The sequence below is a fragment of the Lissotriton helveticus genome, chromosome 2_1 (assembly GCF_964261635.1).
Source record: "Lissotriton helveticus chromosome 2_1, aLisHel1.1, whole genome shotgun sequence".
Lineage (NCBI taxonomy): Eukaryota > Metazoa > Chordata > Amphibia > Caudata > Salamandridae > Lissotriton > Lissotriton helveticus.
In genome coordinates, this window is record NC_136059.1 from 1586853678 (window position 1) to 1586997856 (window position 144179).

General features: G+C 45.8%; 1 long non-coding RNA gene across 1 annotated transcript; it reads right to left on the bottom strand.

The window, feature by feature from the left end:
• Positions 1-4980: 4980 nt before the first annotated feature.
• Positions 4981-116889, bottom strand: LOC144819860 (uncharacterized). Its single transcript, XR_013607599.1, has 3 exons — positions 116811-116889; positions 83506-83619; positions 4981-5439 (listed from the first exon to the last, which is right to left on the bottom strand). It is a non-coding gene; the product is annotated as an uncharacterized LOC144819860 (long non-coding RNA).
• Positions 116890-144179: the final 27290 nt, after the last annotated feature.

Below are 144179 nucleotides of genomic sequence, written 5' to 3' on the forward strand. Positions count from 1 at the left end.
TGGTGGACGTGGCCGCTGTGATTCGACTGAGTGTCGTCAGCCGTGGAGAGTTTCCCTGACAGCGCTCAGATCGGCTGTGCTGGGGAAGCAGTGGGCGAGTGGCAGGTAGTTAATAGACTCCTGGTGGGGACATCACTCTTGCAAATGGAATTTTTCATAATTCTCTAGCTTACGCAAACTGCATGTTAGGTAGATTTGTGTGATCACCACAACTACACAGAAAAGTGCATTACACAGAGTACTTGACCCGAGCTTTCTCGAACCATAATCCTTTAATCATGGTTATAGATCGTAGCAGAGGGAAAGCTAGTGCATTCAGCTGCAAGCTGAGGACAGAACTACTAGATGATTTAATATTTATACATGAAATAAGGCGCGAAATACAGAAACTACTTTCTAAGCAATAGGAACATGGCCTCTTCCTTCATGGTGAAGTGGGATACCTTTAAGGTATAATAAGAGGCCGATGCATAGGGCCTGTAGGGCGGCCCATTCCACTTTACTCAGGCAGACAGGAGGGGCCTGATCTACAGGCCTCCCTGCTAGAAGCCAGAGTAAAACTAGTACACATGATGGAACTACAGTTAGTATATGGCTAGAATGCATGATACGGCTGATAAAGCAGGCATGCTATTGGCCTGACTGATGAGCACCTTGAAAAAGGAATCACCAATCCTAGGGATTCATACAATGCAGTGCAAGGTGGTGCACACACAAGGCAAGGTTAAAGAGGCCTTCCTAGATTACTGTAATGGGATGTATGAGTCCCCAGGGGAGAATCGCCTCTATGAGAACCGCAATTACATACAGAGTGGCCCACTGCACACCATGACATTTGACTACACAGATGTCTTGGGAGCTGAAGTGACTAAGACGGAGGTTAAGTTGGTGGTTGAAATCATGTCCAGAAACAAAGTACTGTGAACAAGTAGCCTGCCAATTGAGTTTTATGCATCTTTAATAGATGTACTTGGCACAAGATTTTGTAGGTTGTATAATCTGGCGAGAAATACAAAGATGGTTCCCCCCATCATGAAGGATGCAATTATTGCCCCATTGCCTAAGTATGAAGGGAATTCATACCTATTGTATGTAACCCTACATGAAGACTCAACAAAGACAACCATATGATCGCACCTACTGACCCTCCTGAGTATTGTTTTATGGTTGGCCTGCTTAGGAACCTAAGCCACAGGAGCAACAGTGAATATGAGATACGTGAGTGAAATATGATAATCATTGATAAGAGCCTAGTTTATATGTATATCACAATGCTCTGTAACGTACAACACAACAATGTTGTCCTGTATACTAGTAGGAGGCTTGTGGAGGTAATGTTAATTGCAAAAAATTATAAAAACTATTTAAAAGAATTAAAATAATATCAGGCAGAGTAACAAGTATTAACATCTAACCAAGCGTTGGAGAACATTAGTTTGTGGTCAACACTGAATGAAGGCATATAAGCATGTATTAACTGAGGGCTGAAGGTATGGAATGTTTTGCAAAGAATAATTACTTACACCTACTACCCCTCCTGGGATATAGGCCATCAACCAAGACTCTCCAGCCATCTCTGTCCTGGCCTTTTCTTTCAGCCTGACTCCAGGTGTAAGCCATCTCCTTGGCGCTAGATGTTTCTTGGCCTTCTTCTTTTCTTTTTCCCTGGAGGGTTCCAGGTCAGGACTTGCCTTGCCGTGTTGAATGCAGGCTTGTGGGGGGTGCATCCTATCTATCCCCAGCAGCTTTTAATGATTTCTTCTTGTGCAAAGAGTTGGAAAGGCTCTGCCATAAATCACTGTTGCTGATGACGTTTAGCCAGCAGATTTGGAGTATTTTCCTCAGACAGGTGATGATGAAGGTCTGGACTTTATTGGTGGCGGTCACTATAGTCCTCCAAGTTTCTGCTCCATACAGAAGGAGCGATTTTATGTTGGTGTTTAACAGCCTTATCTTGGTTTTCAGGGTTATGTCCTTAGAGCTTCAGATCTTCTTTAGCTGAATGATGATAGCCCTTGCTTTGTCTAATTACAAAGAGTGCATAAAGACAAATATTTATACTATGCACGGGGGCAAATGTATAATTCTTTCATGAAGTGAAATGCAGCAATCCCCCTTGCTGTGCTGCTTGAAAGGAAAAGGGCAGGAATCAGTGGTCGCCCCACTGCTTTTTTTGTAGTGAAATACAGAGAAAATAAAATGATAACAGCTTGTGGTTGCACCCTCCAAAAGTGTGCAATGACAGCTTGGACGGCCCTCTCGGGCCACCCAAAACAGTCATGCGCACTTCGCATGTTCTCCATGCAGTTTGCATTACAGCCAACGTGGAAAACATGCCCAGGCCTCAAGTCGGCGCTCAGACCAATCAAAACGCTCCGAAGGTAGCGGTGTGATTGGCTGACTGGGAGCCTGAGTGTGCTTCCTGTGACCGACTCCGAGCAAGGGAAGACTACAGAGGAGAGCCGGGCGATGAAGCGGCGAAAAGGTAGGTTTTTAATTACATTTCTTCTTAGCTACTTCAATTGCATCCTCCCCCCTCCTGCATTATCCCCTCTACCTTCCGCATCCTCCCCCTCCTTTCCCTATCCCCCTACCTCTGATCGGTGCTGACCGCACCTGGCAGGAATGCGTCATATTTACCATTATACAGTGCATTCCTGTCCTTTTCCAGTGTTGGCACACTTTTGGCTGCCTAGCACAGATGCATGCATCCTTGTGAATACTGCACACGTAGAAAGAGGACAAGATGAGTCTGTTTCTTTAGAATTATTGACCTGCATGCTATACATCACGTGATGTGAGAGAAGATATTGTCTTGGTCATTGACCACAATCTTGTTGCGGGGCCTTCCGTGCTGAGAGGGGTGTGGATATGTCTTAAACCTGGTAGCAAGCCACTTAGCGTTTCATTTAAATTAGCTACACTGTAAATGCCTTTAATCTCTTTTGGGGCAATGAAAAGACGTATTCACTCAATGTACTCTCTATCGAAGATCCAAGCAGATGGTAGTTGCACTTGTGGATTTAATTAATAAAGAAACTGCCACGGATGATTGGAGATGCATTTGTGAATTAGGGTAACATATAGTCTGCCAAGGGATGCAACATATGTTACATCAGTTCAGAACTGTTACTTGCCAAACAATTCATGTTTGTTTTCTGAGATATTATGGCCATAATGCAAGTATCGGATTTATTTGCAGTGCAAGTACCTCTGATTCATGTATAAGGCTACTTGGTTTTCTTATTTGCATTTATTTTAAGTACAAAGCAATTCTCTTCATCGTAGTGCAATATATCTTACTTTACAAAAAGAAGTGGGTCGTGTTCCAAACCTCAAAATCTTTTACGGCTTGCAGACAGCTGCTGTTCTTTCGTCTTTGAGCTTATTGTAAACTTTTACCAAAGTATGAGGTGCATTTCTTGTGCATTATGTTGCGCAAAAATTATGTTTGCCCCTCCCTGAAAGACGTTGTGGTCCGGATTTTCTAATATTTTCCATCGGGTTTGTGTTTCTTTTTCAACGCAAACCCAACACAAAGGGGGACATTTAAGAAAGAGAAATGTAACGCAGTGCAGCAAGTCATCTTGCTGCGCTGTGCTGCATTACAGGAAATGGGCAGGAATGTGCTATATTTATTACAATAGAGCGCATTCCTGACCTTTCCCTAGTGCTGCAGCGCCATGGGCTGCCTAGAGCCAATGCAGCCACCCTTGCACCATGGTGCAAGGGTGTCTGCGTTGTATTCTGGATTCTTTTTGTGCCGGAAGGGGCACCTCCCTGCAGAAAAACAATTCTGAGAGGCATATTCCTCGTGTTATGTGTGCTACAGAATGCAGCACACATAGAAAGAGCAAATAACAAGGAGAAATAAAGATATTACTCCTCATTATGCCTCCCCTGAGAAGGCACATCTTTTTGGCACATTCCCAGGTCTACCAGTGATGGTAAACCTGGAAATGCGTCAAAATGCATGGGGTTTGGGTGGGAACATCCACACAACAGCCATGGAATGCCTTCCTAGGGCAGAGTAGTGCAACGCACCTATTAGCACTATGTCCCTTTACACCTGATTTATCAAAACAAGCAGGGCCATGCAAAGTGTCCTGGCGTGGCTTGATAAATCGAATTTTTAGGTTTGTTTCACACATGCACCATGTTGCATGGTGCAAGCGTGATTCAAACCCTTGATAAATAGGGTTGAAAGTGTTTGGTTGGTATTTTCTCTACAGAGCAACTTACGATTTGCCTTGGACTGAAACCAAACGTAAGGCAAAGTTGTGCAATGCACTACCTTGTGTTACTTTCCATCAAAACGGCATTCCATGAGTGGTGTGAGGGTCTTTCCTTGCAACCAGCAATGGGTTTTTCCACATAAATCTCTAACTATAAAACATTAAAGACAGGAATTTGTGGCAAAATACTGTAACTCCTCAAAGCAGGAAACATTTCATTTCTCCTCATTGTTCCCTTTTTGCTTGTGTGGTCCGAACATTTTAATTAGAAGAATCATGTAGTCCACTCTGTGAATGTCTTTCTTATATAGTTCAAAAGGACAATTATTTTTTATGGTTTAAATGTTTTTCTAGAGAGCAAGATTTATGTTAAATGTGCATGAAATCTCACATTGCAGAAAAAGTAACTGCATTCCCCCACAATAAATTCCCGTGAAATCCTCAAACTCCTTGAGTGCTGCATCTTTTCTTACAAGTTTATATATATATATATTCCAAAGTCTTTTTCCAAAGTTTAGTCGTACGCTCTCAGGAAATGAGTAAAATACCACGAGTAAGTTAACACAGGTTTAATCCACACAACGCGTTTCGCCTTGCAGCTTGTTCATGTGTAGACATGTCAGAAACCAAATCACACTGATAAAGTTTTACATGAACGTCAACGAAGGACCACTTGTCTCACCACAATGGCAGCCATCTTAGAGTGGCAAATTATATAGGTGAAATGTAGATATAAGGAGAAAAATCATAGGAATAAGGCAATGTAAACAATGTATAAACAAAGTATATACAAAGGTTGTCTTCCAGGCATGCAGAGGAATATATGCAATGTAGTATTGATATTATGACTGCTTATATCTGAAATAGAGTATTACGTCTGATCCACGAAATCAAATGTAGAGTATAGTGAATACTCAATCACGCTGATGGCAAGTGCCCTATTCTTCTCCAAAACAATATTCTACTTAATATGTATCACCGATATCAATGAAATCAATTGATAATCTCACACCGCATATATATACAGGACAGCATGAAGTCCACTAAGAGCAAGTGCTCTAGTCCAAAATCAAGGATGTTCAAATCAGTGGGATAAAAATATTTTTTTCTGTTAATCGTGACATACGTGATCATTGAGAAGGAGTGCAAAGGTTAGGTACGCCCGTGAAAGTGAATGTTCGTGATTGGGCCCCTTCCTTTCCTCCTGCAGAGAAAAGAGAAAAGAAATAACAAGAGTTAGAAAAAGATCTTAAAAGAACTGGCACACAAGTGAGTGTGGTTACAGTTTAGAGTAGTTAAACGTAGTATATAATAGATGTATTTTCATTTTGTACAATCATGCAGAAAACATCTTTAGGACAGTCAAGTAAACGATAAAATTATGATCCTTCTTTTAAATGTATTGCCAATTCTTCGTCCATATTCAGACCATATTCTAGTTTGGAAGTCAATTATGTAACGTGATTCTTTTTTTCTAAGAGAAAGAACTCTGTCCCCCCCTCTCGGATTTTTCGGAATGCGTTCTAAGATCATGTAACTGCAATCTGCAGTGTTGGAGAAATGGTGCTGTTCAAAATGTCTGGCAACAGGGTACTTGGGTCATGATTCGTTGTGGCTCTCAGATGTTCCAAAATACGTTTCTTGGCAGCACAGGTGGTACTACCTATGTACCATAGTTTACACGTACATTCAATTACATAGATAACAAAATTCGTACCACATGTGAGGAATTGGGTAAGTTTCTTTGTAACCCCATTGTAAGTCACCCTACCTTTATATTTGCTGTTTTTACAAGCCTTGCAATGGCCACAAGGATAGAAGCCATCTAGCCCATGCTGTGTGTTTGCGGGATAAACAGTAACATAATTTCTGACCACTAAATCACTTAAGTTCTTGTTGCGTCTGTACGTGATGTTAGGTCTGTTTGGTATGGAATTACCTAAAATGACATCAGTTTTTAGGATATCCCAGTTCTTGGTGATGACTTTCTTCACTTTGTGTGAGTCAGAATTGAAAGTGAGAATCATGCGTGTGATATCCTTATCAATGGATGATTCATCTTCCGGTTTGTCACACAGAGTTTCAATTCGTTCTACACCAGCAACTCGTTTGAGTGATTTTATGAGAACCTACTGTGGATAACCTCGTTTGAGAAACCTCTCTACGATGTTAAGGCTCTCTTCCTCAAATGCCTGGTTGGTATTGCAATTTCTTTTGGCCCTCAGCAGCTCACGGTACGGAATACTCCATTTCAGGGATTCCGGGTGGCTGCTGAGGGCATGTAGGACGCTGTTTCCCGCTGTGGCTTTGCGGAACAGGGAAGTACACACAGTGTTGTTAACTATCTTAAGTTTTACATCAAGGTACTCTGTCTCAGTGTCATTGATGTTACCTGTCAAAAGGATATTATATCTGTTGTTGTTAAGTTTACAAATAAAACTTTCAGCTTCTTCCTTGGTGCCATTCCACACGATAAACAAGTCATCAATGTAGCGTAGCCACTTGATGATTTTTTAAAAATCTCCTGACAGGGTCGTACTTGCGAGTATCTCTTGTTCCCAAAAGCCCATAAAGATATTCGCGAAACTCGGGGCAAAGCACGACCCCATCGCAGTACCCTTAATCTGCCTGTAGAGGGTGCCATTGAAAGAGAAGATATTGTTTTGAAGACAGAAAATCATCATTTCGATGACCATTCTCGTGTGTTCACGATATCTTAAGGCTCTGTTGGAAAGAAAATGTTCACATGCCTCTATTCCCTGTTGGTGATCTATGATGGTATACAGAGAGTGGACATCTAAAACCACAAAAAGATAATTGGGGTTTCAAGTAAGGTTCTCCATTCTACAAAGAAAATCTTTGGTGTCCCTTACGTAGCTCGGTAACTGGCAAACAAACTCACGTAAGAAAAAGTCAACATACTTGGAAATGTGTTAACTAACACTACCAATAGAGGACACGATGGGACGTCCCGGGGGTTTAGTGTTGTGCTTATGTAGCTTGGGTAGTAGGTACAGAATCAGGAGTTTGGGGTAGTCTCTCTTGAGATAACAATACTCCTCCCATTCAAGTAGACCTTTGTCTTTCCACATCACAAGTTTGTCCCAGATAAGAGTAATGCTCTGGTTGTATACCAGAGTAGTCACAGGTATGTAAAAGTTATTGTCACTCAATTGCCGCATGGCCTCATTGATATATTCTTCTCTTTCTAAAATCACAATGTTCCCTCCCTTATCTGCAGGGCGAATAATTATGGTGGTGTATTCATGTAGAGATTTAAGAAATTTACGTTGAGCTATGGAGAGATTATTATTGCTTTTCATACCTCCCCTATCATGTTTATGTCTTAGATCAATGAGGCCCTTGATCACACAGTCGTGGAAAGTGTCTATACTATCATGCGGGAGTATGGGCATGAAGGTAACTTTGGATCCTCTTGAGGCTCAGCCGGGAGTAGCTACGATCGCTCACTGCACTTTTTAACTTGTTGTTGCTTTTTTAAAAATATCACTCACCTAGCTCTCCTTGCACACGAATCACTGTCTGCAAGCACTCCTACTCAGCGGATTTCAGCGCTGAGAGGGAGATTTCGAGGGCCAATTCCAGCTGCCATTACCCACGCTGAGACTAGGGACACGCCCACCTTGAGGCCACGCCCCCTGCAACGAGCATAAAAACGCGCTGAATCGCTAGCGCATCAGATAACTTTGGATCCTCCTGAGGCTCAGCCAGGAGTAGCTACGATGGCTCACTCCACTTTTAACTTGTTGTTGCTTTTTTAAAAATATCACTCACCTAGCTCTCCTTGCACACGAATCACTGTCTGCAAGCACTCCTACTCAGCGGATTTCAGCGCTGAGAGGGAGATTTCATGGGCCAATTCCAGCCGCCATTACCCACGCTGAGACTAGGGACACGCCCACCTTGAGGCCACGCCCCCTGCAATGAGCATAAAAACCAGCTGAATCGCTAGCGCGTCAGATAACTTTGGATCCTCCTGAGGCTCAGCCGGGAGTAGCTACGATCGCTCACTGCACTTTTTAACTTGTTGTTGCTTTTTTAAAAATATCACTCACCTAGCTCTCCTTGCACACGAATCACTGTCTGCAAGCACTCCTACTCAGCGGATTTCAGCGCTGAGAGGGAGATTTCGTGGGCCAATTCCAGCCGCCATTACCCACGCTGAGTCTAGGGACACGCCCACCATGAGGTCACGCCCCCTCCCCCCCCTGTCCTATAAATATGTGCATCTATCGGAAGCGCAGCGGACGAGCGCAGCGGGCGCGACGATTGCGCGCCGAAGGCGCGCTTAAGGCAAGCTCGTCTGCGCTCGTCCGCGCCGAGTCCGGGCCTAGGGCCATACTCCCTGTAACACAGTCACCAGAGCCCAGGTATTACAGTGCTGAAACTCTCTATAGCCTTAGGCCCCCTGCCACCTTTTGCACTCGGCATTTCTATCGCGCTGATCTCATACCTCAAGCCTGCCCCAAATGCAAGTCTCCCCTCAAACCCAAACCCGCCACTGAACTTACTCACGCCTTTCGTATGTTCTTATTGAACTGCCGCTCCCTGCCGAAACACAGGGCCGAAATTGCACTCTTAATAGAGGAACACACGCCAGACATACTGTTTCTGACGGAAACCTGGCTCACCTCTGAGTCCGACCCTGCCCTAGTCGACGCCCTCCCTCCAGGTTTCCAAATTATTCGGCAAGACCGACCTAAAGGGAGAGGAGGAGGCCTAGCAATTATTCATAAGGAACAGTTCTATTGCCGAGTTACCTCTGACACCATCCCCGACTGTGAGAGCCTTGCTTTCAGCATCGATCTCTCACCTAATAGCTGCTTCTCAGGGACTCTTATTTATCGCCCCCCTGGCCCCTCGAAGCAGTTCCACAAGTGCCTACCTTCGAGTGTGGCTGAACGCATCAGTACCACGTCCAATTTTACCTTGCTAGGTGATTTTAATCTTCACTTCGACTCCTTACTAGATCACACATCCACTACCTTGGCAGACGATCTAGCAGCCCTGCAACTCACCAAACACGTTAAGACCTCCACACATGTCAAGGGCCACTTGCTGGACCCTGTATTCAGCAATTGTGCTGATCTTGTAGCCGGACCGCCAATCCCACTGCCCTGGACAGATCATTCACTGGTCCCCATTAGCTGGACATCGCTTAAGCCCCCGCCCACGAGACCCACTACTAGGTGCATGCGAGCTTGGTCCCGCCTCTCAGTTGACGACTGGTCTATCAAACTTGCCAGTCATCAACCCCTCGATAACGAGGATCCTGGTCTAGCCAACCAGGCCTACGTTGACTGGATTACACAAACCCTCGACGCCACACTCCCAAAAAGTAAAATCATGCTGAAGCGCCCCCATAAAACTGCCCCCCTGGTACACGGAGGTTCTCAGGGACAAGAAACGCCAATGCAGGAAAATGGAAAGACGATGGCGTTCAGACTACTCGGCAGATAATAAAACCCTTTACCGAGAGTCAATCAGTGAATATAAAGCACAAGTTAAAGCTGCCCAGGCCTCATACTTTTCGAACAGAATTCTTCTCGCCAAGTCAAAACCTAAAGACATTTTTCAAATCGTGAATAAATTAACAAAACCTCCCCCCAGCCTGCAGGTTACAAAATCCACTACCTTCTGTAATAACGTTGCTGAGTTCTTCCACCAAAAAGTGAACACTATCTACTCAGCCTTCCCTCCTAGGGACATCACTTCCTCAGCCCAATTTAATAAAGTCACAGTTCCCCCCCCCTCAGCCTCAATCCACTCTGACTTACTTCCCCCTCCTAGACCTTGCAACCCTTGAATCCGTAGCTCGGAAAGTAAAATCCGGCTCCCCTGACAACCCAGCCCCGCCAGACATCATAATGGCAGCCTCCCAGATCATCCTACCCACTATTAGGGATGTATTAAATGCATCCATCCCCTCCGGCACTGTCCCGACTGTCTGGAAGCAGGCCATGGTCAGATCATTATCGAAGAAACTAAATTTAGATCCGACTGACCTTGGTAACTACCGGCCCATCTCCCTGCTCCCACGGGTGAGCAAGATTTTGGAAAAATATATAAATCTCCAACTGGTAAACTTCTTAGAAGATCACCATTTACTAGACCCCACCCAGACGGGCTTCAGACCTAAACACGGGACCGAGACCGCCCTCCTTATGGTCACTGAGGAATCCAGAAAAATCCTGGATCAAGGAGGATCAGTGGCAGTGATCCTCCTTGACCTCAGCGCGGCATTTGACACGGCCAGCCACGACACCTTGCTGTACCATATGTCTTGCGCCGGGATCAAGGACAAAGCCTGGCTGTGGTTCAAGTCCTTTCTAGAGGACAGATCCTTTCGAGTCTTCGAGGGTGAATCTGTGTCCACCAGTAGATCTTTAAAGTGCGGAGTCCCCCAGGGCTCCTCTTTAAGCCCCGCACTTTTCAACATGTATATGAGGCCACTGGCAGAGGTCGTCCGCCCATTTGGGGTCAAGATTATCTCTTACGCGGACGACACGCAGCTGGTGGTCTCACTGGCGCAGGAGGCCAACATGCCTGCGTCAGGTGGACTTAGAGAATGCCTAGAAGAAGTGAAGAGTTGGATGTCCTCATCATCCCTCAAACTGAATGGGGACAAAACGGAGCTGATGCTCCTAGGCCCCCCTGACCTCTGCTTCTCTAACTCTCTGTGGCCCCCTTGTCTAGGCCCCCTTCCAACCCCTAAAAACAACATCAAGAGCCTTGGGGTATGGCTGGACAGATCCCTTTCATTCAACGTCCAGGCCACTAAACTCTCAGCCACCTGTTTTGGCCTCATGAGGATGCTAAAGAAAATCTTCCCTCTCCTTCCCATGGAGGCCAAACAGGTGGCTATACAGGGGCTAATACAGTCACGCCTAGACATCAACAACGTGCTCTACCTCGGCGCCCCAGAGTACACCCTGCGCAGACTCCAGACAGTGCAGAACTGCGCAGCCCGCTTACTGCTCGAGCTCCCTCGCAGACAATCAGTGAGGGCCGGGTTGGTCAGCCTTCACTGGCTGCCAGTGCGCCAGAGAATTCTTTTCAAGGCCATGTGTATTGCCCATCAGGCCTTCTGGGACACAGGTCCCAGGATTACCCGTGACCTAGTCACCCACTACCTTCCCAGCAGAAACCTCCGCTCCAGCCAGACCTTTCTGGCTATGGCCCCAAGAATAAAAAGGACCAGATATGGTGGCAGGACGTTTGCCTACAATGCATCAAGGGTCTGGAACACCCTTCCCCTGCATCTCAGAGCTAACTCCAATGTCTCTGAGTTTCGCAAGCAGTTAAAAACCTTCCTTTTTAACCTGCATCATTAATCTCAGCTAGCCTCCCCTTGTAGGTTCCTGGTTATTTTAGCGCTTGGACGCCTCCGGGCAGCAATCTGCGCTTTATAAATCTACATCCACATCCACATCCAAGGTAGATTTAACTTTGAACTCTGTTCTTGCTGCCACATTACGTTCTAGTTCCATACTTTCTAGCATTTGTGTTGCATTAATCTCACTCGTATTATCCAACTCTGCTATAGTGAGTAGTGCATCCACATCACCAATTACAAGATTGTTCATACATGTATTTACGTTGGTTACAGTTTTAGCATTGTGCCCCAATCTTTTTAGTTTGTGCCACTTTTTTAAGTTAAGTTTACGCACAAACTTAAATGTGTCTATTCTGGTGTCAGTGTAGTTAAAACAAGTAGAGGGACAAAAAGAAAGTCCCAGACACAGGGTTCTTTTTTCGTTGTCAGTCAAATGTTCTTTGGACAAATAAACAACTGTTCTGTTTACCATTTCAGCATCCATTAATAGGTCTTGTTTGAGCGTGTTGTTCGTCTTCCCATGGTGCCCTTTGTTCTGTCGGTATCCCAGCGTTGTTTGAGTCGTTTCTTACGGTTACGGCGTTTCCCCTTGTCTTGCCTCGTCCGCATCCTCTTCCTCTTGGTGTCGGTGATGCATGGTCTCTCACATTTTGACGGTCTTTCTGCATCACCCGGAATTCGTCTAAAAAATTGATTTGTTTTTTAGTGGTTTCATCTCCAGATGTACTTCCTGCAGTAATGTCAGACTGTGTATCGCTTGGGATGTTGCTTTCATTGAGATTGCTATTAGTAGTATTCATGCTGGCTTGTTGAGAGTGACTTCTGTATAGATGATCATATTTTTTACTGAAGGTGAGAATCCTCTCACATTCATAGTCCACATAGTCTCTATTCATTTTTCTTTGTTTTCTAGCCTTTATTTCTTCTTCGTATTTATTTAAGCGTTCCTTCATAGAGTCATATACTTTTTTTAAATGATCTTTCTCCATTGCCTGTGATAATTCCTCTGTGATCTCTTGAATCTGCTTAAATAGTTCATCTCTATCCAGCCAGGCGAATTTTATGAGAATTTCCATCATTTTCCTGGAGCTAGAGGCCGAATTTTCAGCCCATTCTTTTAACATTGCTGGATTAGGTGCTTCGTAGGTGGGAGTTATGAATATCCTTAGACCACGTGGTGCCATCGCCTGGTCTACATAGTTCTGAAGTGAGATTGCTTCCCACCACTTTGATAACTCAGCGCGTTTCAGTTTTTCCAGTTTTTTGATCTTTTCTTCTAGACTTTGTTTTTTAGGATCATGGCTGTTCACTTTGCTCGTGTTACTTGAGTTCACCGGTTTTCTGCTGAAAGAGTAAGAGCAGCCGCCCTTCTCTCCGTTTCTTCTTCCATTCTAATACTTGGTTAATTAACCAACCTGTGTCCAAAAATGGTTACAAATAGGTGGTATTTTTTACTCAAAATCCCCTCTCTAAAATAAAGAGTTCCCCTTGCCAAGATTGATGCTGACGAAAAAGTTTTCAAAAAAGTTTGTGCTGACATAAAAGTTCGATGTGAAACTGGCAGATTGACTGACGGTACCGAATTTAAACGGCGTTTACGTGTTCACTTGTAGGTCAATAATATTGTCAGCATTGAAGAACTTGAATCAGTTCGGAGACCCGACCTCCCCTTGTATCGCACCGCCAGCCCTCACGCGGTAGTCACACAATGCATGCAAGCCGCTGCCCCTGAGGAAGGGAAATGGTTGGCACTATCAGTGCGTTTCCACCTCTTGCCTCACTAGGGACGGACCTGATTGCGATAGGACTTACCTACGAGAGTTGCAGTGCCGGGTGTCAACGGTCGTCTCCTCTGTTGAATAGTCAGCTTTCCGTTCCGTTGTGTGGATTAAACCTGTGTTAACTTACTCGTGGTATTTTTCTCATTTCCTGAGAGCGCACGACTAAACTTTGGAAAAAGACTTTGGATTGTGTTTCACCGGCGCGCTCCGCCGGAGTGTGCGCCAACCCTCCTGGGTCCTAATATTTCGGAAGGAGCTTTCTTTTGGACTGATATATATGTGATTTAATAATTTAATAATTTAATGATCAATTATTTTTATGTACCAGTGGTATTTGCTTTCGTGCAGTCAGGAAATGTGTTTACAATGAAATCAGTGCAATTGTGAAATTATTTTTCAAAGTGATTTTAAAACATTATGCAATTATGGGATTATCATATACACCAGAAACATTGTGCTTTGTCTGATGAGATGTATAGACATTTTACATGCAAGTGCGTAAATTATGGAAAATGTGATATGCTGTTTCCCAATCTCACATTCATCCAGTACCGTTTCTATGTTTATGAACCAGGTCATGTGACACACGTTAGGAGGTGTGGCCCATAGGAAGGGTCAGGGAAACACAGCATTTAAAAAAGCAAGCTGACATGTCAGCCAGGTGTGTGAACAAGAGTACTCGTTACTCGAAACGCGTTGCTTGGAAGGTCAACAATAAAACAACATCTTGCCTGAAGCCGTGGGGTCCGTTTCTTCTTTCGCCACGCTGCGTGGAGGTCTGAGGAAATTGTTTGATATATATATATATATATATATATATATATACATATACATATACATATATATATATATATATATATATATATATATATATATATATATCTCTTCTTGTCCTTCGTATGAGTGAAGTTGAAAATATGTATTTCCAAGACATACATCTTATATAAATATGCTAAAACAGGCTCCTCTTTAAAAAAAAAAGCACAATCACAGTAATACTTCCATAGCTACAATCATTTAAATTCATCTAACATTCTAATTGAATAAAACATAATTATTGAGGTTTTCTACATTCATTGCCATAATCGATACTAAGAATCAATTATTGCTACGGCATCATTTTTTAAGTAAAATACCCTTTCCAGTTTAAAACACCAAGGGCCATATGTATCAACATCCTCATTTGCGATTCTCAAATAGCGATTTTTTAGAAATCGCTATTTGAGAATTGCAAAAAGGGATGTATGTAAAAAATCGCAATTTTTTTGTGATTTCTTAATATTCCTTAATTGTGATTAGCAAATTGTGAATCGCAAATAAGGACTACTTTCCCATTCATTTCTATGGGCCAGGAGGCCCATAGGAATGAATGGGGAGTTATTCTCAATTTGCGATTTGCAATTTGAGAATCGAAAATTGAGAATAATTTCAAGGGTGCAAGGGTGTCATAAGGACACCCTGATGCACCCCTGAAATTTACTTGTGTGTGCAATGACCATTTTCGGCCACTATCAAGAGTTTCTTTCTTTCTATGGCATTTGTGAACTGTGTTCTTGGATATTATTTTTTTGGGTCTGGGCTGATATATACTTTTTCGCGCCTTTTCCATTGTCTTCATCCCGCAGTGACTGACCCACTTTTTGGGGTTATTATACCATATTTACATACGGCATGTTCGATTTCGACGTTGTATAGCCTTGAGAAAGTCGTGGTACGGACTCTGTACCGACGAAACACGTGTTGGCTGGTTCTTTCTTTGACGTTTGTGAATAAAAAGAAAATCATATACAAAAAGACCTCGGCTTGACCATCTTGTCACAAGAAGAATCTTGTTGACGAATCATGCATATATTATGACTGTACTGTTGAAAATATTGTCATGACCAATAGATAATTTTTTACATTGCTATCAGGATAGTGCTGAATGGACCCTTTTGTGCATTTATGCACAAAAACCTTCGCTAGGCAGGTAGGAGCATTTTAATAGGTTCAAACTGCCTATGGCACTTAATTGCGTTAATGCATATTTTAAGAACCTTCATAATGCCTCTTTGCAAAGTAGTGTGGATGATTGTATTAATCATTTTGACAAAGTTTTGTGTGTGCAACCCTAGCAGGTAACATGAGATGACATAACAACTCGAAATATTTACACTGTTTTCCCCCTTGCACAGTAAGCCCTGGATATTAACCCTGGGCGTAGTGTGCGGAGTGGGGCTCCGCGGAGCTACGCGAAGTGGGCGCAAAACTACGCCCACCCGCGCACTCCGCGTAGCCCCACTCCGCGCCGCCCGCCTCCCTCCCGCCCTCCCTAAATACTGAAATAAAAGGATAGAAAGCGTTTAAAAACACTTACCTTGTCTGCCGCGTCCCCGGGGCTCCCTCTCGCCGTCCCGCGATTCGCGCCGCCACCGATTCGGATACTAATGCGCATGCGCGGGCGCCCGCGCATGCGCATTCCTCATGAGAAATGCGCATGCGCGGCCGCCCGCGCATGCGCATTAGTATCCGAAATGGCGGCGCGAATCCAGGGACGGCGAGAGGGAGCCCCGGGGACGCGGCGGACAAGGTAAGTGTTTTTAAAAGCTTTCTATCCTTTTTTTTAAGTATTTAGGGAGGGCGGGAGGGAGGCGGGTAGCGGCCAGCTACGCACCGTCTGCGGAGCGCGCGTAGTGCCGCCTGGCTATGCCCGCTACGCAAAATGCGTAGGAGACGGCACTACGTGCACTCCGTGCACGGAGCGTAGCTGGCCGCCCACCCTTACTGGATATGTGCATGTTCTACATACTGTACGATTATTTTGTGATATATATCGATATCTGTATTTTATATTCCCAGTGATTTCCCTGTCCCCACTTACACAATATAGAAAGGCCAATGGTTTTAAATAGTCAAAATCCCAATATTTGCATCCCGTAGCATGAACGATGAGACTCATTGATTGATAGTTTATTCGTCTATGTATGATATGTTTTGAGATCTGGCTCTATGCGCCTGTGACAGACACATTGGTGCTTAGATAGCCTGAAGTTGAGATTTCTTGATTTTATATGCATTGTATTTGTTCTATGTTTATGTTTTTTTTAGCTTTTAGCTAATAAACTACATTTTAAATGATTGATTGAAATCTTCTCAGGGCATATACTGTACCTAAATTTTTTTTCTCACTTTCGTCATGTGCCTTTCCCATTTCAAGTTCCAAGTGAAGGGGATTACTAAATATTTACACTCATTTACATGCTCTAAGGGGGTTTTACGTAAAAACCAGGAAAATTGCTTTCACTGATTAGAAAAGATCATGGTCTTGGCTTTGTCCACGTTTGTAGTAAGAACATTTCTCTCACAGCATGACTGAAAGACTTGCAGTTTCCGTTTTAAGCCTGCAGGTGTGTAATCCACTAAGACCAAGTCATCGGCATATATAGGGTAAAGGGTATGTACCACATCTATCTTTGGGAAAAAGAATTCGTATTTCACAAAACCTCTTGGAGATCAAAAATAAAAGAGCAGGAGGGGCTGGCACATATCCATATCTTAATCCATTTTTCACCTGGAGTTGGTCAATTAGAAATCCTAATCCATTAACATCGACCTAAACCCAATTATTTTCATGTAGTTGTGATATCATAAATAACGAATCCTCAGGAATATTTCACCTTGCTAGTTCTTACCGCAAAGTAACACGAAATGCTCGATCAAACTCTGCCCTGATGTCGACAAAACAACAGCATAATTCCCCCCTGAGCCTACTGCCCTACAAGCAACTCCCCAGACGGCAAAGAAGTGGTCTTCTTTAGAAAGGTTTAGCCAAAATCCACCTTGCTTCTTGGGATTTCACCCACATTCAAAGGCCCAGTACTTAGCAGGATCAATAGAGTTTGAGCATAGATCTTAGCTGACACATACAACAGGGAAATCAACCAATAGTTTACTGGGTCCTAAGGGGAATTGTTCTTGTGGATGGGCTTTGTTAATACCCTCCAGCAATCAGGGATTGTCCTAAATTCGATAGCCATTTAAAAAAGGACTCAAGATGGTAGACCACCCTATTGGATTTGATTTCCAAATGATTGCTGGAAGCCCGTCTGGCCTTTCCACCCGTGAAGGTTTCAGATTTGCAATTATCTCTGAAATTATGCCCGTCGCCTGCACTAGCAATACATTGGTGCACTCTACTTGGTAGGCAACAAAATCTCTTGAACTATTCACCTCTGGCATTTGATATAACCCCTTTATAAACTAATGGGGCAGCCAATGCAGAACAGCAGCCAAAAATGCTGCTCTGCATTGCGTGAAAGGGAGGGAGCAGGACAGCGCCATATCTACTGAGATATGAATCTCTCCTCCCCTCTCCCAGAGCAGAGTTTTGCTGCTGCACGCTATGCACAAATCTTTACACCATGGTGCAATGATATGTGCGAAAGTCTAGCATAGATATATTACTGGAAGGATTCCCTAAAGGCAGCACACAGTTCATGGTTACTTGAAAATTGCTGTATTTTTTTAACAAATTCTGTTTAAAAAGCTCCATTGAGCCAGCTAGCTGACAAGCTTTGGAGATGCACCTGTGTGCCTGTGAGTGGCATTAACAGAATTCAAAGGGGCAAAATGTGCTCGCCTGTGAGGTAGTGTACTCCCAAACCCATTCTGTTTAAAAAGGGCTCCCTTGAGTCAGCTAGTCTGCTCGTTGAGTCCCCCTGAGGCGGAAGCCGGGTGTGGACATTTTGATTTTTAAAACTGTATCTTTGTATTTGACTGATTTTAAAACTGTGTTTGGACTGTAAAATACTCACTTGTACTTTATCCCGGGTCCCCGCACAGCCGAGCCAACGCTGTCACGGTAGGCAATCCAAGCACCCTCAAACCTTTTCGCCACTTTGGCGAGCGCCGAGGCCACGCCCCCTCACTGAGGCCACGCCCCTTTTTCAGCGCGCTATATAGACGCTGATTACAAGCGTCTCTTCAATGCTCGTTGAGTCCCCCTGAGGCGGAAGCCGGGTGTGGACATTTTGATTTTTAAAACTGTATCTTTGTATTTGACTGATTTTAAAACTGTGTTTGGTCTGTAAAATACTCACTTGTACTTTATCCCGGGTCCCCGCACAGCCGAGCCAACGCTGTTGCGGTAGGCAATCCAAGCACCCTCAAACCTTTTCGCCACTTTGGCGAGCGCCGAGGCCACGCCCCCTCACTGAGGCCACGCCCCTTTTTCAGCGCGCTATATAGACGCTGATTACAAGCGTCTCTTCAATGCTCGTTGAGTCCCCCTGAGGCGGAAGCCGGGTGTGGACATTTTGATTTTTAAAACTGTATCTTTGTATTTGACTGATTTTAAAACTGTGTTTGGACTGTAAAATACTCACTTGTACTTTATCCCGGGTCCCCGCACAGCCGAGCCAACGCTGTCGCGGTAGGCAATCCAAGCACCCTCAAACCTTTTTGCCACTTTGGCGAGCGCCGAGGCCACGCCCCTTCACTGAGGCCACGCCCCTTTTTCAGCGCGCTATATGGACGCTGATTACAAGCATCTCTTCAATGCTCGTTGAGTCCCCCTGAGGCGGAAGCCGGGTGTGGACATTTTGATTTTTAAAACTGTATCTTTGTATTTGACTGATTTCAAAACTGTGTTTGGACTGTAAAATACTCACTTGTACTTTATCCCGGGTCCCCGCACAGCCGAGCCAACGCTGTCGCGGTAGGCAATCCAAGCACCCTCAAACCTTTTCGCCACTTTGGCGAGCGCGGAGGCTACGCCCCCTCACTGAGGCCATGCCCCTTTTTCAGTGCACTATATAGACGCTGATTACAAGCGTCTCTTCAATGCTCGTTGAGTCCCCCTGAGGCGGAAGCCGGGTGTGGACATTTTGATTTTTAAAACTGTATCTTTGTATTTGACTGATTTTAAAACTGTGTTTGGACTGTAAAATACTCACTTGTACTTTATACCGGGTCCCCGCACAGCCGAGCCAACGCTGTCGCGGTAGGCAATCCAAGCACCCCCAAACCTTTTCGCCACTTTGGCGAGCGCCGAGGCCATGCCCCCTCACTGAGGCCACGCCCCCTTCCTCCTCACGACTTCCCATAAATCATGTGCCTTCATCGAACGCGCAGCGGACGAGCGCAGCGGACGCGACGTTTGCGTGCCGAAGGCGCGCCTAAGGCAAGCCCGTCTGCGCCCGTCTGCGACCGACCGTGCCCAGTGCCCAGGCCACCCCGCTATCTTGGCCCTTTACAATACTCGCCGGCACAACTTTCTGCTCTCCAGGGCCCTTGGCCTATCAAGGCCTCCCTGACCACCCACATCAACAACTTGGGACTGACAATCCCAGCTGCTCTTCCTACCTTTCTCGCCCCAACTCACCCACCCCCACCCCCCTCTCCTCCCCCCTCCTGCTCCAATTCCCAGACCAGCCCAGGTCAGACCCCTCTTTCCATTTACTACCTCAACACGCGTTCTGCAGTCAAACACTGTCATGAACTTTCCGTCCTGCTGGATCTTCACAAACCGGACCTCCTCTTCCTTACGGAGACTTGGTTTCGTGACAGCTCTCTCCCCATCCTTTTGGCCTCCCTCCCTGCTACCTATTACGCCCTCCGAGCTGATCGGCCAACCGGCAACTCAGGTGGGGGCGTCGCCCTGATTGCCCGGAAGGAACTGCCTTTTCAACTTCTCAGTTTTCCCTCGATTGGCACATCAGATTTTCTAGTGGCTCGCTCACTCTCCCTCAAAGTGCCCCTCACATGCCTAGTTATTTACCGTCCCCCCAAACCCCCTTCAACTTTTCTTGATGGCTTCCAAGAACTCGCAGCCACCCTAGCAGTCAACAATTCCTCCGTCCTGGTACTGGGCGACTTTAACTTTTGGCCTGCTGATCCAGACGAATGCCCCACCTCAAAGGAATTCTCTGAAACCTTACGTTCCCTTAACTTCATTCCGCACAATCACTGTCCCACGCACACCCAAAGCCATACCCTCGACCAGATTTGGTCCCTCAATTGCCCTATTGCCTCCCTATCTGTTTCCCCTTGCCCCTGGTCTGACCACTCACTGATCTCTTTTTCCACCCAAATTGGCCCGCCCACCAAGCTCTCGCGCCCTAAAAATATCTGGGTAAGATCCTGGGGCCGGGTAGATGTAGCCTCTCTAACTACTTCTCTTCCCGCTTCCAGCCCAGTCGTATCTGGCCTGTCCTCCTCAGATCAAGCCAACGCCATCAACTCTTGGCTTTGCTCAGTCGGAGAGTCCATCGCTCCACTTAGGCGGGTCGCCTCCAGGCGGATGAACGATTCCAACCTTTGGTTCAACGATGAACTGAAATCTTTAAAACTTTCAGTTCGTCAAGCAGAACAAGCCTGGCGGTGCCAATACTGCCCCACCGTTAAAGCTCAGTACATTTCCATCTTGCTACAATACAAAAAACGTATTTTCTCCACTAAAAAGGATTATTTCTCTTCCAAAATCTTAGTCGCGGAAAACAAACCTAGGGAAATTTTCTCTATCATTAACAAACTGGCCTACTCCGATAGAACTACCCTAAAGCCGGCCCCCTCTCAACCTCTATGCGACTCCCTGAATTCTTACTTTCTGGAGAAAATTGCAACAATCAGAGCCAATATCCCCCCCCTTCCCCTTCTTTCCTCGTCCCGCCCTGTACTCCCACAGAGGCTTGCCTTGACTCTTTCCCTCTACTAACAGAGGAATCTTTTCTCTCCCTCTTGCCTCTGGTTAAATCTGGGTCTCCACTTGACCCATGTCCTGCCCATGTTCTTCGTCACATCTTCACGTGTTGCCCCCTGCCTCCGCTTACCTTCCTCAACTGTTCCTTGTCCCAGGGCGTGGTTACCCCCGCCCTCAAAACCGCGATAATCCAACCCATTCTCAAAAAACCTGGTGCAGACCCCTCTGTCCCCGCAAACTACCGCCCTATTTCCCTGCTCCCTTTCTTAGGGAAGGTTTTGGAGCGACATGTTACTAGAGTACATACCACCTACGTGGAAGAAAACCGTATCTTAGCTCCTCGCCAGGCCGGCTTTCGCCCGGGTCACTCCACCGAGTCAGTTGTGCTCTCAGTACTCGACAATCTTAGAGAGGGTTTAGACACGAACATCTCCCAGGCCCTGGTGCTTCTCGATCTCTCCGCCGCCTTTGACACGGTGGACCACTCCATCCTACTCTCCCGTGTCGGGGCGGCGGGGATCGGCGGCACAGCCTTGGTCTGGATGTCTTCCTTTCTAAATGGTCGCACTCAAGCAGTCCGCCTGGGAGATTTCTCGGCCGAACCCCGAAAGCTGCAATGCGGGGTTCCTCAAGGGTCCTCTCTCTCTCCCTTATTATCCTTATTATTTAACTTGTATATAGCCCCCCTCATCTTCGCACTTCAGCGAATGGAGGTATCCGTATACAACTATGCGGATGACCTCCAGCTCATTTTCTCCCTCTCTCACTCCCCTGACTCTAAATTTAATTTCCAATCTATCATGCTTTTTACCTGGGACTGGATGAACCACAACCATCTGAAACTAAACCCAGATAAAACCGAGCTGGTCTTGACAGGTGGTTCCTCCAGTCCCTGGTCCCCCCTCTTTTGGCCCCCTTCCCTTGGGCCCCCTCCCTCCCCCTCCCCCTCTGTTAAAACCCTTGGTATTAAACTCAATGATCAACTCACTTTGCATTCCCAGGTGAACTCAGTGGTTTCCTCCTCTTTTCTGTCTCTCCGCACCATCCGTAGGGTCTCCCGGTTCTTTTCCTTCACGGCCCTTAAGCTGAACACCCTGGCCATGGTCGTCTCTCGATTGGATTATGCCAATGCCCTTTACCACGGCATGCCTGCTTACAACGTACGACGACTGCAGCTGGTTCAGAAACAAGCTGCCCGCTTGGTTTACAACCTTTCTAAATCCCACCACGTTACTCCCCTTTTGAAATCCCTACACTGGCTCCCCATCCATGAATGGTCCCAATTTGAGGTAGGCTGCCTCGTCTTCCAGGCCCAGCTAGGCTTAGCCCCCGCGTTTATCTCGTCAGAGATTAAACTTTACGCCCCCACCAGGGATCTTCGCTCCTCCTCCCAACATCTGTTGACTGTCCCCCGATTTCGTGGAAAAAAATGGGGAGGGTCTAAATTTTCCACCCTTGCCCCTACCCTCTGGAACTCCTTTCCTGCCCACCTCAGATGTACTACCCAATATTCACAGTTTAGAAAGGCGCTAAAAACCTTTTTATTTTCCAAAGCCTTCCCCAAATAAATTATCATTAGTCCCCCCCCTGTCATTCTCGTCTCTGAGGACTTGATTCAGCATAGCGCCATGGAACCGTTTCGGTGAACGCGCGCTTTATAAATAATTTAAAACTCAAACTCAAACTCAAGCTTTGGAGATGCACCTGTGTGCCTGTGAGTGGCATTAACAGAATTCAAAGGGGCAAAATGTGCTCGGCTGTGAGGCAGTGTACTCCCAACCCCATTTCTGGTTAAAAGCTCCCTTGAGCCAGCAAGCTGACAAGCTTTGGAGATACACCTGTGTGCCTGTGAGCAGTACTGTAACCTGAGAGGAACTTGGCAGCATTCCCAGCAGCCCCAGGTGATTTTTCTTTTCCCTGTAATACTGCTGCTCTCTACTGATGAAGGGCTCAACCCAGAAACACGTGTCTAGAGATATACAACAATGACTTTGAAATTTGTAGTATACTTATTTATTTTATTTATATTTTAAGCGTGGGCTGCTAGGTTTGTAGGCGTATAGTGTGGGAAGTTAAGTAATAGATAAATGACAAAAATTATTTTAATTGATGATTATTACATTGTCGTGTAATTTGTTTAATTGTTTTTTATTTTTTATATATATGATTTTTTTGGTTAATTAATAATGTTCATATTACAAGTTTTATAGTTGTTCTAAATTAATAGGATTATTCAAATATGTAATGCATATGAACTGAAGTACTTTTTGTACGGTTGCTTGGACTGGGGTGGGAATAGTAAATTGAACGCCTCCAAAGTCCAGGGTTTTCCATACTGTTGCACAGACTGGAGTAGGAATACTAAATTTAACCCCTCTGAATTCCAATGCTTTCCCTACTGTTAAACATACTGTAGTGGTAACAGTAAATCTTACCCCTCCCAAGTACAACGCTTTTCCTACTGTTGCACAGACTGGAGTGGAAACAGTAAATCTTACCCCTTTGAAGTCCAACACGTAACATACTGTTGCATAGACTGTAGTGGGAATAATACATTTAACCTCTCCAAAGTCCAATGTTTTCACCTACTGTTGCACAGACTGGAGTGGGAATAGCAAATCTAATCCCTACAAAATTCAATATTTTGCCAACTGTTGCAAAGACTGGAGTAGGAATAGTAAATCTTACCCCTCTGAAGTTTAATGCTTTTCCCATTGTTGGGCAGACTGGAGGAGGAACAGTACATTTAACCCCTCCAAAGTCCAATGCATTCGCTACTGTTGCACAAACTGGAGTGGGAATAGTAAGTCTTACCCCTCTAAAGTCCAACATGTAACCTACTGCTGCATAGACTGGAGTGGGAATAATACATTTAAATCTTCTGAAGACCAATGCTTTCACTACTGTTGCACATTCTGGAGTGAGGATAGTTAGTCTTACCACTCTGAAATTCAATGCATAACATACTGTTGCACTGACTGGATGGGAATAGTAAATTTAACCCCTCCAAAATCACACGATTTCCCTACTGGTGCACAGACTGGAGTAGGAATAGTAGATCTTACCCCTCCGAAGTCCACCACTTTCCCTACTGTTGCAAAGACTGGAGAGGGAAAAGTTAATCTTACCCCTCTGAACCCCTGCTCTTTCTCTACTGTTGCACAGACTGAGGTGGAATAGTAAGTCTTTCCTCTCTTAAGTCCAATACTATCCCTACTGTTGACTTGTTTGGAGTTTGAAGCCTACGCTTTCACTACTGTTACATTAACTGGAGTGGGAATAGTATATCTATTATTCCCAGACACCAATAATGTAGTATATCTATTAATATGTGTTTATTTTTTTATTTTATATTATTTGTTTATATATATTTTTCCCCCAAACATAAGGTCCCTGAGTTCTTGGGCATGTCTGCAGCAATCTGAGTAGTCTCAGGGAGCCAATATGAGATAGGACCCGCACAACCCTGTTTGACGGCTTATAGTTGTACAAAGTATTACGTTTGTAGCGTGCTCCAGAGGTGTCGCTGTCTGCTCCCCAACAGCGATAAAATTAAGATGCAGTCCAAGTGCTTGCAAGGACAACTCAGACACCTCTGGAAATGCTTGTCTGGATTTATTTAGAAAGTATAGCCTCCCCAGTGAGTGTTGGCTGTAGCCTTGGTCACGGTTTGCGAGTGAAGCTGACATGGCTATTACAAATGCTTAACAGTCAACACAGAAAATGGACTCATGTTAGTTAAAAGGTGCAAAAACACTCAGGAATACAAGTCGGCGAGGACATACTAATCCCCCGCGCAGTGGACTTAATTTTTGAAGATGGGAGACTGTGTGCCATGACTTCAAGAGCGCCTATCAAGACTTTTTTTTGGGAGGGACAAGCTCATTAAGGAGAACTGGTGAATGTATGTCCTCTTACACTTCCTCACCCATGCGACCCATAATTCTGTTGGAGAATGCATCCGGAGGCACATAACAACTTTGTCAGTGACTGTAATTTTTTTTATTAACTGCTGATTTGATTGGGGAGTTTATTGGACACTTTTGTGAACTAATGGAAGCTATGCCATCATGGAGCTGGAATATGTGAACTTTTCCAAATGAATGGAAATGTTTCCGGGTATATGATTAAATGAACTACATTTCCCATAATACTTTTTACCATATATATGGCATGGCAGCAAGAATGAGCAAAAAGACTAAAACCACCAGGATGAAGACGGAGGTCGAATTGCTTCATGGTGTCAAATGCTGTATGCTAATTAAAGAATGCTGCTAATTGAAGTCTCCAGGTGTGCAGCGTTATCTCCCTTCTGAAAGAGCAGACACACTTGTTTGGGGGTGGAGCTGGCATTGCCCAATGACAACAAAGCAGGACTTACATTAATCGGTGCATTTAAACCCTCCTGGACACTGTTTCTGGTGCTGAAGAAGGCCGACTGGCAGAAATGCATTCACTGTATTAAAGTGTTTCCTTGGTTCTCCCCTGTGTGGCCTCTGCTCTGTCCGTGAGGAGGAGATATTGGTGATATTTTCACGTGTCAGCCAGAGATGCGTTCCAGAGGCAGCTGTGCGGCGATTTTCAAGGGATTGAAAGGTCTGGGCCCACCTCTGAGTTTCGGAAAGAGATAGGGCGGTTGTGAGGTGATTTCATTTCACGCTGGGCGGGATGCACAGTCATTCCTGCCCCTGCCGGATGGATTCCTGGACTCGGGTTTGACGTGGTTTGGGCACCCAAGGAAGCTCTACATGTGCTTTACAGCAGGAAATTGGTTTTAGCTGCACTACGGACTGTCCTGCACCCGGTATAACCATTTGGCATCGTAATACCCCCTGCACTACCAACCTGGAACCATACTGCATTCTGGGACCTGCAGTTCAGAAGAAGTAAGTGAACTGCAATTGGGTGAGCAGACACAGTTTTTGGGGGTGGAGCTGGCGTTGCCCAATGACAACGAAGCAGGACTTACATTAAGCAGTGCATTTAAACCTCCTGGACACTGTTTTTGGCGCTAAAGGCGGCCGACTGGCCAAAATGCATTTGCCGTATTCGCCGTTTCCTTGGTTCTCCCCTGTGTGGCCTCTGCTCTGTCCGTGAGGAGGAGATATTGGTGACATATATATATATATATACATATATATATATATATATATATATATATATATATATATATATATATATATATATATATATATATATATATATATATATATATATTCACTGAAAAAACCATAGGTTTCACACCAGTTATAGTTAGCTGGAAATTTTACTCGCATAAAACCATTGAAATTCCCACGTTATAGTTAGTTGGACTCACTATAACTTGCGCGTGCAATGCACTGCTGATGACATCACATATTACATCACTCATGATATGGTCAGTGACATCACTCATGGCATCACTGATGACACCATCCTTGTGACAGACTGACAGACCTCCATTCACTGTAATGTAACCCTTGAAACACATATTCAAAAATAGAAACTAAAATTTTCCAAAAAATGGAGATACCCATATCAGTTACAACAACCAATTCAGTAATTCCGCCATCTATATACACATCCACTTATTCACAAACAGTTCTACATAGTCACTCATACATATACTCACTCATCATATGTAGTGATACATCTATACATCCTGTTACACACCGACAGTCATCCAAAAGTTACTCACACATGCAAATAAACTATTGAACATCCATTTATTTGCACATACAGCTATACACACACAACCACCTTACTTCTAAGGAAACTTACACATACTTATTCTCTTAAACAATCACTTATAGAAACACATACTTTTTTAAACAGGAACTCTTACAATCTCATACTCTCACATATACTCACTTACATACATCAATATTCACATATACTAGATTAAAACATATGTAGTTACTGATAAAGACACTAGTGAGACAGTCATTCACTCACTAACACACACATATACACACTCATCCACCCATACAGTCCTGCACATATGCTGTCTTCAAAACACATACAAACAGAGAGTCAGTCATTCATGCATCTATGTGCTAAGTAATACCCCCACCAAACCATGCAAACTCTCATACTGATACTAAGAAAAACATCTAATAACCCATATACATACACATGTAGCTACTCACCAACCCATGCAACCACTTATACACAAAGTGAAACACTAATACATATATTTAAATATTTAAACATTTCTCACTAATATATGTATTCACTAAGATACACTTAATAAGCCAGTTAACCAATCTTTTTTTTTAAACATCCATGTAAACACTTATTTAAACATTTATTCTTCCATCAACTTTTACATATACATATATAAAACATATTTATTTTTCAGAAAGACACACATTCACTGGATGGTGTCATCAGTGATGTCATGAGTGATGTCACTGACCATGTCATGAGTGATGTAATATGTGACGTCATCAGCAGTGCATTGCACGCGCAAGTTATAGTGAGTCCAACTAACTATAACGTGGGAATTTCAATAGTTTTATGCGAGTAAAATTTCCAGCTAACTATAACTGGTGTGAAACCTATGGTTTTTTCAGTGAATTTAATAGGTTTTTTAAATGCTAATTCCTAACTAAAACTGGTGTGAAACCTATGGTTTTTTCAGTGAATTTCAATGGTTTTTTAATAGCAAATCTCTATAGGTATAAAAAGTCAATTTTTTATTTATTTTTGGCCCTGGAGCGCTCCCGGAGCGCGTACCGGTGAACGCACGAGTAAGCGCAGTGCATTGGCGCGCCCCGGGGCGCGTACCGGTGAGCGTCCCGTTAGCGCTATTCTCGCGAACGAAAACAACATTGTGACGTTTCGCGTAACCGCGTGATGCGTCATATGACGCACTGCGTAAACGCACCCGGAAGCACGCGAGCGCATACGATCGCGCAACGTCCTGCCGCGCTTACGCTACGTGCCCCCGGGCGCGCCCCGGGGCGCGTAGCGTAAGCGCGTTGGGTCATGTGACCTGAAAATAAAACTTTTTATTGGTTCATTTCACTTTTGGTTTCCTAATGATGTAAGGCCACGTCATGTGACCTAAAAATAACACTTTTCATTGGTTCAGAACAGTTTTCGTTTCCAAATGATAAAAGACCCCACCTTTTTTCCTCATTCTACCTTTGTGCTTTGAGAGAGGAAGACCTGCAGTTATTTCAGTAGAAAATGACTACATTAGCTGCAGCTGCTGTAGCTTCTGGTCCACCACCACCACCACCACCACCACCACAAGGACCACCACAACTTCACAGTGGTGGAGATCAAGAAGAGGAGGAGGATGAGGAGGACAAGGAGAGGAGATTCGTCCGAGAGGACAATATTACCTACAAACCTAAAGAGCACATCATCTGGCAGTTTTTTTCAATCCCCAATGACAAGAAAAAAGTAAATGTGCCTAAGGCAACCTGCTTAATATGTCATCAGGAGCTGTCAAGGGGGAATCCCAACAAAAAGTACTCCTTTGGCAACCACACCATGATCAGTCATATGCTACGCAGGCATCCAAATAACTATGCTAGGGCAGAGGTCAGGGAACTGGCCAGAAACCCTGTCCAATCTTTTGCCAGCACCTCCCAAACTAATGTTCCCACCCCATCGGGACCGGAAGTTAGGGAGATATCCTCCACCATACAAACAAAGTTTTCCAATTTTGAAATGGTTTGTATTTTTTGTGGACAAACAATATGCTATGGAGAGCAAAGCATCACACTTATTAACCTTGCTTGGGATAACCACAAGTGCCCAAGGAAACATTGATTTTTTCCGCCTTTTTTTTTGCTCCTGTTGAGCCCTTTAGAATTCCCTATTTTTTGTTTCTCCCCTTAAAATATACAAAAAAATATAAAACTTCAGAAAAGCCAAAAAAAATAAAAAAAATTCCAAAAAACAATAAAAAAATATAAAACAACAAAAAGAATAAAAAAACATTTCTTTTTAGAACTACCTTTAATTTATAAAAATAAACCTATATTTTTAAAGAATCTCTGTCAATCTTTTTTCTGCAGGGTACGCGTACCGGTACGCTCCCCGGGGCGCGTACCGGGCGTTTCCCCCGCGAAAATCGAATTCTTTTTTTTTTTGTCCTGCGGGACCCTTTTATGGCCCCCACATCAAACCTAGGGGGTCAGGGGGGGTGTACCCTGCCCCCTTTTGGTCATTTCCACCTTTGTTTTTTGCCACCTCTTGTGTCTCGATCCTACCGAGACACAAGATGGTGGCCGCTGCGGACTGTTTCGAATGTTTACAGACACTCGAGAGCCAATCAGCTTTCCGTGCCCAAATCGCGTAGCGCGCCCGGTGCGCTCCCCGGAGCACGTACCGGGGCGCGGCTATAGATATATATTTTTTTAAACCCAAATCACTCAAAATCCTCTGGAGCACATATCTTGAGACATAGCAAAGGCACATCGGGCTACCAGTCCCTAAAATTTTGCCAAGTTTGGTGAAAATCCATTCAGCAGTTCGAGCTAAAAGTGAGTTTGACCGCCCTATGGAAATTAACATGGGGAAAACACGTTTTGGGACCCCCCTTTTATCTCAGCCCCCGATTGACGAATCCCCCCCCCCAATGTTTTAGGGAAGGAGCGGAGAGCCGCGAGGCAAATTTGAGGAAAATTTCAGGCAGATTCATCAACCGGCGCCAAAGTTATTCCCAATAGAATGTTGCGATTTCCCTATGGAAAACAATCCTAACTATAACTACCTACTGGCGACCGCCAGTAGGTAATATATATATATATATATATATATATATATATATATATATATATATATATATATATGAAATCAAGGCTCCTCCTCAGCACGCTCTGCGCTCGCAGACACTGCTTCCACGCCAGCAGAAATGAGGAACGGACCAACGAAGTCAGCAAAAGATGTTTTATTACCAACAGAACCAGCAACGCGTTTCGAGCTAGAAAGCCCTTGTTCACGCTGCCTATATATATATATTCACTGAAAAAAACATAGGTTTTACACACGTTATAGTTAAAAATTAGCATTTAAAAAACCTTAGAAATTCACTGAAAACCATAGATTTCACACATGTTATAGTTAGCTGGACATTTCACTCATACAAAACCATTGAAATTCGCCCATTATAGTTAACTATAACTCGCGCGCCCGCAATGCACTGCTGATGACGACACATATTACATCACACATGACATGGTCAGTGACATCACTCATGACATCACTGATGACATCTCAAATGACATCACTGATGACATCATCCAGTGAATGTGTGTCTTTCTGAAAAATAAATATTTTTTATATATGTATATCTAAAGGTCGATGGAAGAATAAATGGGTATATAAGTGTCTAAATGGATGATTCTATTTGTGTAAAATTGATTGGATAACTGATTGATTAAGTGTATCTTAGCGAATACATGTATTAGCGAGCAATGTTTAGATATGTAAATATCTGTATCAGTGTCTCACTTTGTGTATAAGTGGCTGCATGGGTTGGTGACTAGCTACATGAGTGTCGATATGGGTTATTATTTGTTTTTTAGAGTATCAGTATGAGTGTCTGTATGGTTTGGTGGGGGGTATTACTTACCGCATAGATGCATGAATGGTTGACTCACTGTTTGTATGTGTTTTGAAGACAGCATGTGTGCAGGAATGTATGGTTGGATGAGTGTGTGTATGGGTGTGTTAGTGAGTGAATCACTGTCTCAATAGTATCTTTATAATATATTCTCCAACCTAAAATGCGCCACAGGCCGTGTTTGCACACAAGTCACCTCAAGCCTCGCCCCCTACCTTCACCACTGTGCAAACATGCCCCGTAACTCGTTCTAAGTTGGGGGATTAAGTCCCCTTGCATACTGGGGGTCACTGGGGGCCAACTAGCACAGCAGGAACCTCCAGTATGCGCCAGGGGGCTGCGTTGCAGAGAGGTGTAAAAAGGGGCATTGCCTCTTTACACGTCTCTGCAAGGCAGTCCCCTGGCGCATACTGGAGGTAACTGACCCCTCAGGCCTGCTCATGGGTTCAGTAGAAAAATACCAGAATACGCGTAGGGTACGCGTACCCTGCAGATCCAAAAAAAAACATTAAGGCACCACTCTGTAAACGAGCCCCCTGGCGCGTTTGCAGAGGGGGAAATAATTCCCCTTGAATACTGGGGGTCCCTGGGGGCCAAGTAGCCCATCAGGAACCTCCAGTATGCACCAGGGGGCTGCCTTGCAGAGAGGTGTAAAAAGGGGCGTGGCCTCTTTACACGTCTCTGCAAGGCAGCCCCCTGGCGCATACTGGAGGTTCCTGGTGGGCTACTTGGCCCCCAGGGACCCCCAGTATTCAAGGGGAATTATTTCCCCATCTGCAACCATGCCAGGGGGCTGCCTTGCAGAGACATGTAAAGAGGCCCGCCCCTTTTTACACCTCTTTGCAACGCAGCCCCCTGGCGTGTTTGTAGAGGGGGAACTAATTCCCCTTGCATACTGGAGGTCCCTGGGGGCCAACTAGCCCACCAGGAACCTCCAGTATGCACCAGGGGGCTGCCTTGCAGAGAGGTTTAATGAGGCCACACCCCTTTTTACACCTCTCTGCAACGCAGCCCCCTGGAGCGTTTGCAGAAGGGAAGTAATTCCCCTCACATACTGGGGGTCACTGGGGGCCAACTATCCCACCAGGAACCTCCAGTGTGCGCCAGGGGGCTGCATTGCAGAGAGGTGTAAAGAGGCCATGCCCCTTTTTACACCTCTCTGCAACGCAGCCCCCTTGCACTTTTTCAGAGGGGGAACTAATTCCCCTTGCATACTGGGGGTCCCTGGGAGCCAACTAGCCCACCGGGAACCTCCAGTGTGCGCCAGGGGGCTGCGTTGCAGAGAGGTGTAAAGAGGCCATGCCCCTTTTTACACCTCTCTGCAACGCAGCCCCCTGGCGCTTTTTCAGATGGGTAACTAATTCCCCTCGCATACTGGGGGTCCCTGGGGGCAAACTAGCCCACCAGCAACCTCCAGTATGCATCAGGGGGCTCCATTGCAGACAGGTGTAAAAAGAGGTATGGCTTCTTTACACGTCTCTGCAAGGCAATTTTTCAACAGAGTACAGTAAAGAGTACGGTAAGCTTTCATAGATATACTTATGATTTTACTTATGATTTTCTCGCGAACTACTGAACGGATTTACACCATTCAACAAAAAGCGTGATCTGCGAACAGAACTCCACCTTTTTGCCAAGTTTGGTGTAATTCCGTTCAGCCGTTCGTGCTGTAGCCCTGGCTAAAGGTCCTATGGGAAATTGCATGGGGAAAACACGTTTTGGGACTCCCCTTTTTTCTCGCCCCCTGCTTCACGAATCACCCCCAAACTTTCAGGGAAGGAGCGGAGCGGGGGAGGCCATTTTCTTGGAGAAATTTTCAAAGATTGGTCCACCGGCGCCAAAGTTATTCCAAATAGAATGTTGCGGATTTCCTATGGAAACTAGGTTTTAACTATAACTACCTACTGGCGACCGCCAGTAGGTTATATATATATATATATATATATATATATATATATATATATATATATATATATATATATATATATATATATATATATATATATATATATATATATTTCAAGCAAAACTCCACAAAGGCACGCCGCACTCTCCGATGGATGGTTTTAACACACGTTTCTTCCACTCTTCTTCTTCTTCACCTACGCGTTTCGAACTTACAGCAGTTCCTGATCCTGTGGAGTTTTGCTTGAAACAGATTTGCGAGGCTTGTCTCTGCCTCGCCGCCGGCTCCAGCTAATTGCTGCTCCTCCCAGAAGGGACGTTTTGCTCATATCTCATATATATATATATATATATATATATATATATATATAGAGAGAGAGAGAGAGAGAGAGAGAGAGAGAGAGAGAGAGAGAGAGAGAGAGAGAGAGAGAGAGAGAGATGGTAGTAAATTAAAAAATGTAATATAATGTAAAATGTATATTTATAGTAATAGTGTTATATTTATTCTATCTATCTATATATATATATATATATATATATATATAAACATACACACACATGTGTGAGTGTTTATATAAGTATACATTTATACATAGTATTCAATATTTTTTATTTCTTTACTTTAAATTATATTAATATTATATTTCATATTACATATGAACATATTTAAGATTTAACATTTTAACTACATATTTGTTTTTAACGATATTAGTGTCATACTATATTTTTATTGTGACATTTTTATACATACCATTATAGGTATGAAAAACACAATATTTTTGTAAACGATATTTGCGACACAATAATTTTGTTTCACAATAATGTTGTTTCGGGTATTGTGTCAGTGTCCACCTCAGGACTCTTGTCTACTTGACTGCTTATTCATCCCCTTAAATTGCAATCAAGGCCCAATTTAATACTTTCTAGTAGTGAAATATGTGTGGCCTACTGTGTACTTGACAAAACTAAAGCTTTCAGCATACCCTGGAATGTTCCTTGCAAAGTTCCGCATAGAGGATTCAGAAGCATTACCTCACGAGTTATGAACAAAACGTTGCGCTGGTTGATAATCAATTACCTCAGAATCAGATCAATCTAATAATGCCACATGAATGAGGTGTTTTGAGGACCCCTACTGTCTCCCAGGAAATCACGTCTCAGGTGGAGGGGAAGACAATAGTCGAAGCGGTCACAGAGTTTGTTTACTGCTCTCTCTCGAACAACATTCCATCAAACGTAACTCCCGACTTCCATCTCGTCCAACGCCAATTGACACATCATTTAATTATCTTCAAAAATACTTTATTCAACTCTTTTGAGCCATAATCATTTTCAGAGAATTAAATACATTTCCATACACAGTAATAATTAAATGTTTAGAAACATTTTAAAATACATATATATAAAAACATTAATAATAGATTAAGATCGAATATTTACTTTGAATCCTCAGTGTAGCTAGAATATAATTTAGTGCAGAGTGCATGATGTCTATGCTACCCAAAGATGATAAATAGGCCAGGGCCGACTTGTGAGTCCTAGCCTGCAGCGCTAATAATAATGAACAAAGGAATTGCCTTCTCTGAAGAGTATAAAGAGACCATAATAAAATTAGAAGCTTGGTGCCTTGATGTCCAGAATCATCACAGGGACAGGGAGGGAGTGAGGAGAACCAACGGCCACATGCATCATTGTTGCCGTTTGCGATTTCTTAATTGCAAAAATTAAGGAATCGCAATTAAGAAATCGCAAAAGGCTAGGCATCACGAAATCGCAATTTTTTTTTCGATTTCTAAAAATTCCTTAATTGCGATTCACAATTTGCGAATCGCAATTAAGGAATCCCTTCCCATTGATTCCTATGGGCCTAGAGGCCCATAGGAATGAATGGGAAGTCATTCTCAATTTGCGATTAGCAATTTGCGAATCGCAAATTGAGAATGCAATTTCAAGGGTGCAGGGGGGGTCCAAAGGATCCCCCCCTGCACCCCTAAAATATAACTTTAAGTGCATTTTTCACACACACATGCCACAAGGGCATGTGTGTGTTTAAAATGAAATGAAATTTTGTGCATTTTTGAAAGTTTTCGCAAATTACCATGAAGGTCAACTTCATGGTAATTTGCCTCTCCCTATTTGCGAATTAGCAAATTTAAAATGTTCATGCATTGCATTTAAGAAATCTCAAATTGCGATTTCTTAAATGCAATCGCAATTTTAGAAATCGCAACATGATTGCGATTTCTAAAATTGCAAAAAACATGATGCATCCCAATTTAGTCAATTGCATTCACAAACGGCCGAAAATTGCGATTCGCACCGTTTGCGAATGCAATTGACAATGATGCATGTGCCCCCAAGTGCCTTGAGTTGGCAAAGCTGCCAGGAAATATATTGTTTCAGGAAAAATCTGGTCAGCAAAACTGTTTGCCTCTCATTTAAACTTAACTGCAGATAAAAGGCAGGCTGTGCTTGGGGGTGTCGAGGTGTATCCGCCATCCCTGGAAAATGTGTCACCATTTGGGACAACTGGGATTGATGATAAAAGAGCTCTTTAATTCTTGGTAGGTGAGACGTTAGTAAGGGTGTTTGGGTTTGAAAGATATTCCGGGGTTCCCATCCTTGCAAAGCTTGTTTTAATAAATCAGAGCCAAGGTTTATCTGGGCAATGGCCAAATTCATACAATCTGTCAGTACTACTCTACAAAAGTGCCTTCTGAGTTATTCCAAATTCTGAGCCAGAGCAATTGAGGCTGTAGTTGTATATAATTATCTAATAGGCCCAGCTCTACTTCTTTGTGGCAGAAGGTTACAGAGGTGGATTGAGGCACTGCCAGCTATCTCTGTATGAACTTGGTTTCTATTACTTGCAGGGAATTGCAATTAGTATATCCCCAAACACCAGCACCAAAGGAAACAACCGACAGGCATTTACTTTTACAAATATAAAGTCACATCAATGTATCACCATTTAATGCATCAGTTCTGGTCCCCACAGCTTCTTCATCACAAATGCATGATATCCCAGTAGCAAAAAGATCAAAATGGGTCCCCGCTACACCTTTTTTGAAACATAATGCCAACGGGGGAAAACGGAACCCCTGTACTCTGCCCTGAAAATGATCATTTTATAAATCACCATTTGGAGAATCAACATTGACCACCACAACCTTGTGAGGATGAACCTTTTCTGTAACCCCCTGGAAGCTACATCTTGATATTGCACTATGTAATCAACATGAGAACTGTTGATATTAGTGTGGTCAGATGTTGGTGGAAAGGTAAGACTCTTTAATTGGGTTGATGGTTTGAGGCTCGGGACACATTATAGTGCATTTTTGCTAAGTTCTGCAGGCAGCTAGTCAAACTCATTAACATACGGATGATAGGAGCAGAGTAATAATAATAATAATAGGTTAATTATTCAATTAAAACCAAAAACACAGCACAATCATACAGGAACAGAGAATAAAAAAGAGCTCATCGCATATCTACTTCAACCATTAAGTATCATAATAATAGATCTTTACATTTTATTTCGGAAGTTCCGTTCTCAAAAGATAAAAATGCCAAGAGCAAAAATTAAATATCACAGGTTGGCTGATCAGACACAGACGAAGACATAAAATGGAATAGAGTACAAGATAACAGAGCTTCCAGTTGTTGAGTCCCTAAATATACCACTATGGATGGTAAAAGTGCTTGTGCGCAGGATCGGGAAGCAGGTATTAGTACTCTGCTGCGTGGACATAGGGTCTCAGCAGGAACAGGTACCTATGTGTAAGACTGGGCGTTATTAAAATGCCAATGTGCAGGGCAAGAGGCTAAGTGGAACAAATTAACCTTGGCAGGACCGGTTAGGAACCACCGAAATGGGGGGCACTAGCAGCCCGTTCTTGCCACTTACGTGCTCACAGAAATTTTACTAAAGCGACAAGGGTGTTGCAGCTTAAAATCAAATTCCTGGCCCTCAGTCCCCCAGATTCAATCAGTACTCATTATAAATCATTTTTCTTTTTAGAGATTTTTAAAACAGTCCAAAAACTGCACTGGTGTAATGTTTAACTTTATGTTAACAGGGTCATTGCAGTGACTCCACAAGGGCCAACCTGTGGGATCTAATACCTCGGTCAAGAAATTCTCACCTTAATAGTCTTCTGTGTTGAACAATCAACATAGGGCAGATACATATTACGTGGAGCAAAGTCTCAATCTCCTGGTGGCACAAGCAACAAGTCCATGCTTCAGGTAGACCGCCCATCCTCCATTCTGGCATGAGGTCTAACATGGGAATCTCTCCAAATCTGCAAGCCAGAGCGATTCCCTTAGTATTGAATACGATTTCAGCACCAGCTACCCATGGCAACATTTGGACAGCATTGCCTTATCTGCTGTCCAACTATGCAACCTTGTTGACTTTTTCACCAGTTTCTCATAAGATGGTCCAGTGATATTAGAGTTCCAAAGGTCGCCCAGCTCCAATAATCTAATACTATTATCAAGATGTTTCTTGTGGAAGGTGTTTCCCTGTTGTAAATTGATCTCAGACCAGACTAGGCTTGCCAAGGTCTTATCGGCTGCTGCACGCAATTTATGGCCGAGCTTTACAAATGCTGCCAGCCTGGCAAGATACTGTTTTGGAGACAGAATTCTAAGCGCAATTCAGCGGGCAAGGCTCTTATTAACTATCTGTCAAGCAAAGGAGCCTCCTCGCGTGACATTATTTCTGATCCAAATGCGAGGGTTGGCAACAATTTAGCTTTCATAACTGCTCTCATAGATTTCAGCATGGATTTTCTCGATCTTTAATGGATCTAGCCAATGTTGAAAATCCATAATTAATGGCCTAGGCTTTTGTCCTGATCGCCTTCTTCTGAGATGCGATGGTGCCTCTTGCATCAATATTGACCCCTAGATATAAGTAGGAGAGAACTTTGTCTAAAATATTGTCATTAAAATGCCATTTTCGACTTTTATTGGGACCCGATTGCAAAATATCACACTAGTTTCTTTAAAATTCACTTTCAAGCCATTCTTTTCTGTATAAGTTACAAGACAGTTAAGCAACCTTTGGAGGCCTATTGGAGTACTACTAAACAACAGTAGATTGTCGGCATTTAAAATGTGAGACATTGGGCTTCCTCCAACAGTGCATGAGCATGCTGCCCATCGAGCTCTGCTGAGAGATCCACCAAATACAAATTAAAAAGAAGGGGGGCTAACATGCAGCCCTTTTTTACGCCGGTTGTTTTCCTTGATACATGCGTGGCATCACCAATTTTTATCTTGACCCAAGTGTCAGGATAAACCAGCCCTATTGCACGGAGGATGTTAGATGGAATGGCCCAACGCTGAAGTTTAGCCCAAAGTTTGTTCCGTGGCACAAAAGCTGCCTTAAAGTCTATGAAATACATGTAGAGCAATATTCCTGTAGCCTTCGCTCTATTTGTAATTAGGCTCAGGGCCATAAGGTTGCTGACCCCTTAAAAAACTAGTTTGATTTATGAATAGTGTTCTGTTTTCATATGACCTAGATTCCAAGTCATGGAACAGTAACGTGGAAAAGTATTTCAGTTCACCGTCCATCAGTGCAATTAACCGATAGTTGCTGGGTGAACTTACCTGACCCTTTTTAAAAATGGGATGAAGTATTGAGTCCCACTAACTGTCAGGTACTACGTCATTTTCCAAGATTTAATTAAACATTAACGCAAGGAAACCATCCCAGTGTGATATAAAGTGTTTAAACAGTGCTCGGGGCAGCATATTTGGGCCAGGGGAGCAATCAATCCAAGATTTTTTGATCATGCCCTCAACCTCATCCAATGTCATTGACAGTGATGGAACTCTGTCCTTTTTTAAACTGAGAGGACTAGTTGTAACCGTCAGATCTTCCTTAAAATGTATTTTCAAGTATTGTATCAGTGATATAAGTCTTATTTGTAGAGTGCAGCAGTGAAAGAAAATTGAGTTTCTAGGTACTGACATTTAAAATTACACTATAAATATAGCAACACTAATACATTAAGTAACAAATCCAAAAACGGACCTCCACATGTCAAAATATAATATAGACAAACCATTTCACAATGTTTATTTATTTATTTATTTATTTAATTTATATGGCGCGTTATAACCACAGGGGTCTCTAAGCGCTGTCTGACCAGATTTACGTGAAAGATGTTACATTCACTTGAAACCAGCTGTGCACCTAAGATCTGCTCCATGCTTGTTTAAACAGTACAGTTTTTAGTTTTTTTCTGAAGGAAAGTAAATTACTTTCCTTCCTGAGCTCTGGATCCAATTTGTTCCATAAAGCTGGGAGCGTGTTGGAAAAAGCACGGCCCCCCACCGTGGTCAATTTGAAACGGGACTGAGACAGAAGAGTGGCGTCCGACGAACGCAGAGTCCTACCCGGTGTGTAGGGGGATAGTCGGGATTTCAGGTATTTTGGTGCTTTGCCATACTGAGCCTTGTGAGCGATGCACAGTCCTTTGAAGACAATTCTCTGACGAATTGGCAGCCAGTGCAGTTCCTGCATCAGGGGAGAGGCATGGGCAGACCTGGGTTTTTTAAATATCAGCCTAGCTGCATCATTCATAACTCCCTGTAGTTTGTCCAGCAGCCGCTGTGGCAAACCTAAATAAAGGGAGTTCCCGTAGTCCAGCCTAGCTAAAATTGTGGCTGAGACCACGTGTCTCAAAGTAGGGAATGAGAGAAGGGCCGAGATCTTCCTTAGTTGTCTTAAGAGGCCTATACTGGTGCCTACTACGGTGGCAACTTGTTTTTCCAAGGATAGTTTATTATCCACATATAGGCCTAAGCTTTTAACTGCAACTGCCGGCTTTGGTGGTGCACCCAGCTCCCTAGGCCAAAATTTCTCACTCCAAGGATTACCCGAGATGGAGATGGGTAGTACTTCCGTCTTATCCGGATTCACTTTCAAGGAGTTCTCGGACATCCAATTGACTGTAGTTTTCAATATGTCCTGTAACCTATTGGATGCTCCAGGACCATCATCCAGCCGGATGATTATCTGGGTGTCATCAGCATAGTTGTACACTAGGCAGTCCATCCTGTTCAGGAGAGCAATTAGAGGCTGCAGGTAGATGTTAAAGAGTAGGGGGGACAAGGCAGAGCCCTGTGGGACCCCGCAGGTGATCGAAGCAGGGGTGGAAAGTAGATCCCCCAGCTGCACTCGTTGTGTCCTATCCTACCCTGCAGAAATGATGTGAGCCATGCATGTGCTGTACCCACGACGCCAAAGGATCTCAACCGCGACAGAAGCTGTTTATGACACACGGTGTCAAACGCCGCGGAGAGATCCAGTAGTACCAGGGCGCTCGGTGTTTTTTCATCAGCTCGCATCCTTAGCTCATCTAGAATGGATAGCATAACTAGTTCCGTGCTGTGATTAGCACGGAACCCTGCCTGATTGGTCTCCAGCAGGTTGTTACTCTCTAGATGGCCCGATAATAGAGCTAACACATGCTGCTCAATTACCTTAGCCAAAAAAGGCAGCTGGGAGATGGGCCGGAAATTTTTCAGACATTTTGTGTCTGCTCCAGGTTTCTTCAGTAAGGGGATCAGGCGAGCCTCTTTAAAAGCTAAAGGGATCTGTCCTGTACAAAGAGAGGTGTTCAATAGGTGCAAGACCTCTTCCTCTATTCCTGGCATTGCCATCTTAAATATGTCAGGAGGGAGAGGGTCCACCAAGGAGCCTGATTTAACTCGGCCTATGATTTTAAGTAGTTCCTGTTTGGAAATAGGGGATAATTCAGCTAGAGGTGGAATATTTAGCGGGGCAGTAAGGTCCGGTATGCGCGGACATTCGAGGGGTGCGGTATCCGCAATTTCGTCCAAGATATCAGATATCTTCTTTACGAAGAAGTCCTGGAACCTCTGACAGTCCCCCTGGGTGAACTCGGGACTTTGCTCCTTGTAGGGTTAAAACTGTAAGTTAAGACTCTAAGGCCTAGATTTACAAAGGGTTTCGCGGGCACTCGTCTTGCACGGCTTAACTTTGCGCTGCACCGCAGGTTTTTAAAAGTAAATAAATCGCAGCAATGCTTTGATCGCTTTGCAAAACCTTAATATCCAGCCTCCTTCCCCCTAACCATAGTTGGTAGTTTCGGTAAGTAGTTTTTCAGATTGCAATTAAAAATGTAATTAAATAGTAACTAGATCACTAGTAGCAAGTTAGTCCATTCCACAAAGTTGCACCTGCCACTTGCAAGTATTTTTACCAAAGTTGTACATGAAGCCACTTAGGAATAGTACACTTGGGCTCAAGTGTAGAGCAGAGTGCTTTCAAGGGATTTTTAAAGTCTAACAATTCCCTCAGATAGTTTGGTGCAAGTTGATTTCCAAACTAAGCAAAGGAGCCCCTTTGCACCTAGGATGCCTCCTGCAATCTGTTGTGCTGCTCACTTAGTTGCAGGGATTGCAATACACCGATATGGGCCATACGTCGCTGCGCAGTATTGAGGGCACATGGACATCAGTATTGCTCTGTGGGCCGGAAGTCACGAGCGACTTCTGCCCGTTTATTTATTCTCTCTGGAAACGCCTGGCCAGAAAGTGCTATTGTTTTGTCCCTTCTGGGCTAAAGGGTTACGGGGAGTATCCATTTGGTAGCATCTAGACCGCTACATCCCTTCCCAAGTCAGTCTTCAAAACAGCAAAATAAAATGAACACATGAATTCTGTGAGTCTTTGACTTGGCTTGGGGTTTGGTCTGAGATTGTATTGTGATGGCTTACTATTCTGACTCTCCAGAGTACCACTTGGCTGTGCTGGGTGGATGGACGTGTTTGTCTCAGTGCCAGCGGTCCCAGGTGAGGACGGTTCAGACACAGTCAAGCCCTGTTGTTGGCTGAAGAAGCTATCCTCTGCCGTAGCTTCGGATCCGGTCAAAGGTTTCGACATCACATCTGTAGCATTAGGGCTCGTTGTTTTTTAAAACCAGGATACATTACGGGTGATCGTTTCATCACCTCGTTGAGCTGTAATGGCGGTGCCATTAGTCGATAATATGGGCCATTGACCAGGCTCATAGTTTGTGCGAAATTTACATCCGCCACGCCGGTTTCGGACCAGGACAAAACTCACTGGAGCTATGACTCCGGTCTTGGTTTTCCTCTTCCAGCTGGCTCATTCCTTGTTTACTGCTCGCCGAGCCTGGGTATCAGCAGGATCATAGAGATCTGGATTACAGCTGCTCGCTGCGGGAATGATGTCCTGACGGGGTCCGGCTAACATCAGGGACCAGGGAGACCTCTGCATCGAGGAGTGTGGGGTGCTTCAATAGTCCTGTAGGAATCAGTGAACAACAGGTTCTGGGTCTGATTGTTCTGACAAAGCAATGTGGATGATTTTGTTCGGTTTTCACATAAAACGTTCTACCTCTCCGTTGACTTGTGGCCATTGGTGAGTGATGCAATGATTTTGGACTCCGAGTGAATCGAGCATGTTCTTAAACTCAGCTCCTTGAAATGGGGGTCCGTTATCTGTGTTGATTTCTTGGGGTAATCCGAATATTGCGAACGTTTTTTCCAGAACAGGTTGGAGATGCTCGAAGGTGGCAGATGCAATTACTTCTACTACGGGATATTTAGTGTAACTGTCAATTAATACCGCTGTTACTCCTCCTTTGGAAAACGTCCAAAGTCGAGGCTCACTCGCGACCAGGGAGATGTTGCAGGTTCATCCATTATTATGGGAGCGGGGTATTCTTGACCGCAGGTTAGGTGGCAAGGCTGGCAATTCCTCATTAAAGCATCTACAGCCACTTCTATTCCGGGGAACCACACCTTCTCTCTCATCCTTAATTTAATTCTGGTGGCTCCTTGGTGTCCTTCGTGAGCAAGGATGGTGGCTCATTCTTGGGGGCTCATGGGGACAACAATTCAGGATCCTCTTAGCACTACTCCTTTAGGGGCGACGCTTAGCTCATCTTGCACCTTCCAGAATTTTCCGAGGCAGACTTGGTCGGCTCCGTCCAAGCCATTTGCATTGCGAAGGAAACTGTTCCAGGATCCTTTCTGAATCAACTCCAGCACCTTCATGAGCACGGGATCTGTGCTGGTTTGTTCTTTGATCTCGTCCATGGTCGGAGCTCGTGGGCATGCCCATTGCGATATCATGTGAATGTATTCTTCCATCTCCTGCTCTTGGTTTCCTCCAGCTCCAGTCATCTTGGGGAGTGTTGTGATAGAAAGTTTGCAAGATTTTTCACACCTGGTTGGTACACCACCTCCATCTGATACTGCTGTAATTGAATCGCCCAGTGTTCAATCCTTGGCAGTGGATGCAGCGCGGTCCCCCTGAACAGCGGGACTATGGGTTGGTGGTCTGTCACCACCCTGAATGGATGTCCGCTGACATATAGGTGGAAGTGGTTGCAGGACCACTTAATTGCAAGTGCTTCTCTCTCAATCTGCGAGTAGCGAGCCCCCGTTGGTGTGAGGGCCTTGCTTGCAAATGCCAGTGGAGCCCACTTCCCTGGCTCTGTTTTTCCCGGCCAGGAGTGCTCCCAGCCCAATGGGGCTTGCATCCACCAGGAGTTCAGTCATCCGAGTCGTGTCAAAATATGCCATGGTTGTTTTTCCCAGCAGTGCCGTCTTGATCTTCTGGAATGCTTGTTCTTCTTCTTGGCCCCACTTCCAGCTGGCATCCTTCCTCGTCAGAGCTCTCAGGTGTTCTGCTAGTGTGGCCAGGTTGGGTATGAACTGCCCACAGTAGGTGGCCATCCTGAGAAAACTGTGGGTTTCTGAGCTGTTGTGGGGGCAGGTGCTTGTTGAATGTTGTGTGACTTGAGAGGGTCTACCTTGACCCCGTCTTGGTTGAATACGTATCCAAAGAACTCTGTGGACTTCTGGAAAAAAAAAAACTTTTCTTGATGGAGGGTGACCCCATGGTCTGCAAGGCGTTGGAGAGTTGCTTTGAGGTGGCGATGGTGTTCCTCAATTGTGGTGGAATGTATTAGGATATCATCACTCACGTTGAGCGCCCCTTGGAGACCTGACAACAGGTCACGGACCATGTTCTGAAATATTACCGCCGCCGAGGAGATTCCGAAATTCAGCCTCTTGTATCCACGCAGGCCAATGTGGGTTGAACAGGTTGTTATGTATCTACTCTCCTCTGCCAGCCTCAACTGATGGCACCCCACATTGAGGTCCTGCTTGGAGAACCATCGGGATCCGTTTAAACCTGCCAGTATGTCGTCGACTGTTGGTGTTAAGTGTCTCTCTTGTTTGATTGCTTGGTTAGGCTAGCGCATGTCAATGCATAGTCTGATCTTCCCTGGCTGTGTAGGCTTCTCCGCTTTCACCATGGGCGAGACCCATGGAGTTGGGCCAGTGACCTTTTCTTTGACTCCTTGATGTTCGAGGTCTATAAGCTCTTGTTCGATGAGGGGCCTGCGATGAAACGGTATTCGTTGATGTCGCAGTGTGACAGGTTTGACCACTTTATCAATGTGTAGCTTTATCAGGGGTCTCTTTACGCATCCTAATCCTATGAACAGTTTCAGAAACATGTCCAGGATATCATCAGTTTGTAGAGTCTTGACTGCGTTGGTGAAGGTCATTAGGCAGAGATCTAAGGCTGTGTGACTCCCTACTAGGATGTCAGCCTCCCTGTCAACTACATGAAACGTTGTTGTGAGTTCATGGTTTATCGATTTCACTTTCACCACCATCTTACCCTTGATGGGTAGAGGCGTTTGACTGCCGTAGGTAAGTATTCTCACATGTGACAGAACTAGCATGGGTCTTGGATTAAGGTGTTTGTATTGCTGACACCCCATTACATTAACGGACGCGCCAATGTCGATCAGGGCTGTTACCGGTAATCCGGCGATCTCGATGGCGCAGGTAGGTTGGGCCGCCTCTTCCAATTGAGGTCGCTAGCGAAGGATATGAGGTAGCATTCGCTCTCTTCATCAGTGGAGGAGTCTTCTAGGTACTATCGTGGTCGCACTGCTGTCCTGGACTTTTTTGGGCCTTCATGGTCTTCTAGTGACAGATGTTTCACAGATTAGGGTGGTGGTCTCCTCCCCTGGGTGCCTCGACTCCGTGGTCCTCCTCTGCACACCACTGCAAAGTGATTAGGGGTGCTGCATTTCGAGCAAGTCCAGCCTTGCACAGGGCACTCTTCCTGGTGATGTTTCGCTCCTCCACAGTATCCACAACACGCCCTTTGCGTACTCCTGCTCGGCCATCTCCCTTGAGCACCTCGGGTCGGTGCGCACATAGCCTCCGCTCTTTCAGTTTTGATAGCTGCATGTTTTTCACTCTGTTGTGTTATGGCTATATCCATCAAAGTTGCCCTGGCATCCAATAGGTCATGGGATGCGCCAGTATGAGGATATCTTCCAGAGTGATGCCAGGTTGATGCAAGATAAGGGTCCGGAACCCTTACCTCTTTGTTTTGGTCGTCATCCGTACATGTGTGTGGCCAATTCCCTGAGACGCGCGTGAAACGCATCCATTGATTCGCCTTCTCTCTGCCGTGCTTGGCATAACTTAAACGTTTCATAATCAGGGTCGAGTTGAGGATTGAAATGGGTGTTTGGGGCTGTCACCGCCACATTGTAATCGTTGGGTGCACCGGTGTTAGGTAGGTGAGAAAATAGCTTGTATATCTCCTCCCCTGCAAAGTGCAATAGTTTTACTGCCCCATCTGTTTTACGTGTCGCTGTGAAATAATTGTCCTACCTGCTGATCCAGACGGTCCATCGAGGGGAAGCGGTGGCCTGGTCAATAAGTTCACTGAATGGGGGCAGGGCATTGATCTGTGAATGCTGCGCCGTCTGTTGGGCGACTAGTGGTCCCCCTTGCGAGGCGGGTGATGGTGGTGCCGCTTGACGAGCTTGGTTATCCATTCTGGTGTGTGCTCTTGGCGAATCAGGCTGCTCTGGTGCTTACTTGCAGGCGATGTATGGCCCCTGGTAGTATTTTTCTTGCCAGGTGCTTGTTTGTCTATTTGCCCTCCTTGTATTAGTTGTTATGTGATGCACTTCACTGTTCCATTTTTTTTCTCTTACTTGTTTTCCAATCCTCTTTACCCTTTTTGCCTTTGTACAGCTGCCAGAAAACAGATCTGCCCCCAGAGTACAGGGAGGGGCTCTTGAAAATGCAACAGCGCAACCCCCTTCAGGATGACAGGAGCGGCACAGCGGGAGCGAGATGCTGCAGGCGGTGTGAATGGGCCGCGTAGGAGACAGCAGGATCCAACGGGACGCTTCCGCGCATGCGCGCACCTCTCAGCTCGACACGGGCTTCCACCAGCGCCTTACCAGGAGCACCAGCATCGCAGCCGGACACATGGGGCAATGCGGCACGCAAGCAGGCATGGGGGTCAGCTTCGTACCTCAGGATCCAGTAGCAGCGGGAGCCACATACAGGCAGGTATGCCATAGCAGGAGCACGCACCTACCAAGCAGCTGCAGAGTCTTCCGTAGCGTGAAGCACATGCCGGACAGCGCTCCACAGGGCTGACGGGGGTGGGAGCAGGGCCATGCTGCGGTGATGGTGCAGGCACAGGGTGGAATGCCCACCCTCGTCGCCAGTGTTGTGCTGCTCACTTAGTTGCTGGAATTGCAATACACCGATATGGGCCCTACGTAGCAGCGCAGTAATGGGGGCACACGGACACCAGTATCACTCTGTGGGCCAGAAGTCACGAGCGACCTCCACCCCTTTATTTATGATCTCAGGCCACACCTGGCTAGAGAGTGCTACATTGTGTGTTGGCCCTTCCAGGCTAAGGGGTTACAGGGAGTGTCCATTAGGTAGCATCTAGACCGCTAAACAACCAGCCTTGCTCATTTCAGTAACTTCTTTCCATAGGGTGTAAATGGTGCAAATTGCTGTGTTCTACACTGATTGTAGCTCGTTAAGCAGCCTCTGTGGAACTTTTAGATAAATGACTGTTCAAAACTGCAAGTTTGAAAGAAGTAGGGCTGGCCGCAGGAGTTTAAGCAGCATAAGTCCTATGAATGGGCTCATTTTATATAAATTAAAGAGATGGATCAAAGTGCACAGATCTCAACATCACTAGAACCTGTGCCTTGAAGAGATGATAAAACAGAAAATAAAACCTTATGGGGCTTATTTACAAGCCCCTCGCGTCGCCGATGTGTCACATGTAATATGGTAAAAAGTGAAGCATACCCTGCCAATTTAGGGCGAACAAAGCAAAACTTTGTTTGCCCTAAGTTGGCTGGGTATGCCCAGACGTTGGTCCCTAGCTCACTTTGCCGCTGGATTCAAGCTAGCCTGGCATGATGGCTGATTAGCCAGAATCCGGTCCCAGGATGCTTGTTTGCGGTCCAGGGAAGACATGACTTGGCAGTTCGGGCTGGACTGTTCCCATGAGGCACAGGATCAGACTGATTTGCATATGGCCATGTCAGAACTTGGGTGGCGGAGTGAGCTAAAGAATGATGATGAATTAATCCCGAGTCAGTTGCCTGGGGGTGAGTGCTTGCAATGTTCAACACTCCGTCCATCACCTCCTTTGGTTTTACTCTGAGGTTTGCTGCAATATGATTTTAATACATGGCAGAAGATATTGAATTCCTTATAATACATGGCCACACCATCACCCTTCTCACAGACTGCTTGAATCCTTGTTATCGTGCTCTTTCATATGAAAGAGATAGTATGGTTAAAGAAACAAATAATAATGCAACTCTGTCATATACAATTAAAAACACCCAAAAACATTTAGTTAGGTTCTGCAGAAATATATTAGAATCAGTTTAATGTCATGAAATGTGCAAACATACAGAAAGATTCTATCTTTCCTGTAATGCCTTCAAAACTGAACGTTACCATAATTATGTCTTTACTGCTGAACATTGTCCTTTTAGAAATACAGATCAAAAAAACGAAAAGCCACTTCGCATTTTCATAGTTTAAACTGTAGCTGTAATTATGCTTTGCGACCTGCCTTTCAGTTTGGCTGCTGTCCCGGGTAGCATGAATTACGACTTCCTAATCTGACTATAAATAGTAATTACAGTTCAGCAGCTATGTAGTTTCTTTATTAAAGGTGACTAGAGACGTCACAGCTCATCTTTAGTAAGGAAATTACAGACAAGGTGTGGTATTCGCATTAATAACCAAGCTGGAAAAGGTGGAAGTAAACCAAACGTCCTTTAATGCAAAGATCAAAACTCCCGTGACCTCAGCCACAGCCTCGCTTCTTCAGCCGCCTCACACAGTCCCCGGCGCTCGCCTTGGAATGCTGATCGCGGTGACATTCCGAGTGATGTCACCGCGAGCAGCTCCATTACATGCGAGGCGCCGGGGGAGTATGTGCGTGGAAGATACCACACATCCCCCTTCCCTGCGGAAAGGGCAACATAAACATAACAAGCAAAGTTAGACGCACCATGAGGCACAGAAACACCCATTTGGGTGTGGAACAGTATAATTTTCCCAGGCCAGGTGGAAGGTTGACATGGTGGACAAAGCAAACCACATTACATCATTATATACTGATCAAAATGTCTAGGTGGTCTGGTCACCCTCTTGCTAGGCCTGACGGTAGAGTGGGGAATTATGGTTTGCCTCTTCGTGGTGGAACTAAGGTCCCGCCCAGGGCCTCCCTCCCGTCCCCTTGAATTCTCAGGTGGATGGTACTTCACGACCCTCCCAAGGTTCCATATTTTCCCCTCTTGTGTCTTGACCGCATTGTTGAATAATTTGGTGATCTTGGTGGGGTTGGTGTATGCTGACCAACTTGCCTTCCCTGTTGGAGCTCTGATTTTGATACAGGGTCCCACCTTGAATTCTACTTCCTTTGTGGCGTTGTGACGGTCATATTCCTCTTTTCTCTTTTCCATGGCCTCCTTTTGCTTCTTCAAGCTTTCAGCTTCTTTAGATCGGTCAGACCGCCCCTTGTGCCACTCCATCCATCCTGGGGTTAGCTTCGTGTTGGGTATCCTGGCGCGTAGCAATTCAAACGGGGTGACCCCCGTCGTCTGGTGGGGTGTGAACCTGTGTGCTTCAAGCCGTCTCCACGCCTCCTCCTTCCAACACATTCCGCTGGCTTTTGCCAATTGGATGCTTTCTTTGAGGGTTTTATTGAAGCGTTCGACCATGCCATTGGTTTCGGGGTGGTAAAGTGCGCAACGCTTGTGTCTGATGCCTCTTTCCTCCAGGAAGTCTTCCATCTCCTTTGAACACAGTTGAACACCGTTATCGGTAAGGATGCTGCTGGGTAGTCCTTCCCGGATGAACACCTCCTCCAGAAACCTGATGACAGTTTTGGTGGTGACCTCGCTGACAAGCTTCATCTCTGGCCACCTGGAATACATATCCACAAGCACCAAAATGTAAGGTGTCCGCTGTTCTCCTGACATTGGGCCCACGATGTCTAATGCCAACTCGACCCATGGTCCTGAAGGGGCCGGCCTGCACACCATTGGGGGCGTTTGTTGCTTCAGGACCTTGTCGCTGTTACTGCACGGAATGCACTCTCTGATTCTCCTTTCCGTGGTTAGATCCATGTTTGGCCACCAATAGCTCTCCCTGAGTCTTTGCTTGGTTTTGGTGATGCCCAAATGTCCTTCGTGGGCTAACTCGACCAGGTTGCTTCTCACGGTTGCGGGAGGTACAAGTCTCGTGCCCCTGAATAGACATCCGTCTATGATGGACAACTCGTCTTTGATGGCCAGGTATGGCCGCAGGTTTTCATCCTGTTTGTCACCGTGCTTCCAACCGCTTCTTACTCTTTTGGAAACCTCCTCCAAAATTTTGTCTTCTCCCAACGCCTTTCTCCAAGTTTCTTCTCCCAACGCCCTCTGGATGGTGCAGACATCCTCCATCTGAAGGTCCTCTTCCTCTTCATCAGCCAACTTCTCACTCTCTCCTTCATCACCAACTAACCTAGATAGACAATCAGCTGCGAGGTTCTGGGTCCCGGGGACGTATTCGACGTCAAAGGTGTATTCTTGAAGGCCGACTACCCAACGCCTTATCCTGCTGGAGATGGCATCCAAACCCTTCTTGCTGAACACCTCCACCAACGGCTTGTGGTCAGTGCGGAGGGTGAACTGGGTTCCCCAGAGGAAGTCTCTGAATTTTCCTAGCGCCCAAAATACAGCCAAAGCCTCTTTCTCGATAACCGAGTAGTTGTTCTCGGACTTCTGGAGTGACCTCGAAGCAAATGCTATGGTTTCTTCTCCCTCTTCTCCAATTTGGGTGAGGACCGCCCCCAAACCCTTCGCACTAGCGTCGGTGGTGACTATGGTTGCCCGGTGGGGTATGTACGACTTCAAACTGGGGGCCTCAGCGAGTGCCTTCTTTACATCCTCCAACTCCCTCTGGCACTCCTGACTCCACCGGAATTCATTCTCCTTCTTCAACAGTAGCCTGATGGCATATGTCCTTCCCGCCAGGTTCCTTATGAACTTTCCGTAAAACTCTAACATCCCCATAAATGACTTGATCTCGTCCTTGCCCTTGGGGGATGTCAGGTTCACGATGGTGTTTTGTAATCCAGCTTTTGGACATATGCCCTCAGTAGTCACCTTGTGTCCCAGGAAGTCCAATTCAGCACAGCCAAACACGCACTTGTCTCTTTTCACTGTGAGGCCTTGTGACAGAAACCTCCCCAGAACGCTTCTCAACCTACCATCGTGCTCCTCATGGTTCTTTGCAAATATTAGGACGTCGTCCTGGTAGCACATGACGCCTGGGATGTCCTTTAACATGTTGCCCATGATTCTCTGAAACACGGCGGCATCCTTTTGAATTTATATGCGCCCATGGGTGTCACAAATGCCGTGAGCTCTTGAGACTCCTCGTGTAGTTTTATTTGGAAGTAAGCTGAGGTAAGGTCAAGGGTAGAAAAGACTTTGGCCCCTTCTAGCATGCTCATCATCTGGGTGATGTTGGGCAAGGGGTAACGGTCGACCACGACTTCCTTGTTAAGTGCCCTCAAATCAATGCAGAGCCGGACCGAACCATCCTTCTTCTTGGCTGCCACGATGGGGGCCAGCCATTCCGTTGCTTCCACTGGTTCGATTACTCCGGCCTTGCACAGTTTCTCCAGTTCAGCCCTCACCTCCTCCTGGATGGCAATTGGAAGCTTCCTGACTTTGGCCACGACTGGCCTGGCGTTCTCCTTTAGTCTTATTCTGTGGCAGTAGTTTTTTAAACATCCCAAGTCTTCCCTGAACACTTCTTGGAACTCTGTTACAATGTCTGCTTTGTGTTCAATAATTTCTTGTACCAGGATCTGGGGAGCACAGTTGGGATTAAGATAGACCCCTAGCTCTTTCTGTGCCTGCCACCCCAAGATGTTGTCTCCTACTGTGGACACATATACCTTTGAGACTGTTGTTCTGTTGCTGTATTCTACCTTCCCCAGGAAATACCCCTTCATGGAGATGGGGCGACCGGCATACCCCCCTGGCCTCAGATCCATTCTTTTCAAGACAATCGTTCCCTTTGACACTCTTGAGAACTCTTTAGCATTAATGATGGTAATTCTAGAACAAGAGTCAAATAGTGCTTCCACTTCAACCTCCCCAACCTTTATGGTGTCCTTGGGGCTGCTGACTTGTCCTCCCTCGACCTGCACCACTACTTCCGCGCTCACGGGGTTGCTGGGACTGGGGGTTAGTATCTCTTGTACTTGCACCACAAACTCGTCACACACCACATTCGTCCTGTCTCTACTCTGCCTGCTGACTCCCTGCCCACTCTTGCAGTACTGCTTGAAATGTCCCTTCTTCCCACACTTGTTGCACGTGAATCTGAGAGCAGGGCATTCTCTGTCGTTAGCTAAGTGCCCCTGCTTGCCACACCTATAACAGGTGCCTTTAAACGTCCCTCCTACCTTGCCTTCTTTGTGTTCTCTATTCACTATTTTCTGGCCTTTTACTACAGACACTGCTTCACATTCAGTCACCACCTCGCTGACATTGGCCTTTTCCTCAATTTTCTTCTCCCCTGCGTCTTGCTTTATTTCTCTGACACATTGGAGCATATGCTCCACTTGTTTGGCAATGATGAGGACCTCCCGCAAGGGCGGGTCGTCCTTGAGCCATAGCTCCTCACGCACCCTTTCCATCCTACACGCAAACACAAATTGGTCCCTGATTCTCTCCTCACTTGCACCACCAAATTTGCAAGAGGCGGCTAACTTCCTTAGGTCGGATACAAAGTCTTCTATCGATTCCCCCTCCTTTTGTGCTCTCTTACCAAAGTGGTACCTCTCCATAATCGTGCTAGTCTTTGGAAGGTAGTGTAAGTCTAACTTCTTAAGGCTCACTTCAAATTCATTCAGACCCCTAGCCTCCTGTGCCCCTAACTCTGGGAGATGGGCCATGACCTCTTCGCCTTCCGCGCCCAGATAATAGGCTAATAATGCAATCTTCCTTTCTAAACCCAGGTTTGGCCCACAAACAGTGGCGTAATTCAAAAACACCTTCTTCCATTTCTTCCACTGGATATTGGGATCCCCAGGGGTGGTCAAGAAAAAAGGAGGAGGGGTCACACTCTGCATGTTAGCCTGCTAAGGCTCCCCTTGCTGGCACACAGTGAAAATTCACCCCCACTGGACACACTGACGCTGGAAATAAACAGTAAGTTAGCGTAAGCCTCGCAATGTACACAAATCTTTGCTTCACATTCCCCCTGCGATACTGAAGAGGAGCGAGACGGGGAGAATAAACCTTGCACCTACTTAGGGTAGGGGAAACGAAACCCAGGACATTAGAGCGTATGCTGCTGCTGGCAATTATGCCACGTATTCTCGATGTGCCACACCGCGCTCTACCTTCACCCCAAAGGCAGTCTGACTAGAACCTGTGCGTGACGGGACAGAAGAGTCCAGAAACCCTCTGTGCACCTGGATGAGCACTTGCAGTTCAGAAATTCGTCGCTCACAGTCACAGTTCACCCTTTCCGTGCCCTCCAAATGTGCTACAACAAAACACAGTTAATCTTCCTGATGTTTAATTCTTCAATCCTCCTATGCTGTCAGCCGGTAACAGTGAGGGTTTCTGCGCAGAGGCCAAGTCCCTCCGCACTGCTGTGCTCCACTCAGCTTCCTGCGTTGTGCCTCACTGATGCCCTCTGAGGTGCTGCTCCTAGACACTGCAGCGCAGAAAATGTACCTAGCAGCGCTCTACTCAGACGCTTCTTGCAGCCCCCTCGATGACTCACAACCCGTCTCCCATCGTGGCGGGGTCTCCATGCGCCAGCCCTTCCTTTTCAACGCGCTATCCCAACGCGCCGCTTGTGGGGAAGAGCCGACCAGCGTCGCACAGGCACAAAAGTCTGCAGGGGACCTCACACGCTTTAAAGGTGACAGCGCGAGACACTTCCCTGAGGGGGGGCACGATCAAAGTCTCTGCCTAAAGCTGGTGACGGGGGCTCGAGCGGAGCTTGCGCCACGTAAACAGTGCCTTCTGTAAGATTTATATCCGCTAGCTAGGCTGGGGCACAATAAACTTTCACGGATGGTGGCGCTTAGAGGACACTAGCGCCTAAGTGAGGAAGTCCGTCAGAGCACTGAAAAAGGGGGCGCGCTGGTGGCCAGAAGGAGTCACCTTACTTTGTTCGAGGACCAAGGCAGTCCCCACGCCTCACGCTGCTCACCCCTGGCAGCTGTCCGATGACCTCGGGACTGCCACCGTTGCTTTCCGCTGTATTCGGAGCCCCACAGCCACGTCCGTCTCCTTCTCCGTTCCTCCTATGGGTTCCTTCAAGATTCCTGGGCGTGTTGAGGTCACCGGGGCAGTTTATCCTCGTCGCCAGTGTGGTATTCGCATTAATAACCAAGCTGGAAAAGGTGGAAGTAAACCAAACGTCCTTTAATGCAAAGATCAAAACTCCCGTGACCTCAGCCACAGCCTCGCTTCTTCAGCCGCCTCACACAGTCCCCGGCGCTCGCCTTGGAATGCTGATCGCGGTGACATTCCGAGTGATGTCACCGCGAGCAGCTCCATTACATGCGAGGCGCCGGGGGAGTATGTGCGTGGAAGATACCACACAAGGATTCCAGGCTCCTATGGATTATACAGTATGAACTAGTACATCAGCAAGATGTCATATGAACAGTAAATGGCAAAGCATTCAATAAGATTTTGCATTGAAAGTAATATTGTATAAATTGAAGAGCTCTCTTATTTTTCATACGCTGAAATGGTACCAATGTGCACAAAGTCTCTCCAGTGTAGAGCATGCTTAGGCTGTGCTGTAGAGGTTGGGGTTACCCCAGGCTAGTGGTCTCTCAATGGTGAATACTGCCAAGAGTTAGACCTGCTATGTTAAACACTATTTGGCGTATTTATTAAGAAATCATGCAGCGCAGTGTAGCAAGTCACCTTGCTGCACTGTGTGATAGGGAAATGGCAGGAATCCACCATATCTAACATTATACAGTGCATTCCTGTCTTTTTCTTGCACTTGCACACAATGTGCTGTATGACGCCAACATAGGCACCCTTGCACCATGGTGCAAGGATGCCTGCATTCTAAGCAGGATTGTTGTTGTGAGGGACACTTCCTGCACAAAAACACCCCCCCTGAGTCATTTCCCTCTTTCTATGTGTGCAATGCAGCACACATAGAAAGAGGAAGTAACAAAGAAAAATAAAGATATTTCTCCTTGTTACGCCTCCCCTGAGGAGGCATAGCATTTTGGTGCATTCCCAGATTTACCGTTGCTGGTAAATTTAGGAATGCGCCAAAATCCATGGGTGGATGAGTGGGAACAATCACTCTTCAGCCATGGAATGCCTCTCTCGGGCAGAGTAATTCAACGCAGTGATTTGCGCTGCGTAACTCTAGACTTATCAAGCAACGCAAGGTAGCCTGTCATGCCTTGATAAATCTAACTTAAGAGTTGCATTGCTTTTGCACCCCATTGCGTGGCACAAGGCCGGTGCAAGTTTTTAATAATTATGCCTCCAAGGGTTTTGAGACATTTATCCCATCTGCCCCCTTTTGCGTGTCGCTGCACTATTGTGTGTCTAGTTTGGATCAACAAGGTCTTCAATGGAAACGGAAAGACCTCTTTGTTCTCACCTCTCTGGATCAGACCAGTTTAGACTGGTCTGGAAGTGATCTGCAAAAGAAGCATCATCCTGACAAATTCTGTATCATCACAATACCTTTCTTTTCTACTGTGCTTTTTTGTTCTTGTGATGGTCTGTCACTATTTGATGCTTTACATAACATTTACATTTATCTCAGCTGCATGCATTTATACATACATAGGGTGATTTTCACATTAAAATCGACCACAGTTAATATAGGCCTTAGTTTAAATGTTTCACATGCTCTTTTGTCTTGTAAGCCAAGTTGTAACTGCCAATATTCTCTTGTTTAAAATTTTTGTGTGAATGTATATATGGGTGCATTATATTCAGACCTGAACAATGAACCTCCACTCCTGCACTGAGAGCATGCTGACCACAATGTATCATCCTGCCACAAGATATCTCTTGAAGGCAGTGCAGCAGAAATGTGTGTAGCTGGCATCAGCTCTCAGGTTGGGGTTAAAAGTCTTCTTGATACTCAGCCCTTGAGCTCATTAATGAGCTCTACCCACGTTCAACCCTCTTGAAGGATCCTTGGGTGATTAGGTGGGCAGAGGATGAGCAAAGGAGTGTCAAATAGTGAGGTGTCAGTTTCGGCAGATATTCAAGATCTCATCCCCAGAAGATATTCTGAACAAGCGCATACAACTTTAATGTTGTCCCAGCTCCTTTAAACCCTGTGTTAGACCTGTCATCCTGAGGTTAATCTCCCCCACACCTTTTGCCTGCTTAAATCCTCTTTGTGTTGTATCTTTGGTGTTGATCTTAGGACACTGAGCACTTTACCATGACTGAACTGTGCTAAAGTACACATGCTTCTTCACTAAACATGATGACATTGGTGTGTACATTATTGGCATATTTAGTTTACTTATAAGTTCCTCATACAGAGGTATAGCATCTACTAAGGCCTGAAAATTAAATGTCATTAGTAGGCCTGCAACACTGATTGTGCCTCCCAAGCCAGTAGCCTTTCAAACCTGTCTTAGGCCTGCCATTGCAGTGCCTGTGTCTGCAGTTTACTGGCACTTCGACTTGCCATCTGACATCACCCCTAAGGTAGGTCCTAGGTCACCCTAGGGGCAGGGTACTATGTTGCTAAAAGGTAGGACATGTACTTTAACTTTTACATGTTCTAGCAGTGACAAGCAGCCAAATTGTTTTATCCCTAGTATGAGGCCTACTCCTCTCATAGGCTAGCATCGTGAATTCCTTAATAAACTTTTAAGCTGTAATTTCTGATTAGAAACAAGTAGCTGCATCTTGTCTCATATCTTTCAAATGGTAATGATAAACCCTCTTTACTGATAACGTTGGTTTTAACCTTATTATTTTAGAAATGCCACTTTTAGAAACTGTTCCAGCCACAAATGATGGACAGAATGCTGAATAAATCAAACATTCACCCCAGTCAAGAAATCTGGTTAAATCCACTGTCCTTTAGCACACTACACGACCCTAGTTTGGACCCACCATATGCAAATCAGTCTTGACCCTGCTTCTCATGGAATAGTCCAGCTCAAATGGCCAAGCCGGGTCTTCCGTGGAACCGGAGACAAGTATCCGGGGACCAGTTTCGGGGTACCACCCTTCATCAGCCAGTCTAGCTTGAACCCAGTGGCTCAGCGAGCAAGGGGCCCATGTCAGAGAATACCCATCTAACTTAGGATGGAATATAGTTTTATTAATTTGGAAAAATATAACATGATCACTTGCCTACATCCAAAGTCCGACGAGGAAAGAGAACAAGTAGAGCTGTAAAGAGAGAGAAAAAAGGGCAGGGAACTCCAACGAGGAGAGAGAAGAGAGAGGTATAATGACTATGTGTTTGCTAAGAAAATATAAGAAAATTATATGAAGAATTCACAATGTATTGTCCATTTGTTCATCATGTGCCACCACCCCACCATGTGAAAAGGTTAAGCTGTGGTCATTGCATCTGCGGTATGGCTGAGAACTCATAAGTATGTTGTGCAAGTAAGCTCCCGGAAGGTGGTGAACAAAAATTTCAGATGGAGCCCCAATTTTTTTCAAACTTGGGGATGGTGTGGTCTAGAATAGCCATCAGCTTCTCCATACTAAGTACATCCCTGAGTTTATGTAGCCAGTCAGTATGCGTAGGTATAATGTTTGTGCCCCATTTTGATGCCAAGACTTGTTTCGCTGCACAAAGTGCAAAAGTTAAGGCTTTTCCCCTCGGGGAACGGAATGGATAATTTAGTGCATTGGGGAGATCCAATAGAATATAACTAGGGAAACAAGACAGCTCCATATTAAACATATGATTAATATCTTCAAGCATGTTGGTCCAGTAATGATGTAAATTGGGGCAGTGCCTTAATAAATGAGAGAGTGTGCGTGAGTGGTTACAATGACACAAACAACTATCATCACTCCCCCTCTTCCACTTAGCGATGCATGTCGGTGTGCAATACCAATAATGAGTTACCTTGAGAAGTGTTTCCCTACCAGAAGCACTGGATGCAGAGGTGCAAGCCCACTGTAGAATGTCAGATCATTCCTTATCCGAAAACTGATGCTAGTATTCCAATTTCCTTCTTGCTTGGGCAGGAAAGCTGAAGGCCTAGGAATAGTGTTCAAAAAGGCATAGATGTCAGAGAGGACACGGTGGTCATCCCACAGAGATAGAAAAAAATACACAAAGGGGTGAGTGGTCTACTTCATAGGGGCATATTGATGGGCTAGTCACCCAGTGCCTCCCCTTCGCCACCAAAGTTACCGAGAAGATTGTCGACAACCAGCTCACAAACGTCATAGAATCCAACTTGATCCTCAACACTTCTCAATACGGATTCAACAGCAACCACAGCACAGAGACTGCCCTCCTAGCCGCCACGGATGACATCTGCACTATCCTCGACAAGGCACATGGCAGCCCTCATCCTACTAGACCTCTCAGCAGCCTTCAACACCGTCTCCCACCGCACATTAGCTGCCAGACTCCATAACGCTGGCATACTGGAACTGCCCTAGATTGGATCTGCTCCTTTCTCGCTGGCCGAACTCAAAGAATCAGACTCCTGCCCTTCCTCTCCAACCCCACAGAGATCAGATGTGGAGTATCCAAAGGATCCTCCCTCAGCTCCACGCTCTTCAACATCTACATGGCCCCTCTCGCAGCAACCGTCAGAAAACATGGACTCAGCATAGTATCCTATGCCGATGACACCCAGCTCATCCTCTCCCTCACCAAGGAACCCGACATCAACAGACACGTTTCAAGGAAGGAATAAAGGAATTTGCTTCCTGGATGAACAGCAGCAGCCTGAAGCTCAACTCAGAGGAAACAGAAGTCCCCGGATCCACCCCCTCCGCTTGTGACAACACCTGGCGGCCCCCACCCTCGGCCCGACCCTCGGCAACCCTTCCACTCCTATGGACCATGGCCGCAACCTCAGCATCATACTCGACTCCTCCCTCGCTGTGAACCAACATATCAATGCCGTGTCTTCCACGTGCTTCAACACCCTCTGCTAGAACTTCAAATGGACCCCTCTAAATCCAGAACCAGCAGACTGGACTACGGGAACGCTCTCTATGCCAGAATCAACAATTCTCTACTCCAAAAACTCCAGACCGTCCAGAATGCTGTAGCCAGGCTCGTCCTCAACATCCCATGACAAGACCACGTCACACAGCACCTACGAGACTGCCACTGGCTCCCTGTGAAAAAAAGATTGACTTTCAAGCTGCTCTCACATGCCTCCAAAGTCCTCCAGAACACCGGCCCAAATACCTCAACAAAAGAATCTCCTCCCATGCTCCCATGAGGAACCTCCGTCCCGCCAACCTTGCCCTGGCCGAAATCCCACTCCTCCGCAGAACCAGAACAGGAGGAAGATCCTTCTCCTACATCGCGGCCACGACCTGGAACAAACTCCCCCTCAGCATCAGGCAAACCCCCACACTGAAAGCATTCAGGAAGAGCCATAAGACCTAGCTCTTCGGATGAGCCGGAGCTGCCTGAAATCCCCCCTCCCAGCAGCTTGAGACTCTCACAGGTGAAAAGTGTGCTTACTAACCCCTGATTGATTGATTGCTTGATTGATTGAATGGCAATATAGTGCCATCGCTCTGTGTCGGGCAAACCAATTTCCTTTTCTATCGGGGAAACTCTAACAGCCCCTGAACATCACAGGAGTGACCTATTCTTTTGAAGTTGGCATCTTGCCTACGGGATAATGATATACCATGAAGTGCCAGAGGGAAATCTACATTCCCTACAAGTGTGGTAAGCAGTGAGATAGGAGTGGAGAATCACGTTGAGAGGCTAAGCTTGTCCCACAACCCTCACCGTGGCCCTGACCCCTACAGAAATGTACACCCATGGCGGATGATATTTCCGGGGAGCCACAGAATCTTCCAGACATGAATGCCAGCCACTGCCTGATCCAAGAAATACCACTGCTTCTCCGTGGTTGGGCGTAGCCATCCCACCAAAAATCGCATCTGAGCCGCCTGGAGTAGCGTAGCAAATGTGGCATTCCCAACCCTCCCTCTGCTATAGGTAAATATGTGCGTTCTCTGGACATCCTAGGGCTCTTATCTCCCCTAATAAAGGTCTCAATACATTGTTGCAGTTTTTTTAAGATTTGAGGGGTGGTTATAGAGACATTTTTATAGCAGCAAGAAATAGGGCCCCCGTGCCAAGATTGGACCAAAGAATTACCTGCGTCAAGCAGGGATTCATAATTACAGGACACAGACTTGATGGTGGAAAGAAGTTGAATACCCATTCCTCCTTAGCATGAAAAATATGCGGCAAAAATTGATGGACGGAATGTTGAATAAATCAAACATTCACCACCAGTCAAGAGATCCAGGTTAAATCCATCTTTCTTTAGCTCACTACGCCACCCCAGTTTGGACACAGCCTTATGCAAATCAGTTTTGACCCTGCTCCTCATGGGAACAGTCAAGCCTGAACTGCCAAGACCAGAAAGAAGCATCTTGGGACCAGTATTGGGGTATCACCCCTCATCAGCTAGGCTAGCTTGAATCCAGTGGCACAGCAAGCAAGGGACTCACAAGCAGGATTCCCTCAACGAGAACAGCAAGCTTTTATTTTCTGCATTTTTGGGAGTGAACCCTTAGGCAAGGGTCACTTCCTGGGGGCATGTGCTACCTGTGTTCAGCCCCATTCTTTAGGCGATCTTCCCCAGGGGGGTTCTAAAACCCACTAGGAGCCAGAGATGTTTTCGTCATAATGATTATTGGGAGCCACCCTTTGGGAAAGAGTAGCTACCCTTGGGGGGCATTTGTTTTAATTAATTCCAAAGGCCAGAGGGCAGGTCAGACATTTTTTAGGCTGATCTGCCATATGGGTGGGGGGAGTCCACTGGACACAAGGGATTGTAGACTTTTCATGTTGGGGAGTGGCTCCTTGGGGTAGGGATGCTCCCCTTTACTGGGACAATGTTTTGCTAATTTTCTGCCCACTCCTGGGGGCGGGAAAAATCCTTTTGTACGCGGTCATTACCCCGCGTACCGTTACTAAGCATGCGTTACACCGCATGTGCTGTAATAACGCGTAGCTTTTAGTACGCATGTTATTACTTCACATGCGCTGTTACAACGCATGCGTAGTAATATGGGAGTCGAGGAGGCAGCAATGACGGCTCCGAGGAGGCAGCGATGACGGCTCTGGGCACCCATCGCGGAGATACAGGTAAGAGGGACTGTTTAATTTTGTAGGGGTTGTGTTTGAGGAGTATTGTTTTTAGTTTAATGGTAGTGTTGTGGATTGTGTAGGGTAGTGTTTGTGTGTAGGTACAGGAGTGGGGGATGGGGTAGGGTCGTGCAGGGATAAGTGTTTTAGGGATTAGTGTAGTGTTGTGGTGTTTGTTTAGTGTATGGTAGTGTTGCGGGGTCGTGCAGGGTAGTATTTAAGTTTAGGGAGCGGATTGGGGGAAGGGGCAAGGTTGTTCTTGGGATTTTGTTTTAGGGTTAAGGGTACTGTAGTAGTGTTTGGGCAGTGTAGAGTAGTGTTTTAGGGTTTAGGGTAGGGGCAGGGGGTCGTGTAGGGAAGTGTTTGTGTGTAGGGGCAGGACTGGGAGCAGGGGTAGGGTTGTGCTTAGGGTAGTGTTTTAGGGTTTAGAGTAGTCTAGTAGTGTTTGTGTAGTATAGGGTAGTGTTTTAGGGTTTAGGGTAGTGTCGGGGGGTTATGCAGGGTAGTGTTTCAGTGTAGAGGTTGGACTGGGGGTAGGGATATGGCAATGCAGGGGTAGTGTTTTAGGATAAATGGTGGTGTAGTAGTGTTTGTGTAGTGTAGGGTACTGTTTTAGGGTTTAGGGTAGTGTCAGGGGGTAGTGCAGGGTAGTGTTTTTATGTGAAGGGGACGGACTGGAAGTAGGGGTAGGGCCGTGCTGGGGGTAATGGTATAGGGTTTAGGGTAGTGTAGTAGTGTTTGTGTAAGTAGGGTAGTGTTTTAGGGTTTAGGGTAGTGTTGGGGTTTGTGCAGGGTAGTGTTTCAGTGTAGGGGATGGACTTGGAGTAGGGACATGGTCGTGCTGGGGTAGTGTTTTAGGATTAAGGGTAGTGTAGTAGTGTTTGTGTAGTGTAGGGTAGTGTTTTAAGGTATAGGGTAGTGTCAGGGGGCGTGCAGGTTATTGTTTAAGTGAAGGGGACGGACTGGAAGTAGGGGTAGGGTCATTCTGGGGGTAATGGTATAGGGTTTAGGGTGGTGTAGTAGTGTTTGTGTAGTGTAGGGTACTGTTGTAGGGTTTAGGGTAGTGTCGGGGGTCGTTCAGGGTAGTAGGGACAGGACTGTGGCTAGGGGCAGTGCCGTGCAGGGGTAGTGTAGTGGTGTTTTAGTAGTGTAGGGTAGTGTATTTTTGAGGGCTTTGCAAGTGTTTTTAACTTTGGGATGTGTAGTGTAGTGTATTTGTATGCCGTACTGGGTTTTATTATTACTAGGCAAGTTTTTAGTTCGCAGACATTAACACTTTCAATGTAATGGTATGCGAACTAAAAACTTGCTTAGTAACGGTTTTTGCTAAGAAAAAAACACATAGTAATGGCATGCGAACTAATTGCATGCGAAATAACGAGTCATATCCCTGGGGGCAGATCGGCCATATTTTTAGGCCTAATCTGCCCCCTAGGGATCCTGAATGCCACTAGTCACCAGGGATTTTATTTATTTTTATGTGTCAAAGATCACTCCCCTTTTTTGGGGCATGTATTTTGGCCGTTTCTACCCACTCGGAGGCAGGGGTGGCCACATCTTTAGGCCTATTTGCCCCTAAAGGCAGCAGAAATCCACTAGACACCAGGGAAAGTTTGTGTGTGTGATATCTTGTGTTCAGCTGACATTCTGCATGTACTTGATGCGTGCGGGCTAGCTCTTGGCTGGCAGGGTGTGTAGACTGGTAGTGTGTGTGGAATGGCGCTTGTCTGGTGGTGGGTTTGGACTGACGCTTGGCCAGCAGCGTCCGTTGACTGGCGCTTGGCTGTCAGTGTGCATGGGCTGGCACTTGGGTGGCTGTGTAAGTGAAGAGACTCTTGGCTGGCTGTGTGTGTGGACTAACTCTTGGTTGACGGTGTTTGTGGACTAGGGGTTGGCTGGCAGTGGGCATGGTTTGGTCTTTGGCTAGTGGGATGTGTGGCTGGTGATGTGTTGACTAGCACTGGGCTAGCAAGCTGTGTGTACTGGCATTTGGCTGATGTTGTGTCTGAACTGGGGATTTTGATGGCTGTGTGTGTTGACTGGCTTCTGGCTAGTGATGTGTGTGGCAGTCATTTGGGTTGCTATGGGCAGACCTAGGGTTTTATAATTTTAACTGTTTTATTTATTTTCATCATTTGCATTTATAATTGTAATCTTTTATTTCTCCTTAATAGATCTGTCCTAAGCAGCGCGCATGTGCTGCATAGGCAAAAGACCTTTAGCAATCACTTCAGCTTTTCAGCTAAAAACAAGCACGCGTTCCATTGCCTTCAATCCTCCCTGCTGCCGCGAAAGACGCGTGCTTATTTCTAAGAGGCCTGTGGTATGGGGCACAGCCTTACCTCCACTTTCCTTCCCGGGCCTATCAAGCTCAGGGTCATCGGCACTCTCAGTGCTACCTCATGAATGTACTGCTCAGTCTTTGGGGGGGCCCACCTCATCAGCGACTGGGCCCCCGTTACACCTCCTCCTGTCTCTCTGCAGCAAATCTATTGCCAGACCAGAGCCATGTGCATCTGCCGCAGCAGCACTTTAGAGAGTCGCAGTTGTCACTCCCTCTCAGCATCCATCTTATGGAGGGGGGGTCACCTTCGGTCTTCCGGCTTCACCAGCAGGAACGGGGGGCTATGAGCTGCAGCTCTCCCACACTATAGTCACCCAGCATCGTCACTGCATATCTACTGATTCCGAGTCAGCCAGCGTGCTCCTCTCCTCAGATCTTGTATTGCGGCTAGAACACGTAACGACCTAAGGCAGCTCAGGCAGTCGGCCTAGACCAAGGTGCTCAGACTTTGGAACCAGACTTCGGCATTAAACAGCAAACAGAAAAGGTGGGTGGGAAGGGGGAGTTGGGAGACTGCCCTTGCTGGCACCACAGTCCTCTCCGGCTGCTATGTGGCCTCCCTCAGCGGGAACCAACACCGGCAACAGGGCCCCGATGCAGTTCAATGAGGCGGGGCCCTCAGCAACACCTCTGCGAGGCTACCGTGTCAGCGCAGCCGGGCCAAAGAGCCCGGCTGTGTCTTGACATTTTGCTTCCAGGCAGCACTCCAGACACCTACAGACACAGGCAGTGTACCTGAACTCAGGGCATTCCATATCTGCTTCAATCACCCAGCTGTCCCCGGCCATCTGCCCAGCTTCGCAGTCAGGCCTGCAGCATTGCCTTTAGTCCGATTCGCCTTTGCCCCACTGCCCGGAAATCTTTGTCTGGGCCTTCTTCAGTCGCATTTGCACTGCATTGCACTTTTCCCTGGTTTTGGCTCCTGGTGGTGTGAAGGAGCTCCTCCAGGCTTTTTAACCCGTTTTTCACACTCTGCCTGATGCACCGGTACAGTGCCTGTCTCCCGCTCTGCCTGTACCTTTAAATCGGTGGGTCCCGGGCGATGCTTGTTCTCTCCTGCCTCCGATGGACGACCTGGGCCTCAGTGGTGATGTCGGTCTTAAACGCAGGCTAGCTAGCCCTTTTTGGTTGCTGACTTCCCCCTCTGCATGAGTGCCCTGGGCCGCAGCCGCGATGCTGGTCTTTATTTGTTGGCAGGCACCCTTTCTGCTCACCGTCTCATGAAGGTCGCAGCAGTGATAACATCTTCAATGCCCGCAGGCAGGCCTCTGGGGAACACATGCCCACCTTTCACCTCTGGTCAGTGCTTTGAGCCTGCGCCGGTCATTTTGATCCACTGTCTCCCTTGACACGATGACCTTCTGCCCATGACCTGAGAGCACTCTCCTCAACCTGTCCCAGGTTGTGGCGGCATCTGCTGATCTTCATCTTTGGCGAAAATACATCCTCTCAATGTCTCTACGGCACCTGTCTCAAAATGGTACTGGGCACGGTTGCCCGCTGCCTTTAATAGGGGTTGCATGCCCTGGGGGTGCATTTTCAAATCCCGCACGGCCTTCCTATTGGCCGGCCGGCTTTGTGCCTTTTTCCCCCCGCTTTGGCGCCGTTTCTCCCCACAACTCCCTTTCTCCTACTTTGGGGGCAGCGGTGCCATTTCCTAGCCATTGTCCTACAGGGACCCACACTCCTGGGCCTTGGCGAATTTACCACGCCGGCCCCATAAGCTCCCTTCATGTGAAGGCCTCTATTTGTCCATTTCAATGTTAGACTCAAATCAGGGAGAAACAGCTGCAATGCTGAAGTGGTCCCATACAAGTCAGCAGTTACTAAGTGCTAATTACTGCCACCTCACACCACTGTGTTACAGATCAGCATCTTCAACCATTGCCCCTTCTGTACCCCCAAGAGACTGAAACACCGCTCGGGTGGTGGTAAATGCTGCCAAGAGGAGAGTCATATACAGCCCCATGACAAAATACCATTCCCAGTCATTTTGTTACCACTAGGTACATCTACTTTTGACAGTAAATGCATTGTCATTGCCTGCAATTTCCTTATCGCAAGCAAGCCGCATTACAGAAAAAATGCTTTAAGAAAATTATGGAAGTTACTGCACAAAGTAGGATAAATTCTGCCCTGGTTTTAGATCCGTAAAAAAAACATTATCTTCGAAATGCATGGGAAGATCTGATCCGCCGGCCATTTTTTCATCTCTAATCAGTAATGAACCCTAGGCTGTACTACATTATAAAAATGCCAACAGGATTCCCGGCTGACTAGAACTGTAATCAGCTATTACTTATCACGAACGATAATTCTTTGCAAATGAACACCTAGCAAAGGGCAAACCAGCCGGAAAGCAACTTAATTTGCTTCTTAAGGAGGCCTATCATTACTTGCAGGTGTTGTGAAAGGCAGTCCCTGGAACAGCCAGTCCCATACACCATGTATAGTGCACACTGGTTAGTCGTAGTAAGAGCAAATTTATTAAGACCTCCGTTTGTTAAAGGGTGTGATATTATTTCATTACATTAATCGTTAAAATCACATCAAGATCGTCCTATGCCAGAACAGCTTATAAGAAGCATTTGCAATGCAATAGGTCTCGCATTTACGTGCGTTTGAGCTATTGACATTGCAAATAACAATGCCTTTTATTTTTTTTTCATTTTTAAAACATAAATAAAAGTCATTGCCTTTACAATGCCAATAGCTTAAACTTACGTAAATGCCAGACCTATTGCATTGCAAACGCTTGTTATTCTAGGGCAAAGCTTTTGATTTCCTTTGCTGTGACTCCAGCTTGCTGTTTTGGCACTGGTAGTTTTGCAGTTTGTGTAGTTTCATGTTGTTAGTAGGAACACATTTTTGTACAGTTTACTGTAAATGAGTATCATTTCTCTGCATGTAATAATAGCAGCATATTATTTTTTGTGGGGGAGAACATGGAGACTGCTCGTTAAGCAGCCGCTTGGGCCCGGAGCTCCCGCCACCGCCTGTTATTTTCCCTTTCAAATCCTGCGTGCTCCACCTTACCACGTCTTTTGTGTGGTTAAAAAAAAAATTGATACTTGTATAGCGCACTACTCACCTGCAAGGGTCTCAAGGCGCTTGTACGAATACCACTGTGGAACCCATCCTGGCTTTCCCTGTGAGGTGTCCACTCCTGGGCACACCCAAGGTGGAGGCCAGGCATCCTTAGCATTGTGGGGGCCGTTGTGGAGATTAAGCAAGATATTGCCCAGAGTTGCAGAGTGGGACTCCATGATTGGAATAGGCACCGAGGCGAATATTATCAGGTCCATGGAATTTTTGAGCCCAAGACCCGCCTAGGCGGGGAATTGAACCCTGGTCCCGGGCTAGACTTCTGCATCAGGGTCTGCCACTCTAACCATTGAGCCACATTTCTCCACTTCTTCTTTTGCTGGTTTCTTTGTTTCTATCGTCGAGGACGCTTGGCAGGGAATATGTATCAGGGCAGTGGCCCGAGGTTTTCCTTTCTGCCCCTCTGGTCCGCAGCCGCCCTAGAGCTCCGGAGAGGCCACAGAGCGGTTGCTCATGGGCTCCTCCGGGTTAGCAGTGGCAGAGACAGCATCAGCGGCTTTCTCTTTCCGGGGGGTGAGCAGAGAGGACAGCAGGAGATGCCTCATGGAGCCACAGTGATTGCTGGGCTGGTTTCACAGGCTGTTCCAGTGCCTTCATCGGAGGGGCGGAGTTAAAAAACAGCATGTACAGGAGACTACCTCTTGTGGAATTCAGGACCATCAAAAAGACCAGGGCCTCATTTATGAGAAATGACGCATCGCTGCGTGAAAGCAGCGATGCGTCACTTCTCAGTGCACACTCCTTACGACATGATTGATGCGTCATATTTATAATATGACGTATTATGTCGCAAGGAGTTTCAGATACGTCAGTATTTCTGACGTATCTGTAGGCGCAAAAGTGACGCATTGCTGGAGAGTGTCACAAAAGTGACGCAACTCCAGCAATGTGTCCTTTCACATGGGCAAGTCCCATGTTGTCAGTGCCTGCGTCAGTCTTACGCCTGCCATGAAGCAGGCGCAAGATTTTGACGCATTAGCGGCCAAGAAATGGCGCAGTGAAATCTTATAGATTTTACTGCTTCACTTCCATGACCCTTTCTTGCGTGAAAACGCCCCCCTTGCATACATTATACCTGGCGCAGGTATAATGTGGCGCAGGGGTTTACAAATTGACGCATCTGCCTAGATGCGTCACTTTGTAAATATGGCGCAACAAGGTGTATTTTGTACGCCACTGGTGCGTCACAAAAAGTGACGCACCAGCGGCGTAAAAGTGACGCACAGCCTCATAAATGAGGCCCCAGGTTTGTCCTCTATTCCAGGTTAGGCTGCCATCCACTACTGTTCTTAAAGAGGGCATTACGATAAATAAAAAGCGTGTTGAGGCAGGTTTTGGGTCCAATAAAATAAAGCCAAAGAATAAATCCAATAAGCATCCCCAGTGGAACAAGTCACAGACAAGGCTTTACTTAAGGTACCCACTACATCCATTGCATCCTCTGCTCTGACTAGTAGCTCAGCCTTTCAAACTCACCAGGTTAAAGGCAGAAGCATTAAATCTGGAAGTTCCAAAAGCAATCCCTCCGATACTAAAGTCAGGGTTACCCCTTTGTTACGTTCATACTTTAGAGTGCAACCGGAGGTCCTTGATATCATAAAACAGGGCGAAGTTCTTGGGAAATGTCCAATCACCCCAATTGTACAACCATTATTTGTAACCTGTTGTCAGAAACAATATGGAGCCTGTTAGTGACCCGATTCCCCAGCAGTATAACCTGGCCAGCATCTTTGGGGTGAAATTAAAATCTACAGGGACTGTTAGCCCTGTCGATCATAACCAGTTGTGGTTGGATGTGGACCAAGATAGTGGCTTCCCTAAGGAGCAGGTAGTGATTGGGTCTTCAACTACATCCCTGGAGGCCCTTTCTGTCACACTGTCCGAAGATATAAAGAAGGGATTCTCAGTTTTTGCTTCAAACCAGGGTGAGGTGAGAAACTTTTGTGAATCATTGGAGAGGAAGGTCGACCTGTTGATCTCTAGGACTGAGACTCTAGAGAACAATGTTGGCAAATTGAAAGGTCACCTTGTGGTGGCAAAAGCGAAAATGCTGTTGTTAAAGAAAGAAGGAGCTGACCGCCGTGATAGAATGGAGACATTGGAAAATAACGCTTGTAGAAATAATCTACATCTTTTGAACATCCCAGAAGGGAGCAGAGGGTCCGACCTTAGATCCTATACCATCTCTCTACTCAGAGTCTCTATGGCTCGAGGAATCAGAAGAGACCTTGAGCCATGATATGCAGAGAATCCATAGGGATCCCTTTCATAGGAACTCAAAAAGATCTAAACCGAGGAATATCTTAATTAATTTTCTTACCTTCGCCCTTAAGGAGAAGATACTCAATTTGGCATTGTAAACAAAATAATTGAAGGCCAGAGAATTCTCCTTTGAAGTTTGTTCTGATCTCTCCAGGAGTATACTTGAGACAAACAATGGGAACTGGGAAGGAAGATCGACAATTTTAAGAAACTCTGTGCAGTAGCTCAGTTAAAGTTTCCAGCCTTCCTGAAAGTTATGTATAATAATAAAATGCATAACATCAGATCAGTTCAGGTGGCTGATGAGCTGCTTGGTATGATCAGTAAGGGGACCCCCAAATAGTGAGAACTGTTTAGGGTCTCTTTTTCTTTTAGTTTAAATACCCCCTTTTTTTCTACTTCTATACATAGTCGGATCAGGGCTACAGGGAATCTCATAAAGGAAATGATGGCAGGAAAGGGAGGGGGAGAAAAGGAGAAAAAAGAAGGAAAAATTAAAAAAAGAAAAAATATAGAAATAAAAACACAAATAGTATTTTATTAAATAGTATTTTCTTTAAATTACACTTATTAGAGTTTTCACTTCCTTCTTTAGAGTTTTTTAGTTCACATACATTCTAAAGGTTGGACTGGCTGCTCCGAGTTGCAGTTTCTGGACTCCAGCTATCCAGATAATTGGGGTAGGAGTCCACCAGGGTTAAAGGGAGGGTTATTTGGGGTACTGGGTCTGGGGTGGGGAGCATAGGGGTAAAAAATTAAAAATATCCTAATATGTCTCAAAAAAGTTTCATCAGTCTCAATAGATATGGAACCTTGATGGATCTGGTCTTCTCTCTGTCTCTTATGGGTATCAGGTCGTGGATTTGAACTTCCACGAGCTCTATACAGATTTTGTCCTGGAATGTCAATGGCCTGCGTGTAAGACCAAGAAGGGATAAGATCTTTGTAATATCTCAGGGATTCTCCCACGCAGGTCATTGTTCTCCAGAAAATACATTTGCTCAAAGAGGAGACCGTCAGTCTTTTTAAGAATAAAAGATGGGTCGGCTCATATGTCAGTACAAATCAGTCTGCGAATATTAGAGGAGTTTTAATTTTATTTAAAAAACAATCTAAAGCTCGGATCATGGGGCGTGGCCAAGATGGCGAGGTGAGCGGTCGCACTCCCTGCGAGCTCCCCGGAACCTAGACCCCTGAGCCTTGTTCTCACGCCGATCTCCTCCCGATCAGCTCAAAAACTTACAGCGGAGGCGACGGCGTTGCCGATGGTCCGTTCTGCACCTATATCCGCCCGAGGACTGCACAGGAGGAGCTCGGCGACGCAGGCCGGTACTGACGCCAGAGGCGGGAAGGGCCGCGACCTACGGCCTGCCGTGGCATCGGGTGGCGCGGTGACCTGGTCCGCAGCGGTGCTGAGGAAAGCGGACTGGCCGACTGATCGACGGAGGCTTCCGCAGAGCAGCGGATGAAAGCCCGGGACTGCGAGGCGGCCGGAGGTAGTCGTCGGCGCTGCCGAAGCCTCCCCTACGGCTGGGAGCATCTACGCAAGGCCGAGGACACGGTCTATAGGCGGAGCTACTCGGATTCCCGCACCAGACCGGGAGAGTGCGGCGCTTGCTGCCGGCGGAGGAGAGGTAAAGAGACGGTGGGGACAGGAGGCCGACAGGAAGCAGACCCCCCGGAGCGACGAGGCCCACTGGTCGCCGAGAAAGCATAGACTCTGGACGGGCCCCACCGGCAGAGATCGGCCTCACTGGAACTTGGCCGAGTGTGAGGCCGGTCGTGGCGCAATTCCTTCCCACGCCCACTGGGCCCCTCACAGCAGAGTAGCCTCGAGACTGTGACTGGGGAGAGGCTTACTTGCTGCGGTCTTTGCAGAGCAGGGCGCTTCGACGACCTGGGCCTTCCGGTCTGCACCGCCGCGTGGCACAGGGGTGTTGCCGGGGGCGGCCCCGAGCTTGAGGCGGCGGATGGGTGCCCGGAAGCGGACGGACGGAGGCACAGGACACACGCCGGCTCGGCGCCGGCAGCTAACAGAAGCGGCGGCGCCACGAAAGTGAGATCTGCAGGAGCCCGTGAGAAACGCTTCCCTGAGTGGCCACAGTGATGAGTGTGATGGCGGTCGGCTGGGGCGGCCTGTAAACTGGCACTGGGACCGGCTGTGGGGGGATAGCAAGGAGCCGCCTGAGTACTGTGAGGGGGCTGAGGCGGGCATCTGGCCCACACAGTCTCTGTCCGCATCGGGGAAGGATACCCGCAGATTGCTGCCAGGCTGGTGTGTGACGGAGAGTCCAGGAATGGACGCCTTCCCGGACACATTTGGCGCTCATCAGGATCGCGATAGCGGTCCGGATTTCGTAGAGGGACGGACCTGACCTGCGCTAGTCGGTTCGGACCACCACGTGGCAAATCAGAGGGCAGGACCAGCCATCGCTTTGCATCTCCACGCGGCGAGCGCTTGAGTGCCCTCGTGCCCTGAGGTAGGGCCGGACGGCCCTGCCGTGGAGGCCAGACTGGTCATCGGTGGAGGGCATGGCGGTCACCCTGGTCTCTCAGTGGCCCGGCGTACTGCTGGCTGGCTCCAAGGGCCGAAGACCCGCCACGCCCCTCTCCAGCAGCTTCTACCTCCGGGATGGCCAGCAACAGAGGGGTGAAGAAGGGGGAGCGAACACTGCCAGAGATGCTGAACAGGGGATCCTCAAAACAGGATAAAGGATAACATTCTCCAGGCCCCTCGCGCAGTCCGCCAGAAGCGGGAGGGGGAGAACCGCCGGTTAATAGGTCCTTCCTGGAATCTCTTTTCAGCTCACTGCAAGAAGACTTTCAGACTCTAAAGCAGGAGGTGGCCGGAGAAGTCCGAGAGGTGCGGAGAGAGGTGGATAGTCTAGGTGAAAGAGTGGCTAGTATGGAGGAAACCGGACATTCGAGAGATGAAGAGGTCGAACATCTACAGCAGGAAGTGCTGCAACTGCGAGAACAACAGCTGGACCTCCAGGCCCATGCGGAAGACCTGGAAAACCGGTCCCGCCAGAACAACATCCCCGTCAGGGGGGTGCCTTCCAAAGATGAAGGAGAGGACACTGCTGGTTACCTGCAGAGCATGTTTAGAGAGATACTGGGCGAGCCGAAGGACTTTCCTATCAGGATTGACCGGGCACATAGAGTGGGCACGGCGCGCCGGTCCTCGGCACACCCGCCGGATATTTTAGCCTTCCTGCCGGACTTCCCACTTAAGGAACGAATCCTGCGTGAAGCGAGGAAACGACAATCACTCCAATTCCCTGGACACACAGTTGCACTTATCTAAGATTTATCGACAATCACGCTGCAAAAACGCAAGTCATTCAAAATAGCAACAGACTTCCTGAGATCCCAAGGGGTGCAGTACTCGTGGGGACATCCTTTTCGTCTCATCTTCTGGTGGAATGGCGTCCTCCACCAGCTCCGATCGCTCCAGGATACTTGCGAGGTGCTGGGGATCACCACGTCGGACAAAGAAGCACGCATGCCACGTAGAAGACGCATCACCAGAGATGGCTGGCAGAGGGTCTCTGAGCGCCGATCCTCTGCTTCTTCTGCTCGACCGGACTCGCCTACCATCCGGGCGGGATGGACGGGGCGCTCCAGGAGACGACCAGTCACACTACCTCGAGTGACATTGTGCTGACAGCTTGAGCCGACTCCGGGGGGAGATCACCACAGCTCTTTCGCATTGCAGGTTTGGGGGTTCTGGGGGAGGGGGTGGTGGGCGGGAGTGTAGTGGCTGGATGTCCACTTCAGTGACTTACCACGGACTTGTCCCTTGTGGACCGGCCTGGGACTATGCCGCTCTGGCGGGAGGGGGGGGAATGGAGGGGTGTGTGGGCTGTTTTTTTGAGGGGAGGAGGTCGGGTGGGAGGGAGGGGAGGATGGTGGGGAGTTTTGGGGGTTTGGTTGGGGAGAGGGGGCTGGAGGGGTGGGGGTGGAGTGTTTTGGGTAGGGGTTGGGGAGTTGGTAGGGAGGGGGTGGGTCGTCCAGTGCACTCTACAGGTCCTGAGCGCTTTAGCGGCACTCATATACCTTGCCTCGCTCGGGCGGGGTAATTGCGCTTTCACTATGCCTTTTCTTATGCCTCCCAGCACATTTAAGGTGGTAACCCTTAATGTTAGGGGCCTCAACAACCCGGTCAAAAGACGAGCAGTGTTGTCGCTCCTGGAGAACACCCAGGCTGATGTTTGTCTTCTTCAGGAGACACACCTATTATCCCGAGACACTCATAGACTGCGCTCACATAAGTTCCCGACACCATTTTTTTCTTCTAGCACCACTAAGAATGCGGGAGTGGCAATCCTGGTGGCCAGACAACAATAACCCTGATACCACCCGGGCAACACAGTGGGCGGCCCTGAAGGCGGTCCTTTGGGGGGAATTTTTGTCCATCTCCTCGGCTGAAAATAGAGAACGGCAGGCCAAGAGGGATGAACTAACCCAGCGAGTCCGCGAGCTTGAACAGATGCACTGTAGGACGGGAGCCCCCAGAATATGGAAGCAGCTTAAGGAGACAAGGAAACTCCTGGCAGCCTTAGATTTGGGCCGGGCGGAGTATGCTGCGCTTCGTCTGCGCCATGCATACTACTCCGGAGGGGACCGCTGCGGCAGACTACTAGCTAATAGGCTCCGGGTGGCGCACCAACACCAGCGAGTAAAAGAGGTCCCTGATTCCATGGGGACTGTAGTGTCGGAAGACACCCATATAGCTGAAACGTTCCGCCGATTTTACGCGGATCTATATGCGGGGGACCCCACGGATGTCACTGCGATGTCCACATACTTGGACTCGGTCACCCTACCCTCACTGGACCCCTTGCAGGCAGAACACCTTGATAGGGACATTCGGATAGAAGTAGTGATCTCCGTCATTGCCAGACTCAAGCATGGCAAGGCTCCAGGACCAGACGGGCATACCTCACTTTTTTATAAAACGTTCTGCACGACGTTGGCCCTGATCCTCACCCGCCTTTTTAATTCGTTCGCCACCCCAGGGGCCATTCCATCTGACCTCCTGCGAGCCTCGCTCACAGTTATCCCCAAACCCGGGAAAGATCGGGCGCATTGTGGCTCTTACAGGCCGATATCCCTTCTGAATGTGGATTTGAAACTGTACACTGGGATTCTTGCGGCCAGACTAGCCCCCCACCTGCTGGGATTGATAGACCCGGACCAGGCGGGATTTGTCCTGGGGAGGCAGACCGTGGACAACACCAAGAGGATCGTTCATCTCCTGGAGAAGGCCACTCGGATCCCTGGAGAGAGGATGATGCTGGCGGTGGACGCGGAGAAGGCGTTTGACCGAGTGCATTGGCCTTATCTCGAACAGGTATTGCTGAAGGCGGGCATGGGGGACAAGTTCTGTACCATGATCCTCAATTGCTACCAATTTCCAACGGCGGTAGTGCGAGTGAATGGTTACAGCTCGAGGAGCTTTAACATCGAGAGGGGTACCAGGCCGGGATGTCCGCTCTTGCCACTGCTCTTCGCCCTTTATATGGAACCATTCGCCCAACAGGTGCATAACAATCCGGCGGCGACTAGGGGTGCGGTTCGGGGGCTTTACGCACTCTGTAAGCCTCTACGCGGATGACATCATACTATCGCTAGACGAGCCCCGGACGGCCCTTCCGGCATGCCTCAAGGAGCTGGACTCCTTTGCTGCTGTCGCGGGTTTTAAAATGAATGTGGGGAAATCTGTGGCTTTAGACATCTCCCTTACACCAGCCACCAGATCTCATCTGCAAGACCAATTCCCCATGCTCTGGTCGTCGGGGCTGGTGCCTTACCTGGGGATCCTGCTGGCTCCTACCTTGCCAGCCATGGTGACGGCTAACTACACTGCACTGGGCAAGAAGATCCGGGAGGAACTAGGGCGCTGGAACCGCGGCACTCTTTCCTGGCTAGGCAGGATAGCTGCTGTCAAGATGACGGTCCTTCCCCAGGTTCTTTACCTGTTCCGAGCCTTACCGCTCCAGCCACCGGTCGGGTGGATCTCACAGTTACAAGCAGACGTCTCGCGCTTTATCTGGCAAGGCAAGAAACCTAGAATGCGCAGGACTCTCTCCATGCTGGCTCCGGAGGCGGGAGGTCTGGGAATACCGGATCTGCGCAAGTACTTTCAGGCAGCACAGCTGCGCTATCTGGTTGAATGGAGCAGGTGGGAATCAGATAAACACTGGCTCTTCCAGGACCAGGCAGTAGCGGGCCGACCTCTGCAGGAAGTCCTGTTCCTACGCCGGCCTCACCGGCCCGCGAATCTGTATGCCTCTTTTGTCACCAGAGTGCCTATGCGGGTCTGGGATGCCACCAACCTTGCGCATACTCTTACTACATTCCCGTCGCCACTTACACAGTTGGTGGACAACCCGGATTTTACTCCGGGGATGGAACAGGGAGCATTTACCCACTGGCGGGCGGCTGGGTGTCGAGCCCTGTGTCACATGTATGTCCCGGAAGGAGTCATCCCCTTCACAAGATTTCGTCAGGAGTTTTCATTCCCTGAATCTGAAAGGCTCCGCTATATGCAGGCTCGCCACTGGGCGCTACACCCACAGGTACGGGAGTCGGCCGATAGACAACTCCTTCCGTATGAGCGATGGCTTATGACACGTACATCAGACTCAAAATTGATCACAGATCTTTATCAGCTACTGCAACCGCTTTCTTCGCACCTCTACAACCCAGTAAGGGAGCGCTGGGAGAGGGAGTTGGGCAGAAATCTGAGTCACAAGGAATGGGAGCAGATACCGTACAGGGCAAGACACTCGGCGTACCACATGGGCCTCACCGAAACGCTGACTAAGGTCTCCACCTATTGGTACTATACGCCGGAGCGGATCCATGAAATGGACCGTAGCAAAGACGATACCTGTTGGAGGGGGTGCGGACACCGGGGCACACTTACACACATCCTATGGGATTGTCCACTCCTGGGGCCTTACTAGAAGGAAGTGTTAGATGAAGTAGATTCCCATTTTAACACAGGACTGCCACGCTTCCCTGCATATACCCTGTTGGGGCTCCCAAACCGGCTGATGTATCCCCTTGGGTCACGCAGGGGCAGACAGATAGCCATAGCTCTGGGTTCAGCTGTTCAGAACATTTTATTACATTGGCACACTACCACACTACCCTCTCTCACGGGCTGGCTGCACAGGTTATGGCATGTACTGGGCATGGAAAAATTATCACTCACAATGGCAGGGGACATAGAGCAATTTAATGAACTTTGGCAACCGTTACACTCTCTGCTGATTACTGAATTCAGGGAGCTCACTTGTCCTAAATACCTTCGCCTCCTGAGGCTCACGAGCCCTGCGGCACCAACCTCCTGAGTGGATGGGGGAACCACCTCTTTCGCTAAAGGCGACCAAGGTAGATGGCTGGGAGATGGCCTGTGCACTGGACGAAGGGCGGGTGGGGGGGGGTAGGGGTATTGGGGTTTGTTGGGGTTGGGGGGGAGTTTGAGATGGGAAGGTTATTTAAACATTGCAACACTGCATATCCGTTAATGCCGTTGTGGACCGGCCCGCGACCGAATCATTCTTTGGAGATATAACGATGTGGACGTGGCCTTGTCTGCAATGCCCTGATGCCTCATACATTTTGTATGTTTGTCCATTTATGTTGTGCCAAATAAAATACTTTAAACATAAAGCTTGGATCCTACACCAGCTAGTAGACCCATGTGGCAGATGGGTCATTGTGAAAGTTATTATCTTGGGGTTCCAATTTACCTTAGTTGGTTATTAGGTACCCAATCAAGATGATCCTTCTTTTCATAAACCCATCTTCTCTCACCTGTTAGATTTCCCAAACCCGGTAGTTTTAGCTGGAGATTTCAACATTGTACTTAATCCCATATTAGACAAATCTCCAAATAATAGAGCTGCTGTTCTATCTAAATCGCAGATTTTCCTACAGGATATGATGGTGCAAACTGGTCTCTCGGATATCTGGAGAGAAAGATCTGGTCAGCAGCTGGGTGTTTCATTTTGTAATAATAAATACAGTCATAAATCAAGGATTGACTATAGCTTGATTTGTCAATCTTTAAGGGACAGAGTAAAGCACATTACTTATCTGGCATCTCACCTCTCAAACTACTCTGGTATTTTAATATACTTTGAGTGGCCACAGTCTTACCAAGTTAGATCATGGTATTTTTACCGATCCTTACTCTTGGAAGAGGAAGAGATGTTTTTCTTATCACTGGAAACTGAATTTTTTTAATAATAAACTTAGATTCAGCTACAACAATGGTTGTCTGGGATTCCTTAAAAGCATTTCTGAGGGGTCAAATTACAAGTAGGATGAGCTTTAGATATGAAAAATATAAAGGGGAGATTGTGTCAGTTGAGGCTAACCTGAAGGCAGTAGAGGTAGACCTTAATAGCCAGACCGTACCTGTAATACAGCAAGAATACATGATTACATTTAGTAAATTGAAAGAACAGCTGGAGAGTATTCTACATTCTATGCTTATTCGAAGATGGGATGCAAGTAAGATTGCACACTTTGAATATGGTGAAGGGGTAGGCAAGCTCCTAGCTTGGAAAACGAAATCAGATCGGTTAAGAAATCCGATTAAATAAATTGTTATCGAAGGGGAAGATGTCACTCTCTCTTCAGATGAGGACATTGGAGACTCCTTCTTTAATTTCTTTCAAGATCTCTACCAAGATGACAATGGGGTAGATAGATCTAAAGCTAAGGATTGGCTGGATACAATTTTACTCCCCTCCCTGAAACCTGAATAGCAAGATTATTTAGATCAGGACTTTATGGAAGAAGAGGTCAGGAAGGCTATATCTCTTTGTAAGAGATGGATGTCTGTAGGGCCTGATGGGCTTCCAGACGAGTTTTACAAATTATTGAGTAATACTATTGCACCTACCTTAGCAAGGCTCTTCAATGAGATACTACAGGATGGTCTAAATCCCCAATATCTTGGAATGATGCCACAGTCATTGTGATCCTGAAACCTGGGAAAAACCCATCGAGCTGTGGGTCATTTAGGCCCATTTCGCTCTTGAATGTGGATTATAAAATCTTCACTTCAATTTTGGTGGCCAGGTTAGGGCTTGTGGCTGGCAATATTCTTCATTCCGATCAGAAGGTCTTTGTCAAAGGAAGGCAATTAGAGGATCTTACTTATGATCTAATAGGAGTGATTGATTTGGCTTCTACGTACTCACTCCCCTTAGCTGCTATGACTTTGAACGCTACCAAACCTTCAACAGGGTTAATTGGATCTACTTGTCGGAGGTCTTGGGAAAGTTTAACTTAGGAAAAAAGTTTTTTCAAACTGTTCAATCGATATACCAGGAGCCAACAGCTAGACTTAATGGTAATAATACTAAACCCTTTAAGATATCCAGGGGACCAGGCAGGGCCGCCCACTCTCCCCTCTCCCTTTTGATCTATATATTGAGCCGTTTGCTCAACGGCTCAGGGAAGAACTTCATATTCAGCCTTCAAGTATGGGGATTGGGAGAGGAAGGTGGCCCTGTGCGCAGATGATATTTTAGTTTTGTCTGCCGACCTATTGACAGCTTTTCCAGCAGTGATTGATTGGCACAAGACTTTGGGCTAGTCTCAGGGTACGAGATCAATGCTGCAAGGACCGAAATTATGGCCTGGAATCTGGAGAGGACTCAGCATCAGATCAGTTTCAATGTGAGATATCTGGGGATCAGAATCGTCCAAGATATAACAAAGATAGCTAAGGTAAATTTTACTTTGGTGGCTAAAGAGTGTCAGAAGCAGAAGTTCTGGGGCCATCCCCCTTTAACCATTCTTGGGAGGGTGAATCTGGTTAAGATGACGATATTACCTAAGGTAACCTTTCTCTTCAATTGTAACCCTCTTCATTTTGAAAAATCGGATATAGATAAGCCATGCCGGGTCATAAATTCCTTTGTTTGGGCTTATAACACAATGAGAATAGCCTGGGAAAAGTTGAGGCGTAGGAGAGAGAAAGGTGGCCTTGCTGGGCCAGATTTGCAGCTTTATGCTTGGGCTTTTCAGCTTTCACACTCACGTATGCTCCTGAAAATGCCAGTAAGCACAGGAGCAGGTGAAATGTTTCTGGCCATGATTAGGGAAGCTGACTTACCTGAGAAGGGCTATCTGTTTAAATTTGGGGACCCAACATTTAAAAAAAAGGTTAAGCTGAAGGTTCTTCAGGGTCTCGCCAAAACATGGGCCAAACTTAAAAGTATGGCTGGACTCAACTATTTCTCTAGTCTGGCCCCGCTTTGGGACTCTCCTGGTGCCCCGGAGTGTCTGAGAGACAGGCTGGCACTACCTCTCAGAGAAACTGGGTTGGTGGTTTGGGGGGACCTTGTCACTGAAGGCCCCCCTATTTCTTGGGAACAACTTAGAGACAGAGTTGGAGAAGGCCTCTCAAAGTTTAAATACTTTCAGTTGAGGAGTTGGGCCAATCGCAACAAATCCTTAAAAAATCTATAGTAAGTGGCAGCATTCTAGAACATCAGCTAGTGGCTAAACTACCTGGGAGGAAGGAGGTTTCTTTTTGGTACCGTAATATAAACTGTCCGATGAATTATGGGGGGAATTTTTACCTGACCAACATTGCAACCATCTGTGGCAGAACTCTTGTAAGATCCTGCATAATAAAGTCAAATAAGCATGGTTGAAAATAAATCATCTGTTTACTATTCATGGGGCTTATTTTTCCCCACAAAGGCTCTCCAAAAATTTAAAAGGTCCACCAGTTAGTTGTGCGAGCTGTGGTTTGATTGAAGGCTAGTATATACATATGTTTAAAGAGTGCTCTGCTTTGGCTACCTTTTGGGAAAGCGTTAGTAAATTTTTAGAAGACATTTTGGGTTGACCAATACGGATAGACTTGTCCTTGATAATCTTTGGCTTCACACATCAAGTTACGGGTCCATCCAGATCCCTCCTTTTTTATGCTATTTTGTTAGCTAGGCGGCAAATGTGTAAATGATGGACAGAATCTACCCCTCCCATCTATTCTGTTTTGCTGACCTAAATGCTTGAGACTTCTAAGATGGACTTAGCCAGATCTGGCAGTGGAAAGAAAACAGCATTTTGGGACTTGTTAAAATGGGCCCAGAACCACTAAATAATATTTAAAAAAATATATTTTAAGGGTCCTATGATTATGCTGTCATGGCACTCGTTGGACTAAGTTGGTTACTCCCAGTTTTCTGGAAGTATTATGACGATTGTCTCCAAGCTTACATGAGCTTAGTAGAAGAGTTACCTCATCTGGTATTAGTAACATCCAAGTCTGTCAATATACCTGTAGGCTTGAGTGTGAAGCAAGGCTGGTGGCGAATGAGGACAACAACTTCTAATTGAATCTGCGCACAATGTGTATTGGGTTGTCTTGTGTGTTATTTTCTTTTGTTCTTACTTTCTAGGGGGATATCGTTGGTGATTGCTTTGTCTGTGCAGAGTAGGTACTAGTGAGTCTAGATGTCTCCTGCAAGTGAGTGGTATTGTTTTTCAATATATAGGTCTTTGTGTGCTTTGTATTGATTGCCTCTTCCTTTCAGATTACCAGTAGTTTTACTTTCCATTTGATAGAGCCACACTTTGTCTATTACTTATTTTATACAGTGTTGTGTATGGTTGACTTCTTTGTCAAGTAATCTTTATTAGTAAGGATTATGGTTAGCCACAGGATTACCACTCTGCAGGTTGTTGATATGCTTTTCAAGACTTCCTCTGATCATGATTATGAGACTGACTCTGCATCTAAGGAAGAGGAGGAAGTCCAGGATTCTGGTAGTGAAGTGTTTGTCTGAGAAAAATGATCTGATGATGAAGCCACACTCAGGGGCTGATTACGATGTTGGGTGCAAAGCGTCCTCCGACATCGACTCGGAATCGGGACCGACCGACTCGCAGTGAGCGGTTCTGTACACTGCATTACGATACAACCGAACACTGTTAGGTCGGATTTCTATTGCTTCCTATGGGAGCTAGTGTTCTGCCTGACAACCAGCCATAACACAGGATTCTATGGTGAAATGAGGTGTGTGTGTAAAATGCTCCACCCTGTCACAGGCACCCCACGGTACCTGCCACACAGTACAGGGTTTTACAGGGGAGTCCCTTAGGTACCCCCTCAGCCCCCAACTGGAGGCCGCAGCAACCGGAGGCCGCAGGATGAAGGGGCCCTGCTAGGGGAAAGTCACTTTCCAGGAGCCTTTTCAGGGACAGGCAATGCGCAAAGGATGTTTGAATTCAACATTGTAATCCAGATGACAGACACGTTGTGCACAGGGGTGTACGATGCAGTTCCAACTGACACAAATACTCCGCGAGCCAGTCGGAAACAATTCGGAATGATAGAGCAGTTTACCTTCAGGCCTGCAAACATTGTAATCGGTCATGCATAATATAAATCAACCGAGTCAGAAGGGCTCCATCATGGTCAAGGAGATTCCAACTGTCAGGAGGAGGCTTCCCGTCTGACATTGTAATCGCCCCCTCAGTGTGGAGGAAGTGCTTCTTTTTAGAGGAGGACACTGATGTGCAGATAGTGCAGCCAGAGGCATCTGGATTGCAACCTGGGGCTGAAAGACTTCCCATTGGAAGAGCTGAACTCTGGGTTACCCAAAACATGGTGCAGCCAGCGTTGCTTGGCAATAGTGGTGTTGCAGGGTGTGCAGTGAATACTGCAAACCTTTAGTCTATAAATATGTTTCAGTTGTTTATGGTTGATGTATTTTTGGATGAGATTGCTGACCACACTAATTTGCATGCTGAACAGTAGTTGAGGAACAATAGTGCCAGACTTAAGCCCCACTCAAAAGCTACCAGGTAGACTCCCACAAATCTGGAAGAGTTGAAGAAGTTCTTGGGTTTAACTTTTTTGATGGACTTGATACAAAGCTGTTGCTGGCTTCATATTGGTCTATTAGTCCCTTGGTGGCTACAGCTATATTTTCTGCAACCAAGAGTCATGATTGGTATTTGCTTCTTCTTCGGATGCTGTATTTTGTTGATAATTCTTCAGCATTGCCACAAGATCATCTTGATTGTGACTGTTTTTTTTAGATTCGGCCTGTCCTTGATCACTTTGTGGATCGATTTTCAGAGATCTATGCTCTCTGGAAAGAAATAGTTGTGGATCAATCTTTGGTTCTGTTCAAGGGCCATTGGATGTTTAGGCAGTCCATTCCTAGCGAGATGGCATGTTATGGAATTCAGATGTCTATGATGTCTGAAAGTAATACTGGATATAACTATAATTTCTGGGTGTACATCGGTAGGGATTAAATTATTGACCCCCCCGGTTTTCCATCCACTATCGTAGTCGGTGAGAAAATTGTGTGGGAACTTGGTAGAGGACTTTTTAACAAAGGTCACCATATATGCGTATATAACTTCTACACTGGTGTGCAATTGTTCAGGGAATTTTTCAAAGTGGACACTTGCTTGGGGCATGATCCACTCTACCCGTAAAGGTTACCCAAAAGAGCGTTTCTGTAAAAAATTTGAGAAGGGAACGGGCAGTGGCTTGCGTAGGGATGAACTTCTAGCAGTGAAACTTTCAGACAGGAGAGATATCTACAAGCTGGGTACCATCCATAATGAAAGAACTTCACCTGTGACTGTTTGAGGTCAGGTTGCTAAAGTGCAGATTTTAGAATACAGTAAGCACATGGGTGGTTTAGGTAGAGTAGATCAGAATATAGAATCTTACACTGAGATACATAAAGCTTATGCTTGGTATACGAAGTTGGCTATCAATTTATTCTATTTAGTAACCTTCAATGCTTTTGTTGTGTTCAAGGATTGTTCTTCAGAGTCAAATATGACATTTGTTCAGTTACAGCAGTTGTAGTGGAACAGGCAAGAGTTCCTAGAATTGCAGTGGTGGAGGATGTGGCTAGACTGAAAGACCGCCACTTTCCTGATCACATTCCTCCCACACTTTCCCTGTGGAGATGTAGAGTCTCTATCCAAAGAAGTGTGTAGAAGGGGGATCGTATGTACAGCTCAGATTATCCGTCTAAACCTGGACTGTGTGCCCACATGTTTTAGGTTCTACCACACGCAGTGGAGTTTTTGGGAGCAACCGTGAGCTTAAAGTAAACTGACTGGTCTGTATCATTTTATATTATTTGTTCAGATTTCATGGTTGGCATTAATGTGATGTATTTAATTAGAGCTGTTGTGCTTGTGCTTGTAGTTATAGTTTTGTATCTATTTCCAGGGTCTACTAAGTGAGGTACCATTGTTATCAGAAGACTTAGGGGAAAGCTGGGTGGAAGGAGGTTTGTGGCATCCTTCAGATTCCAGCACTTTCCATCACAGAAATATGATCAAAATGTATTTAGATACATTTGGAGGTTTACAAGGGAACCTGGTGAGAATCATACGTGTCATGCCATCCTGGATTTGTTTGCTAGGTTTCCCTAGGTGCAGGCTGAGTTAATGCCCAAAATCCACAACTTGGCACATTGCAAAAAAGGTGAGTTTTCAGTGGAAAAATGTGATGTGTCCATTTAGTATTTTGTACTGTTTCTTGTTGTGGGCACCATGCTTACCCAAACAAGTGAGGTACCATTTTTATCATAAGTCTAGGGGGAATTCCAGGTAGAAGGAATTATACAGCTCCTCCCAGATTCCAGAACTTTCCATCAAGAAGTGTAAAAATATGTGTTTTTTTAGACTACTTTTGAGACTTGCAAGAGATTCTGGGTAATAGTAACTGGTGAGAACCACAGAAACCACCCATCCTGGGTTTTCCTGGTTGTCTAGTTTTAAAAAATGTACAGGTTTTCTAGGTTTCACTTGGTGCGGGCTGAGCTAGGGCCCAATATCCACATCTAGGCACATTGGAAAAAAGAGGAAAAATGTGATGTGTCCATTTTGCATTTTGGTTGTTTCCTGTTGCTGGCAACCAGCCTACCCACACAAGTGAGGTACATTTTTTGGGAGACTTAGGGGAATACAGAACGGCAGAACAAGTGGTATTACCAATTGTCTTTTTCGGCATTTGCACCTTCCAAATGTAAGACAATGTGGAAAAAGAAAGTCATTTTGACAAATGCCCTCTAATTCACATGCTAGTATGGGCACCCACAAATTCAGAGATGTGCAAATAACCACTTCTTCTAAGCTCCATATCTTATGCCCACATCTTAAATATATGTAATTTTCCTTGATGCCTTTTTTCACTCTTTATATTTTACCCAATAAATTGCTCACACCCAGTACCTAATGAAAAAACCATTGCAAGGTGTGGCTCAGTTATTGACTCTGGTTACCTCGGAATCTTGGTGAACCTACAAGCCCTATGTATTTTCGCAGACAGAAGGGCCCCGCGGACATAGCAGTATTTTGCTTTTGAAAATCTGCCCACGTTAGTAGAAGTTACAGATGAAAAGGTAGACACAAATGGCCGTTTATTTCAACTCAATTTCAACATTTTTTTTACTTCAAAAGTTACTTTTTAAAGGAAAACCTTGACTTACCTACACAAATGATCCCTTCCTGAATTCAAAATTGTGTCAACCTTTCAGCAATGTATAGCTTTCCAGGATCTGCCATGGGATTTACACCTGTTTCTACCACTGACTGGAAGGAGGCTAAAAGTACAAAAAATAGGATAAATGATTTATCTCCCAGTAAAATACCAAAACAGTGTTGAAAAATGTGGTTTTATGATACAAGTTTGCCTGTTCCTGAAAGCTGGGAACATGGTGATTTTAGCACCTCAAGACCTTTGTTGATCCATTTGCAGGGAAAAAATCAGACTCTTTCTTCTGCAACACTTTTTTCCAAAATCCTGAAATGTGTTTTGGCTAATTTCTCAGTGCCCTCAGGGGAATCCACAAGCCCTGGGTTCTTAGATACCCTAGGATGCTGAAAAAAGGATGCAAATGTGAAGTTGATATCTTATTTGAAGTAAAAGCTATGAAGGTCTAAGCACAAACTACCCCAAATAGCCACATAAAAAGGCATAGTGCAGGGGCGGAAAAGTCCTAGCAGCAAAGGATTTAAGGTAAGGCAAATCGCCCCTTGCTCTCTCAGCAACATTAGTCCGGAGATGTGGTCATACAATGAGAATTTTTTTCTAGAAAATCGCCTTTACATAATACACCTTCAGCAGGTTTACATAGAAGCTTCCAAAAGGAAATCTCTAAATGATACATAAGGAACACAAAGAAAGTTTCAATCACAATACACGTTTTCTAACCAGTGCACCAACTGACTTCAATCCTGCCATGTCCATTAAAACTATGAGGAGAGAAAGTTTGCAATGGGTCTCTGATTGAGAGGGGAAATGAGCAGGGGCAGGATGAACGAGAAAACAGAAAACACCATCCATTTCTAATAAAATGGTGTCTTACTCGAAAATGTGACATGACAAATGTTGCTTTAAATCCACTTCTGAGCTACTTTTGCTTGTTGTTTAATGCACAATATTACTGGTTACAATTACGACTTTAACCTATAAATTAAAGATTAGCAAAAATATTTTGCCCAGCAGATTTGCACATTAAAAAAAGTTCTATCATCCCTCTGATTATTTTTAAACATTGTTTAAAAAAAAAAATTAAACTTTACTAACTCCTTTAGTGTGGGTGTGTGTCAGTGACTGATACCATTTGTCGGCCATTGACTGAAACTGGCACGAGCACCGAATGATAAAAAAAGAAAATTATATACAAGGTCTAATGTGATTCGGAATCTCTTCCGCTTAAGCTCGGCCCCCATCCCACCCATCTGTAACGTTAGTGGCAAGCTGCACTTAAGCCATAAGGGGCAGATTTACAAGCCCCTTGCGCCGCCGTTGCGTCACTTTTGTGATGCAGCGGCGGCGCAAAAGATGCACCATGGAGCGGGGTATTTACAACGTGACGCATCACCCAGATGCGTCACGTTGTAAAGCCCTGTGCCAGAAGAGGCGTACCATCGCAGGGGGAGGCGTTCCTGCGCAGAAACGCCTCCCAAAAGTGGCTGAGTCACTCAGTCACTTTTGGGCCCACCCTGCGCCTGCTTGAAGCAGGTGTAAGGATTGACGCAGCATTGTACACATAGGGCCTCCCTGATCATTGCTGGAGCTGCGTTGCGCTGCGTGACGCATCTGTGCCGTTTTTGCCCCATGCTGCGCCGCATTGTAAATGTGGCGCATCATGGGTGGCGGAGCTGCGGCACACAATTACTGGCGCATCCTTGCCGATATGCAGGGATGCGCCAGTAATAGTAAATCTGCCCCTAGATTTCTACCAGCAGCAGGGAAGAGAACAGTTGGGGTTTTGGGGGGCTGTAATGCCTCCGCAGGTTTCAGTGAGGCATCATTAGAAAGGGGAGGGTCTTCTTTCCTTTCCAAAGATGCATTCATGTCATGTCTTTCTGGCTGTGGATAACAGCTCGACCAAGATCCACATCCAGAAAAACAATAAGGCCACCAGGAACCTTATATGGGGGGTGGCCCTTGTAGTAGCATATTTTGGGGAAAATGTGTATTTTTTCCCCTGGGAGTGAGATCACTCTCCTGGGGGAAAGGGAAAAAAATTTAATTGTCAGGCAGTCAGTCCTACTGCCATACCCTCTGACCCCCTATAGTTGCAATTTTTTTCCCCGAAAATGTGTGATTCCCGAGGAGGGGTGCAATTGCGTCTCCCAGGAGAAACCATACCTGTCCTAAAAAAAAGAGTCAGGGGGTCGGTTTTTTCCTATTTACAGTGCAAACACATTTTGTATGTGTAAATGTGCAGATTATGCAGAAATTATAGATTATGTGGCATTTTTTAATAAATGGATAGTTTACCCCGGGGAGCCACTGCGCTCCCATGGGAAAAGCACAATTTTCTTTTTTTAAATGACACCTAATCTGTCATCCCTGCCTAATCTGCTGATTTATATAAACAAAATATTTTCATTTGAAAATGATCAGCACACACAATTTGTTATTTGTAGCTATATGATATATAAAGGTTTGAATCACAGGATGCATACATTTCATTTGCACGTATTTATTTTTCACAGGAATTTCTTTATTCAAATCTTCTTGACACTGATTTCCACACTGTAGACAACAGGTTTCATCTCTTTACATCAGACTTTTTCAAGGCTTAGTATATTCACTATTGTTTATTAGCCACATACATCTTGTTCTTTTGTGCCCAAGCCATCCTGGTTTGGCTATGAAGTCCTTCCATCAATCCAAATGATGTGTGCATATTCGACAAATAATATGTGCTAGTTGTTTTTGGAACCGGTCACGCATCACATCCTGTTATGAACTCTATACTTGATAACAATACCTACATAGGCTTTGGAACACAACGGGTTGAGAAACCACTCCTATCCAGTCAAAATAAACATTGACTCAACTATACGAGATTTAAAAAGTTGTGTCACAACTAACACATATCATTTGGACTGATTGAATGGCCTCACATCCAAACCAGAAAGGCTTGGTACATGGAAGGATTCTACTCTAAACCCTGTAGGTTGCCCTGCCATGCAAGGAGTCACAGAAAAGATTATATGGGAGCTTGTCATGCCATTGCTTCACAAAGATTATAATCCTTATGTGGTCAACTTCTATTTGGGACTAGGGCAGTGAGTTGTACAAAGCTGGCATTGTGGCATGCAGTACAGTTTGTTGGTGCCACAAAGGATTCCCACAAGAGCTTGTTTGTTAGAATCTCCAACAATTCTAGAGCACTGCATTGCATTTCAACGAACTGCTCGCAGTCAAGTTCTCTAATAGGCGTTATGCGTACCGGCGTACCACAATTCATGATGAGAGCCCTTCCCCCGTCACTGTTTGGGATCAGATGGCCGAAGTTAACAAGCCCACCTCTATACTTGATTACAACAAGTACAAGGGCAGAGTGCATAAGAATGACCAGTTTGTTCAGCCATATAATGTGAATCGTAACACTCCCACTTGCTAGAAGACATTGTTTATCCTCCTGATCGAGATGGCAACATATAATGCATTTGTTGTTTATCGTCAGACCACCCCCGGAAGACTAATATCGTTACTTGACATTCAGATGACCATCACTGAAAGTCTTACTACTACAGAAGCAGCAGTATTCACTTCATATGCTCCACAGGATGTGGCAACACAGCAACATTAACACTTTTCTCTGCAAGGACGCTCAACATCCTGTGATCCTGGGTAAATCACTTAATCTCCCAGTGCCTAAAAAAAAATAATGTGGCCTTCTGTAATGAAATTGGTGCTCATGTAAAGCGCTCTGATACCCGATGTCTCAGGTCTAGTTTGCGCTATATAAAACTCTAAAAAAACAACAACAAAAAACTTTGATGATCACATTCCTGAATCAGCTAAAAAGACTCAACCATGTTGTCATTGTAGAGTCTACTCTAAGCAAGGAAAGAGGCAGGAGAGTTGTGTTTACTGTCCCCAGTGCTGACCTCAGCCAGCCCTGTGTTTTCCTACTTGCTTTATGTTGAACCATACAAAAGTGAAGTATTAGAAAATTGACTTAGGTGTAGCTGCCGTAGGGTAAACCTTTCAGTGGCTGTGCGTGGATACCTAAATTCCATGGGGTCACTGCTTCAATAGGCAAGCAGCCATATCATTTTTGTTCCTCTATTTGAGGAAATTATGGCCTTAGAATGGCCTGCTTGACACCTCTAACCCCAACTTGGTAGATGTTCTGTTCGTCGATTGACAAGTGCATTAGAGTCCTCACACAGCACACAATGGTGGACTGAACATAAGCCATGTTGTCACAGAATACCCTGTGTGCAAAAATTTAAAGTTTTGAATGGATTTTGGAGTGTTCTTTAGGGAACTCATGTATTCAACACAAGGGGCCCCCTGATTGCCGACAAGAATCAGAGTAAGTGTAATAAGTCAAACTAATGTCCTGACGGACTAATTCACCAACACTTCTACTTACTTTGAAAAGTGTACAAATTCAATTAGTAACTTGTATCATAGTCAATGTTATTGAAAACAAATAGAGGACACAATGTCTTGCGGGTTGATGATTTTCCAATGTTTAGTATCACAACAACATACTTTACAGTATGTATCAAAAGTAGTGCAGACGATGTAGTGCTCAAGCAGTGAACTAATATCTATACAACAACATAGAACAAGACAGTGAGCAGAATTCAAGGTTGTGCATGATTTCACATTAACAAACGTAAGCGCAGATCCTGGCTGTTCATATATGGTATCTACTGGCAAAATGTAAAAAAAATGTAAAGCAACTTAGGGAGGGGATGTCAACGATGCAATCTATAGTTAGTCTTTATGTCTCATCAGGAAAAAACTCACATGACTAGAGTTCCCTAGAACCTCTGGAATTTGGGAAACTTTAATAAGGCATCCTGTAATCAATATGTGCACGAATACTTGAAGTCACAGTTTACAATGTGTATCAGGCTGCTTGGTTATTCATACGGATCCGGTGGGGTAAACAAATGATTCAGAAAAAGTACACCTTTGTATTGTATTAATAAAGTGGTCAAACCTAAACACACTGAATACTCCTAGACAAATCCAACAACGCAAAATGGGCCTCTCGGTTCCTTAGACGGCCCCATAGAGGTATATGGATTACTTGCGAAAAGCACACTTTTGCATTGTGTCATGCCACCAACATGATTGCAGCTAATGCGGTGGCATGACGCAATTCAAAGGTGTGCTTTTCCTGGCTTACCACTGTAAGTGCGCTATAGACATATGTACAACATGTCTTCCTGAACCTCATGTGGCTATCATGGGAACTATCTGTAAAGGTTCACTAGACATGCATTCGGTAATCTTTAGAATGGTGTTGGTTACCTGACAGGTGGTAAAAAGGTAGTCAAAATCATTATTTGTGAAGGTTGTGGGTGCACCAACTGTCAGCAAGTCTGGGCAGATGTGTTTGTAGTGGTTTGTTTGTGGTGTGTGTGTGTGTAATTTGGTTGATGACTAGTTGAAAGGTTGCCTTGAATAGGGATACCGTCCTGTGGCGTATGAATTCGATGGGCCGTTAGATGGCAGTGGTATGTTCAGGTGAGTGCCCGATATAAAAGTCTTGTGTGTGGCTCGTGAATAGACTCTCTGTCTAAATTAAACTTAGACCCTGAGTGAGTTATGCTTAAAACTCAGGCAGATTTGGCAAATTTAATTAATATGGTGTACTTAGAAATGCACAGTTTTCAACAACTTCAGCTAATAAATCATTCTGGAGAGACCCTGCTGTCTTGCTGTCTTCCTCCTCGTCAAGCTTTCTGTAAAGTTATTTTTAAATGTTATCCTGTTTTGACCAAATAAACTGTTACCATGTGCCCTACATTAATATCTTTACACTAACGTGCACACCTTTTTCTGCAATAAGTTTCTATAAAGTTGTAATTACATTATATTAAGCTTAGCCAATTATACTGGCCCAATTTGCTTTTAAATTCACCATTTGTCACACATATGCCCAATTATTCCTCAAGAAAGTAAACACACATCATAAATATGCATAGTGCGAAATGAAAATGTCACTATATTGTACAATGGTTACTTGATTTTCTGGCTGCAGACAGACCTCTTTCCTGCTACTATCATTACTCTAGACCATATTCCACAAAACACATACTGCTGGCTATGACCCTGATATAAATGATCCATGTCTGTTTGCATTTCTGTGTGTGAGTTTGTGTATGTATGCATGCGTCTGTAATATACATCTGGCAATGAGGTTATGTAACACGTTTGGTTGTATTTGTACATAATGTATTAGTGTAGTATATTTGCCTATATGGGTGCGTCTGACATTCCTATAGGTTTAAAATGGAATGCTATACAAGAGTGTGTTTACAATTGACAGAATGAAAAGAAAAAAAACTTGGAATGAATGAACTATCCATACATGGAATGGGGATGCCTGAAGGCTTATTGAGAAATAGCTTGTGTGTGAGTGTGTTATTGTGCTTGTTTGAATGAGAGAAATCAAGTGAAATATTGATATGAATTTCCTTCTATGGACGTGTGGGTCTGTATGAGAGAAATATCTCATATTGACAGTGTATGTAATGTTAGTGGGTTAGTAACATGTTTATGACTCTGGGCCGGATTTAGAGTTTGGTGGACAGGGTTATTCCATCACAAACGTAGTGGATATACCGCCCGCCATATGACCAGTCCATTATATCCTATGGCACTTGTAATATGGCGGACAGTAACCCGTCAACCAAACTCTAATTCAGGCCCTGTGTTAATAATCTATGCATATATTTTTTTTGTGGAGTTTTATATAGCGCGAACTAGACCTGAAGGTATCAGAGAGCTTTACATGAGCACCAGTTACATTAGGAGACATTTGTTTTTGTTAGAAACGGGGAGATTAAGTGATTTGCCCAGAATCACAGAATGTTGAGCGTCGCTGCCGAGACTTGAACCCAGTTCCCCAGCTCCGAGGTCGACCACCAAAGCCAGTAGGCCACATTCTCTCCCCTATTAGATCTGTGTCTGTTTCATGTGCCTCCTCTTGTATTAGGAATGTATGTATGTTTGGAGGTTCTGAGTGTGTAACAATTGTGTGCTTGTTTGGAAAGTGTGCCCTACTGTGAGTGTTCAAAAGGTGTGTCTAGACCAGTGTGTTTAGTTGTCTGTTTAAGGTCTATACATCTTACTGTGTTTTAGGAATGTGTGCCTAACTGTCCCTGTGTTAGGAAGTTGCTTTGGTGTGTTACTTGTGTTGTGGCAGGAATGTGTGCCTGATTGTGTGTGTAAAGAATAGTGGCTGTAACCTTGGTTGGAACACATGTGTGGGTGATGTGTAGACTTATCAGAGGTGGCAAAGTGTTCAAGGTGAATGGAGTCTTTCTATAAAGAGGTAGCAGGGTGGGGATGTAAGTGGGAGTGTAATCAGTTCATATAGGTGAGCGGAGGATCAATGTAAATAGGTTTGTGCCCATACTTAAAAGGGCAATACACTGCGTGCTCGTAGCTGAGATGGGACTAGCTGCATGTTAAAATAATGAAGTGCATATTGTTGACAGAAGCTAGTAGATTATCACATATTGTAGGATTTTAATTTCAGTGGAGCCCCTCCAGTAATGTCATCAAAGTTAAAGATCCCATGGCCTCACTTCCTGTGATGTCACTAAGGTCGAAGATCATTTGAAGTCTGTTGGACCTGGCCCTTTTGGCAGGTTCACCCCGAGACTTTTTGCTTTTTCCTAGCCTGTTTCTGTGACCTGGTGTTGGTGATTTTAGGCCTCTGCGCACTTTTTCACTGTGGTACAGTGTAAAGTGCGTGAGCTCTCTGTGTCTGTGTGGTGAGTGACCTGCCCTCCCATAGGAATGAATGGGGAATATGTATGCCATGGTAGTTCCTGATGTGTGGGGAGTGCAGGGTCGAGTTTGGTATGTGCGAACTCGTGAGATTGAATGCTGCGCAATGGTATATGCGGCATGATTGTGTCTAGTGGAGAAGTGCCACTTCTAGAAGTTGGCATATTTGTGTAAGTTTGTGCCTGGCGTGTGATTGGCTGGTGAGCCTGGCCCAAGAGTGCCTGGACCAGCTTTTGGATTGACTGTCTGGTTTGAGGGTGGCAGGGGCTGGGGAGCCCCAGGAGGTTGTCTGAGTCAGCCCGTGGATGAAAGGCTGCATCTGCTGCCAGGGAAGTGGGAGGAGATGGCACCTAGGAGTGAATAGGGCTGTGCCTGCCTGCCACAATGCTGGCTCCACCTCCTGCTGGGCGACTGTCGCCTATGCCCCTCAACCTGAAAGAAGTTCCCTATAACCAGTTCTAGCTGGTTCTCACACTGCCTGCACCCTGCTAGACAAAGGAATTTACAGTATAAAAAGGGGCTGTGTCCCCTTACAATTTGTTCTTATTTCTAACTTGAATCTGCCAGGGGCGTGCTGCTGCTTGGGCCCAGGGGAATACCTGGGACCTGCCCAGCCCCTGGACTCCTGAAGGACTTTGCTTTGCCCTGGGATCCTGTGGACCTTCTTCCTATCCCCTGGAGGACTTTGCTGGCCATTAGCGCTTGGGAGCGCTTTATCCTGCCCTTTAGCGCTGGGAACGCTTTATTTGCTTTGCAGGTGCCCACCCTGCTTATGGTTGGCCAAAAGGGAGTGCCCACCTCGCTGATTTGCGATTATTTTGTCCCCTGGCAGGTGCCCATCCTGCCAGGGACCTGGCCGCTATTTTTATATTTGAACTCGAGGGAGCCCACCCCTCGGTTAATGCAGCCCCAGCCTACGAGTGCCTGAAGCGGGCCGCCGCGCTGCCCGCGACAACCTGGAAGTGGTTGGCCGGCCAGCCAAGGGTGGCGCGGCCTGGCCGGAAGTCCCGCCCCGCAGCGAAAAGGGGGAAGGAGATGGCGTGTGGTCGGTGCGGGGCTCCCGTGAGCTAGAGGGAGCCCCGAGATGGACAACGCGGGAGGTCGGGAGCCCACCCCGCCTCCCGGAGCAGGGTGACAGAGTCCCGAGTCCCGGGACCCGAGGAGGGGGGGCCGGGGGAAGCAGCACGGCCTCTCGTCCTGCGGAGGGGGCGCGAGGCACATTGCCGGTGCCTGGCCCCCACCGCGCCGGAAGAAGAGTGAGGAGACTGCCGCCCGGAGCCCTGCTGGCTCCGCACTGAGTCCCGGTCCTGAGACGGGGGGACCGGGTGAAACAGAGCCCCGCCGCATCCTGATTGAGGAGTGCTCCGGCCACAAAGGAGTGCCCAGTAAGTGTGGCTCAAGAGGGGGCAGTACTTCCAGCTGCTGAAGGGGGACTGCCTACTGGTGTGAGTGTCCCCGAGTGGCCCCCATGGCAGCGGGCTGCTCCGACCTTCTCGGGCCTCGTTATTGTCCGAGCGTAGGACTCCAATGTCTCGGGCATATTTGTTTTAGAGCCCTGAGAGGCTCCTGGACAGTTGATGATTTTGAGTCCCCAGAGGGGGGACTCCAACCATGGGGCATGTTTTGTTTGAGCCTGCGTGGCTCTACCCTGGCCATTTGTTTCTAAAGTCCCACGGAGGACTTGGGGGCATGTGTATTTATAGAGCCAGATGGCTCCAATGCCCCACAACAGTTTGACAGCCTGTGTGGCTCCAACGTTCTGCGCAATGTGGCACAGTTTTAGAGCCTGTGTGGCTCCAACGTGGACACGAGTGTTTTTAGAGCCTGTGTGGCTCCAACAGTTGGCGCAGTTTTGTTCTTGGGGCTAGTGACAGCCCCTGTCGCAGTTTTGTTTCACAGCTGCCCAGCAATTAGTGGGCAGCTGCACCGTTTAGGTCTTGTGATTGTTCCCAGGTGCCCAGCAAGTAGTGGGCACCTGCAACGTTTAGGTTTTGCGCCGGTGGCGCACCCCTGACTGGCGCTGCATGGCAGGGCGCCCTGACATTCTGGACACAGGGCTCTTTAGTCCCTTTATTAGATGGGGGCTGGTATGTGATTTTATTTAGGCGCAATGTGATTATCTATGTGATGTGAGGTACTGGGTTTTTAAGAACCGGCACAGAACCGGCAACCCAGCGGTGTCAGGGTACACCCAGAGACCTCGAGTCCTTCCTGATTCAGATCACAGAAACTCAGAGTCTTCTAGGTGAAGTCAAGGATCGATTTTTATTGGCTGCAACCAAGGTAACAAGTGTCCTAGAAGTACAACACACGGGAAGTATATTCTCAGGAGACTGCTCGAATTCACAAAACCAGGCTTCTCTTTTTATACAAAATATTCAGCTTCAGGCAAACATTCTTGAATTTACAATACACTATTAACATTTTTCGAGTACAAGGGATGACATGTCCATATTTCACTTCATCCAGCCCAAAATAAATTACCCGGCAAGGTCCGGTATTTCCATCAGATATCAGTGGACCCCTAATAAAACAGGCACCTCCCCATCATAAAACAAATGAGAGAAATGAGCAGGAAAGATGTGAGCAAGATTCGGCAGGGTGTGTGTGCGCTAAGAAGGTTTTATGGCTTGTTGAGCCTTGATGCTATCTTGTTCGGCCACTGGAGAGGAACTGACCTAACAGGTTTGGCCTGGGGCAATGGTTCCAACTTGCACAGGTCATAGGAAAGTCGATTAAGGTGTACGTGTCCTTTTGGAATTGAATCTGGCTGGATTAAGGCCTATGTAAAGGGCAACTCACAAAATGGCTGCCATACATAAAATGGAAGCCAAGGGTTCAGAACGAAAATGACGATTTCGAGGTGAAATCGTCACTCGAATTTGCTGAAAATGCTTGTACATGGTGTACTTGTCATTCTCGGTCTTTTGATACTAAATTCGTCATGTTACGATAAAGTTTTATTCTCGAGTCTGAATTACTACACGAGTTCAGAATTTTCAGAACCACAGATGGTAATTGCCTAATGTGAGTTTTGCGCAATGTGATGTGGTGCTAGGAAATGTAATGCATTTAATATGATTACGCACCTTGATCTTACACCTCTGAATGTTTTTAGGCATCATGTGTTTCTGCGCTATTGAGTTATGTTCTGGCACCTCTGAATGTTCTTATGCATCATGTGTCTTCCTTGATTTTACACCTCTGAATGTGTTGGTTTATGCATCATGTGTTTTTCCTTCCCTGCACCTCTGAATGTTTTTTTTATACAACCTTGTGTGGAGGTCCTTTTGTGGTGTGCCTAGTATGTTGTTGCTGTTGTGTGCTTGTGCAAATGCTTTACACATTGCCTCCGAGTTTAGCCTTACTGCTCGTGCCAAGCTACCAAGGGGGTGAGCAGGGGTTATCTTGGCGTGTGACTCCCTTGCCCTGACTAGAATGGTGGTTTTATGCCTGGCTTTGGCGTCAGCCTTAGCCTACCAGAAATAGCCAGTTCTAACAAAGTCACTTCCTATAGAGTCATCTGGATGGCCAAAGCGCAAATGATGTCATTTCTACCATCCCTAGCATTTTGGTGAATCAACATCCGTGTCAGTTACATGGCAATTTTAGACTTTCTAGATCTTCCTCCAGTATTTGGGACAAAATTAATCGGTTTTGAGTATACTATTGTGGAATTCTGCACCAAATGAGGACTTTATTAAAAAAATGGAATGCAAAGAAATTGTGATTGCTTGTGAAGAGGAATCGAGAAGAGGTACTGTATACCATTCAGCTTCTGAGGGAATCTGGAAAAGAACCACTGCAGGATTCAGTACCACAGGATAGAATGGAACAACAATTGCATTAATCTTTCGGAGGTCTTGTACAATTGCCCATTTTCCATTCAGTTTCTTAATAGCCATCACTGGAGAGTTTCAAGGACTACCTAGCAACTCTCGAAGGATTGCCTGTTGAATTTTTTTTCAATCTCTGGCTTCATTCCTTCCTCTGCCTCGCCCAACAACTTGTATTGCCTCACACTTGGGAATATTGCACCTGATTTTATCTTTATTTTAATTGGCTTTAATCACTTGACCAATCCAATCTCTGTCTCTGTAATCCCATACCTCTTCACTGACAATATATCTTAAATCCAGAAGCAGGTCTTCTTTTGTTAACACTGGGTCTAACTCAACTAGTGAGTCGTCTGTGCTAAATTTAAAAACTGAATTTAAATTTGGGTTTTAACTGTAACACTATCCAGTTGCACTACATTACACAGTTCATTTTGTAAAGAAGATACCTTCCAAGAAGATTCACTGGAATTGAATCGTATAATATGAACGGGTGCTGACTCTCCAATTGACCAATTTTAACTGGAACATTTGGTGTAACCTGATTAACATTCTGTTTATTGCTGATCCCTACAACTTTGACTGCTCTTCCCGGGAGGGGTAGGTTTATGACTTCCACAGAACGACCTGTAGAATGGATAGCACCTGTGTCAATTAGGAGGGAAATGGGGTGGCCATTGACTTCTCCATCATTATATGGGCTACTCTGATCTACCACAAGGACTGCTCGAATTAAGCAATTCTTCTCCCCGCTCACCTGTGAATTACTCCCTTGTAATTAATCATTTAGACTCAATGCATTTAGTCAATATCCTCTTTTGCATGGCATTTTATTTCTCATATTTTTGCTGCATTCCTGGAAGCAGCTGGTATGGGCGTTCAAAATGATTTCTGATTTGGTATATTTTGCTCTGGATTTTTCATATTCGACATTCCACCATTTCTCTGCATTTGTGGGACTTGCTCTAAATTACCTGTATTCTGTTCATATTCTGTCTACCCTCCAGCTTCCAATGGTGAGCCTGCCACAAGAATGACACGCTGTATGTTTTTTTCAACATCTAAATATTTATATATATATGCAATCATTCCTACCACCTTGCACTCTATGATTCATTCCGCTCACTGCATTCTGTGTAAAATTCATATTTGAACCTATTTGATTCTGATTACCTCTCTCAAATTGCTTTGGCTGAGCAATCTTCAGCTTTTCCTTAAGCTTTTCTGTTTTGTTTCAAAGTATTCACTTCTATTTTTTGCCAACATCTATGATCTCATCAATGCATTTGTCTGCCAGCACATTTCACTTGTGACTGTGATTACTAATTTCTGCTCTCAAACCATTCATGAACACGGAAATGAAACTACTAGCACCACCTTGCACGGGATTTTTAACTCTGCTGTGCTTTTTGTAAATGTGCATCAATCGCTCATAATATGAATGTACTGATTCCTTTGGCTCCTGTGTGGTTCTCAAAATCTTGCCTCAATTAAGATCATACCATGCCATGTCATGTCATGTAGATTTGTTGAGCTCACCTGTCATCCATGAGGGTATCCAGGTGCTTGAGCCGGTGTGCAGGTCAAACAAGAGTAGGTGTGGGTCATTCAAAGAAGATCAACAGGGTTAGTTGAAGAACCGGGTCTTCAGCTTTTTGCATAAGTCCAGCGGTGAAGAAGAGTTCCTGATGTGTTCGGGGAGGTCATACCAAGTCTTGACGGTGATGTAGGAAGAAGCACGACCTCCAGTGATGCTTCTGTGGATGCATGGGATATGTGAGCGAGAGAGAGAGAGAGAGACATAGATCACAGTTGTATGGTGGGTTGGTAGAAGTGTAGGCAGTGGTTGAGGTAGGCAGGTCCAATGGTGTGGAGGACCTTGAATGCATGGATTAACAGCAGCTTGAATTTGCAGCGTTTCTGAATGGGAATCCAGTGTAGGTCTCTGAGATGAGACGAGATGTGGGTGCAGCGAGGGAGGTCAAGGATGAAACTGGGGGCAGAGTTCTGAGTGCTCTGATTGCTCTGTGTGAGGTGGGTTGGGATTCAGGTGTAAAGTGCATTGCCGTAGTCCAGCCTACTCGTGATGAGGGCTTGAGTGATGGTGTGTCTGGTGGTTTTGGGTAGCCACTTGAAGATCTTACATAGAATTAGTAGGAAGAGGAATCAAGAGGGGGTGACAGCGTTTACCTGAGGTGCCATGGTGAGCTTACTGTCCTTATTCAGAACGAATTGGTGTGAGTCCTAGTTCCGCTGGCCACCAGGAAGAGTCTCTTGTTTCTGAAGATCCGTACTTCCATTTTTTCTGTTTTCAGCTCCAGGCAGTTCTGGTCCATCCAGTCTGCCACGCTGGTCATGCAGTTTATGAAGTTGTTTCTGGTGGTGTTAGTGTTGTCTTTCAGGGATAGGATTACCTGTGTGTTGTTGATTTAGGATATGGTGTTGAATCTGTGGGCTCTGTTGTTGCCTGCAAGGGGTACCATGTAGATGCTGAAAAGTGATGGACTGAGAGATGATCCTTATGGGACTCCAAAAATGAGATTCTTAGGCTCTAAGGTGTAAAGTGGGAGCTTGACTCTTTGTTCTGCCTGTAAGGAATGAGGCTATCCTCTCAGAGCTGGCCCTTGTATTCTGGTTTGGTGCAGCTGTTGCATTGTTTGGACCAACCTTCGTTGGTTCTTGTTTCGGCCACTCCTGAAAACACTCGCCTGGACTCTTTTTGGCTTTGGAACTCTTGCCCAGCTGCTCCCATCACGCAGATCAGCGCGTGGCCACCAACGCATGCTCTTGCTCCCCCCTGCTGCCGCATATCCCACCACTAAGCGGCCGCTGTCGGGGGGGACTACAGCCCTCAGAACACCTTGTGGGACTGACACGCCCACCCGCGCCCACTTCCGCGCCCGCAGGCGCTGATAACACCGGCCCTCCCTCGGTGGAGCGGGTGACGCTCCTGAAAACACTCGCCTGGACTCTTTTTGGCTTTGGAACTCTTGCCCAGCTGCTCCCCTCTCTTGCTCACTTTGCCACTGGATTCAAGCAAGCCGGGCTGAAGACGGCTGTAATGCCAGAAACCGGTCCTCGGAAGCTTTTTTCCGGTCCAGGGAAGGCATGGCTTGGCAGTTCGGGCTGGACTGTTCCCATGAGGCACAGGGTCAGACTGATTTGCATATAGCCATGTCTGAACTGGGGTGGCAGAGTGGGCTAAAGAACGGTGATGGCTCAAACCCAGATCTTTTGACTGGGTGGGAGTGTTTGATTGGTTCAGATGCTCCGTCCATCACCACCACCTCCTTTTGTACCGCTTTGGCCTCCATAAGTGTGGCAGGGTATGCTCAGACGCGAGTCCCTTGCTCACTTTGCCACTGGATTCAAGCAAGCCGGGCTGAAGACGGCTGTAATGCCAAAAACCGGTCCTCGGAAGCTTGTTTCCGGTCCAGGGAAGGCATGGCTTGGAAGTTCGGGCTGGACTGTTCCCATGAGGCACAGGGTCAGACTGATTGGCATATAGCCATGTCTGAACTGGGGTGGCAGAGTGGGCTAAAGAACGGTGATGGATCAAACCCAGATCTTTTGACTGGGTGTGAGTGTTTGATTGGTTCAGATGCTCCGTCCATCACCACCCCCTTTTGTACCCCTCACGCAGATCAGCGCGTGGCCACCAACGCATGCTTGCTCCCCCCTGCCGCCGCATATCCCACCACTAAGCGGCCGCTGTCGGGGGGGGGACTACAGCCCCCAGTACACCTTGCGGGACTGACACACCCACCCACACCCACTTCCGCGCCCGGAGGCGCTGATAACACCGGCGCTCCCTCCGCATCGCGGGATGCGCGCGGGCGGCACCGGGCTAAGCCCTGGCAAAGAGCGGGCCCTTTGTGGCCCTCAGAGGCCAGAGGAGGCTGGGCAGGGCAACCCCCCTTTCGTCTTCGCTTCACAGGTAATTTGGGACTCATCCATATAAAGTACTGTGAACTCTAGCCGAACCATCCACCGGCTTCATCTTCATACTGTTTTCATTCTACCATTGTGATTGTATCCAAACTATATAGTGATTAAGCATAGATCTGAGCAGAATATGTCCCCAAGGGGTAGCAAGGGGAGGAAATCCCTAGTGGGCGGGTCAGTGAGAGGGACCCTGGATCAATTCATCACTAGGGCGGCCTCAGTGCTGGAATACGAGATAGCCGCCACTGAGCACCGTCTTTCCACAGAATTTCAGAGGAAACGCTCATCACTAGGACACCTTCAATTTGGGACTACTCCAACTTTGATCCCAGGGAAGGAAAATACTATACATAGTGATACTAGTTTTCCATCTCAGTCTCAAGATGAAACAGCATTATCCGAGCTGATTAGGACACACAGCAACAAGGACTCTAGCATAGATCCTGTGCTAGAAATTTTCTCAGAAGAATCACTGACACATAACCATCCAATGTCTAACGGAAAAAACAAATCCAGATCTTTACCACAACCAAAAGGGCTTACCCTAAAGAGAAAGCGGGGGGGAAATAGACAAAAGGGTAGGCAAGCCAAACAACCTAAGATTGTCAAACATCTCCCAACAAATCAAATTATAGGAACTGGGAATACAGCCCCAGATCAGATACCCACGCCCATTCCCCCATCTCAAGAGCTAATGGGGAATATTGAAGTTTTAGTGAAATCATCATTACTCCCATTGCTGGAAAGAGTGAAAAGGATAGCTGACCACCTGGGGGTAATACAAGAGGCAATCACCTCAAATACTGCAGTATTAAAGGACTTGGCAGCTGAAAACCGGAATAAAATCACAACAACGCAACCCAGGAAGCATAATCCAAGCAAGGTGAATAAAACCCCAGACCCCTAAATCACCGCATGATAAAACACCGATCTCACTGAAGATAAGCAGCCACCCAATGACATCTAGGATAGAAGGACATGTGAGACAACCGAATAATCGAGAGGAAAGACAGGGAAACAGTACCAGGGAGCATTTAAACACTAGGGGCTAGATGTAGGTAATTCCCATTTACAGACTCTTAAATACCGAATTTTACCGATTCGGTATTTAAGAGTCTGTAAATGGGAAGGGGGCAGATTTAGGTAATTCCGAATTCAGGAATACTAAGATTGGGTATTTACCGAATCGGTAAATACCGAATCGGTATTGCCCATTGATTCCTATGGGCCTTGAAGCCCATAGGAATCAATGGGCAATACCGATTCGGTATTTACCGATTCGGTAAATAACGAATCCTGCAAGGGTGCAGGGGGTATCACTTTGACACCCTCTAGCACCCCAAGTACAGGCTTATGTGACATGTGGCACACACACATGCCCTAAGGGCATGTCTGTGGGCATGTCTGTGTGTCACATTGCACAGGTGTGCATGCACACCTGAATTCGGTATTTTACCACACAATAGGATTGTGTGGTAAAATACCGACTCTTAAGGGCCTGTGGCACTCTCAGGAGTGTCAGCTACATATGGATTAACCGATTCGGTAAATATACCGATTCGGTATTTTACAGAATCGGTATATTTACCGAATCGGTAAAATTACCGATTCTTAAAATTACATGCCCCTACATCTGAAAACCCAAATACCGGTCGGTAACGGCCAAAATCGGCCATTACCGACCGGTATTTGGGCTCCTACATCTGGCCCTAGGAACCTCAAAGATACTAACATACAAATAGACTTGCCTCCAGAAGCGGCTCCATACGTCGCTGTATTGACGAGGGTCCCAGAACTGGCAATAGGGAAAACCGAAGGGTATTCTGAACTCAAAAACAAAGTCATCCATTGGCTGAGAACCAACAGACCACTACCCCCTAATCTCAACGGTGAAATCCTGCATGTGAGAAGGCTGAGATGGGTTGGACAGAGGCCTAAAGACATCCAGGGGGATGTCATAATTGTCAACTTTAGGGACCCCAGGGTAATCCCATATCTAATTGACTGGTACCAAGAAAGCGGGGGGGAGGGGATCCGGATTCACGATTTAAGTTATTTCTACGCTAGGTCCCTACTACACCAGCAACCAAGTCTAATGAATCCATACCAGAACATCCTGGGGGGCTCAAGCTTTAACATCCATACCTTAAATCGTTTTGCCCCACTTATGGGACTGGATGGGGTAGATTGACATAACAAGGTTATGCTTAGGACCTCACCCGTGTTACACCATACTAATCCGCCAATTGTGTCCAAGGGACCTTTACCTGGCGTCTCTCAGCCACGGGTGGAACATAGTAACCCTATGTCTACCACTAAACCCTCCATACAGGAATCACTAAGGAGTGGGTGTGGGGGAAGGAAGGGCGAGGAAAACCATGCAGCCAATATTGTCCCGGTCATCATTATGGAGCCTTCTGTTGAAGGAAGCCCTGATAATAGCACTCTAAAAATCATAAGTGGGGAAAACGGAAATAATAAAAGCTATTTTAATCAGGACAGCTGTCCCCCAGACAATGTCCATAAAATGAATGACATGGGCATCACAAATTTTCCGTCATCAAACATGGTTTTCAACCCCCCTGCAAAAATCGCTCCCACAACCGTGGAGACCGAGCCACATTTAGTGAAATCATTGATGGGTAACCCTGTAGTCAACTGTGAGGGGCATCGACTGCTTTCTGCTTTGGTGCCTTCACAGGGAACTATAGAAAGTACCACATTAAGGACTATAAATAATGTCCCTATGATAGAGCCGCCACCTCCCAGCAGTATTCTCAGCTGGAACGTGGCGGGCCTGTCTGACAAAATCAACAATCGAATATGGCGAGCAATGGCACTAAAACATAACATTGTTTGTGTACAAAAACCCTGGGCTAAAAAGGAAATACACATCCTGGGCTACAAAACATTTCACACTCCGGCCATGCCAAGCCAAAGTGGCAGACATAAGGGGCGCTTAAGCACCTATATTTCATTCACTGTTGAATCCCCAAATGTAAAGTTCCTCACTAATGAATTTTACCAAATAATAGTTACAGCTTGGGGACCCTTAAAAAACATGACATTGGTGAATTTCTACAATAATATTCCTCCTGCATCAATTGAACCTGTCATAAAAAACATGCTGTCAGACCTTATAAAAATTGAGGAGCGGATGGCAGGAGACATGGCCTTGTTGTGGGTAGGGGACTTTAACTGCCCTCTTTGTCCCCGAGGAGCGGCGGGTGTGTGCGGGATGGGGGATCTTAATGAAGGAGCTCTGTCCCATTTTTTTCACTCGAAATTAGGGGATCTCCTCAACTCCTTATCTTCCCATTTTATTTTGTCATTTGTTAATGAGCTCTGCACCCCCCCTAAAACATTCAGATCCACCTTTAACGGGAGGGGTTGCAACTCAACCATCGATTTTACACTTTTATCATCCAGATATGCAGGGGCTGTATTAAATTGGGATACCGCAGACATCGCCCTCAGTGATCATTATCCCATCTCTGTAACTTTGAAGCCCGATAAATCTCCCTCAAACCCAATAAATAACATCCTATACAACGTAACACCCAGGTTAGCAAGCAGAAATGGGTACTGCATTAAATGGGAGAAGGTGGTGCCTACAAACTTCATCCAAACGCTTGTTGGGCAAAATTATGAGGAGTTCCAAATCTGCCTCTCTAACGAAGGCGACCATCAAACCATTGTTGATTCCTTTTTAAAAATTTGCTCTGGAATAAAAAGCCTACTAACTAAAGTGTCTCGCCATCCCCCAAAGGAGAGTCGGGGCTGGTTCAATGGGAATTGCACCAAGGCGCTTGTTGCTTTAAAGAAAGCACTTCATTCCTCTACGAGGTCACGGGAGACCATCCAGTCAGCTAGGCGCCTCTACCGGGTCTCCATAATAATAAGGAAAAACGAGCTAAAAAGGATGGCGTGGTTAGCTCTCCATGAAACCTCGGAGAGGAAGGACAGCACAGCATTTTGGAAGGCGGTAAAAGCCCCGTTTTTGCAAAATAATCAGGGAACCCAAATAGACCTAGCTATCCTGGCAGAAACCTGGGTTAGACACTTTGAAAGCCTATATAATAAGATAGACCTCCCAGGAACAACGCTCAAAGAATTTGATGCACCGGTGGAACATAACCTGAGAAGCTCTATTCCCCTGTGCATCCAGTTCAACCACGAGGAAGTGATTAGGGCACTCAAGGAATCTCTGTCAGGGAAGGCACCGGGGCCGGATTGCGTCCCAATAGACGCATTTAAGTCCATGATAGACCTGTGGGCACCTATGTTGACAAATGTGCTCAACTCCTCTAGCCACATAGGCTTGATCCCTACCTGGCCGGAGGCTATTGTAGTCCCGATTTTCAAAAAGGGGGACAGGAATGATCCTACATGCTACCGACCAATTTTGCTACTTGATGGCTTAATGAAGGTCGCAGGTAGGATCATCCTAAATAGAATGCAGGTTTGGATGGAAGAGCATGAGGTCATCTCCAACCTACAATATGGTTTTAGGGCTGGCAAAGGAACCATTGAGCAGGAACTAAATCTGGCTTTAATAACATCCAAGTATATCCATGCCAAAAAAAGAAATCTTTTCGTAACATATGTGGACCGAAGCTGCGCATTCGACTGCGTGGACCACGAGTTGCTCTGGCAAACTTTATCTGAGATTGGTCTGGACAATCAAATTCTTATATTTGTCAAAGAACTGTATAATGGGGCAGGTGCGCACGTCAGATTTGGTAGGAGGGTTGAGTGTTCAGACATGTTCCGGATCCACAGAGGAGTAAGACAGGGGTGCATTTTAGCACCCCTGTTCTTTACCTTATACATCAATAAGATAGGACATTACCTCACCGAAGCCTACCACGACTACCCTACAATAAATGGGACACCTATCCCCATACTTCGTTACGCGGACGACGCGGCAATTTTGTCCCAGACAGGGGTAGGCCTGCAAAGGGCGGTGGAAAAATGTGCAGAATTTATGAAAATCAGTGGCCTCCGCTTGAATGTTTCAGAAACATACACTATGTCATGCGGAACCAAGAACAGAAGGATACCCTGCCCAATCTTTTTAGATGGTAGAAAGGTGGAGCTTATTGATAGATTTTGCTATCTTGGCATAAACTTTGAGAGAAGGGGTTCCTGGCAATCGGCCGTAACCACTAGGGGCTTAGCGCTTTCAAGAGCCACGGGTGCCCTGACTAATTTCGCAAAAAGCTGGGTGGTAGGCCAGTTAGAGAACTCCTTCAGATCTATAAGGCCAAATGCACTTCGACTGGCACATACGGGGCAGGCCTTTGGGGGATCGATCAGGTGTACTCCATCCAACGCGTTGAAAATCGCTTTCTTCGCTACTTATTGGCTACCCCAAAGGGCACTGCAACCTATGTGGTTCATGTCGAACTAGCCATGCCATATATTACAGATATTATAAAATCTTCTCCTGTCCTATTATGGCACAATGTTTGGGTAAATCCAGAGACCACTCTGAACAGAGACGTTTTAAAGGGCTGTCTGGCCCTCGACGGGGTGGGTAGCATCAAATGGATTAGTTATGTAAAAGACCTACTGAAAGACATTGGCCACCCAGAATACTTTTTCAATCCAGATAGCATGGCGAATGTGCCCCGAACAGCACTGAAAAAACTCCTTTTACAGCATCTAGAGAATAAAAGATGGCGGGCAGAAAAGTTCAAAAGTACGGTTATGGAACATCACTTGATCACCGTCACTGAAGGGGTACAGCTGTATCTCCTGATTGAACAACCTCTTTTAACCGCATGCTTTTGACCCGTTTTCGCATGGATACTTTTTTTAGAATAATTAGTTTCCCTCACTGTAACGATTGGTCAAGAGACAAAAGAATCTGTCCATGCGACAATATTTCTTACCAGTCTAACATCCACTGCATACTTTTCTGCACATTTTATAGTTACCCAAGGGAAAGATTGCTAAAACTCCTACTTATATCATGGGGCCTGCGAACCTGCAGAGGAAAATACCATAAACTAAAACTTTAGATAATGCATACAACATTGCAGTTGTAACCACTTTTCTGAGGGCGATTGTTAGATCTAGAAACACAATGCAACCCCAATAAAATTGGAATGGGTACAGTTTATGGAATGGACAAAGACTACAATGTATCCACTGATTGTACTGTTGCAATATATCATGCCTTCCCTTGTTTTTTATGTATTTTAAGCATTGTATATTTTTAATAACGGTTCTTTCTAATGTATTTAGTCATTGTGTACTGGAACCTTTTAATGTGCTGTTTTTTGTATGCTTTTATGATTGTGTTTTTACAAATCGAATAAAGCTTATCGAATCGAAGTTAAAATCTGCACATAACATCAGTTTATGAATTTCATCAATCCATTTTGGTAGGTCTTCTGAAAGCTTTGGAAAACTATATGTAAACACATTCAAATCAACCCTAAACCACAGCACATCCACCAAATTCCCAACATTAACCACTCTCAAGGGAAACTCTAGTACTGAAGTCACTACTAATTCATATTCATTTGCAATATTTCTGTTTTTCTTCAGCCCCTTTCATTTTCTTTGCTGTGGTTTTCTTCCATCTTTCTTTATATTTCTTCAAATCACTCCAATCCTGTTTTTTATCTATTAAATCTTTAATATGGGCGCTCAAGTTAATTCAGCCGATCTCTTTAATTTCATTATGTGTCAAATCCATTTTGTAACTTTGATTCACATTTTTCATTTTGCTGATGTCAACTTCTAATCGATCAGCTACCTCATCTTATTCATCATGCTCTTCATTAGCACATCTAGCATGTTCCTTTATCAAATGTCTCATTTCCTCAGTATTGTACGTCAACGGCCTGTTCAAATCTACATTGCCCTTTACCATTTCACCAAACTCAATCTTCAAAATGCCAACACTACTACCTTTGGATGATATTTCAATGAATGTCTGTTTATACCTCACCACTCATGCTAGGTACTACTACTGGGACTGTCGCTTTCATAGGTGCGCTCTGTAAAACCAAAGTAGGAGTTTGGGCCACAGCACAATCTCCACTGGCACCCGTGTAGCCCCCTCTAGCCGTTTGAGCTGGCCCTGTGGGTCCGTCTGTGTATAGTAGCAGTCAGTGTCTTAAAAGCTCACATATGAATTTCTCACACTCATGTGTCTACTCCATCTGTTCATCATATAGTTTTGCTTTATTTTTCCCTCTATTTTCCCTCCACTGAAACAATAGCAGGGAATGTTTTCATGCATTTAATCATATCCTCTGTTCAACTCTTCTCCTTTTGATCTAGCTGACTATCGAGCCAGTGTCTAAACAAACTATTTAATTCCTTAGAAGCCTTCTTTCTCACGTTCTCTGTAGCCATATCTTCCCATCTATTCATCATCTCAATTTGAGTAGGCCTGGGCACCGGCTTCATGTCAAACATGGGTTTTTCTTAAGAAATCTAATTTCTTATCATTGAAGGTACCCTCCAATAGAAACTGTAAAGCTGCACCATGAGCTGTGCATGTATTCGATTTAAAGATCCAGGTACACATGTAATACCTAATCTCTTTCATCATTTCATAGGCTGGCATTCCTTCAGCTGGTAATTTCGGACCATCCCTAGACACATCTCTAGGTTTGAGATTTGTCAGTAAAATTCCCATGCTCAAATTTTGCTAAATAATTTCTGTCAAGCTTAAAAGAATCTCCTCGAAACCACATCAAACGAATTAGCCAACCAATACTAGTGCAGTCCTGTCAAAGTTCAACCTATCACAGTGCAGTTTAGTTAGTAACTAACCAATTGGAGCAATGCTTTGTAGAGACATCTCACCAATCTCTACTTGACTCCTGGCTAGACAACCACTCAGACATGAGTCCCTTGCTCACTGCTCCATCAGGATTCAAGCAAGCCGGGCCGACGACGCCTGAAATGGCAGAAACCGGTCCCCGGAAGCTTGTCTCCTTTCTGGTGAAGAATTGGCTTGGTAGTTTGGTCTGCCCTGTTCCCATGATGCACTGGGCCAGGGACAGACTAATTTGCATATAGCCAGGTTCTGAGCTGGGATGGGGCAGTGAGCTAAATAACGGTGATGGATCAAGCCCTGATCTTTGGACTGGGTAAGAGTGGTCTGCTTAATTCAGGCACTCTGTTCATCACCACCCCCTTTTCTGAATCATTTTGTCCACCATAAGTGTGGAAGGGTATACTCAGACATGAGTCCCTTGCTCACTGCTCCATCAGGATTCAAGCAAGCCGGGCCGACGACGCCTGAAATGGCAGAAACCGGTCCCCGGAAGCTTGTCTCCTTTCTGGTGAGGAATTGGCTTGGTAGTTTGGTCTGCCCTGTTCCCATGATGCACTGGGCCAGGGACAGACTAATTTGCATATAGCCAGGTTCTGAGCTGGGATGGGGCAGTGAGCTAAATAACGGTGATGGATCAAGCCCTGATCTTTGGACTGGGTAAGGGTGGTCTGCTTAATTCAGGCACTCTGTTCATCACCACCCCCTTTTCTGAATCATTTTGTCCACCATAAGCGTGGAAGGGTATACTCAGACATGAGTCCCTTGCTCACTGCTCCATCAGGATTCAAGCAAGCCGGGCCGACGACGCCTGAAATGGCAGAAACCGGTCCCCGGAAGCTTGTCTCCTTTCTGGTGAAGAATTGGCTTGGTAGTTTGGTCTGCCCTGTTCCCATGATGCACTGGGCCAGGGACAGACTAATTTGCATATAGCCAGGTTCTGAGCTGGGATGGGGCAGTGAGCTAAATAACGGTGATGGATCAAGCCCTGATCTTTGGACTGGGTAAGGGTGGTCTGCTTAATTCAGGCACTCTGTTCATCACCACCCCCTTTTCTGAATCATTTTGTCCACCATAAGCGTGGAAGGGTATACTCAGACATGAGTCCCTTGCTCACTGCTCCATCAGGATTCAAGCAAGCCGGGCCGACGACGCCTGAAATGGCAGAAACCGGTCCCCGGAAGCTTGTCTCCTTTCTGGTGAAGAATTGGCTTGGTAGTTTGGTCTGCCCTGTTCCCATGATGCACTGGGCCAGGGACAGACTAATTTGCATATAGCCAGGTTCTGAGCTGGGATGGGGCAGTGAGCTAAATAACGGTGATGGATCAAGCCCTGATCTTTGGACTGGGTAAGTGTGGTCTGCTTATTTCAGGCACTCTGTTCATCACCACCCCCTTTTCTGAATCATTTTGTCCACCATAAGCGTGGAAAGGTATACTCAGACATGAGTCCCTTGCTCACTGCTCCATCAGGATTCAAGCAAGCCGGGCCGACGACACCTGAAATGGCAGAAACCGGTCCCCGGAAGCTTGTCTCCTTTCTGGTGAAGAATTGGCTTGGTAGTTTGATCTGCCCTGTTCCCATGATGCTCTGGGCCAGGGACAGACTAATTTGCATATAGCCAGGTTCTGAGCTGGGATGGGGCAGTGAGCTAAATAACGGTGATGGATCAAGCCCTGATCTTTGGACTGGGTAAGAGTGGTCTGCTTAATTCAGGCACTCTGTTCATCACCACCCCCTTTTCTGAATCATTTTGTCCACCATAAGCGTGGAAGGGTATACTCAGACATGAGTCCCTTGCTCACTGCTCCATCAGGATTCAAGCCAGCCGGGCCGACGACGCCTGAAATGGCAGAAACCGGTCCCCGGAAGCTTGTCTCCTTTCTGGTGAAGAATTGGCTTGGTAGTTTGGTCTGCCCTGTTCCCATGATGCACTGGGCCAGGGACAGACTAATTTGCATATAGCCAGGTTCTGAGCTGGGATGGGGCAGTGAGCTAAATAACGGTGATGGATCAAGCCCTGATCTTTGGACTGGGTAAGAGTGGTCTGCTTAATTCAGGCACTCTGTTCATCACCATCCCCTTTTCTGAATCATTTTGTGCACCATAAGCGTGGAAGGGTATACTCAGACATGAGTCCCTTGCTCACTGCTCCATCAGGATTCAAGCAAGCCGGGCCGACGACGCCTGAAATGGCAGAAACCGGTCCCCGGAAGCTTGTCTCCTTTCTGGTGAAGAATTGGCTTGGTAGTTTGGTCTGCCCTGTTCCCATGATGCACTGGGCCAGGGACAGACTAATTTGCATATAGCCAGGTTCTGAGCTGGGATGGGGCAGTGAGCTAAATAACGGTGATGGATCAAGCCCTGATCTTTGGACTGGGTAAGAGTGGTCTGCTTAATTCAGGCACTCTGTTCATCACCACCCCCTTTTCTGAATCATTTTGTCCACCATAAGCGTGGAAGGGTATACTCAGACATGAGTCCCTTGCTCACTGCTCCATCAGGATTCAAGCAAGCCGGGCCGACGACGCCTGAAATGGCAGAAACCGGTCCCCGGAAACTTGTCTCCTTTCTGGTGAAGAATTGGCTTGGTAGTTTGGCCGACGGCAGCACTGGGCAGGTAGTGCTGCCGTCGGCCAATGGCCGACGGCAGCAAGAAGGGGTTAAATATCCAAAAATAAATAAACACTTTGTCTTTTTACCTGAGAAAGGAAAGAACAGTCAAAGTAAAGCGTTTAAGATCCAAAGTTCTCCAACCAACACAAAAACAATTCCCTTATAAGTTGCTTCATGACCTGCATTTGTCTAACAGGTCAGTGCGCCCTGCTACCATGCACTCAAGAGCAGGTTACACCAACCCAAATTAATACACAGAGCCTAGAAAAGGAAATGTGATTAGCTCAGAATCTCCTTCAATGTATAAGTGGTGCCTCACTATAACAGACAAGTATTTTGACAATTCCAATAACCAACTCTTTCAATAATCTGAACACTTTATAAACATTAATCAATGGTTCAAAATAAAATTTACAAATATAAAAAGTACATCAGCACAATAATGAATCCACCAATTAAACCCATGATTATCATCGTATACCAAAACTACTCAACACAAAAGCAGCGATCTATTAACATAATCTTGTCTCACATGATGCAAACTTTCTCATTCAATTTCTCTCGATGTTCATACTTACTCTTTGCTCAGGAACATACAGCAAATACAGCTATTTACTCTGTAGGAGAGTCAGGCATCAGGAAATCTGGCAAAATTCCAAAACGTTTTTGGCTCAGGTTTTTGGGGAGAAGGCAGGAGATCCTTTTTGAGAAGCTCTTAAAGAGAAGCTCCAAAGCTAGAGATCCTCTGCTACCTAAACTTTTTAGGTCCTGAACCCCAATAATCAAGTAAACCATTCGGACTTTGGACTTTTGACCTGCTGCTGCTATTCACAAGGACTTGCCACCACTCCTCGCGGAACCCGCTCCACGGGTCCCGCTTCATCTGGACAGTGCCTTTGAGGTGTCGGCTCCTGCAGGGTGAGTGTCAGGGCTGGAGCGCGGACCGGGACTCGCTTTTCCAAGAGTCCCGGCCATTCCAAGGCCGAGTCAGCTGGCCCGCTCTCCCTGACCGCCCCGCCCCGCCTAATCTCTCCAAAAGGACCCTGCCTGCTGCTGCAACATGGGATGCCATTCGGACTTTGGACTTTTGACCTGCTGCTGCTATTCACAAGGACTTGCCACCACTCCTCGCGGAACCCGCTCCGCGGGTCCCGCTTCGTCTGGACAGTGCCTTTGAGGTGTCGACTTCTGCAGGGTGAGTGTCAGGGCTGCGAGCGCGGACCGGGACTCGCTTTCCCAAGAGTCCCGGCCATTCCAAGGCCGAGTCAGCTGGCCCGCTCTCCCTGACCGCCCCGCCTCGCCTATTCACGTCTCCACGCCCTTAAGAACCGGCAAACCCCGCTGCGCGGGAGCGCCCGGGGCTAAGCCCGGGCAAAGGGCGGGCCCTCTGTGGCCCTCCGAGGCCTGCAGAGCCTGGCCTGGGCCATATACCCTGTCCCATTTACATCAACCAACTGACATTTGGACACCTGACCCGTAAGCATAGGTGTAATATCTAGAAGTTCACGTGTAAATATCAATTGGGGTGTGTATATTTACCCATTGTTTGTTTCCGTTGGTTGCTTCTATATTTAACGACCTTGTGTATTTATACCCTATAGCTCTGTTAGCTTTTTTTAGTTTCTAGGGATAGGCATTGACATGGATTGTCGAGAGACCAGAAGTATGGCTGCAGGGGGGGCAAAAAAGTTGACCGGCACCCTGGATGATTTCATAGTCCGTACCAATGCATTGATTGATGAAGGGATTGTACTAATGGACAGAAGGGTGTCCCAAGATTTGATTAAGGCTAAAAGATCTTCATTAGGCCTTATTGCTCGGGCACGAACGCCTGATACTAGGATCTGCCCCAACACCCCTGCTAGGTCAGATAACGGTGCTGATTATCATGCATTAAGTCCCCAACAGGGTCTTGACGCTCCCCCTCATTCGAACTCTTTGTCAGAGGGTCGCCTAGACAGTGATCTGGTTGCCACGAAGGCGACTAACCGATCGACGACCTCTGATATCAACCAGAGAGGGCAGAAATAGGGGGCAATTCCCAAACAAAGGGCCAGTAAATCGACCACTTACAAAGCCAGGAAAGCTAAAATTAACTCTAACCAGACCATTCCCAGCTCACAGCCCGTGACTATGAGTGGGGACCCGGCCGTAAGCATTGAAGTTATAGGGGAAGTACAGCCAGTAACTGTTGGCCTATCATTGAGTCTCCCTGATGACACGATTGTAGACAGTAGTTTGGAGGAAATTTTGGAAGCAAGTGGGGAAGAGGATAAATGGGTTGATACTCGTCAGGAAGGAGGTGGGGTAATTCCGACGAGTAGTAATATCTTAGAAATTCTTAAAACCCTTCTTGAACCGATAGAGGTAAGGCTACGCTGTTTAGAAATAGTGCTGAAAAACATCCATAAGGACATAAGTGCTCCTAGTTTTAATCAGAATAACATGGCCTCCCATGTGACGACCACAGCACGTAAACAACCACCGGCCCCTAAAAATGTTGCCCTGGGTAAAAACACCGTGTTAAAGAACCCGATTAACACCTCCAAATCAGGAGGAGAAAAAGTTAAGACCCCTGTTCCTAATAAAACACCTACTCTTGTTAAGTCTAAAACAACCCCTCAAGTGAAGTTTAAGGATTCTGCACCTTTGACTCCAAATCTGGATTCAGCCCCCAGAGAAAAGGTGGAGCCTCGAAGAAATATTCACCTCCCCCCAGATGCCTGCCCTTATGTAGTGGTCCTGACTGGGGTAACGGAATTAACACCACCTTATGTGGAACCCTTCCAGGCATTAAAGAATAAGGTGTGCCACTGGTTATCCAATATTTATCCCCTACCCACGAATATGCCCAGTAACATCTTAATGGTGGAGAGAACCCCCCGGGTGGGTGGAAATAGCAAAAAACCTACAAGGGGATTGCATTGTGGTAACCTTTGAAAACCCACAGGTGGTAGAATATATCTGCAGAGGAACTTCTCGCTATCAAGCTAACACTGTCACTGCCAGACCACTCTCTTATTTCTATTTGCCTGTGAAGCAAGTGGATAAAAGATGGAGTTGGCTAAGGGATCCGAATGACCAAAAGGGTAGGAGGAGGTTTAACCCCCATGGGATGAGCAACCCTATGGATGTGGCGAGGGAGGTGAGGATGGCTGGACCGTGGTCCAGAGAAGAAGAGGTAGATCCACTCATGGTGGGTTTGGCGCAGGGATGCAAAATGGCAATTTTTACAGTTATCCCCAGACTGTTAACGGTCATGAAAACTATTTTAACATCTCCAAGGCCAATCGCTATGATTGTTTGTCCAACTTAGGCTGGGTTGATTGACAAACACAGGGCCGATCACCTAGATTGTTGGAAAACACCCACTCAACTACTCCTCAAAAGGCTAGTAGCCACCAAAATGTGCAGGAGCCTAATATAGATGCGGGACCGTTAATCCCAACTATCATTCAGGGTGTTGAAGGTGGCGATTCAGTACCTGGAAAAAGGGACAATGCAACAGGGCAGCAGGGGCTAATTGTGGCTACCTGGAACATTTCTGGCCTCAGAAGTAAAGTTGATGACCCTATATGGAGGGACTTTATAGGCACAATGGATATAATATGTATACAGGAAACTTGGGATATACAAAACATACTTACATTAGATGGTTTTACCACTTTTTTTCTGCCATCTATCGCCTCTGTACGAGGGCGAGCGCGGGGGGGTTTGGTTACCCTGGTATCTGCTAAAATTCCTGGCACGTATAAAGAAATAGTTACTGGTTGTCCCTACTGTCTTGCGGTTCAAATAATTCGCAAGGGCACCATAATGTCCTGGTAGTGAATTTTTATAATTCTTTTGATAGGACTCATTCAACTAGTAATTTGATAATGTTAAACTCTTTTCTCCTAAAATTTAAAGAGTCGTTGGAGTCTGAATGTACCATTTTGTTAATGGGGGACTTCAATATTCATGGTTGTCAGGATCAATGCCCACCTAATGTTCTATTTGGTCCTCCTGATCAAGAGGACATTCATTTTGAGCATTCAGACCAGGGCATTTTACTGGAAACCATGTTGGCCGAAAATGGGTTAATGTTACCTACTGGGGGCGGTGAGGACATTCCCACATTTAAAGGACACGGTAGTGGGTCTGTAATAGATTTTATTTTCTTAAGTAGTAGTTGCGGTAGCCATATCATCAGTTATTCCGCTGTGTGGTCTCATTTCAGCGATCACAATCCAGTCTTGTTAAAGGTAAAAGACGTAATCATAACTACGGAGAGTAGGTCGAATATGGTGGATAAATGCGACATGCGGTTGACTGATCAAGCCCGCAGAATCAAATGGTGTAAGCTAGTCCCAGAGGAGTTCTTTTCAAACCTCTGCCGGAGCAGCCGGGAGGAACTCAAGCTTTGTATGGATGTTCAGGCTGGGGATAAAGAAGTAGTAGAGGCGTACCAAAAGGTTTGCCTCGATATTGTCCTTAATCTGCCACGTCATGGCAAAGGCAAAGCGCCTGGAAAGGTAGGCTGGTTTGATAGGAATTGTTCAGTGGCCAACCAAAAACTCAAAGCGGCCCTTAAATGTAAACCAGTGGACAGATTGCTCGTGGCTACCCTCAGGAAAGAATATAAGATAGTCATTGAAAGGAGGCGGCGAGAGATCAGAGAGGATGCCTGGGCTGAGTTAACGTCAATTGACGTGCTGAAAAGTAGCGCCAAGTTCTGGGCTGTGGTCAACCAACCCTATTTTTCTGACTCCCGTAACAATGAACTGGACTGTGGAATACAAGAAGATAAATGGCACCTGCATTTTAAGTCAGTTTATGAACAGGAGAATTCGGGGGCTGAGGCTTCATCCACCTTTTCCAGTCTGCCATATACTTTAGTTGTAGACGAGGGCAAGGTGGCAGAAGCTATTGGTAAAATGACCAGCAATAAGGCTCCTGGGCCGGATGGAGTTCCCTCTGACCTTTTTGAAGCCAATAAAGCCAATATAGCATTTTGGTCCAAAGTATTAGCAAATGTTTTTAATAGAATATCAAAAATGGGCATCCCGGAGACATGGTCCAAGTCGGTGATTGTGCCTATTTACAAAAAAGGTGATAGGGGTGACCCGGGCAATTATCGCCCAATCTCACTTATCGATTCTGCTGTAAAGGTCCTAGGGAGAGTGGTTTTAAGTAAACTTACTGATTGGCTCGAGGACACTAACACCCTCTCGGCTCTACAGTATGGTTTTAGAAAGGGGCGAAGTACCATCGATCAAAGCCTAAATCTGCTATTGCTCATCGGGAAATACACAATAGCGAAGCCAGGAACACTGTACATCGCATTTATGGACCTATCCTCGGCATTTGATAGAGTAAATAGGTCCAAGTTATGGGGCCAGCTTCTTAGAATTGGAATAGATCCCAACATTGTGCATTTCTTAGCAGACCTCCATAGGGACCTTACAGCCACGGTGCGATATGATAGAAAGGGTAATCGCACGGGTGAGATTAGTATCACCAATGGGGTAAGGCAAGGATGTATTTTAGCTCCCTTGCTGTTCACATTATATATTAATCAAGGAGCAGCTTGTAAGGACATACCGAGGGCAGGAAAGTTTTCATTACCTGCTCTATTATACGCGGATGATGCCGCTCTTTTAGCTCGCACCGCAGTGGGTCTCCAATGTCTGTTAAATTCATTTTATGTTTTTATGTCATCCCTTGATCTAAGTGTTAATTACGGTAAATCTCATGTTATGGTGGTGGGCCAGAAAGGCAGGGCCCAGAAAAAAAATGTAATGGCACTAGAATGCAATGGGCATAAACTGACAAGAGTCTCCAGATTTCCCTATTTGGGGGTTGTATTTGATGACTGTTCTACCTGGCACCCCCAATTGCTGGAGAAAAAAAATGCCCTGGCACGCTCTATTTCGGCAGTTCTGGGCTTCTCGCGTAAACTAGGGGTGAAACCCTTGGAGGCGGTATTAAAGGTATATGCTGCAAAATGTATTGCTATCGCCATGTTTGGCGCAGACTTGTGGGGTTTCAGGACAGTCAAGATGCTCCAGATAACTGAGGACAATTTTCTTAAAACGATTCTTTCCTTGCCAAGATCTACGGCCGGCTTCATAGTACATCAGGAATGCGGCGTAGCTTATCTGGAGGATCGAATTGCCATGGCCCCCCTACTTAAGTTGATTTCAGTCTGGCTTAACCCGGAATTGGAAGTGAACCACGAAATTTTTAAGGACTGCCTTACCCTAGATCACTGGGACAAGATCCCCTGGTTGAAATATGTCCAACAACTATCTATAAAGTTAGGTCGGCCAGAACTGTTTAGCAAGCTGTTATAATCTATTACTGCATTTCCCTTCTCTATGGTTTCCCTATCTTCTGCTCAGCCAGTGTATATGTGGATGTGCCTGAAGATATCTAGAATGCTGGAAGTATGATGTGGTCATGGAATGTTGAGTGCTTGAGGAACTGTGGAGTGTCAGTTGGTGTCAGGCTGAGCAGAACAGAGGTTGCTCCTGGTGGGGCGTTATATGGATTTACCATCTTCCTGTAAATTACTGATGTGATTATCTTGACAATAAATCTACTATAATTATCTACATTGCATCTGGCTACAAAGGACCATCTTATTTATAATACTGGCGACGAGGTCATAAGAACTACGTGTTGGAGAAGGATTACCCTACATAACCTGGATTACCCTGAATTACCATAAAACTAAAGACTTGAGAAACTATAGGAATATTAAAGAAAGAAGAAGAATACGCTCTGGTAAGCCCCACCAGTGTTCTTAAACAACAGGACAGCCTGCAATCCAGAGCATTTAAAGTTTGTTGGCTTTCCTATGAACATTAGTATTGGATTTATCAGCCTTACTTGTCACCTGCATTTTCTTTTATGCCGATCACATGCTGACTGTCCTACTGCCGTTTTTTAATTGGTCTGCTGTCCTATTGCCCGTTAAATCTGACTTGGGACCTGAAGCAACAGGTGGTGAATTTTCAATTCGTGGTGTACACGAGTGAAGCAGACTGGCTGCAAGAATGGAGTTTTGACCTGTAACCGGAGGTAGCAGCTGGTGAGTTTTCACTTCGTGAAGCGGACAGGCTGTGGGTGTAAGGTTGAGAACTGGGTATCACACAAAAGGATTTTGTTGCTATTGTGAGGAGACTCTCACTAATGTAGAGCACAACTTTTATCTACCGGTGGAAGGATCCAGGTCTGCGCACTAGCTGCATGTTCTGACTGTGACAACATCCCTTTACATTTTAAATGGGTCAGTGTTTTCTACATTGTTCGTCAACTCACCGTTTGTGGAGTCGGTGACGGTTGGCCGGCGGAGCTCCTCTCTGTTCCTCTGCCAGCGTTCATTTGATGAAGTTGTTGGAATTATTCAGCGTGATGGTGAAGATGATACCTAGATAAAAACGAGACCCATCTCCCTTAGAAAGTGACGCTGAATGACGCTGTAGCAGCCATCTTAATACTTTGGGAAAGACTTCGTGATTTTGCTGAAGTTCACAATGTTTAGGATTACTACTCTATGGATTTTGTCTCTTTTGACATTACAATTTCATTCATGATGTTCATCCGGTTTCTCGTCATTAGTCCTTGTCAAGCGATGCAACGATTGACCTTGCAAATTAATGGTGAGTTTATCCTGCCCTTGTTAGTGCCGACCCTTGTCACTGGACTATTTGAGCTTTTACTTTGTGAGATGACAGGTGCCACAGCTGGAGATTTTATGCTGGGAGATTTCGGATAAGGACACTCTCACTCACGAATAATCATCGGTTGTCACAATAACGCAGGATGTTATTTGGAACGTTGTCGTCATGACTGGGACTGTGGTACTGTAGAAAAGTCAGCCCATATCGCACCCGATGCCCAGGCTGCTGGTGCAGGGCGACTCTTCGTTTCCATCTTGAATAATTACCAAATAAAGAGACGGGCGCTGGAGGCAGGAAAACAAGAACAACGTTTATTACTCAAGAGGAGAGCATGTCATTTGGGACGCTCGCATAGTGTCTTCGGGAGATGCTCTAACAAGTTTCTCTGAGGCTTCGTCTTTTATACACAGGTTTATGACACACACACATCCTCCATTACAATCAGGACATTGTAAAGTACAAAGATATTCCAACATGTGGCTACAGTAGGGGCCTTTATCCTCCATACAATAGGAGGGGGCTGTCATGCAGCTGAGTGTGCTGTTGATTCCGTTGGAATGTGTGCTCCTGATCGAATCTCAGGGGGTGGGGTGGTCCTGATCAATAGTGGCTCCTTTCAAGAGAGGCGAGTGCATACAGTAGTGGGCAATAAACTGTATCCTCAGGCTAAGGGATGACCAGCGGTCCATGTAGACGATTAGGTTCAGAGGAAGAGGTCATCAAAGGAGGGGTATTCATGGAGGGACAGGAGGGGTTTGGTCAGGCGCGGGGTGCGATTCTCAGTGACAGAGTCATGCGGGAGGGGAGGGCTCATGACTTGTGCATGTGAGAGCGGGGGCGGTCAGGGTGCATGGGGGAAGCTTGCAGGGTCAGGGAAGGGGCGCTGGTGATCAATCGCAAACTGGGAGACCATGATACCTAAAATGGCTGTCGTGTACGTGTGTGCATGGGTCTATGCTAGCGGGATAACACAGTCAGTGTTTTAGCGATATTCGTTCTGCTTACAACAAGGGGTACAGTGAACACAAATGAACGCCGCTTATGTGTATATACAATGCCAATTTCAACAGTACTTGTGACGCAATTACATGCATCTGGAAACACTGGATCTGGTCTGTACCACATAAACTACGAGTGAGAGATTACAAGGATTTCGGGTGAGAAATCGCTCACCGATCAAAGACTACGGTGACCACGTTTGTTGTTTTAATTTGTTATGTTTTCATTGTTTTTCCTATTTACAACAGGGTGTTTACAATATTGTAATGGGAGATGTTGCTGTTATCACAGGATCTTTCTGCTGTTTTTTGAATTTGTAGGGAAGAGAGGAGGATGGTATGTATTGTGTTTATTGTTCTTGCTTACATACTTGGGTTGGTGTGTACTTGATCTGGCGTAGTTTTACGTTATGGGTTGCCCTGAGTTTGAGATGTAGTGCTCATTACTGGATTTTCCTAGATTCACATTTTCTGTGTTCCTTTAGTTTATCTACCACTTAATAGTGGTTATAGATTCACATTTTTGTGTATTACGATTCACATTTAATGTGTTACATGGATGACTTTTAGTTGCCAATTTACTTCACTTTTAGTTTGGGTGAAAGAATGTTTATGTAATTTGGACTGCGTAAGGGATAACACTCTCAATTGGAGATTCTCTACGTGTACACTCACTGTTTGGTTGGTGAGTGAATGGTTTTTCCTACACTTTCTTTAAGTGTTGCTCACTGTTTGGTTGGTGAGTGAATGGTTTTTCATACACTTTCTTTAAGTGTTGCTCACTGTTAGGTTGGTGAGTGAATGATTTTTCCTGCACTTTCTTTAAGTGTTGCTCACTGTTTGGTTGGTAAGTGAATGATTTTTCATGCACTTTCTTTAAGTGTTACTCACTGTTAGGTTGGTGAGTGAATGGTTTTTCCTGCACTTTCTTTAAGTGTTGCTCACTGTTTGGTTAGTGAGTGAATAGTTTTTCCTGCACTTTCTTTAAGTGTTGTTCTAGTTAGATTGTGTTACAGATGACACATTCTTGTGAGATTTCACTGCTTCTTACTTGTTAATTGTTTGAGTTGAAGCAATCTTAGGTTTTACCTAGTTATGAATCTTTTTGAGGTTTTCTTGTTTTACTTACATTGTATTGAATTGATTACATTAATACTGTCTGAATTTAATACTTTCCAAAAACTATTTTATGGTGATTCAAGGTGTGTGATTTCATTGACAATTGAATTGGTTTACATTCTCATCTATGTTATAAGTTTCTGATTCATTTGTTCAATGTATATTCATGCATCTTTATTTATCCTTCATTGTGTTGGTTTCCTTAGGGAGGGGGATGTGTTATAATCTATTACTGCATTTCCCTTCTCTATGGTTCCCCTATCTTCTGCTCAGCCAGTGTATATGTGGATGTGCCTGAAGATATCTAGAATGCTGGAAGTATGATGTGGTCATGGAATGCTGAGTGCTTGAGGAGCTGTGGAGTGTCAGTTGGTGGCAGGCTGAGCAGAACAGAGGTTGCTCCTGGTGGGGCGTTATATGGATTTACCATCTTCCTGTAAATTACTGATGTGATTATCTTGACAATAAATCTACTATAATTATTTACATTGCATCTGGCTACAAAGGACCATCTTATTTATAATACAAGCCATCTAACTTAGTGAAGGGCGACCTGAAGTGGGTCAAAAATACCTTTCTGTTGAACAGAGGGATGGATAGAGAAGGATTGGAGTTGTCAAAGCCATCCGTGAGAACCCACCAACTGATTGTATTTTCTGGGTGTGAACTGGAACTCTACCTAAAGGTTGTTAATACCACAAATCACAGATACCTTTTAACTAAGTTCCGGTTAGACAAAATCCACCTTTTGATTTCTGACCGCCCTGGTTGGACTAAGCCTCTTGATCTGGATTTGTGTAAATGTGATGGTTGTTCCATTATGGATACTGCTCACTTACTGTTTTTCTGTGGTTACTTCATAGATATAAGGAAAAAGTTTATCATACCCCTATTAAAGGGGAAAGGGTTTAAGCAAGTAAAGCCAGCCTTATTGTACCTCCAATTACTGTCTAACATATGGGAAATTTGTAATGTAGCTAGATTTTTAACCATAGCAGTGAGCCTTAGTAAGAAGATTAATTGGACTTAGATGAATAATTATATATGTTAATTTCTGCTTTTTGATTCAATTTCTAAATGTTTTTAATCTGCTTTTAAACAATGGAATGTTGTATATATCTTCCGTTTTAAAATTTGACACCATATTTCTGCACTTTCAAGTACCTTTTAAACTGGGTACTTCCTCCTTTTTAAATTGTACTTTTATGTTATTATGCTGTCTGGTGTCTTTTGGACCTTCTTGTTTGTCTTTGTACTTTTGTGGTTTTTTAAACGAACCGAATAAAGTATTTCTTGACTTGACTTGAAGTAAACCTCAATATTTTCAGACACCCCAGGTTTACATTTTCAGCTTGCCACTTCTACTCCAGTAGATCTATCGGCCAGAGACACCCCCCTCTTTCCTTGACCTGATCAGATTAGCAGAGTATAAACAATACAATTAAATAGTGACTGGGGCCACTCACTGATTTAGTTCCAGGTGAGAAATCGATTTATTACAGGAATTCTTGTGAGGCATTACAGAAAAAAGACAAGTCCTAAAGACTCATATACAGAAATACAAAATCAGCATCAGAAATATGAATCCTCGTAATCAGCTTTTCCTTAAATTTACGTCATATTCATAAAGAGTTTTGATAATATTCTATGTAAGGAAAAATTCCAATAAAATTGGTCAGAGTTTCAGGAGTTAAATGAGAAATTGCCATCATTCAATAAACACCAGGGTTTTTTTTACACATTGCATGCATAAACAATTAGCAAAACTATAACTGCAGATTCAGCATGGCATGATCATGGTCAGCTAATTGTTGGCAAAATGGAATAAACAGTGTCACAAATTCTTAATATGAACCCATTTCTTAAGGTAAGGTAAGTCTCTCCTCACTCCCTCAATAACATTACTCGGGAGAAGTGTAATACAATGTGAATTTTCTAGGCAATTGACTTTACAAATCAGTCTTCAGCAAGCCTACATTAGAACTTCAAGCAGAAGTATTTTAAAATGTTACATAGGGAACATAAAGAAGGTTTCATTCACAATACATGATTTCTAACCAGTGCTACAATTGACACCACACTTGCCATGTCTGCAGAAACTGTGAGGAGAGATAGTTTCTAATGGGTCTTTGATTAGGATGGGGAGTGAGCAGGAGCAGGGGAAATGAGAAAACAGAAAAACAACATCAATTTCTCATGAAATGGTATTTCACTCTATAACTTGGCATGTCTAAATTATGCTTTAAAAATACTTCTGAACTACCTTTGCTTGTTGTTCAACGCACAATATTACCATGACATCAATTACGACTATAAACAACCTAAAAACTAAAGTGTTCTTTCACACTGTGTGTACCCCAGCTGGATTGTCAGATAGTTCACTTTACAAAATCCTCAACTTTATCAGCAAGATAAGGAAACACAAATACCATTGTTAAAAGAATAGCAGCAATTTGCTGGAAGACACTGCCTGACATTTCAACTCTGTCTTTGAATGTACGGCAAATATGACAAAACAAAAATTAAAGGCATCATTATGGATCATTCACCTTCTGAACTCAAGCATTCTTTACTTTGGAGGTGCTGCAGCATCTCCCCACCCTCCAGCCACCGTCCCCTCACCCCTCCACCGCACCCGCTGCACTTCCAGATCTATGCAGCCATGGGGGGGCTTAGTCAGGAGAGAGGTCAGCAGGAGGGCTGTTATGTTCGTATATTTACTGCATTATGTATTTACCCCTGTTTTCTTCCCTGCTCCTTCCCCCAGCTCTTCTTCCCCCGCTTACCTATTGGTCACAGGTATCGCGCCTAGAATGTCATGCGGAGGGTTCGGGTGTGTGACGGTTGGGAATGGGATAGAACGCCATTATTGTAGGAGTTGGCGCAGCGTGAGTTGATAAATAAATGATGAATCGCTGAAACTCATCTGGAGCCTCCTCTTTCTTCTTCTGTGCTTTACCACAAGGGGGTAATCTCCTTTAAATTCAGCCGCAGGAAGTCTTTTCTACTGCCTCGTAGTGCTGTAGGCCTGTGGGTAGGGCCAGATGCCGCAGCTCCTGCTGCTCCACGCAAGGCTGAAGAATTATCGTATTCAGAGTTTACGTAAACTCTAGGGGGCAAATTTATGAAGGCCTTGCGCCGCCGGTGCGTCACTTTTTCCCCATGTTAAAAATGACGCACCGGCGGCGCAAGGCCTTCATAAATTTGGTGCCTGTCTAGAATGGTATCCCCGCCTAATAAAGGTCGATTTTGTCTCTTTCTGATGCGGTCAAGGGTGGTGTCGTGTAAACAATGAGATGTGACTGTGAAAGGAGTAAAGTGACATGTAATACAATTTTCTCTTCTGCAGACGGGTGTGAAATGGCTTATTATGTTACGGTGTGCTGTAGCAGGATGAAGTATGTTGTGGTGTAATACATGCTGCTGAGCATGTGGTGAGGTGTGATCTGGTGAAGGTGTGATGTATGGCGCAGTATAATAAATCGCAAGGGAATATGAAGTAGTATGATTTGATGTGGAATGGTGTGTCTTGTGTCACGTCACGTGGCATGGTATACCTCGTTGTGATGTGGTATGTTGTTCCAGGGTGGTTACAGTGCTACAGCTTAATGTAGTGCTGCGCCATCTGCTGCGTAGGAGTTTCCTGTGAGGTGGTGTGGTGGGATAGGGCATATTTCTTCATGAGACTCAGGTGATTTGTTCGTAATTGATTTTTTGCAGAGATTGTATATTCAGGGAATTGCTAATGATGTGGCTGTGATATGAAACGCCAGATTCATAGTTCGCATCTTTCATTTGTATTTTATTGAGATGAGAAACGACATTTATATCCCTTAAGAAATACAAAACAGCCTTAACTTAGCTGTGAGCGCAGCGTTCTCATCAATCTCTCGCATAGATTTGTCCTGAACTCTCATTCAAATAACCCTGAAGAAAAACTAAACGTAGCATTTCATCTTCCATGCGCTCCAGGTCTGATCAGCCGCAAAACCCAAACGAATTAATCAATAGACAGCCCATTACACATGCATACCTGCTATGTCATTTTTCCGGGTTTGAAGGTTACTCAGATTGCAGTGAAAGAAAGAGAATCAGATTCAGGATGGGGGTGACAAAGGAAGGAAGATAGGGAAAGAAAGGGAAGAAGGGAAGCAAGTGAGAGGAGTGGAGAAGAGCAGAGGAGAGGAGAGGAGATATGGAAGGAAAAAAAAGACTCAAGGAAAGAGATCATGAACAAAAAAAGAAAACGATGAAAAAGCAAAACCAAAGAAACCAACATTTTAAATCAGGAACTCGCATATATACATAAAAAACAAGGAGGGGACATTAAGAGATTGACAGATGCTACACATTTGTCAACAAAATAGAGGATGCCCCATGCACAAAAACTCACGGTTTCCCCACCAATCAATCAATCAGGAGTTTGTTAAAGCGCGACTACTCACCCGTAAGGGTCTCAAGGCGCTAGGGGTGGGGGGGGGTTAGGGGGTGCAGGTTCCATTCCATCAAGGAGGGGGTCTGTCGAAGAGCCAGGTTTTGAGGTTTCTTGTGAAGATGGGGAGCGATGTTGTCTGTCTGAGGTGGAGCGAAAGGGCGTTCCATGCTTTGGCCGCGAGGAAGGAGAAGGAGCGGCCTCCCGATCTGGTCTTTCTGGTGCGGGGGACCACAGCGTAGGAAAGCTGGGCTGATCGTAGGGTCCTTTGGGGTGCGTGGAATTTGAGTCGGCTGTTCAGGTATGCTGGTCCGGTGCCGTGGAGGGCCTTGTGTGCGTGGGTGAGCATCTTAAAGGTGATTCTCGCCTCGACGGGGAGCCAGTGGAGTGTGCGCAGGTGCTGGGAGATGTGGCAGTGTTTTGGCAGGTTGAGGACCAGTCTTGCGGCGGCGTTCTGGATGTTCTGTAGCTTGCGGATGAGGTTTTTGTTTATTCCGGCGTAGCGTTGCCGTAGTCGAGTCTGCTGGTGACCAGGGCGTGAGTGACTGTCTTTCGGTGTTCGAGGGGGATCCATTTGAAGGTCTTACGAAGGAGGCGGAGGGTGTGGAAGCAGGAAGATGAGACAGCGTTGAGGCTTGATCAGCAGGAGCACTTGGCCTGTGGTCCGCCAGTGAATAAGCTGCCAAGTCACAGTGATGGTCACCACACTCTTTTCTGCTGCACTGGCTTTGGTTAATGTTCTGATCCCTCCTTGGCGCCATACCTACTATAGGAACATGACTCCCAGAGTGCAGCTTCTATACCATGAAAATGGCTCAGATGTGCCCATCAGCGAGACCTTTGGGCTTTTTCCAGTGGTAATCACGCTAACAGAAAATTCGTTTTTAGGTATATATTTATCAGAAATACATCTTCTGATATGCCAGGGCCTGACCTGCTATGGATTTTGGGCAACTGGGCCGAGTACCACTTCACAACTTGACTCTCAGGAATAGCAGGGGGTGAGCAGTTCAAGGTTCCCTTGGAGGGTCACACAGCGGCTTCACTCCTCTCGGCCACATCTCCAACTAAGTCATCTGACTTGCTGGTCCCGCTGACCACCTCTGGCAGGTGGGATCTCCATATGCTCATGGTACACTGGCTTTGACCGAATCGGCACAGTGTAGTCCTAAACTGAGACCCTTCCTGGCCAAACGTGGTTGCAGCCAACTACTGAATTCATGCTGCTGTCCTCTTTGCATGGCTGTCTCCTCACAGCGGCCTTTCATGGCCTACGGGGTAACAGCTTCCCACTACATATGGGCTCCGGCTTGATCAGTGCAGCGATGCACATAGCTCAATTCACGTGGCCTTCCTCCTAATAGGGTGACCCGACTTTGTTCTGCACACAGGCAGCAACCTAATCCATGCAGTAGCTAGCTCAACAACCTAATCCATGCAGTAGCTGGCTCATCACACCTCAAAGGGATTCGACTCAACAGGGCTCTCTACTGGACCTCCTTCTATTCAGTGCTGTCTTCTTCCTCGCAGAGAACACTGGTCTTGGCAAGCAGGCAGGTGCTGGTGATCCAGGGCAGGGGGTCATGGATTCCCGGAGTGATGTTCCCTCACCAAGTTGGGAGACTAGCAGCCTTGGTCTCCCCCCTCACACAGCCCATCTGGATACTTGGAAGATTCCAATTTTTGGGGTCTTAAACTCCGTTTCTTATACTCCACTTCCAAACACCAAATGTGATTCAGAGACTGAGGGCCTGATTACGAGTTTGGCAGTCCATCGGACTGCCAAACCTGTTGTGGATGTGAGGTGGCACCAGTGGTCCGACCATCATATTACAAGTACAGTGGGTGGAGCGCTTTGGAACTGCCACTACCGCCAGGGATCACCGATCCCTGGAGGTGGCGCGGTGGTCTGGGGAAGCAATAGGCATGGCGGTGCTACTGCGGCACCACAATGCATATTATGAGTTTCCCTAATGGCAAACTTTTCATGGAGGTGAGCCCGCCGTGAAAAGGCTGGCGATGGGGAAAAAGGGGTTCTTACATGGCCCCCTGTTGCCCCTTGTGCATGCAGGGGGGCACATGTTTGCCCCCTGTGTGCATGCACACCTGCTGCGGTATGGCATGGACTGTTCAGTCCATGCCGTGCAGGAACAAGAATTGGCTGTCCAGCGGCTTTGCAGTTCTAAGGCTCATTTATGAGCCGGCCAGACCACTAACTAACTCCTAATCTGGCAGACGGGGGAAGGTCGGGGTTGGCAGTGTGGGAGCAGGGCAGTGGCATGACGGTTCGCTCCCACTATGCCAAACTCATAATCAAGCCCTAAGTCTTTGATGTTTATGTTGGGCGTCTGCTCCTTTTAAAAGGACAACTCCTCCTCTCTCCTCTTCTCTTGAAAGTAGTCTGCTACAGCAGGAGGGACCCCAAAGCTGATAGCCCCTTAACACAGGCCATGGGGGTGAATAGAGGTCACACCTGGATGTCAGTCACAGTGATATGTGTATCAAAAAGTTAGTCCAGGCACTCTTCCCTACTCTCGATGGTTTTCGTATCTGCCACATCTTCTTCCTTAGATGTGCACAGGCCCCTTCCTTGTGACCACTATCAAAGAGCACCCTTTGAAGGGTATGGAGAAAGCCAGGCTCTCCCCTCTCCAGTCTGTGTCATGCCAAGCTTACGGGAATTCACCAACATATAAATCTGTCTGAGAAATGACTCTACCTCCTCTCCTAGTTTCCCATGCAGGGCTTGGTCTCTCAAAATATAGCCAGGAACCTCCATGTATTATGCCGTCTACAGGCACACATACACCCAGTGCATATATACAACCTTCACACACTGCACAACACTGTATCTGCCATGTACTGTGCCACCCACAAGGGTATACCCATACCTACGGGATGACCGTGTCCCATCATCAAATCATCAGGATTTTAATACCGATGGAGACACTTCAGACTCAGGCTCCAATAGCTTGGGTTCAAGTAGGCACAGCGGATCCAATTACCATGGAAGAAGGAACCAGGGAAAAAGAACAAATTATAGAGGACAACGCGGATGGGGTAACTATCAAGGTCCCCCACCATACTCACCTTAACCTTATGGTCCACAAGGTCTCATGGCACCATTCAACCACTGGAAAGTCCCCCAAGACTTCCGGTACCACCCACTAAACCCCCCTTTTTTTAGGGTTGCACCCTGGCCCCAGGAGAGGACGGAATCAGAAGAGGAGCCAAACCATTGGGCCACAGAAAAGGAGGCATCCAGGGTATTGACCATGAGTATGACCGGGGCCCGGAGCAATTAACCCGGAACCAGCAGTAAGACCACTTAGTGGTGAATCTTATCGACCAAGACCTAACTCAAGCACAGAAGAAAGTCATGGAGAAAGGATTGGGTTTCGTACCCACGGAGAAACTAGACAAGTCTTAACTTTTCAAAGAGATCAATGAGCTCATAAGGAAGCTGAAACTTAGAACCTACTTCAAAGACAAGAAATCACAAACCAAAGGAGATGATGACAAAGGTTTGAGTGTAAAATCCACCTTCACACCCCCTGACAGTTTGCTAGCAGTGGAGTTACTGCCATTTGAGAAGGCTGTCATGAAGGAGATTGAAGAAATGGATCCAGGCGACCATCGTAATTTTCATAACACCACAAGAGAAAAAAAATGAGCCATTAGTGAATTGGCCATTACCACCAACATAGTAATTAAGCCGGCCGATAAAGGAAGAGCAATATTGATCCAATCCTCACAGGCATATGACCATGTATGTCAACACCTCCTACAGGAACAAAGGAATTATGAGACCTTGACAGAGGACTCAACAGAGTCGATTCGGATCCAGATCGCGAGCATGGTGGAGGAAGCCATCTCCCATGATTGGGTATCAACAAAGAAAGGGGAATTTCTCATTGCTAAGTCACCAACTATTCCCTATTTCTACACAACACCCAAAATCCACAAAAACGTAGCTCAACCTCCAGAACGACCCATTGTATCAGGCATTTGGTCCATTTTAGAACCATAGTGTAAATTTGCTGATGCATTCCTGCGCCCTCTTGTACAACAAACAGATACCTATCTCAAAGACACTAACGATGTCCTGAGGCTCTTACACAACATGAGCTTTGACCTAACAAAGGAATTACGTATGGGCTTGGATGTAGAGAGCCTCTACACTAGCCTACCTTATGATGAGACCTTGCGCATCATAGAAGATGGACTCTCCGAGAATGATTGGCAGTACCAGACCCCACATAACATAGTAATGGACTGTTGCAAAATGGCTCTTACCGAAAACTTCTTTCAATACAAAAACAGACTCTACCTCCAGAAGCACAGGAGCAGCATGGGCAGTACATCTGCCGCTAGTATAGCCGGTCTATATTTTCATCACCTGGCTTCTCATACAATTCTCAACCTTAATAACCCTTTCCAACGACACATCAGGGTGTGGAAGTGTTACATAGATGACGTTCTCGTCATCTGGAATGGCGACGAAGAAACGGCCAACAGATTCATGACTTGGTTAAATCATCTGAATCAGTTCCTCAAATTCACTAATACCATCTCGAACAAGGAACTTGTATTTCTGGACCTCAACATCTTCCCTAAAGATGGTGGCTTGATAACTACCAAACATTTCAACGCAACAGCTAAAAACTGCCTCCTGTTTTATGATAGCTTCCATCCCAGACACTTGCGGGATAATGTCCCTTATTGTAATTTCTTATGACTGAGGAGGAACTGTTCTGATGTTAAGGATTTCAAAACCCAAGCAGAAGAACTGCGGAAAAAATGGTGAAAAGAAAGTACCAAACCAAAGTGGTGGAGAGCGCCTTAAAACGCGCTAGGAACAACAACAGGGATGCTCTACTTGAACCTACACTGCAGAAATTAAAAGAAGACAGACCGATCTGCATAACAACATTTAAATCATGTTACAATCGAGTAACCAAAATAATAAACAAGCACTGGCGCACACTCAACTGTGGACATCTGAACTGCCTCAAACCTAAGTACTAGCACAGAAAAAGGAAAAGTGTGCGTGACTTAGTTGTACATAGAATACCATGGAAATTGACAGTTAGTGTAGTATCAAACACTCTACTTCCACCACTGAAAGGTCATCACCCCTATGGACATTGTAGTGTATGCCATCTAACCAGAATGAGTAAGAGCATTACTTTTAACAATGACACCAAGTGGGAACAACGCAGAATCACTACATGTAACAGCAAAAACGTGATCTACATGATCACCTACCCGTGGGGTCTACACAATATTTGCTATGACCATGCGCCCTATGAAAGTAATTTAAAAAACGTTTGGGGCAAAGCTGTTACCTTACCTGCTCTACACTGTGGTCGCTGGTCTTCTTGGTCCCCCCTCCCGCCGCCGCAGCTCCATTCTTCGCGGCCGCCGAGCGGAGGAAGGGGAAGGGGACTACTAATCCCAGGCTCCTCAGCGGCGGAAGCCGCACATGCCATTTCCGCGCCCGGAGGCGCATTTAATCGCAGGACAGTCCCGGCAGAGCGGGCGAAATTTAAAAAACTTTTGGGGCAAAGCTGTTACCTTACCTGCTCTACACTGTGGTCGCTGGTCTTCTTGGACCCCCCTCCCGCCGCCGCAGCTCCATTCTTCGCGGCCGCCGAGCGGAGGAAGGGGAAGGGGACTACTAATCCCAGGCTCCTCAGCGGCGGAAGCCGCACGCGCCATTTCCGCGCCCGGAGGCGCATTTAATCGCAGGACAGCCCCGGCAGAGCGGGCGAAATTTAAAAAACTTTTGGGGCAAAGCTGTTACCTTACCTGCTCTACACTGTGGTCGCTGGTCTTCTTGGTCCCCCCTCCCGCCGCCGCAGCTCCATTCTTCGCGGCCGCCGAGCGGAGGAAGGGGAAGGGGACTACTAATCCCAGGCTCCTCAGCGGCGGAAGCCGCACACGCCATTTCCGCTCCCAGAGGCGCATTTAATCGCAGGACAGCCCCCGCGTCGCGGGCCGCGCCGGACGAAGCCCGGAAAAAGGGAAGACAGTCTGTGACAGTCCGGGACAGGACGTGACTGGGCTGGGCCAGGGACCCTGATTCTTGTTTGCCGCTGGACTTCCGTGACCCTCATACAGTGAGACTATAAATCACTTAAATTTATTCATCGTGGTTATCTCGAGATCCTAGTGTCTATTTTAGGTGACTTGCTCTATCCTGTGCAATTTGGTAAAGCTTCATATTCTTTCTTTTAACTATCATTGTTGGGCATGTCTAAACAAAAGGTTTCCCTGGTGCCTAACACCTTGGATAATTACCTAGTGAAGGTTGTGAGTAAAATCAACAGTGAGAGACGGCAGTCACTAGGGTTAAGTTGTTCCCCTACACCACCCACTGCGCAACCTTCACCAGTATTACCGGCGCAGGATGACAGCAGTGATATCATTAATTTTGACTTCTCTGCCAGTGACATGCCTGAGCATAACATTGTCCCCACAGTTGACCTAGAAGTATCCTCAGATACGACGGTACAGATTCTACCGACTCCTGTGCCTAGAGCAGTCAGAGCGTGGAGGAAAGCACAGACCAAACGCGGGGGGTCACGTTCTGTTAGAAAAAGAATAGTTTCTCCACCCAAAATCCTAGTCAACGTAGATGCTATTACGGCGAAAGGTGATACCGTGAAATTGGAGGATGAACAAATTAAAAAATTTGTAAGTATGATCGATTTGAAGATCAAGGGTATTATCAAACCCCTTGTGGCCAAAATCGATCAGCTTACTGCAGAGGTTAACAGACTAGGAGGACTCCTCAATAAGACAGTAGAGGAAGTGGGCAGCTTATCAGCTTTAGTATCAAGTAGATGTGAAACCCAGGAGGATCCCCTTGGGAGAGGGGTAGGTGGCAGTGAGAATGTTGTACGGCACCCTCCCCCTACCCAGCCCTCAGTAGGCGAGGATTGCCAGGCTGTAGTTATAGATGATCCCCCAATAACATCCACAGAACCGCGCCAAGAGCGCGACTTATTCCAATTTGTTGTGGAAGCTTCTCCCCTAGTTTTAGTCCTGGCAAACGCCCCCCCTTTGGCCCTTGGACAGGTGGAAACAACAACCTCTCTGATTGATAAAGCGCTGCATTGGCTGACGAAAAACATGAAGATGTCTCCCTGGGATAAACAGCAGTTAGCAGGGGAAATTATTATGGCTAGAAGGGTAGCCTGGCTTGGGGACTACCCGAAAAAATTGAAGGGAGACTGTATAGCCTTGAACTTTTCAAGACCTGAGGTACTCCCTAACGTACTGGCAAATTTATTCCCCCCACAACGTAGGGATTCTGCTATGATCCCACTAACGCTTTAATTTTTCTACAGTATGAGATGGAGTGTAGCGAATTTCAGTAGACAATGGCCGAAACGGATCCCTGTGTTAAGTACACTAGGGAGGGGTGTCCAAACTAGGGATGGAGGTATCAGCTTGGAAAATCGGTTTGGGGTTTTGTCTGATTTGAATGAATGTGATTGACTCCCGTGGGCTGAAAGAACTGTGGATATGAAAGCAGTAGAGTTTGGCAGAATGTATGGTCCTAAGGATCAGAGTATGGCACAAACCAACAGGGCCCCCACACCTCGAATTACCTCACTGGAGGGATCCCACCTTACAGGGCAGCCCTTAGAGAACAGGGATCTCGGACAATTAAATTGCTCTGACCCATTTGGGGAATATGACTGCCCTGGACCAGATGGGCTCCCTCTAGAGATGTACTGCCACATGTCCACTAGCATAGAACATCAACCAGTGATTGAGGGCGTGACCCTAGGAGCTAAAATCTCGCAGGATCCATCCTGCATCTTGCAAGGTGAGGCAGGGTTGGCTTTCCTATCATGGAACCTTGCTGGAATTGGCAATAAAATAACATCTCCAGAATGGTGTAGTTTTGTTAACCAGTATGACATCATCCTTTTTCAGGAATCCTGGTCAATGCTTCCAGTTTATCGCTTGGGGTTCCTTAATTTTCAGGCTCCTGCCACTAAGAAGTCTAAAGGTCGACCAGCAGGAGGTTAGATAATTTGGGTTCGCCAATCCTTATGCTGTAAGGTGCAACAAATTAGTTCGCCATCGAACGACATCCTGTCAGTCAAAATCACATGGGCAAATGGTCAAGGGGTGGCTATTCACAATATCTATGCAAGGGGGACGGCAGGGGACAAACATCTGAGGTAATCTCTGCTCTTGATCACCAGCTTGAAGCCCTCCCAATACAGTTGTCTATTATAGTAGGTGGAGATTTTAACACTACTTTTGAACTTCTTGGACAAGAGGATCAGTTTCTTGCTGCTGAGGAGGACAGTAAATGGGGTGTCCCCCAGCTTGAATTACCTGCCGTAAGAAGATGGTCAGCTGTAGCTATACAGCTTAAGGCCTTATGCCTAGTGAGAGGGCTTAGAGCAGCAAATGGGCGTACCCCGTCTGACCACCTGGGAGAAAATACATTTGATAATGGCAGGTATTCTAGTCGCATAGATTACTTTCTGGTGGATATAAGAGGATGGCACTGTCTGATAGACATGACTGTTAAAACTAGGATGGAAAGTGACCACAATCCACTTTGTATGGAATTCCAAGCACAGAAGGGGACTAGAGAACCAAAACCGGGGTGTGGGAAAGTCACCCTAGATATCGTTGCCTCCAACAACATGCGTCACATTAAATTGGGTAGATTTAGTGAGACCCCTGAGAAATTGGAGGTCCTTAAAGATATGGTTGTCGAAGAAGTGGTTAATTTAAATACTAACATTAATAAGCAAGACTTTCCCCAAATAATGCTTGAGGCACATATCCACTTTTTCGCAAAACTCCAATTGATTTTTAGGAAAACTATAAAACCAGACAAGGGAAACAAAAAACAACCCAAGGAGGGGTGGTATAACAATGCTTGTAAATTAGCCCGTCAAAACCTGAGCGCAGAAATAAGGTGTAGGAATCCCTCAGGAGTGAGAAAGGCAAGGGAGACTTATAGGCTAGCCCAGAAAGTAGCAAAAAAACAGTGGGATGAGGATCAGTGGAGTGATCTGAAATCAGCCTGTGAAGCAAAGGACTCAAAACAATTTTGGGCCATTGTTAAGTGGGATAGAGGAGGTGTAGCTGAACCCCCCAAAACAATGTTGCCAAACAACAATGGGTAGATTTCTTCAGACCACAATACGCTTGTAACCGAGTTGAAGAAGAGTGCCCACTACCCCCAACAATTTTTTTATCAAAGTCAGCTTTTTACAACTAAAGATGTCAGTATAGCGTTAGACTGCGTGACCGGGGGAAGAGCTCCAGGCATGGATGGCATCCCCGCTGACGTGTTTTTAAGTGATAGATTGTCTTGGTGCCAGTACTTTGAGTGTTTAGCTAACTCTGTGGCTAGGGGTGCGCCAATCCCATCTTCATGGAAAGGCGCTGAAATAATTCCGGTTTTTAAAAAGGGTGACAAATCTCTACCCAGTAATTACAGACCCATCAGTCTTATAGACTCAGCTCAAAAACTTATAGATCGTTTAGTGCAAAATAAATTGCAAACATGGATAGAAGAACATACTATTTTGTCCCCATATCAAGCTGGCTTTCGACCATGCACTAGTTCAATTGACCAGGTCTTTTACTTTATAACACTCTACTGGAGGAATGTGGCATTAACCAAGGGGACACTTTATGCGGTCTTCGTAGACCTTAAATCGGCTTTCGATTTAGTCCCCCGTTCCAAACTCTGGAGGGTTCTCGCTAAAGCAGGGATATCCCCGGAACTATTGACTCTCCTCGTCCTCCTGCATGAGAACAACAATGCCAGAATCAGATGGGGGGCTCAGGGTGAGGTGACCGACTCATTTCCTGTCGAGCGTGGTGTTCGGCAGGGGTGTGTACTGGCACCCACGCTGTTTTCATTATACATCAACGGCATAGTGGATCACCTTAGCCGTTCCCCCACTAATGCCCCCGTTCTGGCTGGGGCCCGCGTGCCTGTTCTCATGTTCGCGGACGACACGTCGATGGTTTCCCGGACCCCGAGTGGGCTCCAGAAGGCTGTGAATGCATTTGGAGAATTTTGTCAACTGCGTGGACTTGAGATAAACACCTCAAAAACCAAATTCATGTCCCTGAATCAGCGTAAAACCTTCAAAGGTACAATTAATTTTAATGGAACTCCACTAGAGCAGGTAGAGGCATTTACGTATTTAGGAGTATCTCTCCAGAGTAACATGGGCTGGAAAAGTCACATTGACATGGCTGTTCTAAAATGTCACCAGCTTGCGGGTGCCTTAGCCACAAAGCATAAAGCTTCTTTTACCAAGCCAATTACACCTGCCCTAGAGATCTACAATATGAAGGTTATAAGTGCCTCTTTGTATGGTTCAGAACTTTGGGGATTTAATTATTTGAACCAACTAACAATGGCGGAGAATACATTTCTACGCTGTTTAGTCGGGGCCCCCCAAAGTCCTCCCACCAATCCTCTTTTATATGATCTTGGCAGGAAAAAAATTGAGGATGTAGCACGGTTACGGCCTCTACTATATTGGAGGCGTATCTGGACAACTCCAGAACTAGCTCACTATGCCCTTGCACTAAAGGATATTATTAGGGCAGACCGTTTTCATTCTATCCAATGGCTTAAAGAGATTATGGGTTTATTAACAAAGCTGGAACTTGACCACCTATGGGAAGACTCATACGTCTCAAGGTTCCCATCAAAAATAATTTTGAAAAAAAAGTATTGGGAAATGATTTGGATGTCCGCCAATAGTACCTGTGTAAACACTAATCTAACAGGACGTTTCCTTGATTTTAAACCTCGCCCACTCTGTGAGGCTTATTGGGATAATATAGAGGGCCCGTTTGACCGAAAGCTGTATTTCCAGATTAGAACTGGGACTCTTCCTGTAAAAGCTTTCAGCTATAAATGGTCAGCAATCCGGGATGATAAATGTCATAACTGTAAAGATTTGACTGAGAACATAGCCCATATGTTGTTTGTATGTTCCCTTTACACAAGCCCTCGTCGTAAGTGGCTAAAACCAACGTGTATCAACTTGGGCACCCAGAGGTATATTGAGGCTCTAAGGATACTAGAGTCAGACTATTCACCCTGTATAGCGATTGCCGTTGCTAAATTTTTAAGGTGGGCTTGGATCATACGCCCTTGCACTTTACAGTCTCTAGAAGTTAGCTAAAGAACTCTAAGACATCTAAAAACATAAGAATGATCTTTGTTTTATGCATAATTTTAGTTGTTTTAAAATACTCTCTTAAAAAATTTTAATTCTGTAAATGACAGCAATTAAGATTTAATAATTTTGTAACATTGTATTTTTGCTACGTAGTATTTATAATGTCTGTGATGGGATGTATATTTTGCTTTTATGACATGCTGTCGAATAAAGCTTCGAAATTGAATTGAAAGTACACATCTGCAACACAGGAGCCATGTGAAGTGTAAGAATGCAACAACTAAAATCTCAAAACACTACTTAGAAACCAACCACACCATACTAGACCTACAGTGGACAGTCATTGAACAATTGGACTCAGAAGCCACTTTGTTAAAAAAGGAACAGCGTTGGGCCTTCTGTCTTGGCACACACACTAGGGGCCTGAATGATGATATTCTATGGGGGCAACTTAAAGTAGTTTATGGAAATTTTTCCATCTATAAGCAATCATTAGTCAGACCACCACTAGATTGTATCCTTTATATGAACGTCAAATGGCTCCTCATGATACCCATTTTTGAGTTTAATACTGATCTCATGCTATTTCTGTCAATAGCTTCTTTAGAACTTCATACTAGTCCTTTATTTATGACTCATATTTTAATTTTAGTTTTCCACTTTTTTGGTCATAACAGACTTATCTAAGTGCATCCAGTAACTCCTAGCAAATAAAAACTAACCAGGAAGCTCTGCCATATGTGGGCGGCCATTTTGCGAAATCAGCATTCTAGCTGTACAGCCCAGGCTCCTCTCAGAATAGGAAGTTAGTCATCATTAGTCAGAACACTACTATAATCTATCTTTACTATGAACGTCAAGTGGCTCCGCTTTATACTCGTTTTTGGGTGTATTAATGATCACGTGCTATTTCTGTCAAATAATTTTGCCTCATAATTTTATTTTTATTTCCCACTTTGTTGGTCATAACAGACCTGTCTAAGTGCATCAGCAAACTCCTATTTGTAAATAAAAACCAATCTGGAAGTTTTGCCATATCGAGGCGGCCATTTTGTGAAATCAGTATTCTAGCTACACAGCCTAGGCACCTCTCAGGGTAGGAAGTTAGTCATACCCTAGGTAGTCGGCCATCTTTGGGGTTAGCATTCTAGTGTTTGGATCCACACGTACGCTGACTGCAGAACAAACTGGATATACAAACCGGCGTTTGGCAAACACTCGTTGTTCATCGGAGCCACGGGCAGGCAGTGTTTTGGGTGAGAGAGCAGCTTTGATGAAGTGAGTATGGCATAGCTGACACCCCGGGCAGCATATCCAGACATATTACCATTATTTATCTTGTCTTGACTGAATCCTTCCTTTACCCACAGTGTTTGATGACAAGCGCTCCTCCCCTCCCGTGTTAAAGCTCATGGGGCCCTAATTAGGCACCCTAAGTGTACGTTACCTATTAGTTTTTTTATACGATGTTGAGAAATTGGCATCTTTTCTCCTCTATAGATATCTACTGGTAGTCTGCACTTATGCATCAAAGAACAGCACTGGTCTCTGTCAAATGAAAACTCATTTAGAGTGTGTGTTTCTCGTTATATGTATTGTAATGACTTGTACGTCTTGAACAGAACAACACAAAGGGCAGCTCGACACGCACATGAAAATTACAATGAACCATCGTGCATGGAGTGAAAAATACATTACTATTTGACCTTTCACAAGTGTGGTGAAGGGTTTCCAGTATATTAGAGTATATACTACGATTAATAACTATGTTCTTCTATCTTTCCAGATCGTTTTTTAAGCAGAATACCAAGTAGGTATTGGATGAATGTATGTTGACCAAGATGCATATTAGCCTTCAACATTGATCAGGCTGACCACATTAGGGAACAGTTAGAGTGGCACAAGGGATCAATATCCTTGGTCCTGAAAAGAAGCTTAGGGGTAGGCTTTGAAACATGTAGACCCCGAGGAAACTGCCCATTACAGCACTTCTTCCTCCATTTCCCCACTTTTATTAATACCAGCTATAGGGAGTATTAACATTTAGTTTTCCACGCAGCCAGGTATTTTTTAACTCACTTATTTCCGGACCCTTCCAATCTCATATCAAACACATAATATCACTTCATTAGTAAGTGCTCCCACGTCTCCGTCGGTCGTAGCATGCCCCGTCCCGCAGCGGGGCGGGAAGAACCCGATGATGAAGCATGCCACAAAGGGACCTTTTGATGGGTGGGGGTTATTTTACAACACATGTCGTTTTTCCTATTTAAGAAACCCAATATTTTGGCCACTTTTTGTAAGGCTAGTACGGTTTTGAATTAAGAGAGGACTTTGTTTTTTCATAACTTGTAGAAAAGGCTGAGTCCACGATTTATTGCACCTCTTCACTCCCTCCTTTGTTTTTTGACTGTGCCACCTATAGACACACATACATCCAGTACACTAGCAGCTGGTGTTTACTATGGTTGGCGGGGCAGGCGGGTGGAAGGGGGGGGTATAATGGTAGCGGAGGGAGGGGGAAAAAATACAATATAATAATAATTAGAAAACTTACCTTCAGTCGGTTGCGTCCTGCGCTGCCCTCCTCTGCTCCTCTTCTTCAGTCATAGGCTCTCAGTCTGCCCTGCAGTCAATCTTGAAGCTGCTCTCACATGAGAGCAGCTTCAGGATTGGCCAGAGCTCCCTCATATAGTGCTCCAGCACAGACTGGGAGTCTGTGCATGCTCTCCTCAACCCCAGCAATGCAGCTGTGGTTGGAGAGGGGTTCACTGCGCATGATGGCTTGGCTGGCCAAAGACAGCTGGCCAAATCACCATGCGCAGTGAAGGGAGTGTACTACCACTCACCTCAGTGCTGTCACCCCCCTGGCCCCACCCCCAAGACTCATCAGGAAAGGAGAAATAAAATGAGTGCTGGTTTTTTCTCTTTTTCTGGAGTTTTTGGGAGGGCGACGCTCCTCCACCATAACGGTGGAGCTGCCGCTGATCCAGCACGTACATTTAGCATGCACACCTTGTACAGCACTGTATCCTTCATCTACTGTGCCACTCTTAGGCACATATATATCCAGCACATGAATTTATCATGCATGCACTGCAGAGCACTACATCCTCCATATACTGTACCACTCAAACGCGCACATAATTGTAGCACATGCATTCACCATATACGTATGCACTGCTCAGTAGTGCATCATCCCTGTTTTGTACCCTTCCCAGGCACACATACCCCGCCACAAATAGAACAGTTATCTGCTGCGTGGCACTACAGAGCAAACCGATGTAGTGCAAGGGTGAGCCCTGCTCGACAACGGGGAAATAGCGGCACTCATCCTCCTGGACCTCTCTGCAGCGTTCGACACTGTCTGCCACCGCACCCTAGTTCAACGCCTCAGCAACATCGGCATCCAAGAGAAGGCACTGGAGTGGATCATCTTGTTCCTCACCGGAAGAACACAGAGAGTTCGCCTCCCCCCGTTTCGATCCGAGGCCAACAAAGTCATCTGCGGCGTACCACAAGGATCATCACTCAGCCCCACCCTCTTTAACGTCTACATGAGACCTCTTGCAGCCATCGCAAACCAACACAACCTCAACATCATCTCCTACGCCGACGACACCCAGCAGATCCTCTCCCTCACCAGGGACCCCGACACCGCCAGAACCAGCCTACACGAAGGGATGAAAGACGTCGCCGAGTGGATGAAGACCAGCCGCCTGAAACTGAACTCAGACAAGACGGAAGTCCTCATCCTGGGACCATCGCCCTCCGCCTGGGACGACTCCTGGTGGCCCCCCGCCCTGGCACCGCTCCCAAGCCAACAGACCACGCACGCAACCTGGGCTTCATCCTGGACTCCTCCCTCTCGATGACCAGACAAGTCAACGCCATCTCCTCATCTTGCTTTCACACCCTACGCATGCTCCGCGAGATCTTCCGATGGATCCCGACCAAAACCAGGAAGACGGTCACCCAGGCACTCGTCACCAGCCGACTGGACTACGGAAACACCCTCTACGCCGGAACCACAGCCAAGCTACAAAGAAGACTCCAACACATCCAGAACGCCTCCGCCCGACTCATCCTGGACATCCCCCGACGCTGCCACATCTCCGGCCACCTGAGGGACCTGCACTGGCTCCCCGTCAACAAGAGGATCACGTTCAGGCTCCTCACCCACGCACACAAGTCTCTCCATGACCTGGGCCCCAAGTACCTCAACGACCGCCTGACCTTCTACACTCCCACCCGCCAGCTACGATCGACCAGCCACGCCCTCGCCGCCGTTCCACGCATACGAAGAGCCACCGCAGGAGGAAGATCCTTCTCCTACCTGGCGGTCAAAACATGGAACTCCCTCCCCATCCACCTTCGACTGACCCAGGACCATCTCGCCTTCAGGAGACAACTCAAGATCTGGCTGTTCGAGCAGTAGCGGACCCCTTCCCCCAAGCGCCTTAAGACCCTCCTGGGTGAGTAGCGCGCTATACAAGTGTTATGATTGATTGATTGATAGCAGACTTTTAAAAATCAGTGAGGCTGTAGGCCTCACTTCAGTGACACTGGTTAAAAAGGATCTGTTCACTCCTACTGATCACTACACGGTATGCTGCCACCACCACACTTGTGCTTCCTAACTCCCAGTGAATATAGTAACCTTTCATCACTAAAAGGGTATCACTTTGGGTTCCACTCCTGGTCCAAAGAGCAATCCATAAGACAGGCCTATGTCTTGGTGCAGTGTTTGCCTATGAGAACAAAAATCAGCATTAGGGATCCAGACATCAGTACAGTTGTGCACTCAGGGCAGGGATGCATGCAGAGGACCCTTTCATTTCTACATCCATCATTACAGGTTTAATTCTCAATCAGTTCAAGCCTAATGTCCTAGTGCCTTTCACGGTAAGTCCCTTCATCGGGCGAACTTTCATGATCAAGTATTACATTTAATAGGTTACTCCTAGAAATCAGAAGAAAACAATTTCAACATCCATACAAAAGTAAGAGAATAATATTCTCAGTGTCAAGTAATTGTATGCACACATTTGAAGGGTGTAAATTCAATACATACTTAAAAGAGAGAAATGGAACTGATGGACTCTGTTTGGACAAAGAATTAGTGCAAGGAGAACCACCATTCATGAGGTTATGGAAATATGGGATCTTTTTAAATTAGCTGCAACAAATGTCCTGTACACACGTTAGGTTAATACAAGTAAATGTCTGTAAAAAGAGAAAAATGTAAAAGCAGGAATGGAGACAGGGTCAACACCAGTAGACATATTTTTTTGGGTGAAATATATTTGAGCCTTCTTCTTCAGAAGGAGAACATCAAAGGAAAAACCAGCCGACACGTGCTTTGTCAATCGGGCAGTTCATCTGTGACTCTTCAGGGCTGGGGATAACAAAATAACATGGTACAGTACAGGATAGGTAGTCCAAAAGGAATTCATAAACAAGGATGTGTAACGGTGCAGAAAAAACACCTCATGTGAGTGGAAACCCTATAAGAGAAGTGGAAAGAACAAAAAAACAAGTGACTTCACGCAATTAGAAGATCAAATCTGTGGTGCAGTGAGTATTCAGGCATTGAAAGTGAGTAAAATAGGGAGAATATTTAACGGAAAAACACCTTGAAAAATATACTTCAGATCAATAGTACAAGGATATTTCATACGTTGTTATCAATAACGGTGATGATATGGAGCGATGATGGTGGGGTCGCAAGTGAGTGCATGAATAATAGGAAACTAACTAAAGGCATTTGCTAGTTAGGGTGGTTAACAGTTTAACACGTTCAGAGACTAAGGCCAACATTTCATGGTTGATCACCACAGGAAAAGCCTGGCACAGAAAAGACAAGAAAAGGAAACAAAAACAACAAAACAACTGAACTGAATGTGTTAAAAAAAATCCGGCCTGAAAAGCGTTCAAGGTGAAGCATTCGAGCCATTTCATTACATAAATACCCTGCCATTGTAGAGAGAACAGCGTTCAAGGTGAAGCATAACATTACATAAATAAAGGCCATTGTTGAGTAAACAGTTTAAAGGTAGTCTGAATAGAGTGTTCAACCACACTATTTATCACAAAATTAATAAAAAATACAAGTTCGTACAGCAAACTTGAAAGGAGAAAATTATGAAGGGAAGGTATAGGGAAAGGGGATCCGTGTAAAACTATTGAAAGTAAACATGCGACTGCCGGTGTAAGCAGCAAGTCGTAGAAAGGGTCTGTAAATACCTGAAAGTTACGCGGTAAGCACAGTATCTGGGAGGAGAAAGGAAATCAAGGAATACTAGTCACAATGACGGAGAGCAAGAAGCCTCTATATTGGCAGTGAGGAAACAACGGGTAGCATAAAACAAAGGGGAAAGAGTACTCACCGTGTGGCAGGTGATAATTCCAACCCAGCCAGATCGGGTTCTGTAAATAAGGAAGGGCCAGTGGTGGCACAAAATCATGACGACAAATCAGTCACTTCCCTGTGTAGCAACAACGAGGGATAACGGGCTGGTTCAACCGCCACCGGTGAATTCTATCAGAACAGAAAGGGTAATATATGTAAACGAAGGTGGGATCAAAGCATTTAGCTCACGTATTGAACACTCTATTTAGACTACCTTTAAACTGTTTACTCAACAATGGCCGGTTATTTATGTAATGATATGCTTCACCCTGAACTCTGTTTTCTCTACAATGGCAGGGTATTTATGAAATGATATGGCTTGGATTGTTCACCTTGAACGCTTTTCAGTCCGTATTTTTTTTAACACATTCAGTCCTATTGATTTGTTGTTTTTGTTTCCTTTTCTTGTCTTTTCTGTGCCATGCTTTTCCTGTGGTTATCAACCATGGAATTTTGGCCTTAGTCTCTGAACGTGTTAAACTTTTAACCACCCTAACTAGCAAATGCCTTTAGTTAGTTTCATATTATTCACCCACTCACTTGCCAACCCACCATCATCACTCCATTGGATCACCGTTATTGATAACAACGTACGAAATATCCTTGTACCATTTATCTGAAGTATATTTTTCAAGAAGTTTTCCCTTTACATTTTTCCTCCTGTTTTTCTTCTTTTCAATGCCTGAATACTCACTGCACCACAGGTTTGATCTTCTCATTGAGTGAAGTCACTTGTTATTTTGTTCTTTCCACTTCTCTTATAGGTTTTCCACTCACATGAGGTGTTTTTTCTGCGCCGTTGCACTTCCTTGTTTATGAATCCCTTTTGAACTACCTATCCTGTACTGTACCATGTTATTTCGTTATCCCAAGCCCTGAAGAGTCACGGGTGTACTGCCCGATTGACGAAACACATGTTGGCTGTTTTTTCCTTTGATGTTCTCCTTCTGAAGAAGAAGGCTCAAATATATTTTACCCAAAAAAAAATCTACTGTTGTTGACGCTGTCTCCATTCCTGCTTTTACATTTTTTCTCTTCTTACAGACATTTACTTGTATTAACCTAACATGTGCACAGGACTTTTGTTGCAGTTACTGAGTGGGCCCTTGCCACTCCCTTCAGGGGTTATTGGGTTTCCTCTGATCTAGTAGCACCGTTCCATTTTGTGTTGTATATTTCCTAACTCACCGCTACCAGTATAGAGCGCCATTCTTCCTGTATACTTAAAACTCTACACAGAATCCTCATTATTAAATTAGCTATCAATGTAAATATCTCAAATGTGCAAGCTGAATGGTAGAGTTATCTGTGGAAAACTGAAAATGCCAGGGGTTTTATTCAAATCATCAAAATAAGTTCACCAGTACAGACAGGGCTCAATGTTCCACCAATAAACCCTGTTTGGTGATGGGGCACCTGCAAGTGTTTATCTTTTGGAAGGAAAGTAACTTAAAACTTTACCAGAAGGAATCAGTGTAGGCCCATGTTGGGAAGGAGATTAACAAAAATTTGGGACTAAAAAAATTAAATGGTAGGAATGGGGACAACAGAAGATCATTACTAAGATACCATACGTATCATATGTGGGCTGCAGTGTGTACTTAGATCAGCCAAATGTGTGACCAAAGTATATGACTCTAGAGATTACCAGTGTGTTCTGCCGTAGATACATAAACTAGTTATGAATTAAAGTTTTTTTTCATCTTTAGGGAAATAACAGAGCTTTCAATAAATTGTATTTTTCACTTGGTATTAAACTCTAGTTCAATGGTAAAAGTAGATTTTATAAAAGTGTACTTTGTGCTGCTTGAGAGTATGTTGGTTTAGAACTAGTTTGCTGAGTTTCTTTGCTACATAGACAGATTACACAGTCCTATCTAGCAGTTAACAGACTCCTGATGGAGGGCAAAATGTTTCCTTCAGGAGCAAGAAGACTTGAGTGGCCACTCAGCAAAGATTACCCAGGTACGAGAGGGACATCAATACATGGCAACACAATAGTAGCTTTCACAGTTCTTTCTTTTGAAGTGGAGATCTCAAATGGGGATCCCTGAATCTAAAACCATTCATACTCAGAGCAACGCTAGACATCCTGATTGTGTTTGTAGCAGGAGAGAAACCCAGTTCTTTTTCTAGCATGTGCAGAAGGGGGAAAACTTCATCAGCATTTGGATAGTGGATAGGAGGAGGGTCAAGATATGAGTCTAAGTAAAAGAGTTGAAAAAAAGAAGTCAAAACATAGAAGATTCCACAAACCAATAGATGATGAAACTACGGACCAGGGGAGCAACCCGGACCAAGCAAGGGAAAAACCTAAACATATACGGAAAACCTCAACCCCCAAAACATCAGGAGATGTTGGCGGTAGATTGTATACAGAACATGGTAATCCAGGACCGCCTGTAGAACCATCACTGGGTGATGTACTTAACTCCATCAAGGATTTCCATACAGATGTGAAATTAGATAGCCAAAGGAATCATGCTGCTATACAACAACTTCAAGGCGCTATCCAAAAAGTGGGCAACACCTGTTCAGAGATAGTGGACAGAATGGTCTCGGTCGAAAGTCGAACCGAAAACCTTGAGTTAGATGTCACCAATCTTCAAACTCGTGGTAAGGCTCAGGCCGGTATCATCGAAGACCTAATGGCAAAAGTAGAGGATCTCGAAAATCGAGGCAGAAGAAACAATCTCCGCATTCTTGGAATTCCAGAAGGGGTGGAGGGCAATGACCCAAAGGGTTTCATAATCAATCTTATCAAAACTGCCCTGCCCGAACTCCATACGTGGGAATTGGATTGAGAAGTCCAACGAGCCCATCGCTTTCCCATAACACTTCCCAAACATTC